General features: G+C 48.6%; 2 protein-coding genes across 3 annotated transcripts; one reads left to right on the plus strand and one right to left on the minus strand.

Annotated features, from left to right (window-relative positions):
• Nucleotides 1–25775: 25775 nt before the first annotated feature.
• On the plus strand, nucleotides 25776–29123 carry TFF3 (trefoil factor 3). Its single transcript, XM_040249165.1, has 3 exons — nucleotides 25776–25919; nucleotides 27492–27638; nucleotides 28921–29123. The coding sequence occupies exons 1-3, from the start codon at nucleotides 25793–25795 to the stop codon at nucleotides 28932–28934; spliced, it is 288 nt and encodes a 95-aa protein (XP_040105099.1). The 5' UTR covers nucleotides 25776–25792; the 3' UTR covers nucleotides 28935–29123.
• A 10219-nt stretch (nucleotides 29124–39342) lies between these two features.
• Nucleotides 39343–104722, minus strand: ABCG1 (ATP binding cassette subfamily G member 1). Of its 2 annotated transcripts, none has more exons than XM_040231570.1 (15): nucleotides 104621–104722; nucleotides 97678–97912; nucleotides 61856–61973; nucleotides 60573–60705; nucleotides 57725–57775; nucleotides 53801–53946; nucleotides 53525–53648; nucleotides 52496–52610; nucleotides 48755–48903; nucleotides 48478–48579; nucleotides 47269–47437; nucleotides 46235–46335; nucleotides 45971–46129; nucleotides 44594–44712; nucleotides 39343–42885 (listed from the first exon to the last, which is right to left on the minus strand). In XM_040231570.1, exons 1-15 carry the CDS (start codon nucleotides 104660–104662, stop codon nucleotides 42657–42659), a joined length of 1992 nt encoding a protein of 663 aa, XP_040087504.1. In that variant the 5' UTR covers nucleotides 104663–104722; the 3' UTR covers nucleotides 39343–42656. The 2 variants fall into 2 exon arrangements, with proteins under 2 accessions (XP_040087504.1, XP_040087494.1); XM_040231560.1 differs by having other exon boundaries at nucleotides 48719–48903.
• Nucleotides 104723–144179: the final 39457 nt, after the last annotated feature.

Consider the following 144179-nt stretch of genomic DNA (forward strand, 5'->3'; position numbering starts at 1 on the left):
CATTTTTTGATTAATGTGATAAATTTTTTGATGCTAAATCTACCTTGTTTTCCTTAGATAAATCCATCTGCATTCTGATATCTTATTGTTTTTGTATCTTGCTGGATTCAGTTCACTAATATTTTGTTAGGCATTTAGAATCTATGTTCATAACGATCTTTCATAATTCATAATTTATTTGTCAGTTTGAGGATTAGGCTCATGCTGGCTCCATAAAATGAGTTGAGAAGTATTTCCTCCTTATCATTTTTTTCCTTAAGTTTGCATAAGATTAGAGTTCTTTCTTTAATAGAATGCAGTAGGGAAACCACTGGAGCCTGAAACTTTCTTTGTATTAATAGGAAGATTTTTGACAGTAATTCAGAAAGTCTAATAGAAACAGGGATATATTGATTTTCTATTTATTCTTCTAAATAGAAGAATTTTGGTAAATGGTGTTTTTCACCGAATTTGTCATTTGTTGGTTTTAATATTAATTATATTATTTTGAACATTACCTATTTTTTTCCTTTTAATGTCTATAGGACTATAGTAATAGCTCAGTTCTTCTCTTTAATTTTTTTTCATCAACCTAGTCAGAGGTTTATCTTTTTCTTTATCTTTTCAAGGTTGTTAATTATTTTATCTTGCTCTTTTCTCTGCTTCATTTCTGTTAGATATTTTGATACTGCCCCACAGGTACTGAAGGATTTGGTATTTTTTAAACTTTCATTCTTCTCTGTTCTTCAAATAGATTAAGTTACCTTGCTCTATCTTTAAGCTGACTGACTTAATCCTCTGTCATCTTCATTTTGCTCTTAAGATCATCCAATAAGTTTTGATCGCACATATTTGTGTTTTCAGTTCTAGAATTTTTGTCAATTTTTTAAAACTGTATTCTTTCCTTCCTTCCTTTCTTATACTGTTTTTCACTTTTCAAACATTCCTCAAGCATAATTAAGATTGCTGTTTTAAAATCTTTATCTGGTTGTTACATCTTAGTTCAGTTCAGTTCATTCTCTCAGTCGTGTCCGACTATTTGCGACCCCATGAATCGCAGCACGCCAGGCCTCCCTGTTCATCACCATCTCCCAGAGTTCACTCAGACTCACGTCCATCGAGTCCGTGATGCCATCCAGCCATCTCATCCTCGGTCGTCCCCTTCTCCTCCTGCCCCCAATCCCTCCCAGCTTCAGTCTTTTCCAATGAGTCAACTCTTCGCATGAGGTGGCCAAAGTACTGGAATTTCAGCTTTAGCATCATTCCTTCCAAAGAAATCCCAGGGCTGATCTCCTTCAGAATGGACTGGTTGGATCTCCTTGCAGTCCAAGGGACTCTCAAGAGTCTTCTCCAACACCACAGTTCAAAAGCATCAATTCTTCGGTGCTCAGCCTTCTTCACAGTCCAACTCTCACATCCATACATGACCACTGGAAAAACCACAGCCTTGACTAGATGGACCTTAGTCGGCAAAGTAATGTCTCTGCTTTTGAATATACTATCTAGGTTGGTCATCACTTTTCTTCCAAGGAGTAAGCGTCTTTTAATTTCATGGCTGCAGTCACCATCTCCAGTGATTTTGGAGCCCCCCAAAATAAAGTCTGACACTGTTTCCACTGTTTCCCCATCTATTTCCCATGAAGTGATGGGACCAGATGCCATGATCTTCGTTTTCTGAATGTTGAGCTTTAAGCCAACTTTTTCACTCTCCTCTTTCACTTTCCTCAAGAGGCTTTTTAGCTCTTCTTCACTTTCTGCCATAAGGTTGGTGTCATCTGCATATCTGAGGTTATTGATATTTCTCCCAGCAATCTTGATTCCAGCTTGTGTTTCTTCCAGTCCAGCGTTTCTCATGATGTACTCTGTATAGAAGTTCAATAAGCAGGGTGACAATATACAGCCTTGACGTACTCCTTTTCCTATTTGAAACCAGTCTGTTGTTCCATGTCCAGTTCTAACTGTTGCTTCCTGGCCTGCATACAGATTTCTCAAGAGGCAGGTTAGGTGGTCTGGTATTCCCATCTCTTTCAGAATTTTCCACAGCTTATTGTGATCCACACAGTCAAAGGCTTTGGTATAGTCAATAAAGCAGAAAAAGATGTTTTTCTGGAACTCTCTTGCTTTTTCCATGATCCAGCGGATGTTGGCAATTTGATCTCTCGTTCCTATGCCTTTTCTAAAACCAACTTGAACATCAGGGAGTTCACGGTTCACGTATTGCTGAAGCCTGGCTTGGAGACTTTTTAGTATTACTTTACTAGCATGTGAGATGAGTGCAATTGTGTGGTAGTTTGAGCATTCTTTGGCATTGCCTTTCTTTAGAATTGGAATGAAAATTGACCTTTTCCAGTCCTGTGGCCACTGCTGAGTTTTCCAACTTTGCTGGCATATTGAGTGCAGCACTTTCACAGCATCATCTTTCAGGATTTGAAATAGCTCAACTGGAATTCCATCACCTCCACTACCTTTGTTCATAGTGATGCTTTCTAAGGCCCACTTGACTTCACTTTCCAAGATGTCTGGCTCTAGATTAGCGATCACACCACCATGATTATCTGGGTCGTGAAGATCTTTTTTGTACAGTTCTTCTGTGTATTCCTGCCACCTCTTCTTAATATCTTCTGTTTCTGTTAGGTCCATACAATTTCTGTCCTTTATTGAGCCCATCTTTGCATGAAATGTTCCCTTGGTGTCTCTAATTTTCTTGAAGAGATCTTTAGTCTTTCCCATTCTGTTGTTTTCCTCTATTTCTTTGCATTGATCGCTGAAGAAGGCTTTCTTATCTCTTCTTGCTATTCTCTGGAACCTTGCATTCAGATGCTTATATATTTCCTTTTCTCCTTTGCTTTTTTGCCTCTCTTCTTTTCACAGCTATTTGTAAGGCCTCCCCAGAAGCCATTTTTTTTTTTTTTTTTTGCATTTCTTTTCCATGGGGATGGTCTTGATCCCTGTCTCCTGTACAATGTCACAAACCTCATTCCATAGTTCATCAGGCACTCTATCTATCAGACCTAGGCCCTTAAATCTAATTCTCACTTCCACTGTATAATCATAAGGAATTTGATTTAGGTCATACCTGAATGGTCTAGCGGTTTTCCCTACTTTCCTACTTTCTTCAATTTAAGTCTGAATTTGGTGATAACAACAATAATGTTGTGCACACTAAGTGCAGGCAGCTGCGAGAGGAGCTACCCCACGTCTGATGTCAGGGGCAGCGGCCTAGAGTGCCAGGCTGCGATGGCGCAGGAACGGCCGAGAGGAGCTACCCCGCGTCCGAGGTCAGTGGCAGCCGGGATGAGACACCCCGGATGAGACACCTCGCATTCGAGGTCAGGGCGGTGGCTGAGAGGAGCTACCCCGCGTCCGAGGTCAGGGGCGGTTGGGAGGAGACACCCTGCGTCGAGGTCAGGGGCTGCGGCCGGGTGGAGCTATCCTGCGTCCGAGGTCAGAGGCCGCTGGGAGGAGACACCCTGCATCCGAGGTCAGGGGTGGCCGGGAGAAGCCACTTCGCGCCAGAGGCCAGGGGCGCTGACCCTGAGGAGCCACCCTGAGCCCGAGTCCAAGGGCCGCAGCTGGGAGGAGACACCTCACGCTGGAGGCCAGGGGCGGTGACCCTGAGGAGCCACCCACGCCCCAGGCCAGGGCCCCCAGCCGGGGGGAGCATCCTGAGGAGCAGTGGCTGCGCAGGCACAGGAGGGCCTAGAGGAGCTATCCCATGTTGAAGGTCAGGAACCATCGCAGTAAGGAGATACCCCTCATCCAAGGTAAGGAGCAGCGGCTGTGCTTTGCTGGAGCAGCCGTGAAGAGATACCCCACGCCCAAGGTAAGAGAAACCCAAGTAAGATGGTAGGTGTTGCAAGAGGGCATCAGAGGGCAGACACACTGAAACCATACTCACAGAAAACTAGTCAATCTAATCACACTAGGACCACAGCCTTGTCTAACTCAATGAAACCAAGCCATGCCTGCAGGGCAACCCAAGACGGGCGGGTCATGGTGGAGAGGTCTGACAGAGCATGGTCCACTGGAGAAGGGAATGGCAAGCCACTTCAGTATTCTTGTCACGAGAACCTCATGAATGGTATGAAAAGGCAAAATGATAGGATACCAAAAGAGGAACTCCCCAGGTCATTAGGTGCCCAATATGCTACTGGAGATCAGAGAAGAAATAAATACAGAAAGAGTGAAGGGATGGAGCCGCAGCAAAAACAATACCCAGTTGTGGATGTGACTGGTGATGTAAGCAAGATCCGATGCTGTAAAGAGAAATATTGCATAGGAACCTGGAATGTCAGGTCCATAAATCAAGGCAAATTGGAAGTGGTCAAACAAGAGATGGCAAGGGTGAACATTGACATTCTAGGAATCAGCAAACTGAAATGGACTGGAATGGGTGAATTTAACTCAGATGACCATTCTAGCTACTACTGCAGGCAGGAATCCCTCAGAAGAAATAGAGTAGCCATCATGGTCAACAAAAGAGTCTGAAATGCAGTACTTGGATGCAATCTCAAAAACGACAGAATGATCTCTGTTCATTTCCAAGGCAAACCATTCAATATCACAGTTATCCAAGTCTATGCCCCAACCAGTAACACTGAAGAAGCTGAACTTGAACGCTTTTATGAACACCTACAAGACCTTGTAGAACTAACACCCAAAAAAGATGTCCTTTTCATTCTAGGGGACTGGAATGCAAAAGTAGGACGTCAAGAAACACCTGGAGTGACAGGCAAATTTGGTGTTGGAATGCAGAATGAAGCAGGGCAAAGACTAATAGAGTTTTGTCAAGAAAATGCACTGGTCATAGCAAACACCCTCTTCCAACAACACAAGAGAAGACTCTACACATGGACATCACCAGGTGGTCAACACCGAAATCAGATTGATTATATTCTATGCAGCCAAAGATGGAGAAGCTCTATACAGTTAACAAAAACAAGACCAGGAGCTGACTGTGGCTCAGATCATGAACTCCTTATTACCAAATTCAGACTTAAATTGAAGAAAGTAGGGAAAACTGCTAGACCATTCAGGTATGACCTTGTTACATCTGGGTCATCCTAATTTGATTGGTTTGATTGATTGATTCTTCAGAATGCATGTCTGTTTCTTTGTCTTTCAGTAATTTTGCTGAAGCTCCAATACTTTGGCCACCTGATGCCAAGAACTGACTCATTGGAAAAGACCCTGATGCTGGGAAAGATTGAAGGCAGGAGGAGAAGGGGATGACAGAGGATGAGATGGTTGGATGGCATCATTAACTCAATGGACATGAGTTTGAGCAAGTTCCAGGAGTTGGTGATGGGCAGGGAAGCCTGGTTTGCTGCAGTCCGTGGGGTCGAGAAGAGTTGGACATGACTGAGCGATTGAACTGAACTGATTTTTGGATTATATGCAGGATAATATACTGTTAAGTTGTGGAGAATCTAGAGTCTGTCATATCCCTCTGAAGAGTGTTATATTTGCTTGTTTGTATGTTTGCTTGTTTCAACAGGCCATCTGCTTGGCTGGAGTCAAACCTCAAACTCTTCCTCTTGGGTGGCACTCAAACCTCAGTTCTTTTTATCTTTAGCTGGTGTGTGTCCTGTGTACACACTGATCAATGAAAGTGAAAGTGATAGTCGCTCAGTTGTGTCTGACTCTTTGTGATACCATGATCTGTAGCCCACCAGGCTCCTCTGTCCATGGAATTCTTCAGGCAAGATACTGGAGTGGGTGACTGTTGCCTTCTCCAGAGGATGTTCCCTTCTCCAGGGGATTGTGCCAACCCAAGGATTGAACCTAGGTCTCCCACATTGCAGGCATATTCTTTACCATCTGAGCCACAGGGAAACCCACATAGTTCAGAGGTCAGATCAAAATTTGAAAAGGGTTTTTAAACATATTGGAATTTGGGGTCCTCCCTCTGCGATTCTCTTCTTTCTAGGATCTTTCCTTCATTTCCCAGAAGCTGAGCTTGTTTTGGTCACTATATGCTAGTTGTTTAGGCTAGAAAGACTGTAGACTTTCTGTTGGGGTTTTAGCCACCACCAGACAGGAACAAGAGATCAAATTGCCAATATCCACTGGATCATAGAAAAAGCACGAGTTCCAGAAAAACATCTACTTCTGTTTTATTGACTATGCCAGAGTCTTATGACTGTGTGGATCACAAAAAACGATGGAAAATTCTTAAAGAGGTGGGAATACCAGACCACCTGACCTGCTTCCTGAGAAATCTGTATGCAGGTCAGGAAGCAACAGTTAGAACTAGACATGGAACAACAGACTGGTTCCAAATCGGGAAAGGAGTACATCAAGACTGTATTTACCTTATATGCAAAGTATATCATGCAAAATGCCAGGCTGGATGAAGCACAAGTTGGAATCAAGATTGCCGGGAGAAATATCAATAATCTTATATATGCAGATGACACCACCCTTATGGCAGAGAGTGAAGAAGAACTAAAGAGCCTTTGATGAAAGTGAAAGAGGAGAGTGAAAAGTTGGCTTAAAACTCAACATTCAGAAAACTAAGATCATGGCATCCAGTCCTATCACTTCATGGCAAATAGATAGAGAAATAATAGAAACATTGACAGACTTTATTTTTGGGGGCTCCTAAATCACTGCAGATAGTGATTGCAGCCATGAAATTAAAAGACGCTTGCTCCTTGGGAGAAAAGCTATGACCAACCTAGATAGTATATTAAAAAGCAGAGATATTACTTTGCCAACAAAAGTCCGTCTAGTCAAAGCTTTGGTTTTTTCAGTAGTCATGTATGGATGTGAAAGTTGAACTATAAAGAGAGCTGAGCACTGAAGAATAATTAATGCTTTTGAACTGTGATGCTGGAGAAGACTCTTGAGAGTCTCCTGGACTGCAAGGAGATCCAACCAGTCCATCCTAAAGGAAATTAGTCCTGAATACTCATTGGAAGTACTGAAGCTGAAACTCCAATACTTTGGCCACCTGATGTGAAAAGCTAACTCATTTGAAAAGACCCTGATGCTGGGGAAAATTGAAGGTGGGAGGTGAAGGGGATGACAGAAGTTGAGATGGTTGGATGGCATCATTGACTCATTGGACATGAGTTTGAGTAAGTTCCAGGAGTTGGTGATGGACAGGGAAGCCTGGTGTGCTGCAGTCCGTGGGGTCACAAAGACTCGGACGTGACTGCATGACTGAACGGAACTGAACTGAAGACAGTATCAACCATGGCCTACCCTCAGGCAAAAATCCATAAAGAGGGCAAATTCACTTCACTCCCTTTCCTGTCTTCCAGTTGTCGATGCCCCTCCAGGATCTTGCAGAGTGTTTTCGTTTTGTTTTTCACTCCCCAATGCCTTCAGATTGTTGTTTTTATTTTCCAGAGTTTTCATTATTATTGCAGGAGGGTTGGGTCTGGTAGGAGGTTGTTGCTTGTCTATATTTTCTTTTTAATACTGTCAGGCTTACTTTCACTTTGGGGCTTTTATTTCATCTGGAAATATGTTAATGGACTGTAAGTTGTAAATCTAAATCTGCCTTTTTCTCAAGATGGATAATTAAGAGATGCTTAGTGTTGTGATACAGGCATCTAAATTTATCTTTTTTTCTAATATGGATAACTGGTTGTCCTGACCAGGTGCTCTGTTGTCCTTTCTTTCCCCATCATATAAAGTATATTTTTGTTATTATCCAAATCTCTTACGTAAGTGGATCTATTTCTGGGCGTTCTGTTCTGCTCCAGCTGTTTAGGGTTCCATCATTGTGCCAAAACTTCTTTGCTTTAAACATAATTTATGAATAATCTGATTGGATAGATACTTCTACTCTTTCTCTTCTTCTTTTTACTGCTTGTTTTTAAAGAAGTTTTACTGGGTATCTTTGGCTGTTTACCTTTCCATATAAATTCTATGATCAATTTGTGGTGTTTCATAAAAATCTCCCTTTGGAATTTTGATTAAAAATACATTAAATCTGTAGTTTAATTTTGAAAAAAAAAAAAAAAAAGGCTCTCTTTAAAATCTGGTCTTCTCAACAAGTGGTGTTGGGTAAGCTGGACAGCTACATGTAAACCAATGAACCAGAGGCAAGCCATGGGGTCCAGGGGAACTCTGTGCTTCCCTCTAGGGCTTGTGCAAGAAGTGTGAACTCTTGAGGTGTGACAGACACCCTAGAGCAACTCACGACATCACCACATTTCCAGGGGATGAGAAGAGTCCTTGCTGAGCTGGCGGGGACAGCATCACCAGCATCAGAGTAACGGCAATTTAGGAATCCCTAAGAGCCCACAAAGCAGCCCCTGAGACAGTGAGTTTGTTTTAAACATCTGATGGGTGCAGAAAGAGTGGAGGCACCAGAGAAAACTCAGTTCAGGAAGAACTTGCCTTCACCCACCTTTCCCTGCCCTGCCCTGCCCCACCCAGGTTGCCTACCCTTGTAGGAGCAAGTCAGAAGAGGAGGAATTAACATTTTCATTCCGGCTAACTTCAAGCATATGTCAAAGTGGAGATGATAGTTTGATGAGGCCCCATGTGCCCATCAGGTAAATTCAACATGATCAATTTATAGCTAATCTTGTCTTATCTTTACCCACCCCATCTATTTCTCCCTCTTGGACTATTTTGAAGAAATGTACATACAGATACACACTCATAAATCTATACTACAATTATCATGCTACCATTATTTCCTTTATAGCACTGAATGAAATTGAGTACAGAATTATGATGATTGCATGGAGCCGGAAGCTTCATTTCCTGAGAACTACATTTCATGACTTTAGGGATCATAGGATCACCTGAGTTTTCATCTCAAGAGGAAAAGAAACTGTCCCCACTGAATGCAAGGTGTAAACAAGACACTTAATGAAATCCCGCGAGCCCTGTTATTCAGCCCTTCTGACTACTGACAAGGACCTGCAATGGTCTGAATGTTTGTGGCCCTCCCAGACTCAAGCATTAGAAAGCCAACACTCCAAGGGATGACTTTTGGGAGGTGATGAGGTCATGTGGGTGGAGCTCCCGTGAACGGGGTCAGTGCCTGATGGACAAAACTCCAGAGGCCTCCCACCATGTGAAGCACAGATGACTCGGCAAGAATTCTAATCTATGAACCAGGAAGATGGTCCTCCAGAGAAGACCATGCTGGTGCCATGATCCTGGGCTTCCTGAATCCAGTTGTTCAGTCACTAAGTCGTGTCTTATTTTACCTCCCCATGGACTGCAGCACGCCAGGCCTCCCTGTCCTTCACCGTCTTCCAGAGTCTTCCCATCAGGTGGCCAAAGTATTGGAGTTTCAGCTTCAGCATCAGTCCTTCCAATGAATATTCAGGGTTGATTTCCTTTAGGATAGACTGGATGGATCTCCTTGCAGTCCAAGGGACCCTCAAGAGTCTTCTCCAACACCACAGTTCAAAAGCATCAATTCTTTGGCACTCAGCTCTTTTTATGGTCCAACTCTCACATTCATACAAGACTACTGGAAAAACCATAGCTTTGACTATACGGACCCTTGTTGGCAAAGTAATATCTCTGCTTTTTAATATGCTGTCTAAGTTGATCATGGCTTTTCTTCCAAGGAGGAAGCATCTTTTAATTTCGTGGCTGCAATCACCACCCAGAGAGATTTTGGAGCCCAAGAAAATAAAGTCTGTCACTGTTTCCATTGTTTCCCCATCTATTTGCCATGAAGTGATGGGACTGGATGCAATGATCTTCGTTTGTTGAATGTTGAGTTTTAAGCCAGCTTCTTCACTATCCTCTTTCACTTTCATTAAAAGGCTCTTTAGTTCTTTGCTTTCTGCCATAAGGGTGGTGTCATCTGCATATCTGAGGTTGTTGATATTTCTCCCAGCAATCTTGATTCTGGCTTGTGCTTCCTCCAGCCCAGCATTTCGCATAATGTGCTCTGCATAGTAGTTAAATAAGCAGGGTGACAATATGCAGCCTTGACATTCTCATACTCCATTCCCAGTTTGGAACCAGTCCGTTGCTCCATGCCCAGTTCTAACCGTTGCTTCTTTATCTGCAAACAGGTTTCTCAGGAGGCAGGTAAGGTGGTGAACCATGTCAGATTCATGATCTCTGAGGAAGATTTAGCTTCGGGACCAGAGGCCAGGCTTGACCGCTCGGGGTTCTTGTGCGGCCGAAGTTTTATTACAGTGAAAAGGGACAGAGAAACTTGTGAACTAGACATCAGAAGAGGGCAGAGAGTGCCCCACTCAGCTTGTCTTTAGCAAGGGAATTATATACTTTTTAAGTTAGCTATTACAACAAATCAAAAGAATGTCTCAAAGTTGTAAAAATTTTACCAGACCTACTCCCACAATTTACATTTTAGGATAACAGGATTAGAATTTAACAACAGAAAGATTCTACCAAACCCACTCCCACAATATACATTTTAAGGTTTCAGAATTAGTCAGAAGGTTTTCAGGAAAGAGAAACTATCCTCAAGCAGGATACATTGTTGTTATATAATGCCTAGTACAGAGTTTAAATTGAGTTATTTGTTGTGTAATTATCAGTTCAGGTCTTAAAGAAAAAAAAACATTTTATGTGACTAAGACTAAGGAAAAAAAAAGTTTGTCCTTTCCTTCTCCTTCAGAATTCCAGACCCCATCACCTCCTCAAGAATCCTAGACCCCTCTCTCCTCCTCTGGGACCCTGGACTTCTCATCAACCTGTCTAGGAATTAACTCTCTCACCCATGCCCCCACCCCCGTTTTGTTTTAGGAGAATTATGTTGCCAAGGGAAAGGGGTATTGTTTTCATTCCATAACTACTTCCTGCTGTTAAAGGGCATCATCCCTAAATTGTTGAGGCAACATATTACTCTAAACCTCATATTGAGGGTCTCTGATCTGGGGCCCCAAATAACAACTGGAAGAGTCTGTGGCACTCCTAGGAGCCTAGACACCATTCCTAACTTAAAAGCTTTCAAGTGGCTAGAAACAAATCCAGTTACACAGTTACAGGTGCAAGGAGCAAACAGTAAAAAGAAAACAATTAGAATTATTATGATTAAGATAGTTTTCCACCATGGGGAGCTAGTTAAGGTTTCCCAAAGTGCGGTGACTGAAGCTTCAGGAGAATCCATTGCCTGAATCATTTTGTTTGTGTGTTTAGTAAAGTGAGTAACATTAGTACTCGTATCTGGTATACAAGTACAACATCGGGTATGAATAATAGCGCAAGCTCCTCCTTGTGTGGCTGTTAGAATATCTAAGGCCAATCTGTTTTGTAAAACCACCTTTCTAATTTGTATTTCTTCAACATTAAGGGCTGAAATAGCTTTTTGAGGACCTTGTAAAGCCTGTTGAGTAAAGTTAGAGCATCAACTCATAGCATAACATTTGTAGTTCCCAGAGAGGGAAGGAATATTGCAGCCAGATAATCATACCAGTGAAATACAGACCTTGCCCAGCAAGTTTTAAGGTGTGGCAGATTAACAGGCTTCTCTGGAAGCTCTGAAAATATGAAGCCATGAGTAAAAGGTAAACCTAGGGTGCATCTCCCTATCCAGCCGGGGGAAGCCATGCCTATTGGTAAGACCCATATATCTGGTAGGTCCTGTTTGGAGCAAACCAGCGTGACTAAGGGATCCAGTCCCAATCACGTACCCGGCCAGAAAAAGGGAGGACCTGAACCAGGATTGGAAAACACAGGAATGGTTACATTGCATGTTTCTTGAGGCAAAAATCCCAGTGGTTTCCAATCATTATAATTAAGTTGTCATCTAACTTCTGGGGATGGCTGTATTTATTCCCAGCATATGGGAGCATTAGATAGTAGGTGTCCCTTTTCAGGAGTTAGCCATATGATCTCATCCCTAAACATCAGGTAGGAAACCACCAGATCTAGACCCATTTACCTTCTTATGTGCGGCAAAATAGTCAGTAAACCAAGATAATGTATAATTAAATTTGAAAGTCCCATTAGGTCCGTAGTTAAGGTACAAAGTGTTACACCAGTCCATTTTAGGATTGCTAGATATCATCAGATTAAAGAGAGGCATCACATGCGATTGTTGTTGGTGAAGATATTCACAGAGTTGAAGAAAGTCTTTTCCTTGAAGTGGAGAAAACCACCATGGGACGCCTTCAACGGATGAAGAGGGGAGTGCTCCGCAGACCCAGCAATTAGACCGACTGTGGAATGCAGCGTAAGAATGAGCCCAGGACAGGAAAGCATTGTCTTGAGGGTCACAAGGAAGACTCAGGACTTTTGGAGTCAGCAGAAGCAGGCCTGCATAGATCGTCAGGCCCATCTGAAAAGTAAAAGGTGACAGCATAGACTAAAGACATATAATGACATTGTTTAGTTTCGGTCAGGGGACCGAACTCAAGTGTGGTGCACCAGGAATCAATTCCTGGCACCTTGACAGCTGTGGGAGAAGAACGAATAACCTGGTAAAAGCCTTCCTAGAGGGGCTCGAGAGATTGGCCTTCAAATACCAAAGTCTTTATCAGGACCTCGTGCTTAGCTCAGTGGCTTGTTTGACTCAGAGGCTGGGTCAAGAGTCACCTCCTCGGATTTCCGTAATATCTCTTGAAAGACTGAAAGCTGAGTCACATAGTTAATTCCAAGGCTTCGGGGTCTATAACAATGTCTGTGCATAAGAAGGGTCTTCCATAGATACATTCAAAAAAGGGGGACAGTCCTTCCTTTTTAAGGGCAGTCTGAGCCCTCATTAAAGCTATGGGTAGAACTTTAAGCCAACTGTCCTGAGTCTCTTGAGTTAATTTACGCAGATGTCTCTTAATAATGTCATTAGCCTTTTCTGTCTTTCCTGAAGATTGGGGTCTCCAGGAACAGTGTAAGCGATATTCTATTCCTGGAGCTTTTGACACCCCTTGAGATACAGCAGCTTTAAAGGCAGAGCCATTGTTGCTCTGGAGGCTCCATAGCAGCCCAAACCTGGGAATAATCTCATGGATTAAAATTTTTATAACTTCCTTACCCTGCTCACTATGGCAGGGAAAGGCCTCAATCCATCCAGTTAAAGTGTCTACCCAGACTTGTAAGAAAATCTGTCTTTGGAATATGAGTAAAATCAATTTCCCAGTCCTCTCCAGGATAATTCCCACTTCATTGGAACCTAGTTTTTGCTAACTTTTCAGTCTTTGGGCTATTTTTCTGACAAACCTCACATCTCTTGATAATGTTCTTTAAAGTTTTCATTACATTTTTACCCTCAAATAGGTGAGAAGCCATCTGGTAAGTGCTTTCAACACCTAAATGAAAACTCTGGTGTAAACCCTTAAGAATTTTCCATTGAGCATTTTCAGGAATTATGAATCTTCCAACTTCAGACTGTAACCAACATTTATTAGTAATTTTTTGCTCGTCTTTTCTCATATCTTTCTAATTCTTCTTCCGTATATTGTGGTTTTTCCTGTTCAACAGGACCTATCCAGACTAGGGGTGCTTGTAGGAGAGGGAGTTCCTAATGTGCCAGTTTTCTGGCTTGTGAATCAGCCACCTGATTTTCCTCTACTTTACTCCCATCCCTGCTGTGCCCCTTGCAATGTTTATCAGCTACTTCTTTAGGACAATATACAGCAGTTAAAAGTCTCTCAATCTTTTTGAAATGTTGAATAGGTTCTCCTGTTGCTGTTTTAAATTGTTGCTCTTTCCATATCACAGCATGGGCATGTAAAGTCAAAAAAGTATACTTAGAATCAGTGTAGATATTTAGATATCGCTGCCCTCTGCTTATGGAGAAGGCGATGGCACCCCACTCCAGTCCTCTTGCCTGGAAAATCCCATGGACGCAGGAGCCTGGTAGGCTGCAGTCCATGGGGTCGCTAAGAATCGGACACGACTGAGCGACTTCCCTTTCACTTTTCACTTTCATGCATTGGAGAAGGAAATGGCAACCTACTCCAGTGTTCTTGCCTGGAGAATCCCAGGGATGGGGGAGCCTGGTAGGCTGCTGTCTATGGGGTCGCACAGAGTTGGACACGACTGAAGTGATTTAGCAGCAGCAGCAGCCCTTTGCTTAACTCTAGGGCTTGAGTCAAAGCAACAAGCTCTGCCAATTGGGCACTTGTACCAGGGGGAAGAAACTTTGCCTCTAAAATCTGTTCAGATGTAACCACAGAGTAACCTGCTCTCCAATTCCCATTTCAAACAAAAGAACTGCCATCTGTAAATATATCCATGTCAGAATTGTCTAATGGGGTATCCATTAGATCTTCCCAAGCTGCATAGTTTAAAGTTAGAAACAGGGAACAATTGTGATCAGGTGTTTCATCATCTTCCTTTTAAGGAAGGAAAGTGGCAGGATTTAAGTTTCCACAAACTTTAAGCTTAGTTATTGGCCCTTCTAACAACAATGACTGATATTTAAGAAGCCAACTGTCTGTCATTCAAGTGTTAACCTTAGAGTTTAAGATTCCACTCACATCATGAGACGTCAGTATAGTAAGATTTTGCCCATTAATTATTTTGAGGGCTTTGGGTGTTAATAAAGCCGCTGCTAGAATTACTCTTAGACAGTGTGGCCACCCACCTGAGATTACATCTAATTCTCTGCTCAGATAAGCTATAGATTACTGGTGATATATATTGCTGGTGATATAGATTGCTGATTGTTGTGTAGGCCCTTGGGGTTGTGTCAAAACTCCTAAGTTTTCTTTCAGTGACAAATAAATTCTAACACTTTGGGCAAGCTCAACACAGGAGCTTGCAGGAGAGTAGGCTGAAGAGCTTTAAAAGCCTTTTGAATATCTGGAGACCAAACCAGCTTGTCAGTTTGGGCCTGCTGAGTTTCAGTTATAAGTTTATATAAAGTGAAATCAGTCAGTCGTGTCTGACTCTTTGCGACACCATGGACTGTAGCCTATCAGGCTCCTCCGTCCATGGGATTTTCCAGGCAAGAGTGCTGGAGTGGATTGCCATTTCCTTCTCCAGCGGATCTTCCGGACCCAGAAATCGAACCCGGGTCTCCCGCATTGCAAGCAGATGCTTTACTGTGGGAGCTATCAGGGAGCAGCAGTAGCCTGTCCTTTCCCCAAATCTTCTCAATTGTCTTAAAGTCATAGATAAGGGACGATTTAATATAGGTTTAATTCTCTCCTGGCCTATGGCCCTAGTCCCTTCTGATATGATTAGGCCCAGATATTTAACAGATTGTTGACAAAGATGAGATCTTTTCCTCAATGTCTTATAACTGCAGCCTGCCAGGAAGTTTTAAGAAATCTTCTGAGGCTTGTGAGCAAGCTTCCTCTGTCTCAGCACAGAGCAGAATGTCACCTACATATTGTAGCACCACTGCCTCGGAGTGACTAAGATTTTGTAGTTTTAGTTTAGTCGCTTAGTCGTGTCTGACTCTTTGGGATCCCATGGACTGTAGCCCACCAGGCTCCTCCATCCACGGGATTTTCCAGGCAAGACTACTGGAGTGGGGTGCCATTTCCTTCTCCAGAGGATCTTCCTGACCCAGGGATCAAACCCAGGTCTCCCACATTGTAGGCAGATGCTTTACCATCTGAGCCACCAGGAAGTCAAATCTCCATAGGGGCAGATGGCAAATGCCTTTGTTGTTTAGTCGTTGGCAATACTCTTGTTAAGTGCCAATTTGTAGTTGATACACACAATTATGAGTGCTCAAACTACTGCACAATTGCACTCATCTCACACGCTACTAAAGTAATGCTCAAAATTCTCCAAGCCAGGCTTCAGCAATACATGAACCGTGAACTTCCAGATGTTCAAGCTGGTTTTAGAAAAGGCAGAGGAACCAGAGATCAAATTGCCAACATCCGCTGGATCATGGAAAAAGCAAGAGAGTTCCAGAAAAACATCTATTTCTGCTTTATTGACTATGCTAAAGCCTTTGACTGTGTGGATCACAATAAACTGTGGAAAATTCTGAAAGAGATGGGAATACCAGACCACCTGACCTACCTCTTGAGAAATCTGTATGCAGGCCAGGAAGCAACAGTTAGAACTGGACATGGAACAACAGACTGGTTCCAAATAGGAAAAGGAGTATGTCAAGGCTGTATATTGTCACCCTGCTTATTGAACTTCTATGCAGAGTACATCATGAGAAACGCTGAGCTGGAAGAAACACAAGCTGGAATCAAGATTGCTGGGAGAAATATCAATAACCTCAGATATGCAGATGACGCCTTATGGCAGAAAGTGAAGAGAAACTAAAAAGCCTCTTGATGAAAGTGAAAGAGAGTGAAAAAGTTGGCTTAAAGCTCAACATTCAGAAAACGAAGATCATGGCATCTGGTCCCATCACTTCATGGGAAATAGATGGGGAAACAGTGGAAACAGTGTCAGACTTTATTTTTGGGGGCTCCAAAATCACTGCAGATGGTGACTGCAGCCATGAAATTAAAACGCTTACTCCTTGAAAGAAATGTTATGGCCAACCTAGATAGTATATTCAAAAGCAGAGACATTACTTTGCCAACAAAGGTCTGTCTAGTCAAGGCTACGGTTTTTCCAGTGGTCATGTATGGATGTGAGAGTTGGACTGTGAAGAAAGCTGAGCACCGAAGAATTGATGCTTTTGAACTGTGGTGTTGGAGAAGACTCTTGAGAGTCCCTTGGACTGCAAGGAGATCCAACCAGTCCATTCTGAAGGAGATCAGCCCTGGGATTTCTTTGGAAGGACTGATGCTAAAGCTGAAACTCTAGTACTTTGGCCACATCATGCGAAGAGTTGACTCTTTGGAAAAGACTCTGATGCTGGGAGGCATTGGGGGCAGGAGGAGAAGGGGACGACAGAGGATGGGATGGCTGGATGGCATCACTGACTCAATGGACTTGAGTCTGAGTGAACTCCGGGAGTTGGTGATGGACAGGGAGGCCTGGCGTGCTGCAATTCATGGGGTCGCAAAGAGTCGGATACGACTGAGTGACTGAACTGACTGACTGACATGCAATTATGAAATGGTCAAAGAGACTAGGAAAAGCTGACCGAGAAAGGAAAGTTCAGCCCACATGTTTTGCCCACTTTTGGTTGCTCCCCTTGCAGGGACCTTGGGTGTCTCTTGGCATTGGCAGGTCGGTATAAAGCCCTGACAAGGTTCCCCTTTTTGGGGCTGCCTTCAGTCATTATGAGGTACCGCGAAACCGCAGAGCAGGGCTCATCACTTGCTTCACACAGGGCGTGTCGTTCATCCGCACAAGCACACCAAAGAGTGAAGTAAAGCAGAAAACATGTATACTGAGAAAGCAGAGGCCAGAGCTCTGGGTGTTCTTGCCTTGTCTTGAAGGTCTTGGACGAGCCCCCAAGATGATCGCTTACGGTGAACCATGTCGGGTTCATGGTCTCTGAGGAAGATTTAGCTTCGGGACCAGAAACGAGGCTTGACCACTCAGGGCTCTCGTGTGGCCGAAGTTTCATTACAGTGAAAAGGGACAGAGAAACTTCTGACATAGACATTGGAAAGGGGTGGAGAGCGCCCCCCAGCTAGTCTTTATATAGTATAATGTGTAGTGAAGTCGCTCAGTCCTGTCCGACTCTGCGACCCTGTGGACTGTAGCCCGCCAGGCTCCTCTGTCCATGGGATTCTCCAGGCAAGAGTACTGGAGTGGGTTGCCATTTCCTTCTCCAGGGGATCTTCCTGACCCAGGGATCGAACCCAGGTCTCCCGCCTTGCGGGCAGACGCTTTATCCACTGAGCCACCAGGGAAGCTAGTCTTTAGCAAGGGAATTATAAACTTTTTAAATTAGTTATTATAATAAATCAAAAGAATGTCTCAAGGTTATAAAAATTCTACCAGGCCCACTCCCACAATTTACATTTTAGGATAACAGAATTAGAACCTAACAATAGAAAGATCCTACCAGACCCACTCCCATAATATATATTTTAAGATATTAGGATTAGTCAGAAGGCTTTCAGGAAGGAGAAACTGTCCTTAAGCAGGATACAATGCTGTTATATAATCCCTAGGACAGAGTTTAAACTGACTTGTTTGTTGTGTTATCATCAGTTCTGGGCTTAAAGGAAAAAAAAACGTTTTATGTGACTAAGACTAAGGAATGCAGAGAGGAAAAAAACAAAAACAAAAACAAAAAGACATTTGTCCTTTCCTATTCCTCGAGAATTCCAGACCCCTATCTCCTCCTCGAGAACCCCAGACCCGTCTCTTCTCCTCGGGGACCCCAGACTTCTCATCAACCTGCCTGGGAATTGACTCTGTCAGTATTCCCATCTCTTGAAGAATTTTCCACAGTTTGTTGTGATCCACACAGTCAAAAGCTTTAGCGGAGTCAACAAAGCAGATGTTTTTCTGGAACTCTCTTGCTTTTTCGATGATCCAGCGGATGTTGGCAATTTGATCTTTGGTTTCTCTGCATTTTCTAAATCCAGCTTGAACACCTGGAAGTTTTTGGTTCACATACTATGGAAGCCTGGCATGGAGAATTTTGAGTATTACTTTGCTAGCATGTGAAATGAGTGCAATTGTGCAGTAGTTTGAACATTCTTTGGCGTTGTCCTTCTTTGGGATTGGAATGAAAACTGACCTTTTCCAGTCCTGTGGCCACTGCTGAGTTTTCCAAATTGGCTGGCATATTGAGTGCAGCACTTTCACAGTATCATCTTTTAGGATTTGAAATAGCTCATCTGGAATTCTGTCCCCTCCATTAGCTTTATTTGTATTGATGATTCCTAAGGCCTACTTGACTTTGCACTCCAAGATATCCGGCTCTAGATGAGTGATCATGCCCTCATGGTTTTCTGGGTTATTAAGATCTTTTTTACATAGTTCTTCTGTGTATTCTTGCCACCTCTTCTTAATATCTTCTGCTTCTGTTAGGTCCATACCATTTCTGTCCTTTATTTAGCCCATCTTTGTGTGAAATGTTCCCTTGATATCTCTAATTTTCTCGAAGAGATCTATAGTCTTTCCCATTCCATTGTTTTCCTCTATTTCCTTGCACTGATCACTTAAAAAGACTTTCTTATCTCTCCTTGCTATTCTTTGGAACTCTGCATTCAGATGGGTATATCTTTTCTTTTCTCCTTTACCTTTTTGCTTCTCTTCTTTTCTCAGTATTTGTAAGGCCTCCTTGGACAACCATTTTGCCTTTTTGCATTTCTTTTTCTTGGAATGGTTTTCCTTCTGTACAGTGTTAGGAAACTCCATCCATATTTCTTCAGGCACTCTGTCCTTCAGATCTAATCCTTTGAATCTATTTGTCACTTGTACTGTGTAATCATAAGGGATTAGATTTAGGTCATACCTGAATGGCCTAGTGGTTTCCCCTACTTGCTTCAATTTAAGTCTGAATTTTGCAATAAGGAGTTCATGATCTGAGCCATAGTCAGATCCCGGTCTTGTTTTGCTGACTGTTTCCAGAGCTTTAGAAAGCACCTTGTCTGTGCTCCATCAAAGTCACACAGTCATATCAGAAGTGACTGCCACCAGGTTCAGGGCTGGTGGGATGTCCTCTTGCCAGGTGGCCTGGGACCCCATGCCTGCTGTCCTGGCATAATCACTAATAACATCCCACACGCTCTGAACGTGTCCCCATGTGGACGACTCACCACATGGTCACCTCACTTGGGCCTCCCCTGGCATGGTTGCTCCCTGCCCTGGTCCTCCAGGCCCTGACTGGAAGGTGAGAGCCTTGTTCTTCCCCGCTGGCCAGTGTGGTCCAGCCTGCCTAAGCAAGGACGTTTGAATGGAGGGCTTGGTGGGAATTATTTGGGTCTCATGTGAAAGTGTGGAAAGGATTCAGCAGACACCTGGGGATTGACTGTGGCCCATGGTTCACAGAGACAACCAATCATATGTGCACAATGAGGACACAGGCAGGGACGCTGGGGTGTGGGGTCTCAATCTGCACAGCAAGAGGGCCAGGGTCCTGGGTGAGAGGACATGGGCCCTGGTCAGAGCTTGTCCAGGTGACCAAGGGGCGGGTGGGAGACAGGGAAGGAGAAGCATTCTTGGAGATATCTATTCAGATCTTTGACCAAATCCTCCCTCCCCTCAGGAGGAGAAGGGGGTGACAGAGGACAAGATGGTTGGATGGCATCATTGACTCAATGGACATGAATCTAAGCAAACTCTGGGAGATGGTGAAGGACAGGAAGCCTGGTGTGCTGCAGTCTGTGGGGTCACAAAGAGTCAGACGCGACTTAGCAACTGAACAACAACAACCCCTCCCCTCCCTGGAGAAAGTACAAATTAAATAGACCGACCCTCACAGCTGGGTGTCCCCTGGGGCTGCAATAACAAAGCACCACAGACTGAGTGGTTAAACCACAGGCATCTCTCCTCAGCCTGGAGGCTGGAAGTCTCTGTGGGCCCGGCTCCCTCTGAGGCTCTAGGGGAGCCGCCTCCCCCCCGTCTCCCAGCTCCTGGGGGCCGCCCATGGTCCTCAGCTCTGAGTGGCATCTCTGGGTCTTGGTCCCTGTAGTCAAGGACATCTCCATGCCTGTCCATGTTCACGTCGTCTCCTCTCTGTGTCTGTCGCTGTATTTTCTCCTCTCTTATATGCACACCAGGCAGACTGGACCAGGGACCCACCCAACCCCAGCCTGACCTCACCTTAACTGAAACACTTATACCCAGACAACCTTGTTCCAAATAAAGCCATGCCCTGGGTCCTTCGAGGAAGGACATGACTCTCGGAAGGACATGACCGCACCCAGCATCCCCACAGGTCACTCGGTGACAGTGGCTTGATTCACAGGGAAGAACAGCGAAATGGCTTGACCTGAACTGGCTGAGGATGGAGGTCCCTGGGGGCATCTCCTGCTGCTGCTGGGCCTCTGTCCTGTTCTGCCTGCACTGGGGCCTCTCAGGGACGATCTCTGCCTTCCCAGGCTATCCTCCTAGGATGCAGGGCAGGGCCAGGGGCTAGCACTGGTCAGGCTCAAGTGGAGGGCACACCCAGATGCCACCTCAGTGGTTGCCAGGCCTCGGCTTCCTGCTGGAGCCCATCCAGCTGCAGAAAAAGGCTTTCTTTGTCCAAAAGTCAGGGCTGTCCACAAGGGGCCTGGTGCCCTGGGCACACCTACTCCAGGCTCTAACTCTATTTATTTCTGCCTTGATCCTGTGGGCTTCCTGGTCCTCAGCCAACTTGTTCCTAGGAACCTTTCTTTGTTGTAACAGCACCTGCTGCTGACGCAAGAGCTCCAACCCCAAAGGCACCCTGGACACAGATGTCACTGTGGCCACACCACCGGAAGTGTACCCTGAGCTGAACATAGCTTCCCCGGAACCCCCAGAGGGTATTACAAGCCCTGTTGCGATAGGACTGGTGCTGGCCCAGTACTGGGGGCAGGAGTCCCAGGATCTACGGGGGTTGTCCTCAGGCCCATGGCCTCCAGCCCGACTCAGGGCCCGCTGTCCTCTCCCCTTCTCCCCACATTTGGTGGGTGATTCATTTGTACAGCCCCAAGCCCCCCATTTGCCCTCAGTATAAACCAGGCCCCCTGAGTCAGTCCACATCTGTGTCCCCTGAGCATGGACACTCAGTCCTGCTCCTCAGGGAGGGGCTGGCTGCAGAGAACTCAGCACAGAGGGTGGGGCTGCACCCAAGGCAGCTGCAGGGCGAAGCAACAGCTGGTCTGCAGGGAGCTTCTTGGAGAAGGGCGTGACCCCAGAGCCACCCAGAGGGTGTCAATTAGTGGACTTTGAAACTTCTTTCTCTGTGTGGCTCTCTGTGGGCTTGACTAACCAAGAGGGACAGTATCAGAAAGCTGAGCGGTAAAGTGGGGTATATCACCCTGTGCAGGCCACACTGACTGTATTTTCTAGGTGGTGAGCTCATGGTGCCTGCCCAGAATGCCCTTCTGACCATCACCCATCTGAACTTTTACTCATCCCTCAAGAGCCAGTGCAGTTTCACCCCCCATGAGAAGCCTGCTGGGTAGCTAGCTCCCTGTCAGGTATTGTACTTCAGTTCATATTTCAAGGCCAATTCTCTGGGTTCTGAGGGCAGGCTTCTGCCTGGTGTTCTGAGGGCCCAGCATCACAGGCCAAGTATCCATCCCATGACCATGCTCAGCCCCTGCTTCTTACATATGTGCCAGTGGCCAGGCATCCTGCAGCACCCAGGGCCAGATGGCCTGCTTCTTGGCTCTTGCTTGCCCTGAGCATCTGCACACACTGCCCAGGTGGGGGTTGCAGGGCAGGCTCCCGGGACAGCCCAACCAGCTGCTCAGACTGGGCTCTAGGCACCAGGCAGCCACCTGTTGGGGCGGGGCCAAGACAGATGACCTGGGGGCCCGCCGCTCTGGCACTGGCTTTACTTCATTCCTGGAACTTGAAGTGCCCCACTGGAATGCTGACGGCTACGGCTATGGGCCCGCGTGCTCTGGGAGGCAGGGTGGGCTCCCCGTCCCCATCCTCTGCCCCTGGTGGGAACAGAACAAAGAGAACACACACACTGGACTTCTCCCCACAGCCTCAGTTCCCGGGGCTCCAAGGACACACACACTGGACTTCTCCCCACAGCCTCAGTTCCCGGGGCTCCAAGGCCAGCCCCGCCCCATTTTCTCCAAGAAGCCTGTGTCCTGCCCGCCCATCCCCAGCCCTCCCACAGCCAAGGCTTCTCTGGGACTGGACTCTGGGCACTGGACCCTCTGCACGGTAGCTGCTGCACCATGCCTGGCAGGTGAGCAGAGTGTGACCCTGGCATCCGGCTCGGGGTCACCAGCTCATGCACGCCTGCAGGCCAGGCTCCACATGACAGGTGAGGAAGCCGGGGCCCCAGAGACAGGGAGGGACAAGCCCAAGGCTCCTCGTCCCCAGACTGGGACCAGGTCTCTCGGCTTCATCCCTGTAACTACAACCCCCACTCCCTGTGGGGGCTTTTCCAGGTTGGGGACCTGTTCCACATTATTCCTTCCTCATCCCCAGGCCCCAGGCTCCTGCAGTGAGGCTCAATTCACATCCACTGAGGGATGCTGAGCAAGTTACCAGGCAGCAGCTGGTGCTGGCTGCGGGAGAACTCAGTGGCCTGCCAGTTACTCGCCTGGGTGGGCGGGCCGGGGATCCACGCAGGTCCTGCCCTCCAGGCAATTCCAGGGGCAGCAGGGTGATCTCCCTGCCAGGACAGCCTTCAGATAACTGTCACTTCTAAGCCTTTTTCTGGGCATCTGTGCCTTCCTGGAACCTAACCCAGTTCCCCTGCCTGGCCTGGCCTGGGGATATTGTGAGGAGCGGGAAGGCAGGGGTCAGGCCAGCAAATGCTGTGAGGAATTTGATGTGATGTTCTTGTTAATTACATAAAAATCAAGCCATCTGTTAGCTTGGGTTACTCCCCACTCTGGGAGCACAGCAAATGCCCTATAAACAATGCAGAAACTGCTCTGTCTGTAAGCCTTGTTGGGGAGGGGCAATTCAGACATGGGCGTCTCTGCACATGGTTCACCCAGGGCTCCCTGGGTAGCAGAGCAGGGCCTGGGGAGTCATGAGGTGGGACACAGTGCCTGCTCCCAGAGCATGTGCAGTCCCGCCCTGTCCGTCCCTTGGGGAAGGGCAGTGCTAGAGATGAACCCCTGGCTGGTTTGGGAACCCCTCCAAAACCATACCCCCACCCAGGGGTTAAGTGCGGCCAGCAGGTATGTCTGCCCCGGGATGGCGGACAGTTAGCATCCCACGGTTCCTGGATCAGAGTTCAACAGAGAGAGAAGAATGCCCTGTTAGGAAGGAAGCCTGGAGAACACACCACGAGACCCCACGCTCCCCACTCTCCCCACCAGTCAGGTGCGGGGGGGCTGGCGTCCTCAATGGAGGAGGAGACCGCAGGGTCCCACAGAGGCAGGTCGATCGCAGCTCTGCCAGGCCTGCTTGGTGACCTTTGGCAGATGGCCGGTAACAGAGAGGAGCAAACCCAACTCCATACTGCAGCTGATCCTTCAGCTCTAACCTTCATGCTCTGTGGATGACGGATGGACAGATGGGTGGATGGATGGCATGTGTGCTCAGTTGTATCTGACTCTTCATGACCCGCTGGACTGTAGCCCTCCAGGCTCCTCTGCCCATGGAATTCTCCAGGCAAGAATACTGGAGTGGGCTGCCATGCCCTCCTCCAGGGGATCTTCCTGACCCAGGGGTTGAACCTGCATCTCTTGTATCTGCTGCATTGGCAGGTGGGTTCTTTACTGCTGGCGCCACCTGGGAAGCCCTCTTGTGCTCTGTGGCTGGAGCCTAATCATGATGCCCCTTCATCTTGGTACAAGTAGGTCACCTATAGCCTGAAATATACAATAGCCCCTTCTCAAGGCTCTGCCTCCCAGCCTTAACCTTTAAAGGCAAAACACATTTCATTCACATAGAGATAAAAAGTTGCAGAGCAGAGAATGTTTGTCCTGTTGGAAGTTTACAAGAACACGGTGCCTAGACCTGTGTGGACTGCTGCAAGAAAAAAGGTCCGGGGTCTAGCTGGCACCAAGAAGTTCGCAGCAACCACCACGCCCCTCCCCTTTTAGTGGAAAGAAACCTAAATTCTAATTCAGCTAAGACGGTTCTTTGGAACATGAGTCCACCATCTTCCTGGATTCTTGGCTTTCCAAATGAAATAGCTACTGTTGCTCCAAAATGCATCTCTCGATTTATCAGCCTGTTATACCCCCAGCAGTATGGATTTGATAACAACATTTTGAGCCTTAGTTTGTTCCTCTGCAAAGTGGGTATAATTATTCCCATTTCATTTAGATGTGCCTTTTAATTAATTACTTTTGCTTTTTTTTGGTTGTGCTGGGTCTTCCTTGATGCACAAGGGCTTTCTCTAGCTGTGGAGAGCAGGGGTTACTGTCTAGCGTGGTGTGTGCACCTCATCGTGTTAGCTTTTCTTGGTGCAGAACACAAGCTCTCGGCTCAGGGCTCAGTCGTTGTAGCACACGGGCTCCACAGCTGTGGCTCAAGGATGCTGGAGCTCTAGGGCGTCAGTAGCTGTGGCAGACGCGCTTTGTTGCTTCACAGCATGTGGGATCTTCCTGAAGCAGGGACTGAACCCGTGTCCCCTACATTGGCAGAACAGATTCTTAACCACTGGACAGCCAGGTAAGCCCCTAGATATGTTGTTATAAAATAATTTCCAAGCTTTAGCTTTCACATTAAAAAAAATGGAAAGGAAGCTGGGCAAGGTAGAGTAAGTTCCCTTTCTTGTGAACAAATGCGCTTAAACGTACAGAGGACATTCTGGGAAAATACCTAAGAACGTGTGAAACTTGAACAGTGTCACACAGAAGGGGCAGAGCCTTCTGTACTGTCTGACTTTAACAACCAACTGCAGGTATTGTATCTTTATTAAAACATACTCAATACTTAATACATTTGTTAAAATGTAGTTGATAAAAATAATTTTTTGCTGGAGAAAAAGCAAAAAATAAAGAAAAAGCACTTCTACCTTTCAAGAGCTGTGACACAGAAATGAAATCAGCATACCCCGTGTATCTGACTCGTGGTTGTCACCTGTCTTTTCAAGTACTCAAGGTTGGCCTGGGATTAAGTGGCCTGGAAATTCATGTCACTGAGCAGGGACCCTCCTGACCTGCTCCTGGGTGGGTTGTTGGGGGGTGCCCAGGCCAGGCAATACTTCCTTGAGCCTCACGCTAGCCTTTGTTCTTTCCTCCTGGCCGGGGCTGACAATGGGCGTTGACCCTGCTCTGGCTCCCTGATACAGAGGTGTTTACAGGTAGCTGCATCTGCCATCGCCCCTCACTCGCTACTGCAAAACAGTGGGGTGGGAAGCACCTCTACCCTTCGGGATGGTCGAGCCTCTGGGGACTTTGTCGTCTCGTGCAGGGCAGGAGTGGGCAGGGCTGGAGGGAAGGGCTCCCAAACAAACAGAACCTGGAGTGCCTGTGTAAACACAGGGGTATAAAGGTGTCTTCTCGGGCAACTCAGCATGTTCTCTGAGCAGTCGGGTCCCCAGAGCCAGCCTGTGATCATGGAGGCCAGAACATTCTGGCTGCTGGTGGTGGTGGTCCTGGCCTTGGGGTCCTCCAGTTCGACCGGGCAGTACGTGGGCCTGTGTGAGTACTGCTCTGACCCCCTCCCACTGGGCAGCAGGGAGGAGGAGGGGCTGGGTGGCAGAGTGGGAATATAGGACAAGGGGACAGGACACGGAAGAGCCAGGCTGGGGGCTTTCTGTGGGCTAGAGGAAAGTGACCAAGCTCCTTAATAATTTAATGATTGCTACTTTAGCTACCAGACGCAAGGAGCTGACTCATTGGAAAAGATCCTGATGCTGGGAAAGACTGAAGGCAAAGGAAAGGGGGGTGAGAGGATGAGATGCTTAGATAGCATCACCGACTCAGTGGACTAGATAACTCAATGGACGTGAGTTTGTGCAAACTCCAGGAGATAGTGGAGAGCAGAGGAGCCTGGTGGGCTACAGTTCATGGGGTCGCAAAGAGTCAGACACGACTTCATGACTGAACACCAGCGACACACTTACCAGACACACACGTTTTCTCTCAGCAGCCCTACAAACTGGGTCTTGCTGTCCCCATTTTGCAGACAAGGAAACTGAGCTTCAGAGAGTTAATAAATGACTCTGCTGGTCAGTGTGGAAAGCAGGATGGGAACCCTGGTAGCCACACCAAGCCTACCCTCCCCCTGCCTTCTTTGCTGGAGACTTCTGAATTAACAGTATAGGTCTTTCTACATTATTCTGACACATTTGCAAAACACAAAGAAAAGACAAATGAAAACAGCCACTTCCAGAACATTTTCAATACCTACAGTTTTCATTTAGCCATTCAATTGTAATTCCAGGTGGGGCATGGCTGGTCCATTAACTGGATTTTGCAGAAATTAAAGTGTGGCTTTTATCAGGTTCTGAGTGGTCTCAAACTTGGCAGCCATCAGAATCACCTGGCAGCTTTTAAATCTCAAAGCCCAGTAGGATGTGCCAACTACATCAGAATGGCTCTGGGTGGGAGCAGGTGTCACTGGTCCTGACCCCAACGTGAGCAAGGTTTGGGAACCAGTGGAATAAGGACTTATGATTTGGCAGCCATAGAAGAGGATTCTAGGTTCCCTGTGAATTCTATTTTCCTAAGGAAAAATCCGGTTAAGGAATGAGGCACAGCGGACTTTTGCTGAGCTTCTGACATAAAGGCTTATCTGAAAAGTGAATTATAGAGACCCACAGATACACAGGCACGGTGTGTCAAGGGAAGTAGGGAGAGGCAGAAAATAGCACAGGTTGCGGTTTTCTCACTTGAATGCCTACCTTCTATTATCCTATTCATTTTTTAAGGAGGAAGTTCTGTTGATTAAACACTGAAGAGGAACTTTGTTTCCGGGTTCAGGGGACCCTGGATTCCTGTGGGTACCTGCCTACTGGCGGGAACCCAGGCTCCACAGGTGCTAGGAGCACCCAAGTGAGAGACCCCGGGGCAGCTGGCCAGATCTTTCACAAAACCTTTCTCCTTAAATATTTATGGGGAAAGAAGGCCCTGGAGCAGCAGATGTTGGGGGAGGGGTGGGGTTGTATCCTAGGAACCGGGAGCTGGGGGGAGGGTGCGGACTTGTAAATGCGGCCGGTGGACCAACCCCAAGCCAGAAAGGGCTCTCTGACCCGGCTTTGTGTGGGCCAGCGGCGAACCAGTGTGCGGTGCCGGCCAAGGACAGGGTGGACTGCGGCTACCCCGAGGTCACCCCCGAGCAGTGCAACAACCGCGGCTGCTGCTTCGACTCCAGCATCCCCGGGGTGCCCTGGTGCTTCAAGCCCCTGCAGGAAGCAGGTGAGCCCTGGGAAGCCGCACACGCCTGGGCCCTAGGTGGCCCCCCCTATGCCACAGCTGTCTGCTAGGCAAGGGGGGGCTTCCCAGGTGGCGCCAGTGGTAAAGAACCCCCCTGCTGATGCAGGAGACACAGGAGACGTGGGTTCAACCCCTGGGTCGGGAGGATCCCCTGGAGGAGGGCATGGCAACCCACTCCAGTTTTCTTGCCTGGAGAATCCCATGGACAGAGGAGCCTGGCGGGCTGCAGTCCAGGAGGTCACACAGAGTCGGACACGACTGATCACGCATGCACTTAGTTTTTCATCATTTCAGAAAGGTGTTCAGAGTCAAGGCCTTATGTAGAGGGAAATAGTTTAAAAGCTCCCCTGGAGGAAAGTGGACAATAAATGGGTTTGGAGAACCGGGCTGACTTTCAAGGCCATTTTCAGCAAGCACCCCATTCAGAGTTTCAGTCATTTGTGATCTGTGACGTGCTTTCTGTCTGGACGTGGAGTCCTGGCACGTCTCCCCACCCCACCACCCCTCTCCTGCCCCAACTACGAGGGTTCCCCCCTCCCTCGCTGGGGCAGTGGGGTGCAGGGTGGCCCCGGGGGACCCCGCCCAGGAGCAGCCAGCAGCACCCTAGGTGCTCTGCTGTCCTGGCTGTGTCCCCCGCCCCCCGGCCCGTCCCCCATCTCCACCCCCTTGGAGGTTGCCGTGAGCCATCTGGAGCCCAGATGCCAGCTTACCTTCTAAGAGGCACGTACTACTCCGTGAAGCCCTTTCCTGGAATCGGCACAATGGCGGGGGGTGCAGGGGGAAATGGGAGCACGCTTGCCCTTTGTCCCTGGGGAATGACAAAGGCGCCTGCATTCCAGCCAGCTGGGCTGCCTCCCTAATCAGTTACGGAGGTGGGGGGCTACCCATTGCCCAGGGCTCCTCCCCTTCCCGCAAACCTGGGCAGAGGTCCAGATCAGGCTCTGGGCCCAATGGGGAGTCACCCCTGTGCTGATCATCGCCCCCTCCACCCGCTCCTCAGCCCAAGACGATACTTCTTTGAACTCTAGCAGCGGCCCTGTCTGGCCCAGCCCATCTCAGGCTCCATTTGTCCTGACCCCTGGGGGGACCCCTGGCGTATGTGGCTGTTCTCCCAGGGGGTGGGGACTCGACCCTTCCCCAGGGACTTGGTAGGGAGACAGCACACACCACTGACCTTGGAGCTGGTCTGGACCTGGAGAAGCCAGGCAGCGGTGGCCGGGGACCACACAGCTGAGGGTGACGCTTGTCTGTGCTTCATTTCCAGAATGCACCTTCTGAAGCCGTGTGGCCGCCCGACACCCAGGGAGGGGACCTCCGCACTTGGGTACCCTGCCTGCCCACCCTCATCCCTCTGCTTGACTCACACTGCTCCTGGCCAGGCCTGAACTGAATGCCTGGGGCCTGATGTCTTAAAGAATAAAGCTCCCGTGCTCAACATGAGGACAAGTCTTCATTCCTAAAACTTGACGCCGCTATGTTTTATTTCTGCCAAGTCACTCTCTCCCTTCTCAGCCTTCCACTGATGGGGGCGGGGGGCAGTGTCTTAGTATCACCCAACAGAGGGTCTGCCCGAAGCCTGGGGAGCAGGGAAGGACCCCAAAGTAGCTCCCCAAAAGTAAGGATGCTGCAAACCTGAGACCTGGTGTGACAGGACAGAGAGTGTCGCTTAGACACTTAGAAGGTTTCTCACCTTCTAAGCATCACTTAGAATGGCGTTGAGAAACACCATTTCAAATGTACATTGCCCCCAAAAGGTTATTCATGACGTTCATGGTAAAGAGAGAGCCAATAAATCCATGTTACCAATTGGCTTTTTTTTTTTGGTATTTCTTTGCAAGTCAAGTGTAGCATCTGTGACACCTTGGCCTTCTTTTGCTTTTTTTCCTCTGAAAATGGATGCAGTTTTGATACATGAACAAAGTGTCACCATGAGGGCTCTTGAAGTCTCCATCCCCAGATGGAGAGTCATCTCCCCAACTCTCGGAGACACTCGGCTCTCCTGGGACACCAGGAACATGTCCACACCGTCAGACCTGAGCTCCTGCTCTCCAGGCCACACGACCGACTCCCCTGATGCTACTGAGGGCCTTTTTTGCTGCTCGGGGGCCAGAAAGTAGTGTGGCCCCCGAAGGCAGGGCTTCTGGGCCTGAGGCACCCTTCCCACTGGAAAAGAGACACTGGCTCCTTTTCAAACAAAAGCCTTCCTTTTTAGCCTTGCACTTGGGGACGGGTCTGTAGAGTGAGAGCCTCTGTGTGTCCTAGAAGGGAGAGGTTAATACCCTTGTTGTAGGATAAGCAACTCATCCCAAAGCCCTTTGAGGGGGCACCACCCAGAGCCCACCCAGGGGCGGCCTGCCTGTTACACTGAGATGTGTCGAGTGAGGTCTGGGTGGAGGACCAAGAGCTGTCTGACTTGGCACCTGATTCCCCCCATGGGAGCCCCCCACCTGGTCCCCAGACCTCTCACACTCTCCACCCCAAGAAAAGGACTGTCCCATCCCTCATCCCCATTGGCCCTGGGTCAGAATCTCTTCCTGGCACCAACCACTCTCCCCGCTCAATTTGTCCACAGATTCCCAACAGCATCTCTCTCATAGGTCCCTGCTCAACCCCTACTCTCAAGAGGACAGGGCACTCAGCGTACAGCCCTGCAAGGGTAAGGAGGGAGACCAGGCTGGGGTCACAGGGGACAGTTCCCTTCCCCCTGCACCCTGCAGCCAAGGCCCCTGCACCCACCAGCCAAGGCCCCTGCACCCACCCTCCTGGATGGAGCCCATTGGAGCCACTGTCTCCCCACTGACACTGCTGCCACTGCCCCCTGGCACTTCTGTGGTCAGCTCAGAGCCACTGCTTCTGTGTCACGGCCTCCAACACCATCAAGGGGAGGGGTCCTTACCCCCACCTCAGCCCTCAGACTGCAGCTTCTATTTGATCGCTGGTTATTCAGGGTCCTGTCTGGAGAATGTGTTTCCTGGGAAACTTGGGGAGACCCCAGGCCAGAGTTGGACGCTGGAGCAACCTTCGTCCCTATCAGAAGACCTGGCCACAGGTAGGAGGATGGGGAGATGGAGCCTTAACCTTTCCATCCTGGGGCCCACACATCTCTGTTATTCCTGCAAAGGTCAGAGGGGTCATCATGCAAGTCGGGCATCTGGGGTCCCAGTCGGTGTGAACGCAAGCCCCTCCCCAAAGCCAACACTTCTCAAGTGGCTCAAACAACAGGTGTGTATCAGAGTCACCCAAGGAGTTTCCAAGAATCTCAGAGTCTGGTGATGAAATCAGGGTCTCCAGGGCAGCTCCCAACCTCAGTGATGTCCAGTCAGGCAAAGAGAAGCTGGGCATGTCCTTCTGTGCAGGGCCAGCATCTGATAATGGAAGCCAACTGTGTTGTGAGGGTCTGTGACACCAGGAAGGACACGATCCTCAGTGAGGGGCCTGACCAGGCAGACTCGGATCGTCTTTGAGACCATCACTCTCCAGTCAAAACGAAATACACAAGCAGAGCCAGTGGCTCACTTGTCTTCCAAGCCAAGATAACTGCAGAATTGTGGGGACCTGGACAGGCCACTTCTTAAATAATTTCATATCATTACTGAGTTAGGGCACTCACTTCAATCCCATGCCTCACCCTAGCCATACAAGGCAGGAGCTGTGGCTGTAGTAGTCTCATAAGTGTGTTCAAAGACCACCGACATCAGGCCAGACCGCTCTGACGGCGATGGAGCAGGACACAGGGAAGCCCAGTTCCCCATCCTTCCAACCTGGTCCAAACCACAGTGACCAGTGGCCCCCTCTGCTGGCTGACCTGAGTGACTGCAGCTTCCTGCAATCCCAGTTTCAGCCCGTCTCCAAGGCACTCACTTTCTAAATGGGATTTACTAAGAGGCCTGGTCACCTGACCACCTCGCCTCCAGACAGCATGGGTTCTTGAGCAGAGCTGACCCCCCAGTTTCCACCAATTATGCAAAAACTTCATCTTGGCAGGAAACTTGGAATTTTTTTCTCATTCTCCTTTTCCTTGTGGTTAAGTCTAACCCCGGCTGTGGTGCTCCATTTCCCGCTTCCTGAGATGTCCTCTAGTCCCAGGGGTTGGGGGAGCAGAGGAGGTGGGGGTCTCATGGAAGCGTCTAGTGCCCCGTCTCCCTGAAAATAAACATTGAAAAGGCGGCTCAGCTTCCTGCAGTGCACATGGCTGCAGTGCCTCACACACTTTACTTCATTCAGCCCCCACAGCAGCCTGTGAAGTAGTCGTTATCTCCGTTTTTACAAGTGAACAAGCAGAGGCACAGAGAGGTTAGGTCAGGAGCCTAAGGTCACACAGCCGTGGAGGGAGATCTCCAGGGTCTGCAGGCACTTCCCCACCCCAGCAGCTCTGAGCTCTCAGAGGAGAGAGGGCTCCTTCTTAGTTCTCAGGCCAGGCGCTGGGTGGGGCAGCTTCTGGGCGGTGGGTAGAAGAGGGGCTTCCCTGTACAGGTCAGTAAGTAGCAATGGCTGGGTGGCTACTGCACGTCCTGCCAAAGAGAGCTGGAAGTAGCCCCACTGAACCTGCAGGTTCCAGAAGGATCTTGGAGGGTGTCCCTCTGGGACCCTGCCTCCGTGTGTACCAGGCCTGGATGAGAGGGGGAGGCTTACAGAAGTCCACATCACCCTGCCCAGTGTGGAAGCCCAGACCCCAGCAAGCCCCAGCTTACTCAGCAGAGAACTGGGCGGAATTCACCCCAAAATGCCTGAGGGGGAGCTTTAAGTTCAGCCACAGAGAAAACTCAAGTAACTGATGTGCACAGTGCAAATGTATTTTGTGTGTCTGCCCGAAGCCTGTGGCTGCCCCTCGTTTCATCCTCTGGATAGACACTCAAAGGGTCTGCGTGAAGCCGAGCATCTCACAGTGACACCTGGGGTGGGAGGAGTTTGGAGGGGTGTGGCTCCTAGGCAAGCTCTGTGTTGGGGCAGGGTGGTTCCGCCTTTCTTCTTCCCCCTGGTGTGGACGTCTCACGCTGCAGCCAGCTGGAAGTTGCTGGCTGACACCCAGACAGATCTGTAAAGATAATCAAAGCTAATAAGATGATCAAGCACTTGGCATGCGGCAGACACCCATCAGGTACTTGAGATTTGCTAAGTCCTTGAAAGCCCATGTGGTGTGGGGGTTGGGTACTGCCATCCCGTTTTTTAGTTTTCCAGAAGAGGAAGCTTTCACGGAGCCCTTTAGTAATTTGATCAGGCATCCACAGCCAGGAGGCAGCCTGTGAGGATGCGCTGTGGTGGAATCAGAGCACCTCCCATCTAATCCATTTTATAAACAGCAATAGATTTCTGACAGATGGTGCTGGTGGTAAACAACCAGGCTTCTGATGCAGGAGAGGTGAGAGATGTGGGTTCAAACCCTGGGTCAGGAAGATTAAGATCCCCTGGAGAAGGGCATGGCTAAACCCTCCAGTATTCTTGCCTGGAGAATTCTGTGGACAGAGGAGCCTGGAGGTCTAGTCCATAGGGTTGCAAAGAGTTGGACACCACTGAAGCAACTAAGCAGAAGGAAATTAAATTGTTAATATGTTTACAAGCTTGTGTAAAGAAAGGTCTATAACAATTGGCTAGGTTTAAAAAGGAAACACTGATGGGGAATCTCCTGGAGGTCCAATGGTTAGGGCTCAGATCTTCCACTGCAGGGGCACAGTGCAGGCAAAAAAAAAGAAAAAGGAAACATTGAAATGCTGAAAAACGTGAATAATTATCCTAATTACTGACTTGCCAGGACCCAGCAGAACATCCCACCGAGCCCTGCTCAGTCCCTGAGTTCTGTGTGACCCGGTGGGGGTCTCCCAGGGGTGGGTGGTCTTCCTTGGCTCTGGACACTAGATGTCAATTAAGTACAGAGAGTGCTAACCAATTTTAAAATTCTGGGAGGAGGTACTACAATGTGGACTGGGCACTTTTTTCTTGGATTTATCCTTATTTTACCAGTGAGGAAACAGAGAGAAATTCGCTCAAGGACACAGCCTTGCTAAGACTCAAACTCAAAGTGTGCTGGCTTTTTCCTGGGCTGTGTGTAACTTGATCATCACTGGTGGATTTCACGCCCTCGGACACTCAACTGACACTGACTGTCCAGGTTCCAAATGGCCTATACACCACCCATTAAACCTTCCTATCTCCCGACCAGTGCATGTCTAAAATTTGAAGACACCAGTGGTCACAGTAGGTGCAAATAATGAATTGGGTCTCCTAGGATCCAGGGATCACTGTGATATCAAATACCTTCCTCATTGATTAATGATGCACATTTGTGGAACCTTCCAGAAACCATGGGATGAGTGCTTTGACGTGCCCCGGAGAAGCCAGTGCTTTGACGCTGCCTTGCTGCTGGTAGAAAAGGGAAAGCAAACATCAGGCTTACTCTGCCCCCAGCATACACAGTGGCCATTCAACCTGCTTATTATTAACGTTACTTGTGATGTTCACAGGCTTTTCTCCTCCTTTTGTGTCAGTGCGGTTGGTCTGTGAGAGTGTTGCTCCGACATTTCTTATTTGGCAATGACTCCTTCCGTATTGTTCCAAGATATGCGGACTATTCACTGGAATTCATCACTCTGTTCTAAGAATTCTTGAACGCTCAGAGATACGGAGAGGAAGGGTGTTGCAGTCAGGTGACCAGTGCATTCACCAGGGAAGCCTGCAAGGGAGGCGAGCGGGTGATACCGCAAGTCCCAGATCTCACTGTAGGTCTGATACCAACAAGAGGAGCAGGGAAGGAAGGACTCGGGGCGGGGGACAGAGCCTCAGGCCACGGCCAAGCTCAGACAAGGTTTCCAACAGGTGGATCCCTAAACCACGCTGCCCCTTAGAAGAAAACTGCATGGGGAGGAATGCCAGGTTGGGAGAGGCCTGGGGGAAGTGTCCTGGTGCGGGTGCCCTGGGGCTAGAGGCAGGGTGTGGGAGGGGCTGCCTTGGCAGCACCACGAGAGTGGGGGTCACGCGTGGGGGGTCTGCAGTCCCACCTCCAGGGGGAGAGCTTCTCTCTGTGCCTGTTTCACATTGCACATTTCCTTCTGCTTGAATTTCCAGAGACGCTCCTGTGGGTTAGATTGGAGGTTGTAAGGATATAAGTATAAGGTTGTTTTCCTACTTTTCAGATTTACTGAAGCATGGATGCTATGGTAAAAACAGCCACAGTGGGGGATCAGAAGGGACATGTCTGCGTGGATTCTGGAACATTCTGAGGATGGCACGAGTGCTGTACCTTCTGGTCCGATTTGGAGTCGGGGGTGGAAGCTGGTGTGAGGAGGGTCGTTCTGAGAGTGATGAGGGACAGGGTGATCACCAGCCATCTGGTGGGCAGCTCTGGTTTCCTTGAGGGGCTGTGCTTGGGGCAGTTTGGGGGTGAGATGACTTTCGTCTTATTTGTTCAAAGTCGTGTGTCGAACATTGGTGAATGAGATGTCTAATAAAGATCATTTTGGAAGGAGTGGACAGCGGTGGGGATGCTGGTGGGGAAGTGCGGGGGGCTTGGGAGCAGAGGACGGCGTCTAGAGACAGAGAGACCTGCACAGGGAGAGACGGTGGGGGCACCAGGCCTCATCTCTCTGTGTCCTGTCCCCTCACACACACCTGCGAGGGAAACCTAGTCCTCCCCATCACGGCCTCTCTCAGGTGAGGATCCCAGAGTGACACCTGGGCCCAGGACCAGCCTGAACCCCAGTGCCGACCCCTATGGGGCCCTGACAGCGTAAAGACCCACAACACTGACTCCTCGTGATGTTCACCCATTGTCTGATTGTTGTTTAGTCGCCGTGTCCAGCTCTTTTTGACGCCATGGACTGTAGCCCGCCAAGCTCCTCTGTCCATGGGGTTTCCCAGGCAAGAATATTGGAGTGGGTTGCCATTTCCTTCTCTAGGGGATCTTCCCAACCCAGGGTTTGAACCTGAATCTCCTAGCAGAGACTGGGAGAAGTGTGGGTGTGGGGGCAGACTCCTCCAGGCCACTTCCTGTGACTGGACTGACTCTTTGCTATCAGCTCCTCAATGCCTTCTTCTGAAGGCGGGAGTGCGATGCAGAGGTCAGGAGTCCTGGGTCCCCCGCTAGACTGTCACCATCTGAATTCTGCCTCCACTGTTTCCTTGGGACACTTGTCTCATCTCTCAACCTCAGTTCCTTGGCCTATGAAATGGGTTGGCCATAGTTTTCTATCCCCAAGGATGCCTGAGAAATGAGATCACATATGAAAGCCACCTGACCCTGCGTTACCACTTTGCCTATCGAGTGGGGCTGGCATATCTCCTCCCTCACTCTCACTTTCCTTCCCAACTTCATCCATCATAACATCTTCCAGAGGAACTGTTTCTTTAGGAGAGAGCGCAGTGCAAGAAAATTCCCCACAGCCTCCACCAGGCCCCAGGTCTGATTCTCCCCGCAGGTCTTTGAGCTGCTGCTGTCAAAAGGAAAGAGAAGCGAGAAACAGGAAAATCTGAAAATAATGTTTTATTTTGATTTATGTCACATTTTCATAAATGGCATCTAATTTCAGAAAACAAAACTCGAGTCTGCAAAAAATGCATGTACAAATCATCTAAGAGATAATTCTATGGAGATATACAAAGTAGGACCAGGGTCTATAAGATTGAGTCAGAAAGCTCACACCCTAGGGTCTGCTCAGGTCCCTATTCCAACAGAGGGAAACAGCCAAGGAGTCAGGTACCCAAGGGAGCTACCATCACTTAAAAAAAAAAAATATATATATATATATATATATATAATGTATGTATAGATGTCATCCTCATCTACGAGAGCGCACACCTCTGCCAGGATTTCCTAAAGCTACACGGTTATATCAAGGCAAGGATATCCACACAGCATTATAAAAACCAGAGATTACATAATTACATGTTAGATATACAGATATATGCACATCTTTACACAATGATTAAAAGTGTTATTTGCATTGACTCTTGCTTTGGAAGGAAGAACAAAGGAAAAAACGTAAAGTAGCTGCTCATCGAGTAAAAGGCAGCAGTTCAGATTCAGCTCTGAGCAGGTATTAAGCCACTCTGTCTGCAAAGAAAAAACACACTTGGGGAATGGGGTCAGCTACATGTGCTAATTTTTTAAACATACACGTTCTACCGAGAAATGCACCTCTCCCCAGGGAGCATTTGATGATAGAGACAGAAAACTTCTAGTGTGGGGTGAGTGGTTCATATTGTTAGCAATTTGGGTGATAGAACCTTTTGCTATCATTTTTCACTGGCCAAGGACTTGGAATGAGGTATTTGTGATGAATCTTGGGCAGCCTGTGTTCCAAAGGTCATAGAAAAGAGTCCCCTAAGGTACACGATGCCAGAATTGTGGGGAAAAAAAGTAGAGATATAAAAACAAAGTATCTACCACAGCCACTGGAATACTCTAGATGAAACCAACTGTGGTGCCTTTCAGACTGGGTTGCACCTGGGATATCCAGGAACCCATGAATGTAGGGCTCTCAACCTTGACCCAGGTGCCCACAACTCTCAGTCTATCCCTTCGAGACCTGATCCATTCCACCCAGCTCGAGAGGGCATGTTCTGGGATCCCCAAGAGGGCAGGTGAGTTTGGTAACTTATCCCTTGGAATGAGTGAGCCTGCTGTTTCCTCTGCCCCAGCAAAGACCTGCTTGGCAAATACTGTTTTCTCAAAAGCCCCATAGTGCTGATCCAAGGCTGTGCTGACTGGACCACTGCCTTGTGGGAGATGAAATGGAAGCAAGGCTTCCTGAACACTCCTTCAAGGAGATGATGCCCTGGGGAGCTTGAGAAGTTGCCCCCAAGCAGGTCAGGGACTGTCACACCTCACCGCCTGGCCATGCCTCAGCATCTCCACCCCAGCTCCCCTTGGCCCTGCTGCAGGTGAGGGATGACCTCCATCCTGCAGGGGTACCAGCAGATGGCTTCCAAGTTCCCCAGGACCAGATGTCCTAGCGTCAGTGAACATAGGAAGTACGATTTAACTGTACACAGAATCGGGGCCACAGTTAAACGCGTGTGCCAAGTACACACCGGAAGCGCCCTCAGGTGATCAGCAGGGTTCTCGCTCATGTTTATAGACACCTCAAGCAGAGGGTGCAGGCCGTGGAGACAGAACCTCAGCTGACTGTAGCTGTTTTCTGCTTTGTTCTTTTCCACTTGTGTGGCTTGGGATCGGGCTGTTTCCAACATCTGGTTAAAACCACGAGCCCCAGGGAGAAATTCACACGTACTTGTGGCCCCATCTTTGGTTTGGGGGTGTCTCCGTGGGAACGGGGAGCAAACTGGTTGGGTCTGGCCTTCCCACTGTATACTCACAGCCCATCTTCCCTCCCAAAGTGGGGCCCAGACCCGGCTTGTAGGCTCTGTCTGGCCTGTGAGCAAATGAGGACACACTTCTGTGCTTCTGGCCTTCTTCTGCGGCTTTATATCATGGAAAAGCCCTGAGGCTGTGCCCCTCCCATGATGACCACTTGGCTGGCTGGAAGGTGGTAGCCAGTGTACTTGCGGCACTTTCTCCTCTGATGTTAAAGGACTATTTTAAGAACAGGGAGGTGTCAGGGGCTCCAAGCCTGGCCTGAATTCACTTGAGTCGTCTGTAGAAACCTGGCTTCCTTGGCTGGCCTCAGGGCCACTGTTATAGGCCACAGAATGCCTGTTTGAGGACTGATTCCATGTTGATGCGGTCAGAGATAACAAAAATGAAGCTAATGCTAAACCTTCATTTCCTCAAAGATGGGAAGAAGAAGCAGGGGAGGATATGTAACAGCTGTCAGAAAACCTGGGCTGAGCCTCAGAAGGACATGACTGAATGCTTCAACTGCAAGCTGACTTCTTGCCCAGAAAGCGGGATTTTCAGCCCAGGCTGAAAAGTGGACTCCGCAGGGAGGGTGTGGGGCTCCCTCATTTCTGGTCCCAGGGAGACCCCCAATAGGGACATCAGAAACACCTGTTTTTGCAGAAGGCGATTGTCTCCGGGGCATTTCCCTGAGGCAAGAGGTCAAGTGCAGGGACCGGAAGGACCAGACCTTAATGGAAGCTGCAGAGAAGAAGGGTGGGATCTGCAGGGCAGCGGGGGTGCAGAGAGGCAGCAGAGGGAGGCTCTCAAGTGTGCCCCACTCCAAGGAGCTCTCCAGTGTCCGCACACGCTCTGCAGTCACTTAGCCGGAATGCAGGGGCCGCCCATCCTGGGACTTGTCTGGCTCCTTCCTCTGTGTCCCCAAGGAGAGAGGCAAGCCCATGATGACAACGAGCCCTAAACATGCTTCCCTGGAAAGTGTGGCTCTGGGTGTATTTACCGACCGAAACCAGGGAGCTGAGCAACACCCTTCACCAGCTTCCACGGTCCCTGTCCCCTGGGACCATCGCAAGGGAGGCACACATGGTCCCTGTGAATCTGGGCTGTCAGCACTTTTAAAGCCCTGGCTCACTTTAACAAGGGTGGGGAAGAGATGGGTGAGGAGGCTGGAACACAGGAGAAAAACAACACTTCAAGACAGTTCAACATGAAACACGAAAGTTACTGAGAGAAAGGAGACTACTTACAATCAGGCGTTAGACTGGAACACTCAGGAATGAACCAGAACCTCTGCTGGACGTCAGCAAGGATAATTCCAAATACAAAGACCCCTCCCCTTTACCGAGTCAGATCCAAGCCCAGTATTTTGAGTCTGAAGCATTTAACACTGAACACAAGTAAAAAGTTATAAAATATTTTATTAGCGGTCTTATTTCTTCAGAGCCTCTAACTTGATGGCCGTACACACTGCACCTCTCTCCGCCCAGCTGGGTTGTTTGGGTTTGCTTTCTGCCACACGCTGATCAAGCCGGCATTTGCTGAGACTGAGTGGGTTCTGACTACGCTTCACCATCTGCTCAGCAGGTGTGAAGTCGGGGAATTTTCTCTTTCCTTCTTGGAGTAAAGGACAAGTAAAGATTTACAGAGACACCACAGATAATACTATGAGATACACACCCGGAGCGAGCTGGCACATGTCCCTGCTCGTGTGTGCACACACTCATAGGCACACACACACTGGACCCTCTCGGACCCCAGCCAGCCCACAGGCAGGCTGCGTTAGGAAGCCACAGCCAGGCACGGGCAGAGAAAGGCACCTCTCTGCTGAGACACAGTGGGTGGGTGGGTGGGGTGGGGGTAAGAAGCTGGGTCCCCAGGCCAGCTCGGGACCCCCCTACAAAAGGCAACTGAGGAAAGAGGAGCAGGCTGCCCCACATCCCCGTGGTCTGCACGGTGACAGCAAGTCCAGAACTATCCTCGTATCGCACTTTACACCTTGGAAAGTACTTTCGAGAACATTCACACACTGAGAACAGGAGGCAAGAGGGCAAAGCAAAAGTCAGAGCATCTGGGGTCAGACCTGGCTCTATCCTGGCCCTCGGGCCCGGGGCCTCACTGAGCCTCCCCAGCCTCGGTGCTCTGGCCACACCAAGCATGCGGTGTGGGCCGGCGGGGAGTCAACACACGTTAGCGAGTGAGGACCTGAGCAGAGGAGCTGGTTAGGCACATAGCCAGGTCGCCCAGTGAGGAACGATGGATGCTAGGCGCTCAGGGGGGATGTTCAGCCGTGAACCCACCTGAGGCCTTTATACCTCATGCACTGGCCTGCCCCTGACCTTTGTCAAGTGGGAAAATGACCTTTCTGTGGGTCTCTAGGATGAGTTTTTACCTAAAAGCTTAAGTCCTGTTTCTTGTCCGGAAGGGCCCTCTCCTAAGGTGACTTAATCAGATTCCAGCATCTTCTGTGTAAAATGTTTATCTGGTGTCTTTCCTTCCCATGTCACACGTACGAAGCTTTCGAAGCATTTAATTCTCAAGCTGATGCTCAGTAAGAATAGGTGAAAGGGAGGTCTGAGGTACTGCAGACAGAGGCGAAAGTCTGCCAAGATGGGCTGATCAGCAAAGCCAGGCCCTGATGCTTTTGAGGAGCCACGGGGGTTAGAACACAGTGAAGCCCCTTCCTCTCCTCAACCCCATGGATCAGAGATTCTCTGGACTTATATTCTCACCTATACTAACAACCAGAAAGGCAGCAAATCATTCATCCGAAGTTTCCTCCTTCCTTCTAAATGAAGAAATGAAATCACAGACAAAGGAAGATCCAAGTCATTACATTCAGAAATTACTTAAAAGAATTAGACTTGGCAAGTGGCCCTGGTTTAAATTTCAATGTGTGAAAGACAGCATGTCACCCCTCCCCCCACCTCTTAACTAAACCCATTTAGAAAAATAAAATCAACAAGTTACTTGGATATTATCTTTTGTTGTTGCTTTGTTGCTCAGTTGTGTTGACTCTTTGTGACCTCATGGACTACAGCCTGCCAGGCTCCCATGTCCATGGGATTCTCCAGGTAAGAATACTGGAGCACGTTGCCATTTCCTTCTCCAGGGTATCTTCCCGACCCTGGGATCAAACCCACATCTCCTGCATGGCAGGCAGTTTATTTACTACTGAGCCACTTTGGGAAGCCCGGATGTTGTCTCAGGCCATTGCAGTAAGGGGTTTTTATCAAACTTCCATACAACAAAAAGCAGATTCACTCGGAGACCCTGATTCCAGGTTCACGGCATTCTAGAAGGGGAAAATAGTTCTGTTTCCTTCAGAAACCTTCTTTGGCCTGAGCCCCCTTCTACCCTGTGGCCACATTGATTCCAACAAGCACACAGGCTCCTGCCAGGAATTCAAAGGCCATTTACCCTACAGAAGTGCCCATGACTCTTGCCCTAGAGGGATTTTGCTTATGTGATCGCGTCATTGGAAAGACGTTTCCAGTCCGGAAAGACTGAAAAGATGATGGTGCCGCTGAGCTGCCATGGAAACCAGATGTGGGACACAGCATCTTCCATGGCTCTCAGTATAGTTTGACGCAGCTCCAGAATCTTGGCCACACTAAGCTTTTGCCAGTTTCTTACAAAGGCCTTGGATTCTCAGGAAATCTCAGTATCTTCCCTCCTGTGCAGTTAGTACATCTTTCATGGGCTATACCTGCAGATCCCGCACATTCACACCTGGGTTTCTCTAAGCCCAGCATCCCCAGGTTCAGTGGAGGTAGTTGATGTGATAAGTGAGGGAAGAGAAAATGTTTGTAAAAAATCAGCAGGATTGAGCTTCTAGAATTTCTAGGCAAAATTAAGGTGCTCAGAAAGTTAGGGGAAAAAAAAACCCAACATATTTTGCTCAAGTGAAAATAAGAAGCGCGGGGGAAATAAAAGATTTTGAAAGAGATAGCCAAATTTGCCTTACAACTTTCTGTACAACTTAAAAAAATTCATGCCTGGCTTAGCGCACATGGTTGGTTCCACGGTTTTCCTCTAACCTGCAATCAGCACCTATGTCTTTCCCAGGATCTGTCTGCAAATGAGACCAGCTCAGCGATCAAGCCAAACCCCTCACGTCTCTCCACAAAGTACGTTTACCCTGAATAATTTTTTTCACCAAGTACTAAAAAGGTACAGCTTCTGGAAATGAATGAAATTGATCGACTTTTGACTTGGAAAACGACTTCTCGTTGGAAAAAGAGACAAATTGTAGAAAGATGAAACTACGAAAATACCAGTCACAGGATGGAGTCCCTCTTGGCTTTGCCTTTCCACCCCTGGACATCTGACTGCCCAGGGGCCCCAGGAAACTGCCCACATCCCTCGTGCAGAACCAGAGCTCCCCGGTCAGAAGGAAGAATTCTGCTGAGGAAGCCTCTTGTCACCCACTTTGTGGCAGTTTTAAATTCTGCCTCAGGGGTTGTATTTTAAAAATTTCTGCATGTGAAAAAGAAAGACCATTCTACATCTTCTTCCTAGTTATAGCTAGAAAGGGTAATGGAGAGAAGACCCAACTCAGTGGGGCAGCGAAGTCCAGCACTGGTTGGCCACCTGACAACCCGACATAGTCCTCAGGGTCCACAGGCGTGTCTGTGTCCTTGAGCCCTGCAAGGGTTATGGAAGTGGCCCGTGGCCACGGTGCCCAACGTTCCTCTCTCTGGCTTTCCAGCACTTTACCTCTCGGCCCGGATTTTGTATCTCAGCACGAGGTAGGCAATGAGACGCAGGGAGATGAAGAAAATCCCCAGGACAATGAAGTCCAAGTAGAGCTTGGCGTTCTCCACGTCCAATTCTCGCAGGATAGCCTCTGACTTCTGGAAGTGGCACGTCTCGTTGGTGTTACAGTGCAGGTCCTCCCGGTCAAGGCCGTAGATGGAGAGGATGACCCCCTCAAACCCATACCTGGGGGGTAATGCCAGAATGAGGAGGGCTCGGGATCCCCCCATCCCTACCTCTGCCCATGCCTGTGGAATGTACACTGACTCCCCACCGCATCCTCAGCCTGGCTCCCTCCCTCTTTTCTCCTGGAATACTTCTTAACCGCTCTGCTGCTTCCTAGCATAAACCCACTACACAGCTTGACCGAGTGTCTGCCAATCTCCTTGCCTCCAAAGTCTCCACACACACACAAAAAAACCCCATATTTAACCAAGAGTGGGTATTGTTCAGAGGTGGCATGAATGGAAAAACACATTGATCACTTCTGATATCACACCTTTTTTTTTTTAACAGTTAAATAGAATAAAGGGTCTGAGAGCTTTTCAAGGCCTGCAGAGCATTTGAATAAAACATTTCTGCACCACCTTTCATTCTGTTCCAGCTCTGCATTATCAGAACAAAAATGCTAATTCTGAGAAGAAAGACATGGGTCTCTGATTTCTAAGTCTTGAAAGGTGCACCGTTGCTGAAACTCTGCACAAGGGCTTCTTTTAGATTTTGTTCTCAGGAACAATATACTTGGCCTTGAATTGACATTCTAGAAAACACAAGCTTGTTCACAGCTTGGGACCCTGGGTGTCATGTGGAATGGCTGTGGCTGGGGGCACAAGCTCTAATGACCGGCCCTGCCTGCTGAGGGCCAAGATGCCAAAGCGTGAAACCTGATGTTGCAGCGCTAAGGCAGCAGAGCAGCTTGTTCAAGAATATGAGGACGCTTGAGACATGTCTTGTTTTCCACTGGATTTCTTACTCAGAACCTTGTACTGTGGTATTAGAGAAGACTCCTGAGAGTCCGTTAGACTTCAGCGAGATCGAACCAGTCAATCCTAAAGGAAATCAGTCCTGAATATTCATTAAGGACTGATGCTAAAGCTGAAGCTCCAATACTTTGGCCACCTGATGTGAAGAGCCGACTCATTGGAAAAGACCCTGATGCTGGGAAAGATTGAAGGCAGGAGGAGAAGGGGATGAAAAAGGATGAGATGGTTGGACGGCATCACTGACTCAGTGGACACGAATTTGAGCTACCTCTGGGAGATGGTGGAGGACAGGGAAGCCTAGTGTGCTGCAGTTCATGGGGTTGCAAAGAGTCAGACATGACTTAGCGACTGAACAAGAACCTTGTTATAAGCAATGTTTATTCCAGAGAGGAATAAGTTCTTCAAGGCAGCTCTCTAAAGCACACAGGACATGGGGCTGCCATGGCTTGTCCAGGGCACCAGTGTGGTGCTTGCTCGGTCGCTCAGTCATGTCCAGCTCTTTGCGATCCCATGGGCCACAATGCGCCAGGCTCCTCTGGCCATGGGATTCTCCAGGCAAGAATACTGGGGTGGGTTGCCATTTCCAGGCCACCAGTAGCTAGGGTTTATTTTATCCACGTGTGTGTGTGTGTGTGTGTGTGTGTGTGAGTGTGTGTGTGTGAATGTGTGTGTGTGTGTGTGTATGTCTGTGTGTCTGTGTGTGTCTGTGTGTCTGTGTGTGTGAGGGTGAAGGTAAGGCACACAAAGCTAGGAAGAAAAAGGCACTGATACTTTCTGGGCTCATGACCTGAGAGTCTAGCCGGCATCTAGCTGACAGCCAAGGAGGGGCTTTCGTGAGCCTCTGCCTGTCCCCAGTTCCCTTCCCTTTGTCGTCCTAAAGGCCCCAAGTCCTAAGGGGCCCTGCAGGCTACCTGACGTAAGAGACGTAGGACATCCACTGCAAGTAGGTGGGGATCGTGTCAAAGCTGACAAAGAACCCTGAGAAGAGGAGCACAGGGATGGCCGTGACGGGTCCCACGAAGGTCGCCACCTGGGAGGGGACACAGAAGGACCTTACTCCTGCCCACCTCCTCCTCCTCAGGGGGCACGGAGCCCACAGCCCATGCTTCCAGGAAAGGGCCAGAGCTGTCAGGACAGGTCATCCAGGTCACCCAGGGCCAGGATGGCACAGAAGCACCCCTTTGGGGAGGAGCAGGCTGGTTTCCTGCACAAGGAGGGGCCGTGTTGCTGCCCAGAGGCCCAGCTGGACCCAGCAGAGGGGACGGAGGCTGAAAAAGCATGGAGGCCCTGAAAAGCAGGGACAGAGAGATGCTGGTGCGGCCATGAGGGTGCCTATGGGGCGGGAGGCACACGCCTGAGTTGACATCCTGTGTCCCAGCAAGGAAGGGTCAGGAGTGAGACTCCCTGGGTGCCGACAGCAGCTGGCGTGGGCCCAGCACTTTCTACAGCTGTCGGCTGTGAGACGGACACCACTGCCATTGCCGCCCATGGATGCGGGTGCTGCCCAGAGGCCATGGGCATGGAACACGAGGCCACGTACAGGAGAGGGGGCGGCAGAAGGCCGTGGGGTGCTTACTCCCCAGACTTCTGGCTTTGTTTCCTAAGGCTCAGACTGGCCTGAGCATGTGAAGCCCTGGAGGTGCAAAAACTGTGCACACAGTGGGTTTGGCAGGCTGGGAGTAGGTGGCACCAGATGTCCAGAAGGGGCATGTGGAGGGGCTTGGGCAGGTGGCAGTGTGAGGTGTGATGGGGTTGTCTGGGGAACAGCTGTGTGGATCCCACAGAGGCAACAAAACATAGGAATTGAGAGCTTGGCCTCAGAGCTGCTGTGTGACTCTGACAAAATCACCTTGCCTCTCTGGGCCTCAGTCTCCTCATCTGTGAAATGGGAGGATTGCACCTAACTTGTAGGGGTGCTTAGACTCAATGAGCTCATGTTCAATCACAGGTCCAGCTGACCTCTGGGCACAAACTCAGCCCGTCCATGTGCAAGAGACCAGCGTGCTCCTCTCCAAACAGGTGTTTGGTGAGAATAGCACCTGGCGTGCCCTGTGACACATAAGGCCACCTGCTGCTGTCAATTTGCCAACCCTGAGCAGCCAGGACACCCTGATCCCTTCCCCAGGGACCGACTGACCGACCTGCTGAAGCCAGGCTGGGAAGTCAGGACAGAATCAGGAGGAGGGGTCTCAGGGGCGGGGTACTGAGCCCATGGGGCCTGCAGCCCGAGCCACATGGGTGGAGGTGGGGAAGCGAGGCCCGCCCCATGGTACATCTTTGGCTGGTACCTGCAGTGACGTGGACGCGGCTCCGATCAGCAGGCCCAGGGACTGCGCCACCAGTGAGGTCATGGTGCCCAGCGCCGCGAACAGGACGAAGCGCACAGCGTCAGACGGCTGGGACGTCATCCAGTACACGATGCTGCAGTAGGCCACGGGGAACATGATCTGGAAACACAGGGCCCGTCACCCTCACCTGCAAGCCGCGCTTCCCGCCCCCCGGGGATGCTGGGGAGCCCCACCCCGCCACACCACGCCAGGGCAATAGAGCACCTGAAAGGGCACGTCCGCCATGGTCTTGGCCAGGTAGTAGGCCTTCAGGCTGTACCAGTAATTCAGGTGCTCTCGGAGAAACACGCTCATTTCCAGAGGAACTAGGGGGCAGGAAAACGTAAAGGGTCACTCGGACATCACAGCACACCAAGAACTCAGACAAGGATCTCCTGCGAGAGCCTCTGCAGCCCCAGCTTGGAGCTGTGAATCTGAAGTGCTTCAAGTATTACTCTCTGGAGTTTGAATGGAAAGGTATGAAATGATTCACCTGCCTGGGGAAACTGCCTGGTACACTGGCAACCACTGTAGTGACTGGTCCAAGTATCTCCTGCTGAACCTGTTTTCACTGAGTAACTGACAATGCAATGCCTTCCCCGGGCAAGTCCTCAGAAGCTGCTCCCGGAAATTCAGGGCAACTTAAGGAAGAGGCATTGCCGGAGGAGCTGTCTAGGCTGGGAGACCTGGTGAAGCCAGTTTTCCACACTGTCCCCCTGAAGCGGCCAAGGGCAGCCTGCTCTGCGAGCAGCCTAGAACTGCACAGAAATCCACCTAGAACAGCATTACTGCATGCTAAACTCTTTGCGACCCCATGGACTGTAGCCCGCCCGACTCTTCTGCCCATGGAATTCTCCAGGCAGCAATACTGGAGCGGGTCGCTGTGTCCTATTCCAGGGAATCTTTCCAACCCAGAATAGCTTTACCCGCTCACAAATCTGGCTGCACCAGGGCTATCTTAACTGAATGAGGTAACGCTCACACAGTAGCATTTGAGGGGTTCCCAGTTAGAAAACCTTTTAAAATCTCTCAGCCTTCCACCAGGCTTACAGATCTTCCATTAGTGATTCACTCCTTTGGCTTAAACATGGTATGCATTTTCTCATCTAACAGAACATACAATCATACCTACATCTGTCAACGAAGAAAACGGTCTTTTAAAAAATAAAATAAGACACTCTATGTTTGTGGCCGAGCAAGCCACGACCTAGCGGCAGACAAGGAAGGAGGGCTGGGTGCGGGCTGGACCAGGCACTCACATGTGAGGACGGTGGGCATGAGGGCCGCGAACATGAGGAAGAGCATGGAGAAGAAGAGGAAGCCGGAGTTGCTCAGGACCTTCTTGGCTTCGTTCCCAATCCCCAGGTAGAGCAGGCCAATGAGGAGGCCAATGCCGATGTGGGAGGTGATCCGCAGGTGCGTGAGGACCTGGGCAGACGAGGTCCACACTCAGGTGTGCAAGCTCGGAGGTGGGTGGTGAGAGGACAAGGAGACCAGGGGCCCCAGAGGTGGCGGTCAAGGCTTCTGCCCCTTCCCTCCAGAAAGGTGGCAGTCAACCCGCTTCTCCTGCGGCCTGTGCATTGCAGGTGGATTCTTTACGACTGAGTTACCCAGGAAGCCCATTCATTCACTACCCTTAGTTTAAGCTTCCCTTATACCAAGCCCAGGACCCTACACCAGCTCATACGCACACACACACACACACTCACACATGCACACTCACAGGGCAGCATTTCACTGCTGTTCAAGCAGAAGGAACTGCTATCCTGCGTTAAATCCCCTTCAACATAGCAAACCAGGACTGTGTCCCTTCAGAGGAGGGGACAAGTGATAAGAATGGTGGTAAAGAGGACAAAGAATGGCCGCAGGACAGACCCACCCTTGCAGAGCACAGCCTGGATGGCTACCAGCCCCTCTATCTTTCAAACTGGGTTCCGGAGGCTCCTGGGCACTCAGGGACCCCCTACACAGGCTGTCAGATTCTCCACTCATAAGGATGGATCTTGTTCTGACTCCCAATCCTCCACCAACTCCTTCCTCTGCTGGGTGGAGCTTCCCAGAGGGAGGAATCCCCTTCTTTATGCCAGCCTTGGCCAATGGAATGTGAGCACCGGTGACAGGTTCCCCCACCCGCCCACCCACCATCCCGCCAGGAGCAGGAAGCTATAAGGGCTGCCATTGGGTTTCTCTGACACTTTCCCTTGCCATATAATAGAAAGGAGCCAGTCCTCCATTCTGGGTCCCCAGACGAGAAGACACACGGGGCAGGACCACAACCCACAGCCGCCCACAGGTTACACAAACCAGACATGACTCCTGTCATAACCACTAGCAGCCAGGGAGTGTTTGTTACTGTGGCATCACAGAAATCTGACTGATGTAGAAAGAGAAAAGTGCAAGCAGATGAACAGACCCAAAGGTGACCCCTCAGCTTCCGTTGCCACGGAGACCACTGCACACCACCTTACCGAGTCCCTCATGATGCTGAGGAAAGTCCTTTTGAAGAGGATGCAGAACTGGGTGAGGCAGCTGGCAGAGAAGCTGTGACAGCCTTCCATGGAAGTGGAGTCCTGGGGACACACCAAGAGGGGGAGGAGGGGTGAGCCCCCTGGCCCCTGGATGCCCCCTCCTCTAAACCGAGGAAAGTGCTCGTGCAGCAGGCGTGCGGGGTGGTGTGCAGCGCTCCCAGGGGCTGGGGGTGTGCATTACCTTTCTCCACCCCTTCCATCGTTTTGTCTGCTTTACCTCTTCAGAGGGCCGGTGCCAAATAAAAGGATTCACCTCGGCATCGCCCTCAGGCTCTCTCCTGCTGTCAGAGTCACACTTGCCCTCCCAGACCGCTCTCACCAGGCGGCCGTTCTGGTCGCCGTACTCGCCGGACGCGATTTCCATGACTGCACAGAGGAGAGAGACAGAGGGCTCAGCCCGGGCATTGATCATGCGGGCCTCTTTCCTCTGCAACAAAGTCAGTAATCCAGTGGGAATATCTTTTAACTGATTATATAGATGCTACGTGAGGATGCTAATGATGTGATAAAAATAATTTAGCGGCCAATGTTGTTTCTGTTCTCAATGCCCAGCAAGGCCGTTGATCACATCAGGAGCCTGGAAATGCAAATACAGATTGTGATGTTGGACAGCCCGAGAAGTCATGAGCTCATGCATCTATTAACTTATTCATCTGTCTAGTGTTTATTGCCGAGAAGGCGATGGCACCTCACTCCAGTACTCTTGCCTGGAAAATCCCATGGATAGAGGAGCCTGGTAGGATGTAGTCCATGGTGTCGCAAAGAGTCAGACACGACTGAATGACTTCACTTTCACTTTTCACTTTCCTGCATTGGAGAAGGAAATGGCAACCCACTCCAGTATTCTTGTCCGGAGAATCCCAGGGATGGGGAGCCTGGTGGGCTGCCATCTATGGGGTCACACAGAGTCGGACACGACTGAAACGACATAGCTTAGCTTAGTGTTTATTGAGTGCTGGTCATGGGCATGCATGCATCAGAGTTGGAGCTGGGAGGAGGGCAGAAGGAAGCAAGATTCCTGTTAGCAAGGCAGTTCCCAGGATGAGGGTGAGCAATGAGCACCAGGGCAGCTCTTTGGGACCAAGAAGAAGTGCTGGGGGTCCTGAGAGGGGTGTGCTGAGCTCCCTGGGGACACTGGGGACCATAAGCTCCACCTCTCAGATCCCCAGGAAGCATCACCTCCACCAACCCTCCTTGACCCTGGTGTCATGCCTCCTCTCTACCCCAGACTGCCCAAGGTCCCACTTTGCTCCTTCTCTCCGGGGTCCACCTTCCCCTGGCACCTGCTGCTCCTTCCTCTCCTCCCACCCGCACTCTCCCTCCACCCTCCCCCATTCCTCCTGGGGTGGGACCTGACCCTTCATCTCAGTAAGATTCTTGCTAATGCAATGCCCCCAGGGACCCTCTCTGGCAAGATTCTTGCTAATGCAATGCGCCCAGGGACCCTCTCTGGCAAAACCAGCTGTTTCCAGAGCCCAAGCCAGGACGGCTAACTCTCTCTCCATCCGATCACAAACCGGGAGAGCCTGGCCCCACCAGAATGTCACGATCAATGACACCAACCCAGCCAGAACTGCCTGCTCTGCTGGCCATTCACACCCACCACCCTCCAAACAGCCCCTCTCTCCCCACGTCTCTCCCTCTCCTCAGGCATGATATTGAGGAGCTCCTCCCTGGGCTCTCCCCAGTGCCCTGTTCCTTCTCCTCCCATCTGTCCTTCCCCATAGGTCCTCACTTCTCTGCTGGCCATGGACCTCACCGCCCTTCCCTGTTCAGCAGCACCTGTCCCCCACTGTCCTTGCTCCTGAACGACTATGCAGCCAGCCTGACCATCCCCACCATCAAGGATGCTGAAGACTCCTCCTCCTCTCCCTCGGCCCACATCTCCTTCCTGCTCACCCCACTCTGGCCCGGCTTCGTCAGAGCTCCCTTATTGTAAGAAAGAGGCATTTCCCAGCAACAGCATCTCACGGAACACAGTTTGGGAGAGGATGTGTAGGAAAGGTGGGGTCTGGGGAACTGGTGGGGCTGGATGCTTGAAAGTAAAACAACTGAGTGAGAAAGGCTGATGACCAGGAGACCAAGAAGGAGGAATAGAGTGGGTTGAAGCATGCCCCCCCCAAAGACTCATGTCCACCTGGAATCTCAGAATGTGGCCTTCTTTGGAAAAGGTTATTTGCAGATGTAATTGGTTTTAGATCTTGAGATGAAATTATCCTGGATTTAGGATGGGCCCTGAATCCAACTGAAGGCAAATGGAGAAGGGGGAGGCAGAGGATGAGATGGTTGGATGGCATCACCAACTCAGTCGACATGAATCTGAGCAAACTCCAGGAGATGGTAAAGGACAGGGAAGCCTGGCGATGCTGCAGTCCATGGGGTCGCAGAGTCGGACATGACTTAGCGACTGAACAGCAACTGAATAAAATGACTGGTGTCCTTATTAGAAGAGGAGGTGACATACAGACACACACAGAGAAACACAGAGAAAAAAGCCATGTGAAGACAGAGGCAGAGACTGGAGGGATGGGTCACAGGTTAAGGACCACTGGAGCCTCCAGAAGCTGGATGAGGCAGGAAGGACCTTCCCCCAGAGCCTCAGGAGGGAGCCCAGCCCTGCAGAGACCTTGACTTCTGGCCTCCAGACTTCCTCTTGTTTCAGACTACCCAGCTTGTGGGGCCCCAGGGAAGCAGGACACGATAGCCAGGACAGGACCCCACACACCGTGGCTGACGGGGAGGATGGGATGGGGTCGGGGTATACAAGCAGTTGGTGGTCTAGTGACTATGAAGCTCAAAAGAAAAAGAAAGCAAGCAAGGGGGGTTGCAAGTTCTTGCACTTGGACAGCAGGGGGCAGAAGTGGTGGATCTGACGGGAGGACAAGGGAGATGGTTCCAGAGGCGCTGGACACAGAGGTTGCCATCTGCAGATAAACGTGCAGGCTGCACAATGGGCAGATCTGGTGGGGAAGTGACTTGGGATGTTGGTATCAGTGCCTTGGAGGGTCCTGGCCAAGAGGAAAGGCCAAAGCAGGAGCCCTGGGGGCACCGAGAATGGAGCTTATAAAGCACAGAAGCTGCAGCCTCTGGGTCAGGAGGAGCGACCCCTCCCGTTAACCTGGGCTTTAGGCTCCCAGGGTGTTAGTCGCTAAGTCATGTCTGACTCTGTGCAACCCCACTGACTGTAGCCTGCCAGGCTTCTCTGTCCATGGAATTTTCCAGCAAGAAGACTAGAGTGGGCTGCCATTTCCTTCTGCAGGAGATCTTCCAGACCCAGAGATTGAACCTGGGTCTCCTGTATTGCAGGCCAATGCTTTACCATCCGAGCTACTAGGAAAGCTCTGGGTTCCCAGTGAAGTGAAGCGAAAGTCGCTCAGTCATGTCCAACTCTTTGTGACCCCATGGACTATACAGTCCCTGGAATTCTCCAGGCCACAATACTGGAGTGGGTAGCCTTTTCCTTCTCCAGGGGATCTTTCCAACCAAGGGATCGAACCTAGGTCTTCCGCATTGCAGGCAGATTCTTTACCAGCTGAAGTACAAGGGAAGCCTTGGGATCCCAGAGTCTTATTCAAAACTGCTTTGGTCAAAATTTGTTGTGTTTGGTTAAAAATTTAAGTTGAATTTTTAACATCTGCATTAATCACATCTGCATTAATCAATGCAAAAGGAATTTTGTTAAAGGTTATTTCTTTTTAGAAATAACTTCCTTTAGACTGGAAGCATCACACAGTCAAGTATCGGGAAATATTTGGCCTAACAACAAATCCCTTGTTTGCGGTCCTAGGTATTTCATCTGGAGGAAAGAAAACCTCTTTTGACTTTTTTTCTGCCTCAGGACAGCACTTGAGCTATCTGTGGAATATTAAAGTAATTTTTGATTTGAAGGCTACAGGTAAGAGTGGAAACCCACCAGGAATAAAAAAGACCCCCTTTGGCTGGTCAAGGCTCAACTCACCGAAATCGGCCGGGTTGTGGTAGGTTGGGCAATTCAGACCTAAGTCCCTCAAATATGGTACAAGGTTTGAGACTTTCCCTCGGTACACACACTGTCCTTGACTGAGGACATAAAGCTGAAAAAAGTAAGAAGGAAAACATCAACTCTGCCTTCCTCTGTAAAGGGAGAGAAACTCTCAATCCACCCATCCAATGATCCACTCAACCACTCACCCACCTATCCATCCATCCACTCATTTATCTATCCATTCACCTAACCACTCATCCATCCACTCACCCAACCATCCATCTATACACCCACTCATCCATCTATCCATCCGTCCACCTATTCACCCCATCATCCACTCACCCATCCATCCATCTATATATCCACTCATCCATCCATCCACCCCACCCATCCATCTGTACATCCACCCATCCATCTAACCACCCACCCATCTATCTATCCATCCATTCATCCATCAACCCATTAATTCCTCTCTCAGGACAGCTTTATGTTACCTCCCAAGGATTCAAAGTTCAAAGGGAAATCCATGATAAGTCAGGAAAGACAGAAGATATCATATGACCAGGAATTATTTACTCTGTTGCCTTTCTTCCCCTCATGCTAACCACTTGCTTAGGCCAGATTTTGGAGCTATACACGCTGCATTCCTTGGGAGATTTTTTTTGCTCAGGATGATATAAAAGCCTAAGATTTATAAAAGAGATGATACCTTACAAATATCACAACCTGCTATCTAATTCTGTATGGCAAGTGTCCCCCTCCTGTCATCAGGGGGGTCATTAATGAAGCCTCAGTAATGTCAGTGACTCATCCAAGACCCTGTGGCTGGATACTAACCCTAGAGAGAGGACACTAGTCAGCTCTTCCTATCCCCTCTGGCCCTGCCACCTGAAGTGCTTATGGCACCAAAGTTTTAAGAAATATAACACCTAAGGCCACTCAAAAATGAAGACACACTCATGAACTAAGCCACGAGTACCCAGATTTGGTTTCACCTGGGCCAATGACAGCAGGCCAACGTACCTGGTCAAACAGCTCAAAGAGCTTGGCACTAGGTTGGTGGATGGTGCAGATGATGGACCGGCCGCCCTGGGCCAACCCCTTCATCAGGGAGACAACCTGGAAGCAGGAGGCGCTGTCCAGGCCACTGGAAGTCAAGGGACACCGTGAGACGTCTGTGAGCCCCAAACAGACCCCTCATTCAGAGCGCCCTGGTTGTGTCTGTGCAGGCTGGCCTGAGCCCCTCGGCGGGCAGAGAGGTGTCCCCTTCTGCCGGCGGGGAGAGCAGGGCCTGATTACCTGGTGGGCTCATCGAAGAACATGACTGGGGGGTTGTTCACCAGCTCCAGCGCGATGGCCAGTCGCTTCCGCTGGCCACCCGAGAGGCTGCCGGTCCGCGTATTGGCACAAGACAGCAGGCCCAGGGCCGTCAGGATCTCCTTGACCTGGGGAATACCAGAAGCAGAGCGGCATCAGAGACCACCCGCCACGCCTCATCACCTACAGGGCCCACATGGAACCCTGATCCCTTTCCCCACCCATTTCCCAGACACACCGGGAGGGACTGTGCATCCGGCCCACCCCAGCCTTGCCAGGCCTGCTGTCCTGATGGGGGAGGCTGAGACTCAGCAGACTGAGAGGCAGGGCTGGGGCCAGGCCAGCCTGGGCTGGAGTCCTGGTCCTGCCTCTGGTTGGCAACCTAGCAAGTCCCTTCATGTGTGAGCCTCACTCAGGGCCAGGGCCGAGAAGGTGTTGGATAAACACTGCAGAAAGGGTGGCTCCATGGACACATAGGTGGACGAGCGACTGGGTTTCTGACCAGCACAAAGGGGAGGGCCACCCTGATAGTTTAATGCTATAACAGATAAAATGCTTGGCACACGGTAAGCATTCACTAGGCGACAGCGGTTAGTGACACTATTGCTCCTGCACATAGCTCCCGTGGACTCAACCACACAGGCCAGGTCTCCCAGAAAGATGGAGCTCCATCCACACTTGTAAATGGGAAAGTAGGTCTCTGACTCAGCAGCAAGGCAATGGCACTGCTTAAAGCTGTCACTGCTTCTCTTATTGACCCTGCCAGCGCTGCCCCTGGGAGCTGCTTGGGAACCAAGGTATAAACAGCCCACTGTGTGCTCAGCCCTCCCTGGCTGCCCCCATCACTGATCCGGGATGGACTCAGGGAGCAGGAAGGTCAGAAGAGTTCGGTGTAAACCGTTCATCAGTTTCATCCACAGCAGTCAGTGTTCGGGGTCCATCCTGGTGTCTTCTGGAGCTGGCCACAAGAAGGCAGAGGTCAGCTGCCGCACTTCTGGGCTCCTTGTTAGGTTCACCTCCCAGTGGGGTGTGAGGCAACCTGCCACAGAGGTCCTGCCAGAATTCACTGGGTCCTAGCCCATGGTGGCAGCAGGTGGACCCTAGTCCAGCAACTTCTCTAGGGAGATGAGGTCATCCTCAAGGAGAAGGAACTCAAGGAGGAAAATTTCCACTCTGGCTCTTGAATTACTTCTGCGCGGTCGGGACACAATGTGGCCTCGGTGATGGGAAGGACCAGGGCGCTGCTGCTCCATGCGCTGGAAGCAGGCAGATCAGACAGATCTGCATTTGAATCCTACTTGGCCTTTCCCCTGCTGAGCCCTAAACCCAGCTCCACTACCTCTTCCAGAACACACAGCCACTGAGGCACGCCATCCCGGAACCTCGCAGCGAGGCTGCCCAGAAAAGGCCATCTTTCAGGAACGCTTTTAGTCCATTGGCCTTCCCAGGATGACATGGCTCCAGCGGTCTCCAGGAATCCAGTCCAAAGGTTCAGGAGGAAGACCACCCACTCCCTACTTGCCCTTTGCCCCACTGGAAGGATGCTGGAGGCGGAGGCTAAGGTCAGCACCTCCTGTTTCCCTTGCGTGCAGGCATCTTGTCTAGGATTCTCTCAGGAGTGACGCCCTGCAGGCTGGTTTTGTTTTAAAGTGAATCAGAAAGAACAATGTCCCCTCCTGGGAGACCTCACTCTTGAGGAAGGCCCCTCACTGGGGGGTTCTTGAGGCTGGGGCCACTTTTCTGGGAAACGAGGTTGAGTGGGCAACATTCCACTACCTGCTGGAACATTCCAGTCTGTTATGTTTCCTTGAGAAGTAAACAACCAGGACCCAGGGACACAACGGGGCTGGAGGGAAATGAGTCAGGGCCTGTCCTCTCCTTGGACAATCACGCAGCCCTGCTGATGGTTCTGGGCGGGGGGAGTGGGGGAGCTGGACCCTGCTGAGGACGAGGAGGACCGGTCGGGACTTGACAGACAGAGTGGGTGCAGGGCTGAAGGACTGGCGTGGGTGCTCCTCTGTGGAGTCAGCTGAGAGGCACACACGTGCTCCTCGCCCCCGCCCATCAGCAAACCCTCCCTCCTGGCTCCCTCTCCCACCGGGAAAGGCTGGTCTCCCAGACCACGCTGCAGGCAAACCATCCCGCACCCACTTACTCATGGATCCCATCTGTTCTGGGAGCTCAGACATTAATGAGAGCATTGCACTCAGCTTCCCACCTCCAGGAGGCAGCTATGGACAAAAGTCCCAGGAGCTGGAGGCCCTGGCCTCAGGTTTCCAGTGGTTTCCAGGAGGCCTGGCCTGAAGGGTCCCCTCATGGACTTAGTTCTGCTTCACTTCAGGGCCCTCTCCATGCCAGCAAGACCCTCTGAACCCCCACATCTGCTCACCCATCCTCCCAGGGGACTAGGCTGTGTATGAGGCTCACCCTTCAGAACAGAGTGGTGGTGGAAACACCCATGCCTCCCATGCTTTTTCCCCACATCTGTGTTCTGGGGTCTGTTCATCCATTTTCTTCCTTTCAGCTACAGAACCAGAGTCCACGTGAAGCATCTGCGAGGAGGGGTTTTCACTCCTCACAGAAATCGGGCTCCCCTACCCTGGACGTGCCATTTCCTCATCCTCTCAAATTCCCACGCAAATCCTCAGCTTTCTGAAGGGTGGGTTGGGAGAGGAGGGCACAAGGAGGGACAGGAGGGCCCCTGAAGACACACCATGCTCCAAGGTCCTCTGTGCTGCACGCATGCTCAGCCATTCAGTCATGGCCAACTCTTTGTGACCCCATGCACTGCAGCCTGCCAGGCTCCTCTGTTCAAATAGTGGAGAAGGTTGCCATTTCCTCCTCCAGGGCGTTTTCCCAACCCAGGGATCGAACCTGCATTTCTTATGCTTCCTCCATTGGCAGGTGGGTTCTTTAACCACTAGTGCCACCTGGGAAACCCAAGGAGGTTTACATCACATCCTATCAACTATCATGTTGCTGCTGACATTGTGACTGTTTTCTACGACAGAAGATGAGATGGTTGGATGGCATCACCGACTCGATGGACATGGGTTTGGGTGGACTCCAGGATTTGGTGATGGACAGGGAGGCCTGGCATGCTGTGATTCATGGGGTTGCAGAGTCAGACATGACTGAGTGACTGAACTGAACTCATTCCATTTTGCATGGACACATAAAGAGCCAAGTCGCATTGTTGGCACCAACCCCACAGATCTTAGTGTCTCTGCTGCTGGCCTGTGGCCCTACAGGCACAGGAAGACAGGATAATATAATAAAAGTAGAATTTCACCAAATCCCATCTTACACTGGAACTCCCACCGGTGCCAGCCATGGGGTGGAGAGGAGGGGAGTTGGGTTTGTCTTAGTGTGTAAATATAACAGGCCTCCCCACTAAGTGGGGGCTTCTGGTGCTCCCTGCTGGGTCTGTTTACCCAACACCCTTTGTCTCCCTGGGCTTTCAGGGAGGCAAAAAAGCAATGAAAAGGATCACAAGATCTCTGTCATCTCAGAAAGTTGCTTGTGTTATTTTTAAAAGACTGGTTAATAACAGGTAAGAACCAAATTTTTTCTTGCAAGTGTGTAGGAGTGGAGGCTGGTTATTTTTAAATGGGTGACTAACCATCTTCACTGTTAGTGTTTTATCAAAAACAGTGGAGTATAAAGTGTATCAGAAACTAAAAGGGGCAGAGTGCTGGGTCTAAGCCTGAGGTTGGCTCCTCAAGCCCGTGTCCTTGCTACATCTGTGAGCTGCTACATCTATCTTGTGGCAGCATGGTTATTTAAGTCGTGTGCCACTGACCCCACAACAAAAACAGGCACCAAGCCACAAGCCAAGTCAGTCCCCAGAGGCCCCTCCACATGTGACTGCCAGGTGGATTTCATGTGACCCAAGCAGACACTTACCATCTCCCTTCTTCCTTCGTCTTTCTCCTGGAGTTTGAGGTGTGCAGATACCTGTAGGGGACAAGAGCAGCAGTGTGGATCAGAACAGACGGCCAGCAGCAAGACAACCTAACTCAGCAACGGCGGCCCCAGAACCCCAGGGGCTGAGCTGCCGGATGACAGAGGAAACCCACAGAGGTCCAGGCTTCCCACCTCCCTCAGCTTCACTAAGGAAGGTCCCGGAGAGCAGTGAGGCCTGGGATGCTTCCAGTCATTTCAGTGGATTCTCTGCTGGTCCCTGAGGGAAGTTAGATGTGGGCAGCTGAGCGATGTGGACTCTCCAGGCTTTGGAGGCTTCAAGAGCACTGTCAGGAATTTCACAAAGCTACCTGTGAAACCACTGACAGCTTGCCATTCTCCACAGTGGGAGTATTTACACCACAGAAATTGGCAAGTGGTACATAAAAGGAGTTAATTGGGAAAGACCCTGATGCTGGGAAAGACTGAAGACAACAGAAGACAGGGGCGGCAGAGGATGAGATGGTTGGACGGAATCACCGACTCAGTGGACATGAGCTTGGGCAAACTCCAGGAGATGGTGGAGGACAAGTAAGCCTGGTGTGCTGCAGTCCATGGGGTCACAAAGAGTCGGACACAACTTAATGACTGAACAACAACAACATACAGAGAGTCTAGTTTTGTTATTCTTGTTGTGTGGTTTGATATCCTGCCTGCTAGCACACACGGGGCCCCTGACCCTGTCTGGCGAAGGCTTGAGTAGCCATCACCATGGCCAGCATCCTGCCGATTCCTGGGACCTCAGGAAGCAAGGACTTCAGTCTCCTCCTCGGCATAGCACTGAGGTCAGAACCTGCCCACCAGGTGAGCTACTGAGGCTGCCCAGTGGCCCGGCAACAGACTGTGATTCAGGGGTGAGGGGCTGAGAGGCTGAGCTCCCAGAATCAGGCTGGAGCAGCCGCCAGCCATGTGACTCCAGGTGTCATGTCTCAGGCTGCCTGGAGAGTCAGAAGCAGCGCATGGAAGGGCACCACCAAGGGCTCGTGGTCAACACCATCCCCACGTGTGGGATGGACCCTGCAGAGTACAAAGGATCCTTTCTCATTGTGCACCAGCGTGCTAAGTCTCCTCAGCTGTGTCTGACTCTTTATGACCCTATGGACTGTAGCCCGCCAGGCTCCTCTGTCCATGGGATTCTCCAGGCAAGAATACTGGAGTGGGTTGGCATTTCCTCCTTCAGGGGGTCTTCCCGACCCAGGGATCAAACCCTAGTGTCTTACGTCTCCTACATTGGCAGGCAGGTTCTTTGCCACTAGCGCCACTTGGGAAGCCCATCCTTTCTCATTAACTGAGAATAACTCATTTACTCAGTGAATCATTTCTCATTAACTTCACAGTATTTATCAAAGGGATCATGAAGTTCTCAAAATCAAAATGTAATTGATTTTAATTCTGAAAAATAAGCGGATTTCCCAGCAGAACCTGGAGACAGGTTAGGAGGAAGACAGAGGTGACAACAGGAGTTGAAGATCTCGTTTTCAAAAGAAAGCGGTGACAGAGCTAGAAGTCGAAGTGAAGTTTCTCAAATAAGTAACCAGGAAATGAAGCTCTGGTCGCCCCAGATGAAGGTGAAGTGACAATGTGGGTAAGTAGAAATCATGTATTTCCCAACCTCACCATCCTATTTGCAAACTCCTCCTGAGCAGCCCATGCCCCCATGAGAATAGCCACTTGGAGGTCAGAGGGGCTACATGGTCAGGCTGTTGGGTGCTTAGGGCTGCTGGGGCAGCAGGTTAGAAGGCAGACCACCTACCCAACACCTTCTCTGCTTCTCTCTGCTGAACTGAGGATCCCCTGGAATTGCCCTTCAGCCAAAATGCTGGGCATCCACCCCTCTGCGACCCCCCCAGAGAGGAAGCCTGGCCCTGTGTGTGTCAGGAGTGCAAGGCAAGACCTCTCTTGTGGAAATCCATCGTGAATGCTCGTCTATTGCCCGAGCACGAGTTAGACTAGCTGGGAAGGTCCCCAGTGTGCCAGGAGAGGCCTGGAGACCAGGCACTGCCTTGCACCGCAGATGAGGAGATGGCAGAGAAGCAGGCAGCCCCACAGACCCATGCTGCATCATGGACAAGGGCTGCCCACCAACTTCCTGGCTGGGAGGCTCCCTAGCAGCTTCCACAGCCCACAGCGGGTCCGTGTGGTCCCTGTCCACCTGGCACAGGGCTGGGTCACAGCCTGCCCAAAGAGTACAGCCAATGCCAGTCCGTCCTAGACCCTGCTGTACGAGATGCCCGGGCTAACTGCTAAACTCTCCAAGGCACCCTTTCTCGTGTGGTTGTGTAGGATTACATGGCTGACGACCTTGCTGGACCATGTGTGTGTGGGCCTGAGACCCAGAGAGTGAGCAGCAAACACGTGTTTTATACCCACCTGGCAGGCAGGTGAGTCAGAGGGACGAGACCCTCAGGGCCCTAATCCAGGCACCAGGCTGCCTGGAACTTTGGCCAAAGCCATAGAACACCAATGGGAAGAAAAGACCCTCGACTCGTGGGCCTGGGACTGAGGTCACCCTGGCAGTGGCCCCCCACATCAGCCAGGTCAATCACCTTCTCAGAAACCTGGCCTCGATTTTGCCATCCGGGGTCTTTAGGGCCTTGCGGGGCTGCCTTGGGTGAAGCTGTCCACACAGCACGTGGGGTCAGAACTCTGTGTGAAAGTGGGGTGCCTGTGCCACCTGCCTCATGCAGAGGGTGGGGGGCAGATGCAGGGGAGGGCGGGGTCCAGGCGCCGCTCTGCCTCATGTAGGGGGTGGGGTGGCCAGGTGTGGGGCTGCAGGCCCCAGGACACTCACCATCATGGCCTCCTGCACGGTCAGGTGTGGCAGCAGCAGGTCGTCCTGCATGATGTAACAGGACACCTTCCGGAAGCAGCGCAGGTCCCGAGGGAGCCCGTTGATGAGGACCTCACCCTTCATGCCGGTCTCCCTGCAGGGTCAGCGAGAGGACGTGTCAGCCCGGCCCCTCCTGCACCGCCTCCCCCTCCTCCAAGGCTGAGGGAGAGGGGAGACCACAGCCCCTCCCAGCATCATCCAACTGGACCAGGAGGGACAGCAAGCTGGGCATGGCCAGGAAGCCCAGATCAACGCTCAGAGGAAGGAACCCCAAGAAGAAAAGGCCCAGTGTGGAAAGGGAGGGGAGAACAAGTGTGGGCCCTCTCTGGGATCTCACGTTTGTTACAGGTGCCTATGGACCAAACCAATACATGGATGCTCCTACCGGTGGACATGAGGCCCCATGCACGACCCCGGCTTTGCAGGGTTTACAAGATGAACATATGAACAATCCTGTGTGTAATCCTCGGTTATATCAACTCCCCCAAAGGCCAAGACTCTGCAGCCCAGGGTGGGACCACTAGGTAGGTCAGAACCAGTTCCTGAGGGCAGCATGAATCTGATGCTGACTGGGAGGGACTGGTACAGGCTCCCCGGGCCCAGGTGGCTCAGAGAAGAGGAGGGGGTCTGGGCCCTGGACCCACTAGACTGAGCAGATGGGGAGTTGTTCTCTCAGAGCACAGTGGAGGTGCGGCATCCTGGGTATGCGGTGGAGACGGAGGGGCATGGCCCCACCAGCCACACTCACTCTCCCACTCAGATGCACTGGGCATCTCTACTGTCCAGTATGACTCTGCTGCATCATCGCAGCCCAGGGAGGTAGAGGAGCCACAGGCATCCTACTAGGATCCACCTTATCCAGTGCTGCCTTGCTGGCGCCACGAAGAACAGAGACACAGAGAGTCTATGGAGACCAGCGAGGTTACACCTGCTCTCCAACTTCGTCCAGCCCACTACTATGACCGTGGGCCCTGGGGTGGGTCCCTTCTTTCCTCCAAGGAGTGGGTTGGATCAACTGGCTTCCCAGGGAACTAGGCTGGGAGACCTGTCTCCAGGTTGCCACATATGGCTCCAGGATGGTGCTGGGCAGTCTGAGCAGGAGTGTGGACGGGGGTGAGCTGAAAAATGACTGCATTCACCTAACAGAAGCTACTCCCCTGAGGCTTCCTAGAGCCTTAAAAAGTGATGGGGTGGCCCATCCATGCCGCTGCCCCCGGCGGACCACTGGCTGAGGGTCTGCTCACCTGTATCCAGCCAGGATGTTCATGAGTGTGGACTTCCCAGCCCCAGAAGGACCCATGATGGCCACCAGCTCTCCACTGTTGAACTTTCCAGAAATGCCCTTCAAAAGGGTCTTGTATCCTGTGAGAAAAGGATCACGTTCATTTCCAGCCATCCCAAGACATAGTGGTTCTCCCCCCAGCGCTATAGAGGCAAACACACATTATTTTATGTAACTGCAGAACCAAGGCCAAAGGCAAGGTTTTCACTCCACAGTATTTATAAAAACGCTGAGTTCTGGGCAAGAAAATGGACCTCCTGTCTTTTAGATGCCTCTGCCTACTTTCTCAGTTGCATTTCATGGGTTATATTAGTGAAGAGTACCAGTGGGTGTATAATGCTGTAGCATTTACAAAGCCCTTTCCTGGACATCACCTAGGGCAGCTGTCCCTAACCTTTTTGGAACCAGGGACCAGTTTGGTGGAGAACAATTTTTTTCCACGAACCCGGGGGTAGGGGATGGTTTGGGGATGATTCAAGCACATTACATTTATTGTGCACTTTCTTGCTATTGATATTATTATTACATCAGCTCCACCTCAGATCATCAGGCATTAGATCCTAGAGGTTGGGAATCCCTGATCTCAGGTATGAGGAATCCATATGACTTATCTATTTAAAATCTATATTGGTATAAACTATTTATATAGAATTTATCCACATTTGTAATTAAATGTTTCTTATGCTAATAATTCATTACTAATTGAAAGTTTATCATTTTGCAGTTATACCACATTGCTTTGGACTTTCTGCCAAATCTCCATCAAAGAGCCTTGTGAAAGGACAAAAAAAGAATTACACATGCCAGACAGAGTCACGTTACTTCTTTTCAAGCAGATGGTTGAAGATCTTAAAAGATCCCACGTGCCGCACTGGGACCTGACACAGTCAAATAAATAAATTTTGTTTTTTAAAAAGGAATCAAATAGAGGCAACTGGATTCATCTGAAGATTCCTAATTCAGAGACACTTCTCAGTCCCTGAGAAATATTCCCAGGACATGCCCTTAAATGATCAGAATCGGGCAAATTCAGCATTCTGGTTCCCCACACAGAGCTGAAAGGGGCCTGATGAGGACTGGGCATTTGGGACACCTGATGAGCCCCTAGTCACTCCCCAGGCTCCAAACCCATGTTTACTCAAACCCCAGCTTGGGTCTAGGTCTCGGCATCTTCTCCCAGTCGCCTCTCTTCTTTCACAGATGGGAACCCCAACCCCCCACTTGTCACCAGGTGCCTCCCTGATTTGAATGGGGAGTCAGTCCCTGAGGACTTTTTAATCAGGCTGAGAGAAGCAAAGGGCAGGAAGCTTACAGCCTTGCGACTTGACTCATTATGGGGAGTGGCAGTCACCAGGGAGGCCTGAGACAGTCATCTTGGGGGGAAGGGACCGAGTGGCAGATGGACAGGTTGGGGGGCACCTGGGAGAGCCACTCAAGTCTGCAGATGAGTCAGATTCTTGCCACTGGGATGTCAGTGATGGCAGGTGGACAGACACACAGCAGGGAAGCCAAAGAAGACAAGGGTGGGGGTCAAGGACCCTGATAGGTTACACCTGCCCAGCCGTGGACACAGATGGAAGAGCTGGGGGACAGCAGGGACCCCCCCCCCCACGGTGGGTAGAGCTCCAGAGTGGGCTCTGTCCACATGGGATGGAGCTCTGTGGAGGGGGATCCCAGGGGACTGGTGTGACATCATCGAGGGAGTGCTAATGCCAGGCATCTGCTCATTAGCAGTCTCCTGGGGGGTGCAGGTGGCTTTGGGGTTACTCCAGTGCAAACCTTCCTTCAGCTCTGTGCTTCCCCAAGTTCAGAACCAGCCAACCCCCAGCTGGTCCCCTGGAAACCGGGGCTGCCCAAGGAGGTATGGGGTGGCTGAGTTGACCACCAGCCACTTGGAGGTCATGTACATTCTGGATCATGACCCCTGAGGGCAGTCTTGCCATGGGGGGTCTGTGAGGCCCCTTCCCTCGGGCAGGGGCCACAGGAGCTGCCTTCTTTGGGACCCTTGATGATGGTGTCCACACGAGGGCACTGGATAATAGTAACACTTCCAGGGAGCTCACACAGGCTGTGATGTCCATGGCCAGGATGCCAGGAACAGACACGAGTCTGGGAGCTGGGGGAAGCGTCAGCCTTTCAGGGGAAAAGGCACACAGACAGGAGTATAGACTGTGGTCTTGTCATTTACAGCCACCAGCTTGGAGCTGGGGGTCTGACTGTGGACCCTGGGCTAAATCAACACACCTGGAGCCGAAGGAGTTATCTGCCTCCCAACTCATTCCTAGGAGGGGGCGTGGGCTCCCAGGGGGACGGGGAGGGACAGCAAGCATGTGTGACGTGACGCAGAGCTGGCTGGCCAAGAGTGTCCTTGTGTGTGGTCCACCCTCTCGGGCCCCGCGTTTATATCAGAAACATGCTTTTCTTTTAAAACGACAGACCTGTATTGGGGATTGAACATTTTGGAAGGTGACACTGGACTCAGAAGTCCAGGAGGCATCCACCTGCACCCACCCTGGACCCGCAGAGGCCAGGACGGAAGGACAGGGCATGCTCTGCGCTGGCTGAGGGCTGGGGAGCCAACGGGGGCACTCCTGTGAGAGTCGAGCGTGTGAGCAAGTTGGTGAACACAAATGCATACCTGTGCTTAGTCACTCAGTTGTGCCTGACTCTTTGCAACCCAATGGACTATAGCCTGCCAGGCTCCTCTGTCCCTGGGATTCTCCAGACAAGAATACTGGAGTGGGATGCCATTTCCTTCTCCAGGTGCATCCCTGTATTTATGTAACGAGCTCGTCCTTGACTGCAGAGTCTGGTGTCTGATCCCCATATAGAAACATGAAATTGAGATGCTCTACCCCACCCCGTTCCACCCCCCTTGCCCTACTTCCCAGAGGAAGCTCTGCTTGGCCCAGCTTTTGGTACAATGGATAAACCGCCTCCTCCGTGTCCAGAGGTCACTTGTTTACACAGGTGCTGATCCTGGGCTGCTCTTTGGATCGGGCCAGTGAGCACTCAGGGGACTGTAAGCACATAAACCTCCCGAGAGGAAGGGCCACCGAGGGCCCATCAGCCCCACGCAGGGCATGCGTGCTCTGTCCTTAGAAGGTCCAGCCCTGAAGGCAGGTCAAAACCCAGACCCGGGATGACAGGAGAGACGGAGAGACAGAGACAGAGAAAGATGAGACAGAGAGATGACAGTGCCTTGGGCCCACCCATCATAGGGAAGGAAATTCTGCTTAGACCCTGGGTTCAGTGGGGAGGCTTTGCTAGCATCCTCTCAGATGCGAAGGCCTGAAGCGAGAAGATGGGGACCAACAGTGGGAGTGTCCCTTGACCTCCAACTGCAGGAGTGCTGGAGAAAATGTGCTGATGAGTTGGCGGGTGCAGCACTGTGGGGGCAGCAGATGGAAACCCATAGTTTCCAGCCAGCCGGGGCCAGTCTGTCTCACAGCCCTGGATGCTTTACATCGAGGGGATGTGGAGGGGGTCTTCATGGGGAAAAGGACAAAAGTACAATGTGATGTCTGGTTCTGGCTGAAAGCCTAGTCATGCCCTGGCAGTTAGAGGAAACACTATTGTTGGAAGGGTGGCTAGAGCAGGTGCCTAGGGCACGGGAGGACGGAGCATCTGCGGGAGAAGAGAAGCCCATTACGGAGGAGGGGCAGACCTGACTGAGAATCCCCGAAGCCCACAGGCCAAGAGGGCGCCCAAGGATCATCTTGCCTGGCTTGTCTTTGGTGTTCAAGAGCAGTCTGTGAGAAGCAAGATTTCCAGAGTTTTGCTTTACAAATGCCCTTGCTAAGCATGCTGTTTCATAAGGAGAGCTTAAGACACACCATAGCATTTCAAATGATTCCGTGGCTCCACTAAACTCAGATCTGGTCGACAGACCCTGTGCCCTGCCCAGCAGGTATTAGGAAGGAAAACCATGAGAGTAAACCCGTAAAGGCTTTCTCCATAAACCCCGCTGAGGTCATGAAAATGAAGCCAACTGGAGGTGACTTTTCCACGATCTAATCCTTTCTCCAAAATCACTGTGGATGGTGACTGCAGCCATGAAACTAAAAGACATCTGCCCCTTGGAAGAAAAGCTATGACAAACCTAGACAGCATATTCAAAAGCAGAGACATCACTTTGCTGACAAAAGTTTGTGTAGCCAAAGTTATGGTTTTTCCAGTAGTCATGTACAGATGTGAAATTTGGATCATAAAGAAGGCTGGACAGTGAAGAATTGATGCTTTTGAATTGTGGTGATGGAGAAGACTCTTGAGAGTCCCTTGAACTGCAAGGAGATCAAACCAGTTAATCCTAAAGGAAATCAACCCTGAATATTCATTGGAAGGACTGATGCTGAAGCTGAAGCTCCAACGCTTTGCCCACTTGATGCAGAGTCAACTGATTGGAAAAGACTCTGATGCTAGAAAAGATTGAAGGCAAAAGGAGAAGGGGACAGAGAATGAGATGGTTGGATAGCATCTCCCACTCAGTGGACATGAATCTGAGCAAACTCCAGGAGACAGTGAACGGCAGGGAAGCCTGGCGTGCTGCAGTCTATGGGGTCACAAAAAGTGGGAGCAACTGAACAACGAAAACAAATCCTTTCCGAGGGGAACTGAGATATGTTAGAACATCCACAGTCCATTCAGCACCCACCTGGTGGGGCTGTATTTATCTATAAAAAGCGGAGATAAAGATGCTTGCTAACAGTTTGCATGAAGCGAAAACTGAAGGCTCTCAGTTATGCCTGCAGTGAGTTACTCTTACAACATTAGCAATTCAGAAAGAGCCTGTCCAGACATTCTGCATTTGGGGAATGAAGGACACTCTGAGCAGGCTACTTGTAAAGACAATGCCCACCCGCCAGCCGCAAACTGAGTGTCCAAGAGGAGCCTGACATCTGATACCTGCCCCCCAATGCATCCTCCTTTTGCCTCCTGACCCCTCAGCTCCAGGAAGACATATGCAGAGCCCTCTTCTGAAGCACCATGTCCTACGTGTGCAGTGGTGCCTGGCGTGTAGTGGTCCCTGAAAAAGTGTCTATGACATTAATAATCAGAAGGTGAGCACTCTGCACAGGTGAGCTCAGAGTGATGGCCAGTATCTCAGGCACAGCCATGCGGATGTCACTTCTTTCCAAGCCATCCTCCGACATGACCAGACCCCTCTGGCGAGTGCTGGGCTAGCAGGATATGGCCAGGAGCTTGTGGAGGACCAGCAGCCTGGATGGTCTCCAAGATCAACCTTCCCAGTCATCTGTAAACTCTTACGTAACAGCAGTCAAAACGTGCGTGTTATGTCACTTCCGAGGAATCCCTTTTGATGCAAATTTTACTGATACAAAGCAAGTCTGTGTGTGTGTGTGTGTTAGTCACTCAGTTGTGTTGGACTCTTTGTGACTCCATGGACTGCAGCCTACCAGGCTCCTCTGTCCATGGAATTCTCCAGGCAGGTATACTGGAGTTGGTTGCCATTTCCTTCTCCAGGGGATCTTCCCAACCCAGGGATCAAACTTGGGTTTCCTACACTGCAGGTGAATTCTTTACCCTCTGAGCCACCAGGGAAACCCAACATATAGAATACACAGAGAAAAGTGAACACATCAGTAGTGAATGCATGGCTCCGTATACTTTCCGCAGACAGAACCACCCAAGGAACAAGCCCTGAGATCAAGAAAAGGGATCCACAGAGCTTCTGGAGGGTCCTCAGACCCCTGCCATCACTTTAGTGTGGGAATTGCTTTTGAATCTTAAGTAGAACCCCTGGGCTGTTGAGTTTTAATCAGGGAAACACATCTTTCCCAAATAGAGGGAAAACCCAGTAATTTCCTCTCTTGGAAATGCAGACAGCTCTCCTTTGCTATGGAAAAATTAAGATTAACACCCCTTAGACCTTAGACGGGCAATTGCTCCTTTGTCCCCGCTGCCACCCCACATGACGAGTGCCTGTTTGAAGGCCTGTGACTCCAGCCTGGTGGTGGGCTACCCTTCCCCCTACTTGGCTGGACAGCCAGCCCCTGGGATGAGCTAACTCTTGTCCAGAACGCACTTCAGGAAGTGAAGTGAAAGTCGCTCAGTCGTGACCAACTCTTTGCGACTCCATGGACTGATGGAATTCTCAAAGCAAGAATACTGGAGTGGGTAGCCTTTCCCTTCTCTGGGGGATCTCCCCAACCCAGGGATCAAATCCAGGTCTCCTGCATTGTGGGCAGATTCTTTACCAGCTGAACCACAAGGGAAGCCCCAAGTCAGGACAGCAGGGAGAAGCAGCAACTGACTGCTGTTACATTCTCTACGTCAGCTAACAGTTCTTTAAAGAGGAACGGTGCTTGTCAACACCTCCGAGGTTCTGTAAGGCCGGATGGGTACCGGCATGGATTTTTTCACTCTAGAAACCTGCCCCTGAAGGAGGGGTTGGGAGCAGCCCCTCACCCCTTGGGAAGCGTCAGCCCTGGGCACCCTCATTTGGGTCAGTACGGGCCAGCTCTGCGGTGTCTCCGTCTTCATGCCCCACAGCAGACTGAGTCCCGGGTGCCTCTCCATACAGTGCAGAAGAGAAGCCAGGGCTCAGAGAGGGTTCATGACCTGCCTGAGGCCACACAGTGGCTGAGCAGAGAACCCAACATTCCTACCACTTCTCTGCCCAACCCCAGAGTGGCCAAGAACCTCTGCCAGTCCAGGGAAGTGCAGCTGGGGGGTTCGGGCAGCCAGCTCCCCCCGCCCCACCCTCCCTCCACATGCAGGCTTGCTCCCAGTGAATCCCAAGCACATGTATGCTAAGTCACTTCAGTTGTGTCCGACTCTTTGCAACCCCATGGACCGTAGCCTGTCAGGTTCCCCTGTCCATGGGATTTTCCAGGCAAGAATACTGTAGTGGGTTGCCATTTCCTTCTCTGGGGGATCTTCCTGACCCAGGGATCGAACTCGCATCTCTTGTGTCTCCTGCATTAACAGGCGATTTCTTTACCACTAGCACCACCTGGGAAGCCCTAATGAATCCCCAAGGTCAGCTCAATTCGGGAATGTGCATTCAGTCTGCCGTTGCATGAAATATTTAACAGAGGATGGGAATAAACATACACCTTCCCGCCTCAAACACGAGATGCCCTTGGTCAGCAAAGGCCACGTGTGCCACCCGGGTACTAGCAGCCTCTCCCAGTGTTGATGTGGGAAGATGCTATGGGAGCCAGGCCCCCAACCCCTCTGTGCCTCCAAAGAGCTCCCAACTTGTCCAATCACCTCTCATCCTTCAAATTCTTTTTCACTTTGTGAAATGTTTTTGAGTTTTGTTTTGCTTTGTTTTTTAAATAAAGAAAACCAAAAGATCTTGCCAGGACATGGGAAGCCTCTTTGGTCTGGGGGGAACTCACGCCCTGCTTCTGAAAGGACCTCTCGCTAGGAGTGGGGTCTGTCCTCCGATCCAAGTGGATGCTTCCAGCCCCTCCTTGTCATAAAACCCTCTGCTGGGGAAGAGCAACACACAGACCCGTGTAGAGGGTCCGGAGCAGCGGTGTCGCCAGCACATCAAGGTCTGCCACCCCTCAACGCCATCAAGCCCCCAACCCTGTTACCTGCAGAAAATGACAAGCGGCTTGTCCTTCATATCCAGCTCCAGGGGTCTGCTCACTCAAGTTTCATTTAACAAGCTTTGGACTTTTTAACAAGGGCTGGCTTTTCTAGGGAGATCCCGAGGTCAGTCAGTCTGTTTCCAAGCTCATTGCACAGAGGACTGTGGTGTGTGGCAGGGCTGGAGTAGACAGTGGGTATCTTCCCAGGTGGGCTTGCTGGAAGTCCAAGGCCACAGCAGCAGCTCAGCACTCAGACCCCTCCAGGGGGTAAGTGTGCCGTAAAAATACTGTGCTCAAACCACACGGACCACAGCTAGTACGTGTGTCAAGCTTGTGGAAGTGACTCAGAATAGCCTCCTCTGAGTCTCAGCAAAGAGGTGAGTCTCGGATCTCCCTGGTGGTCCAGTGGTTGGGAATCTGACTGTCAATGCAGAAGAACGTGGGTTCGATCCCTGGTAGTATCCTGGGAAGTACCACATGTCATGGGACAACTAAGCCTGTGTGCCATAATTACTAAAGCCTGTACACCCTAGAGCCCACGCTCCAGCACAAGAGAAGCCACCGCAATGAGAAGGTCACGCATCAAACTAGGGCACATCTGCATTCGGCAATGAAGACCCACCGCAGCCATAAATAAATAAATATCTTAGGGGGAAAGAAAAAAGGTGAGTCTCATCACAGAGAAGGGTCCTCGATGGACAGAGAGACGCTTCCTGCAGGAAAGAGAGGAATAGAACTGCCCATATTCCCCTCCACACCCCAACCCAGTCCCCTCTCAACCACCCCAGGGTCCCCACACCCATCAGCCAGGCTCCAGGACACTGCGGTCTGTATCCTCACTGGGAAACCTCCTCTCACACAGGAATGATAAGGCACAGACCCAACCACCCCTCTAACCCAACTCCCATCTCCACACATCCAAGAGGTCAGTTTTCCAAATAAGAACCCAGACCGCTGTCATCACTGACCATCTGACCGCCAGGGACATCCGAAACCCCTACAGATGCCTCCTCGTCCAGTTCACCTGAAGCTACAAAGAGGCCCCTGAGCTAGTGGGGTGGGTGGGGGTGTCTTGTGCCATCTGAACACGGCTGTTGGGGATTCCATGTAGAAAGGGAGTCAGGAGGACACTGGTGAGGAGCCAGCGGCTCACATGGAAATGAGGGCCAGGAGCCGTCAAACAAGTCCCCATTTCTGGGCTGTCTTTCTATTTGTTCTTTCTGCTAATGGATATTTTCCTGCCATCAGCTCCTTGGCTCCTTGGCAGAGAGGGGGTGGGGGCACAGAGAGGGTGGGCACAGAATCTGACCACCTGTCCTGCCTCTTGCTGTCACCTCTGACACCATCAGTTGGCAGGAGGAGGTTCAGACCCAGGTCTTTAATCACCGGCACTTCACATGTGCATCTCCACGTACCCCCTGCCCCCTTGCAAACAACAAGCTCTTGGATATTTTGGGCAGTTCTTTTTAATGCTCACAACTCAAAAAGGACCACAGCAAAATCATTCAGAGGGAAACGAGGAAGGGAGAATAGGGACTGGCCGGCACCTCCTGGTTTCAGCACAGTTCACGTGTCACTGAGCGTCAAGACCCTGGCTTGTCAAGTGCTGACAACTCACATCTCAGACCCTTTGGGAGGAGTCTGGTCCCAGCTCAGCCACCACTGAGCTATGGGACTCTGGCCAGCTCCCAGAAACGCCCACCGCCCAGTCTCTGGATCCCACCTTGGGGTAGAGGTTAAGCGTCCACTCTAAACATGAGTGGCCAGGTCACCAGCTTTACCCGAGAGGTGACACAGGGTCCTCACCTTCCTCCACGGGCTCATCCAGGAAACCCTGATCCTTTGCCCTTCCTGCCCTGTGAGCCCTGACACGACCGGTGTTAACAGAATAACACACCCAGGATACCATGACCCTCATGTAGTGGGACTGACCGCGTGGAGGGAAGTACCTCTGGAGGCCCTGACTGTGGGCACCAAATGCAGGCACGACTGCCTGATGGATGCAGAGACATGGTTCCAGCAATCTTGCCAGTCCAAAAGATGAGTGACGTTAGGAGAGCAAGGAGCTTCTCTAATATCTCAGTTGGTAAAGAATCCACCTGCAATGCAGGAGACCCTGGTTCGATTCCTGGGTCTGGAAGATCCACTGGAGAAGGGACAGCCTATCTCCTCCAGTATTCTTGGGGTTCCCCTATGGCTCAGCTGGCAAAGAATCTACCTGTAATGTGGGAGACCTGGGTTCAATCCCTGGGTTGGGAAGATCCCCTGGAGAAGGGAAAGGCTACCCATTCTAGTATTCTTGCCTGGAGAATTCCATGGACTGTATAGTCCATGGGGTCGCAAAGAGTTGGACACGACTGAGTGACTTTCACTTTCACTTTAGGAGAGCAAACAATGGCTGACTCCTCAAAAGCCACACCAGCTTGGGTCACCTCCATTGTTCCCCAGGCCAACATGACACCCCCACCAGGAAGGCCCCTAGGAAGTGCTCCTTGAATGACTGGTCAGATGGCGGTGATGACAGGGCTCAAACCTTGCAGACTAGGTGTTGGCAACTCATCTCTTTAAGGGCTAGATCATCAATATTTTAGGCTCTGCAGGACACACAGCCTGTCACACACACTCAGCTCTGTGGTTTTACCACAAAAGCAGCCAGATGAAACGAACGGATGTGACAACATTCGGATGAAGCTCTACTTACAGAACCAGGAGGTGGGGGGAGGGGTTTGGTCCCAGGCCATTGTTGCCAGTCCTGCCCTAGGACCCTGGAGTACCAGCCATGCCACTTCTGGCCTCATCATCCCTCTGGGAAGTTGGAGGAAGGCCAGGTAAGGAGGGGGCACAGTTCTGAGGGAGATCAGGAGAGCTGGGGTGTGCCCGGGAGGAAGGCATGCACTCTACACCCAGAAGTGAGGAAGAGCACTGCCCCGAACCACAGATTGCTCTGGAGGGCATGGGTCTCCAGAATTCTAGAATGAACGAGGCTAGCTCAGCCAGCACGAGGGGGTGACAGCCTGCAAGTGCGCCAGGTGCTAGGATAGCTTCGGGCTGGCTCTTCTCCCATTCCTCCCAGACTTCCCACCATGCCGCCCCTGTCGGGAGTACCACCGGAACCACAGCTTCGAGGGCCACCTGCAGGCCCCTCATCAGAAGCCCTGAGGGCAGGCACTAGCAGCTGCCCTAATCCCATGACCCTTCTTTGATAGGACGTCCCAGCCCATGTCTCCAAAGCTCACCAGGAACAGCAATGTCACCCACAAGTTGACACGTGCCATCTATCTCTACAAGGGTCAAATCAGGAGCTGCTACAGCTGCTGACTATCAGCACCCACCAAAGCAGTTCAGGGTGGAGATCAGGAACGCAGCATCAGTGCTCTGGGAAAAACTGGCAGAACAGGTCTTCACATAGTTAGATATTTTCAGGAGCAGATTTTTTTGAGCCCAATTCTTTTATCTCCTTGTATCTAGAAAAATGCTAAAATCCTTTCTGGGGACAACTGTTCCCCATGACTAGCAGAAACCTTCTGCTAAAAATACGTGGTCAATTGCATATACTCACCTTTCACCAAAATTATATACATACTGACCTCCTCCCCTGACTCTTTGGAGCAATTTCTCAGAGCTGTCTGAGATGCTGTCTCCCAGGCTATAGTCCTCATTTTTCCCCAAATAAAACTTAACTCATAACTGTCACATTGTGCTTTTTTTTTTTCCAGTTGACAGCAGAAACATGTTTAGAGCAATCCCCAACTGCAAGCCCCAGAGTAGTTTTCATGCCCAGATCTTGGAGACTCAGGGTGAGGAGAACTCTGGAGGGAGGGATGGAGGGGCGGGTGGAGGGAGGGGTGGTGGGATTCACGCTCTGCCTCATTGTGGAGGTAGAATCATAATCTCCATGGATGTCCACATCCTAGCCCTTGGCATCTGTATGTTGTCTTTGCAGATGGGATTAAATGAAGAATATTTAGATTGAGAGATTATTCTGGATTACCCAGGTCGGGGGCAGGGTGTGATGGTCCAAAATCATCACAAGGGTCTTTACGAGGGAAAGAAGGAGGCAGGAGAGGCAGGAGATTCAGAGGCAGTGGCAGGAGCTATGAAGATACATGCATAGAAAAAGAAATTTGAAGATGCTATTCTGTTGACTTTGAAGGTGGAGAAAGAGGCCATGGGACTAGGAACCAAGGTGTCTCCAGAGCAAGATAAGGAAGGAAAGGATTCTTCCCTGAAGTCTTCAGAAGGAAAGAAGGAACACAGCCCTGCTAACACTTTAATTTTAGATTCCGACCTTTGGAATTTTCAGGTAGCAAATTTGTGAGGTTTTTTAAAAAAGTTTTAAAAACTGTTTTTGACTGAACTGAAGGGCCTGTGGAGATCTTAGTTCCTCAACCAGGAACTGGATCCTTACCCCCTCCAGGGAAAGAGTGGAATCCTAATCTCTGAACCTCCAGGGAAGACCCACAGATTTGTATGTTTTTAAGCCACCGAGTTTGTAGTCATTTCTATCAGCCATGGGAAATGAACACACCCACCCTCACACTGCCCACACCAGCAGCATCCCTGCCAGACCCAGGGGACCACTTCCCTCTGAAGATAACTCCTACATGAACATTATGGAGAAGCTACACTTCTCAGCCGGCAGACATTCACAAGAGGCAGTGTTCTGAGAAGGAATGTTCTGGAAGTGATGAGAGCTGCTGTCTTGCAGCTTTCCCAGGGGTCCTTCTCCAGTCCAAGGTCCTTCTCAGACTCTCCTGTGCAGCCCATGTGGGCATGAAGCCTGGTTACATCATCTCCAGTACAGGTTCTTTCATGATGAGGTTAAAGGAGCTGATTACATGCCGTGCAATTAAATACGGAAAGAAAGATAATCGGCCTTGGAGCCTCCCGTGGGGACCTCTGGAAAGGAGGGAGCACGGTGGTAGGAGGAAACCTGGGCCTCACGTCTGGCTGTGCTCATGGCTAGAGAGTGGCCATGCACAGGCTTCCGACCATCTTGGCCTCAGTTTCTCATGAGGAAAGAAAAACTTAGACTTCTCCAACTGTGAGTCACATGGGGCTCTCTTGCTGAACCAAATGTCAGCTGAGGTTAAGGGGCAGGCTCCTACCAAAACAACCAAAGGTCCTGACATAAGGGCCAGAGACACGGAATTCCATCTGCAGACACAATGCTCACAGCAAACACTAATGTTGAGGTCACCAGCCTGCAGAGCCTGGCCCAGAATCTTGTCTCAATCTGAAGCAGGTCTTTCACTTCAAAGAGATGTTTTTCCGTTGGTTCTGAACACTGACAACTAAAAAGAAACAAGGGAGCCTAAGCAGATTATAAAGGCAATAAACCTAGATCATTATTTTCAAATGGATGTGTGCCTTCAATTATTTTTTAATGGTAAAATTTTGCACAGCAGACTCACAGAATCATCAAGTGAAACATTGTTTAGGTCTGCCAGACAAAACTTGCCTAACCCCAGGGCACTGCCTCATGCCACAGACATCAGTGAGCCCCCACTGCCCAGAACTGAGCTTGTTGACTGCATATTTTCTCTGCTGAGAGGCAGAGACATAGGCAAACATTCCTACTCAATGGATGAAAATTAATGTCAATATCACGGGATGTGAAAATTACAGCAATCAAAGGACTGTCTGATCTGGTGAGCATGGAATCCTTCTGGATCCTTCTCCATGCTTGGGAACCAGGAAGGGGAAATGGGATGAATGATGGGAGAGGGAAGTGCGGTAGGGGGAGACCCAGAGAAGGCATGAAGGGCTAGAAGGGCTGCCTCGGTGGCTCAGGAGAGGAGAAGTTGTGTTCTGATTGGTCAGTCACCTCTGGAAGAGAGTGTAAAGGTTCCCTGTGCTTGCCAGTGTTATCCAGTGTGCCTGACTGCAGGGAGCAATTCAGCCCATAACAAGCTCCTTCATCTTCGAAATCTCCTTTGCTGGGCTGATGACTTCACTCACTCCTGCTGTGCAGGGAGGCACCTGTGGACTGCAGGCATTTCAGTGGCCAGTTCAATCATACCCTTAAGTGTGTGAAATTCCTCTTGACCACAGATTGAAACACATTCTGGTTTCTGGAGTGTTCGATCCAGTGTGGGAGGCAGTGAGCGCAGTGGGCAGGCGGCCCGAGTGAGATGTCTGTCAGAGTTTGGACGTCCCTGCCTTGTCTTTCTCAGGGTCACTATCTTGTCCTCACGCTGCCTTGCCATAAGCTTTGGGATGAGGCTGCCTGGAGGAGCAGGATGGACGGAGGGTCCGAGCTCATCCATCCCCAGCACCCAGCAAATACTAGCACGTGTCCTGCTAACTCTGCATCTCTCTTCACCAGCCCTGTGTCTCTTTAATGATAACTCCATAAACACCAAGGAATAATTCAGACCAGATGCTGCCTGGAAAATACTTCTGCAGAGCCGCCAGCCCCATGGTCCCAAATATCACTGGCATGTGGGGTCTTCCTGGAGCTTTGAAAGCTATTCTGATGGAGTCAGTCTGGCCCCAGTGGCCCCTCCACCACCTTGGAGTTTGCTGTGTGACCAGGACAAGTTGTTTCAGCTTCCAAGACTCACTTTCTCACCTTGATCTTCAAGGCGTTTGTGAAGACAGAACGAGATCATGTGCTTGAAGGGCATCCAGAGGAGGTAGGGGTGCCCTTCCAGCAGGTAGGGGCTGGAAGAAGTGGTGGAGCTGCAGCTGCACCGGGCACAAAGCGCACCTGGTGAACCGCAAGCCACCTGTCAGTGCCCTTGGCACCTGAAGAGGGCCAGCTGGGCCAGCACCCTCGTTCACGTGGGCTGAGGACCCTGGGGGCATCCTGGTGCATCTGCAGGGAAGGGGCACCCGGAAGGGCATCCACCCCAGGGTCAACATTCTGGATCTGGCTGCTCAGGCCTCTGATCATTCTCAATGAGCCAGAGCCCATTCCTGGAATGCTCCAGAAAGCCTCTAAAGGCTGCTAGGTACAGAGCCCGGTCAGCCCCTGTGAAGAGGAACCTGGACCCCAGCCTCCCTGGGAGCAGGCTGCCTCTGTTTACACTGTGAGAACTGCTGATTCTCAGTGGGTCAGAGTCCCAGACAACACTGCTGGCACACTGCAGTGACATCATTTCCTGCTGCCAGGCTCTATGGGTCATCTGGAATCACAGCCCCCTGGAGCCAGGACTCCTGGGCTGGGTGCTCAGAGCAGCTGTGATGTCAAGAGAACAATGTGCTATGCACCTCCAACATGTACACACATACACACCATGCACATACCATGTGCAGACACACATGTACATGCACATACCATGTGCACACACTGTGTGCACACACACTATATACATGCATATACCATGGGCACAGAAATCGTGTACACACACGTGTACACACATGCCATGCATGCGTGTGTACACACACCATGTGCACACACCATGTAAAACACACATCCCATGTACACACGTGTACACATCCCATGTATATACATGTGTACACACACACCATGTATATACACAGACCACATGTATATACACTATATCATGTACTATACACTATACCATGTATATATACACACACACCATTCACACACACAGCATGTACACACACCCCATGGACATACACTGTATACACACACACATACCATGTATACACACACACCATTACAAACACACCCCATGTACATACACCTGTGTACACACACCATGTACTCACACATACACCATGTACACACACATACCATATGTACACACACACCATGTACACACACACCATGTACACACTGTGTGCAAGCACACTACATACACACATATACCATGTATACACACAGTGTGTGCACACACACTATGTACACACACATACCATACACACACACACTGTGTATACACACTCCCGTGTTCCACAGTTGGTCAGTACAGAAGCCACAGGCAGAGGAGCCCCTGCCCCAGTGCAGACGGCGGCCGTCACACCTGCCTGTCAGGCATGAAGCAGTTCTCCATCACTGCAGTATTTTTATCCTTCTAAAAGCAGAACTGATCTTTTTCACAAGCTTCTAAACCTGCTAGAACATTGAAGAAAAAAAATCCTTCTGATTACTTAAGTTATGCCAAAAGCACTGATAAGGGTGCCAAATAAGCTCCAAGTGTCACATCAACCTCAAACTGAAATCAACAAGCAGAACCATTTCTACACCCAAGGTCATGACTTTCCCACCTCCCCTGCTCCCCTTTCCTTCCCCTTCAGTCTGGTCTTGGGGGTCAAGGGGACTCATGGTGAGAACAGACTGCTTTGTTCTCCAGACCCTCTTCCTCCCTCTTTGAGAGTATGCTCAAGGCAAAAAGTACAAGGTCCGTTTTCCCAGACACCGATGACATTTCCTCCTTAACCGTGCCTGCTTCTTACCCTAATGCCCAAGGGCTAGCTCATCAGTGTCTCACTTTTCCTTCAGTTCAGTTCAGTTGCTCAGTCATGTCTGACTCCTTGTGACGCCATGAGCTGCAGCACACCAGGCTTCCCTGCCCATCCCCAACTCCCGGAGCTTGCTCAAACTGATGTCCACTGAGTCAGTGATGCCATCCAACCATCTCATCCCCTGTCACTCCCTTCTCCTCCTGCCTTCAATCTTTTCCAGCATCAGGGTCTTTTCCAATGAGTCAGTTCTTTGCATTAGGTGCCAAAGTATTGGAGCTTTAGCTTCAGCATCAGTCCTTCCAGTGAATATTCAGGACTGATTTCCTTTTTAAGTACTTTTCCTTATTAAGGGGCAAAGCTACACCCACCACTCAGACCTCTTCTTGTTTTTTGCATCTGAAGTAAAAGGGGACTTTTTTTTGCTCACAACAATAACAGGAACCAGGCCTGGGAAACTGGACCTAAAAATGTCCAAATGGACCTAACCACATGTGAGAGTTTCTGAGTCTGGGGGGAGGGACTACTTGTAAAATGAGGACATTCCTGTTCATTCCTGAACTGTGTAAACAGCACATCTTCATCTGCCACCCTCAGTGGGTGTCATGGCAGGGAGTCTACTCTGCCTTCGGAACAGCTGCTCCAATTGTCAGGTTGTGAACACTGAACCCTGGGCTTTAAGCAGGTGCTCAACTCTGGAAGTCAACTGGGCAACAGACAAGGTGGCAAGTTTTCTGGATGGTTTCCCCAGGAAATGACTTTAAGAGGCTTAAAATGGTCCCCTGACCACAGCTCAGCGATGCTTTTCATCCTTGTTTCCTCAGAACCTCTCCCTGCATCACTATCCTAATCTCCCTCCTGTTTTGGGGTCCCTGTCATTCTGCCTGCTCCAGCCCCCCAGCATCCCAATGCCCCAAACCTCAGTAGAAGCGGCCCCTCACCCTCCTGTCCGCATGGGTTCTGAATTTTGGTGGGCGATTATCACAGTCACTAAGTACGCAAAACACCGCTCTGTGTCCACAAGCATCCCAAAGAGCCGCCCATAGCTTCCTCTCACCCCAGACTCCACAAGGTTGGGAAATCCACCAACTTAAAAGCCACCACCACCACACAGGGCTCTTTGCCCGTCCTTCAAAGCCCAGCCACTCGGCTGACAGTGACAAGTCAGGGGCCACTCGACAGAGTCACTGAAGCGCAGTATCCTGTTCATGTTCCCCAGAGAAAAGCCACAGCACCAAGGGTGGTGCCCAGCTGCTGCCACGCGGGCTCCTGGCTTGGGGACAGTGGGGCGTTGACTACACCTGCCCCGTGGGTCCCATCAGATGAAGTCTCTCTCCTTACTGTGGATGGCCGGCGGTGGGGGGGGGGGCCCCTCAGGGGGGGCGGGGCTCGTGTAGTGAACTGTGTCCCAGGCCTTCCTGAGCTGAGTCCAGCATAGTTCTGGCTTACTCTCCACCCTCCCTGGGGGCTGGGTTGCTCTCCCCACATGGGCACCTGCACATCCCTGCTCTGGTCTTATGACCTGCTCTAAGCACCTGCCCTGGCAGACACTGGGGTCTTGGCCCTCACCCACCCTTGAACCTCCTGCTGGAGCAGCCCTTGATTCAGGGCAGAGTAGGCGCACTCCCTGGGGACGAGCTGCCCCCAGGCTGGGATCTAGGTTTAGAGGCGTCCTCTGCTGCTTCTCACAGGTCTGGCTACATTAGTCTCCAAGAGCCGCTGTCACATGCAGGCACGTGGGGACTTTGGAAAAGGCAGAGCACACAGGCAGCAGCCCCAGCGCAGAGGTCCCTTCCCCTGCCATCCCCAAGCAATGGCCCCCAAACCTCACTCACTGCCACCACCACCTGGCCTGGGATGACATCAAAAGTTGACCTTCCCTCCAATGACTTCCCAAACCCTGACCCTGGAGTGAGTTAAAATCCAAGCGTGTGAGTTACTTTGTCATGTCCAACTCTTGTGACCCCATGGACTGTAGCCCACCATGCTCCTCTGTCCGTGGGATTCTCCAGGCAAGAATACTGGAGTGGGTTGCCATGCCCTCCTCCAGGGGAGCTTCTCAACTCAGGGACTGAACTCACGTCCCTTCAGGTCTCCTGCATCAGCAGGCAAGTTCTTTACCACTAGCGTCACCTGGAAAGCCCCATGAGTATGAATTAGTTTGATTCTCACCACAGCCCTATGTGGTACAGACTTTAATACCCCCATTTTATAGAAGAGAAAATTGAGGCACGGAGAGCTAAAATAACTTTCCTAAGGTACCATGACTAACAGGTGGGAGGCCAGAATGTAAACCAAGCAGTGGGCTGCTAGCGTAATTCTCCACTGGAGATGGCAAGCTGGTGAGGTTTAAGAAAGAGAAATAAATGAAGACACATGTCATGCCACACCTGATCTCAACCATCTGGAATTGTACTATCCCCTTATTTTTGTCTCTATTGTATGACATTTGTATTTATCCTTAAATAAGTTTGGTAAGTTTTCCATGGTTTTGTAATTTATATAAATGTGTCATAATGTGTGTATTCCAAGAATTGCCCCTTCTCCAGCTCCACTTTATTTCTTTTTAATATTTATTTTTGGCTGTGCTGGGTCCTCGTTGCTGCGTGGGCTCTCTTCTCTAGTTTCGGCAAGCAGGGGCTACTCTCTGGTCTGGTGTGCAGGCTTCTCATTGAGGTGACTTCTCTGGCTATGGAACACAGGCTGGGCGCCAGAGCACAGGCTCAATAGTTGTAGCGGATGGGCTTAGTTGGTTCATCTGATTATCTGATTTTTTTTAACTTATTCTAATCTCGTTACATGAGGCTTTAATATTGACAGTAGAATCATCAGTATCTCAGTCAGAACAAAATAAATACATGCATGTAAGATACAAATTTAGAGGTGGCAGTAATAGGACGGGATCTCAAAAGCTGGTTTATCTCAAACCAAAGGTCTTTCAACCTGGGCTCTCTCATCTATCAAATGAGAAGATTGGACCATTGCAATCTTTAATAGCTTTTCCTAACTTGGAAAAAATACTCATGTAGAAATATGATCACACAAGGATGCATTTATAAATACGAGCACTAATATATGCACCTGCTATTGTATATTGAAATGTCATTTCTTCTCTCTGCAAGGCAAATTGATGAAAAAGAAACTCAAAAGCTCAAGGAATAGCATTCATCCCTTTATGTCAGTGAGGAAAAGCTGTGACTGATGATTCTTCTCGTAGCCAAAGCAGCTCTGTTTACTGTCTTTGCACTGCACTGAGCTTCATCTATGAAAATAGTCAGTCGCAGGTAAATCATTAGGACAGTTTTACTGTTTTGCCAATATCTTAGGTGAAAACTGTCTCGATAGCAGTAATTCCTTTCAAAGCTATTTTATGTCCATTGATGACTGTTTTCCCTCAAGAAACAGCCCCTGTAAAAGTCCCCACCTTTATTTCTCTGAAGTGCCTGGATGGCAAATTCAGTGCTGCCTCCTTGAAAGTCCGGGAGCTGACAGGAGAGCCCGTGAGGTGCCCAGAGGTGGGTGGACCAGTGATGTCTGCCTCCTGGCCATTATTGCCTGTCCCCACCACTCGGAGCGGCGGCCTCCCCTGGTGACAGGTGTTGGAACACTCCGGGGGCCGTGTTCTGGATCTTATTCTGGGCCATTCCATGGAGGAGAGACGCAGGCAAGGTGTCTCATCTGTCTCACCAGCACTTTCCCCGCCTTGAGCTCCATCTGCTGGTCGTCAGATCTCCACCAAGATGTGGAGGTGTGTTTGAGACAGGGAGGCACTCAGAAGCAGGGAAAATGCCAAATTGCCTGGATTCCCCCAGAGGTTGTCCAGTGAGCTCAGCACCCACCTGCCAGGCCTCCTACCCCCTAAGCTGCTCTTGCCTTTGCTCTGACAGGACTCCGCCTGCCTGTCCAGCTCTGCCCTGCCTCCTGGGCCTCTCCACACCTCCCTCCCATGAGGGCAGGCTCATCTTTGCTTCTGCTTTGCCATCCTCCTGTCCCCTGGCTGGCCATGTCATGTGCAGCAGACTGCAGGATGTGTGGCCCAGCTCACAAATGAGAGGACCCCAGTGCCCATGAGAGCACCCAGTCCAAGCAGTCCTCTCATAAAGCAAATCACAATAAAGACATCCTGCTGCCCTCACCAGCTTTTCCCTTTATCTGGCCCGAACACCTAAAGTCAACTGGAGAAGAATGAAATTTCCAGTAGCTTTATAATTTTTATGACTACAAAACCCCCAAACCAACATCTTCCGTATGAATCGGGCTTCTACACAAGCTAACGGAAAGCGTCAAGCTTTTACATAAATCCTGTTTTCTTTGGTTGTTCCATCTACGGACTTTTTGATCCTGAAGTTGGCTTCATCCTACACCTTCTGGTACAAAGCACCGGATGTCCGCAATTCAATGGAAGAGGCCCAGAGACAGTCCCAGGGGACACACTACTGACACTCAGCTCCTGGGATAAGGCTGAACTGTAGGAGGCACCTGGGGTTAGAGCTGGGCCAGTGAAGGGGGATCTGGGACCTGCCAGGCATGGGGTCGTCTTACTCAGGGTTCACCCTCAGCCAGTGAGCCGTGTGATGATGAAGCCCACACTGCTGGCTTCCCCTCCCCATCCCAGGATGACTTTCTCCAAGTCTCAAGTTCCTCCAATAAGTTTGGGGTTTTCTCTGCCTCTGGCCAACCACCATATGAAAGTGCTTCACCAGGGGTAAAGGTCACAGCGCTCAGCAGGTGTTTTCCAAGTTCTTTGCAGAGTCAGTTGTTTTGTGTCAGGGGAATGGGTCTCTGTTCAACACAGAGGCAAGAAGGCCTCTCACCACTCAGCTCACACTCCAACCACTAGGACACCTGCGTGCTCCAAGCAAAATTTTTAAAATTCATAAACTATGATCCTTGCAATTCAGAATCTGCCATCTGGGAGACCAGGAAGAAGCTCCAGTTCTTTGCCAAAAAGAGAATGGGGACTGCGAAGTAAGACAATGCCGCCTATTAGACCGTGGCGACACGGTGCACGAGAGACAATCAGGCCTTTCAGATGCGCCGACTGACGGGCAAATCAGTGACTGCATCGGCCGCCCGTGTTCCCTGACTGGTCGCTGGAGCTGTTGCAGAGGATGGTGGACAAGCTGACACTATTCTGTGGCGACCGGTATCACTAAGAACAAAATACCCAGAGAAGGGCTCGGGCAGGCCCACGTAGGCACCCGCACCAGGAGGGTTTCTTAGAAGCGTATCGGGCTCCTTCGCACTCTCCCCAGCAGGCAAGTTTGTGAATAGGTGACTGAAGCACTGTGGGAAATCCTCCATACAACGGAATCATTTACAAAACAGTATAAAATTACCAAAGCCTATGGATTTTCAAGTTCCACCCAGAAACACAGCTCTGATGCGTCCCCCTTTCAGTTCCTGGTGAGCTCACTGATGTTACGTGTAGCAAGAAGGCCCATTTTGCATGGGGATTCATGAAGCTGGTGGCCCAGGCCGGTGGTCCAGCTCATATTCCAAGAGGCGGGCACTTCTGAATGTGGGCAGGCCTCTCAGAACAAGTCCTCAAGCGTCAGAGTCACAAAACTCCCAGAGATCCACGTGCTCCTTCCTGGCTGGTCCAGACACCTGGGCCCCCGAGTCCCTCTGGTAAGGCTGCCTAGGTGGCCACCCCAATGCTCCCCCAACCCCTGCAATGCTGACAAAGTCCCAGAGCAGCAGATTCATCCTGCACTGCCCTGCCCATGTGAGTGTGGGGTCCACTTGTCACAACAGTCTGCTGTCCGCAAAGACCTGCAGCAGGTTTACTCTGGGCCAGGCCTGAATCCTGCTGCAGGCTCTGCTCCCACATCCTCCAAGCTCATCGGATTTCTTTCTGATGACACTGTCACATTCTCTGTGTAAACAGTGCTCCAGGGCACAAGCAGGCAGGAAGTAAACAATTTAACCTTTAGAGTGTATAGATAACCAATGGGAATTTGCTATATGATTCAGGGAACTCAAACAGGGGCTCTGTGACAATCTAGAAGGGTGGGATGGGGAGGGATGTGGAAGGGAGGTTGGGGAGGGAGGGGACATGGGTGCATCTATGGCTGATTCTTCTTGATGTATGACAGAAAGCCACAAAATTCTGTAAAATAATTATTCTTCAATTAAAAAATAAATAAAGTGGAAAAAATAAATATCCCTGGGCCAGGGAGGTCAAGGGAAATTTTGACTGGACACAGAACAAACAGAAGGAGCCTGGGGTCCAGACAGGATCCCGGGGTCCTCACAGAAACTCTGAACTTTTCACTCACACTTCTCCAACCAGGATTTCCCTATTGATGACCTGGAGACCAGGTCTGACAAAGTGATGGGGACTCACTTGGCAAGGCAGGTCACACCACTGCCACCCTCCTCTGGGAGGCTGCTAGGGGGCCCTCACAGCCCGAGATGGGGACACAGGGCTGGACTCTCCCTCTCACTCGAGACTTACAGCTTCGTGACCTCAGGAAGGTCCCGAATGCTTCCCTGCTCCTCCTTCACACCCAAGAAACGCTCAGCTAAGTTGACGTCCACCAACTGTACAGTGTCTTCACTCTTTTATTTCTAAAGTCTCAGATTTTACCCCCAACTTACTTTTAGAATGATAAACAACGGCTCTGATCCATCCTATGACCTCTGGCCTATTATTATTTAATTATATCCCATATAATACCATTCATAACTACTATGAAAAAAGTGAAAGTCGTTCAGTCGTATCCGACTCTTTGCCACCCCATGGACTATAGCCTGCCAGGCTCCTCTGTCCATGAATTTTCCAGGCAAGAATCCTGGAGTAGGGTTACCATGCTCTCCTCTAGGCATAAGGACATGTAGCATTCATAAGGACTGTAGCTACTGTTTATTAAATACTGCCCACTGGGTACAGAGCTTCACCTATATCAAGTTATTTGGTTCAATAACATGGGTATTATTACCAATAATCCCTTTTCACAGGGAGGTTAAGTAACTCACCCAGATGCCCATCTAGAGTAGGGTAGGTTTTGAACCCAGACTCTAACTCTTGAGGCCACATTCCCACTCTCAACCCCTTCTCTGCTGAACATAAGCTACTAAAAGGCACTAGACTGGGAATCATTTTATTAAAATAAATAAGAGAGAAAGAAGGAACATTTTAACTAACCCCATGTAACACAGAAAACTAACCAAACTGATCCACGGACCACAACCTTGTCTAACTCAATGAAACTATGAGCCATGCAGTGTAGGGCCAGGGACAATAAAGGAAAGAAACGGTCTGGACCTAACAGAAACAGAAGATATTAAGAAGAGGTGTAAAGAATACACAGAAGAACTATACAAAAAAGATCTTAATGACCCAGATAACCACGATGGTGTCATTACTCACCTAGAACCAGACATCCAGGACTGTGAAGTCAAGTGAGCCTTAGGAAGCATCACTATGAACAAAGCTAGTGGAGGTGATGGAATTCTAGCTGACCTATTTCAAATCCTAAAAGATGATATTGTGAAAGTACTATACTCAATATGCCAGCAAATTTGGAAAACTCAGCAGTGGCCACAGGACTGGAAAAGGTCAGTTTTCATTCCAATCCCAAAGAAATGCAATGCCAAAGAATGCTCAAACTACTGCACAATTGCACTCATCTCACACACTAGTAAAGTAATGCTCAAAATCTCCAAGAGAGGCTTCAACAGTACATGAACTGAGAACTTCCAGATGTTCAAACTGGATTTAAAAAAGGCAGAGGAACCAGAGATCAAATTGCCAACATCCACTGGATCACAGAAAAAGCAAGAGAGTTCCAGAAAAACACCCACTTCTGCTTTACTGACTATGCCAAAGCCTTTGACTGTGTGGATCACAACAAACTGTGGAAACTTCTGAAAGAGATGGAAATACCAGACCACCTGACCTGCCTCCTGAGAAATCTTTATGCAGGTCAAGAAGCAACAGTTAGAACTGGACATGGAGCAACTGACTGGTTCCAAATTGGGGACGGAGTACATCAAGGCTGCATATTGTCACCCTGTTTATTTAACTTGTATGCAGAGAACATCATGCAAAATGCCAGGCTGGATTAAGCACAAGCTGGAATCAACACTGCCAGGAGAAACATCAATAACCTCAGTATGCAGATGACAACACCCTTACAGCAGAAAGCGAAGAGGAACTAAACAGCCTCTTGATGAAAGTGAAAGAGTAAAAACGACGGCTTAAAATTCAACATTCAAAAAGTTAAAATCATGGCATCTGGTCCCATCACTTCATGGCAAATAGATGGGGAAACAATGGAAATAGTGATAGATTTTATTTTCTTGGGCTCCAAAATCACTGCAGATGTTGACTGCAGCCATGAAATTTACAGACGCTTGCTCCTTGGAAGAAGAGCTATGACCAACCTAGAGGGCATATTAAAAAGCAGAGACATTACTTTGCCGACAAAGGTCCATATTGTCAAAGCTATGGTTTTTTTTAGTAGTCATGTATGAATGTGAGAATTGGACCATAAAGAAAGCTGAGCACCAAAGAACTGATGCTTTTGAACTGTGTTGTTGGAGAAGACTCTTGGGAGTCCCTTGGACTGCAAGGAGATAAGACCAATCAATCCTAAAGGAAATCAGTCCTGAATATTCATTGGAAGGACTGATGCTGAAGTTGAAGCTCCAATACAATGGCCACTTGACTCAAAGAACTGACTCATTGGAAAAGATCCTGATGCTGGGAAAGATTGAAGGCAGGAGGAGAAGGGGACAACAGAGGATGAGATGGTTGGAATGCATCACTAACTCAATGTACATGAGTTTGAACAAGCTCCGGGAGTTGGTGATAGCCTGGTGTGTTTCAGTCCATGGGGTTGCAAAGAGTCAGACATGACTGAACAATTGAACTGAACTAAAGCCCTATGTAATAAATAATAATTCAGTTCACTTTAACTTCCTTCTTATTACACATTAACTCAAAATTACTCTAAAGGAAGGGAAATGCCTTTTCCATAAAACTACAGCCAATGGGATTTCATGTTAAATATCTGGAAACCCAAGAACAGCATTTTATGCGCTGGTCATGCATGGCCACACAGAGACTGGGCTCACCACCAATGCCCCTGTGGCTGCCAGTCAGAGCAGAAGCCCATGACTAGATAGCCTGCCCTCTCATACCATTTAGGACAGAACCATTTTCTGGACAGGCCAATATGCAGGTCTTTAGAAATAGGAAACCCACAAGCTTCTTTGCAGGTCTTAATGGGGACTCCGGTGAAATGTGAAACTAAATATAAGGGCCCTCCACTTTTCAACCAGCTTTTGGACATAATCTGTTCTTGTGTTGGCAATAAGCCCTATTATTGTTTATAATGAGGGAACAACTCAGTTATCATAAATGTGCACTTCCTTCTTTTTCCAAAGGTTTTCCACGCACCTCACCAGCAGCACTCTGGAAACCATAAGAGAATTTACTGCATAATAACTACCCACCACCATTTCTGATTCCTGTATCCCACCTTCAGGTCAGCAAGTCTTGGTGCTTGAGAACTACACTCTCTAGGTAGGTTTACAAAAACATCAACTCTACAATCACAAAATCAACCAACCAACCAAGTAAAACCCAAGGCTATGAGAACAGTTATTAACTCCCCGTCTCCTTGTGTTTGGTCAAGAACCATATAAATGATGGTGCTGAATGTTTCGTGTGTGTGTGTGTGTGTGTGTGTGTGTGCCCAGTCTCTTTGCAGCCTCATGGACTACAGCCTGCCAGGCTCCTCTGTCCATGGAATTTTCCAGCCAAGAACACTGGAGCAAGTTGCCAAGCCCTTCTCTAGGAGATCTTCCCAACCTAGGAATCAAACTCACATCTCTTTAGTCTTCTGCATTTGAAGCGGGATTCTTTACCACTACCACCACCCAGGAAGCCCTGGATGTTTCATAACTCACCTAAATTCAGCACAGAGGAACCAATCTGGCCAGGTGTCCAGGGAAGACCCTGGTCCTCAGGGAGGGGCAAAGCATGGAACCCCTGCTTCTACCAAGGCATCCCTGGCCTTCAAGGCTCTGGAATGGAGCCCAACTTGTAGATCATGTTTATATTTATGATCACATGAATGGATTCACACACAATGTACACGTGTATGCTCCAGGAAGCACACATAAAGTTCAGCTGCTGTTTCTCCTAGCCTCACAAACCCAACCAGGATGGAAGTGAGTCACCAGGGAGTGGGGAGCAGCAGCCTGGCAGCTGACACTCTGGATTCCAGCCCCCTTACTCGCTCTGCCCCTCGGATTCCTAAGCGGAACCCCAGGATTCCAAGAACCACCCTGCTCATTTTAAAATGCTGACTGCTCAGTCTGCCCGGCCCAAAGCAGGAGGCCCTGCTTCTCACTGTCTCACCTACAGGGTGAATCTAAAACAAAGCAAAACAAGAATGATTCACAAGTATTCGGATGTGGCTGTCTCACAGGAAACACGCGCACCTGGCCTCATGGCCCTACCTTCCACTTTCAACAGAAGTCCGGAAAACTCATGAAGCTTCCCCATTCTGAGGAAAGCTTCCAGGAGGAAGACACTACACAAGGAAGCCAGCCAGTTTCCCTCAAGATGGTCTTTCTAAATATCTATATGCTATTTCTATCCCAGTGAAGTCTCCCAATTATGCTTAAATAGACATCAAAGTAATAATCATGGGTAAAAAGGAACTCCATTCATCAGATGCCTGTTAGTGATGTCTCCAGGGTAAAATTAGGCTATAAAAAGGTTCTTTCATTTTCTGGGCCCAGGTGTCCGTCGGATTTGGTCTGGAGCTGTGTGGCACTCAGGCTCGGCATCCGATGTGCACAGAGCAGGGTCTGCGGAGGGCGGCCCGGTCCGCTCAGAGAGGCCACAGCATCCGGACCTAGCAGCTTGGCATCCTCTGTTCGCGCTTAACAACAGCTATCGCTTAGCTACAGCGCCCGGCGGGCAGCCAAGCACGGCGCCGCCGCCGAGGTTACCCGCGAGCGTTGACCGGTAGTAACCCCGACGCGGGCGGCGGCGGCGGCAGGTGGCCTTTGCGCATGCGCAGTGGAGCGCCCCTGCCCAGCCCGCACCTACGCGCGCGCTTGAGGGGCCGGCCACTGCCCTTCTCTTCCAACCATTCAAAATATAGGGTTTCCGACGTGCACGAAAACCACCAGGCAGCCTCCGCCGGACCCTCAACCATATGACTGAAAGCAGGTGTGTCCCCGCCGCTTGGCAAGGACAGTGCAAACGTCACTCAGGGCCCCAGGCCTGCAGAATCAGCATCCGCTCCGGCGGAAAAGACAAGGGTTTTTACTCCATTTTAAAAGCCGGGCAAGAGCCCTGTTGACGGGCCGGCCAGGGCCTCGCTTTTCCCAGAGCCGCCCTAGGCGAGGGCGCCGGCAGAGAAGTGTGGAATAGGGAGAAGGGATTGCGGGGGTTGGGATTGGCCCCAATGAATTCGCTCCTTGGAGACAAGCCAGTCTGGTCGCCCTTGGAAGGAAGGGCAAGGTGAAGGACAGGTGGCCCGAGAACCCCATCCTGGAGGGCACAGGATCAACAGAGTCCTTACTCAGGGTTGTGAACACAGCCGCCCCCGGCCCAGCCCATGAAGGAACTCTGGGGGTCTCTTTCCCAGGAGGTGGGGAGACTTTCTGTGGCACCTTTGCTGCCACCGGGTCTGGGGTTGTGTTTGTTATGGGCAAAGAAAGGTGAGAAAAACAGCTGATCTTACGTGGACCTGCAAAATGACAGAGGGAGGAGGGTTCTCAGTGGAGCTCGGAGCTGGTGGAGAGGCTGGTGGTTAGTAAGATTCATGGTCTAGGCCTGAATCTGACATCTGCCTCCTTCTAAGTCTCGTTTTCTTCCCGGTTAGGTCTACACTGACAATGATGCCCTGTGGCTTCCCCGCGAGCACTTAACAGAGACAATATGCTAAAGCAAACAGCATTTGTTTAGAAAAGCGTTTGTTTAAAAAATAAACACTTCTCCCCCAAAAGTGGGAGGGAAGAAACAACAACTGAGAAATCCCATTAAACTCCTGCTAAAAGGTTCACTTTCAAGATAGGCAGAGGAGATATCAAGGCGAGGGACTTTTTGTCTGAGCACAGCAGCTTGTTTGATGACAGTAATAGAAACAGACAGAATGACTCAGGTTCTGTTTTTCAGTTTATCCCCACCCTTATCAGTTCACCACCGACAGCATTCCGGCAGGGGCTCCTGCTCTCTGCCCTGCCCCCAGGAGTGCCACTGTGCTACCTTCTCCCAGAGCAGGGCTCCAGCTTCATCTCCTCTACCAGCCACATGCTTTTCATTCCCTTCTTTCCAGATAGCCCTGGAGCTTAAGACACCTGGTTTGTACATAGGCTTTTTTCCTCCCAGTTTGTGAGCTCATTTCAAGACCAAGATAATGCACATTTCTTCAGAGTTTGGAAAAGCAGAACTTGGATCAACAAACGAACATTACTCGAGTTGAGATTTCAGCTCCACAGACAGAATTCTAAGAATGAGAGTTGTGCAAACATGGACCTGGTCAAGCCAGGAGGTGCCAGGCCTTGGTTGCTGTCAGGATGGAGCAAGAAAGATTGCTCCATGGGTGAGAGGTCAGAGGAGGGAGCTCCCAGGCTCCTTTGGGCTCCAAGATTCAGGCTCTAAATATAGGACTCCATTGGACATAATTGCAGTCTTGAAGTCAAGCACAAAGAAGACTAACAGCAGACACAGCTGACGAAAAGTAAAACTAAGGGCTGTGGGTCAGGTCAAGTCACGGTAGGCACACCCGCCTCCATCCTAGACTCTGAAAACACCTCCTGATGCCTTTTTGCAAATTATGGGCAAAACCACCCAATATTAGAGATACTTTATTCAAAGGTAAGTTTTCTATAGAGGTTTTGGAACTCCATCAGCGAAGGTTTTATAGAGGATGTACTGCCATCCTAAAAGCTCCTCGTTTTGTTCAGGTCAGTCTTTCCAAATGTTTTTCATCTCACCCACGTGGTTGCCTTTGTTCCTTAAATAAGCAATTCTGCTGGTTCTAGAACTGAACTCAAAACAAGCAGGTGTGTGGTTACTAAACATTTTATTCTACCAATTTATACACAAAAGAAATGGTTTCATGTTCAGCAGAATGTCACCTTCGGTTATATCTTGGCCTCGATGGATTCAGTTCTGGTTTATACAAGAAGATGTTAGTTCCAGCATATGAAGTTTTAATGAGCATACTTGGGGGTGTTAAAGGAAGGCAGGAGGGTACCTACCCAGCAGGCGAAGATGAGTGTCACAAGAATGTACTCAAAAAGTGACACAGTGACACCAACCCCCCACTGAGCAGAGCACCATCCTGCAAGGTCACACTGAGGAGACCAGATGGCTCCAGACCAGGCACACTCTTTAGAAAAATGGCAGTGTGTTAGCGGGTCCTGCCAACTGGAAGGTGACTGGGGTGGCCTGACATGGACATGAAGGAGAAGAGGAGACCTCAAAGCCAGGGTCAGCAGGGTAACCTGTGCTATGTCTGTGGGGGCTATCGAGCCTGATCACACTACACAGGGATCATGCTCCCCTGATTCCAGGTCCCTGTTAGTGATGGTTTGACCTCCATGCAGCATGCCCCAAGAGAGCTACAGAAAGGGTGCCTAGACCCTTTGGATGTTCGAGTTCTGCCTGTAAGCTAGCAAACTCTTTTGGTTTTATACATGGTCACACTACATCCGTCAGGAGAGTTGGCCCATCCTCTATAGTTTTTCAAGGCAATGGCACCCCACTCCAGTACTCTTGCCTGGAAAATCCCATGGATGGAGGAACTTGGTAGGCTGATGTCCATGGGGTCTCTTAAGAGTCGGACACGACTTGAGTGACTTCACTTCACTTTCACTGTAGTTTTTCAAAGCATCTTTCGGAGCCTATAAGGCAGAGATTCAGAACTATTCCAGAAGACCTCATCATCAAAAGGGCCTGAGCCAGTGGCCTGTCCCAGGGAGCCACAGAGAACCTGGCAACTGGCCCCGGAGTGGGCAGAGGAGCGCTCCAGCTGTCTCCATTCACAAGGTGACCTGGGGTCATTGGGCTCCCCATGTCAACACCCCAGCATCAAGCAGGGAGTCCTCGTAAGCAAGGTCTAGGTTTGCTAAACTGCACCATAAGACCAGCCACAGCCTCAAAAACAAAGGCAGAGTATCAGAAGCCTTTTCTTTGCTCCTCAAAGAAAGCTTGCCTTTGCATGACAGTTTCATAGAAGATGAAAGTAATTTATGTATGGCTGATTCATTTTGCTGTACAGTAGAAACCAATACAGCACAGTAAAGCAACTATATTCCAATAAAAATTAATTTGTAAAATCATTCATTCATGCTAGAGGAGCATAAACCTACCTTCACACCTAAGCAGCCCACTGCCTAGAGCCCCCTCGCTGTTCTGGGATTTCTATAGTCCTCCTTTCACTGGCCTTCCTCCCCATGCATGTCCCCACCAGCTGGATCAAGTCACCCAGTACTGGGATGGAATCCAGTCTTCCCCTTAATGGAATTGCTGAAAGGGATTTTAATGGCACCTTCTACTCATTTTAGCCAGCCTGTCATTGAAGGCCTTGTGAAATAGCTGTGGAAATTAAGAGAAAGCAAACTTGAATTTGAGAAGGGCATTCAAATGCATTTTTATGGCTCAGAAGCAAACCAATACAGATAATCTGATGTGGGGCTGCCCAGAATGTTTAACTCTATCCTGACATTTGGCAAGGATGAGGCTGGAGGGTCTGGTTTCAGAGTAGGAGGTGCTGTCCCATTTCATCGGAGTATTAGCATGTTGAGACCCCAGCCGGGCTGAGGAAGAGGAAAGAAGACTCTCTAAAGCCCCAGCTAGGATTACTTTTGTTCTCAACCCACAGGTAATCTGGGGAGGTGTAATTTCATTTCTAAGAATCAAGTCACCTGTTTGTGCAAAGCATGTCAGAAACACCAGCCTCACCTCCCTCCGGAGAGGACAGGACAGCCAAGCCTCTCCAAGAGATTAGGAAGCCTCTTTATGAGTCCCTGTGAAAGGCAGAGTGACTGACATCCAGGCAGGCCTATTAAAGGGAAAATAAACCAGAAGTAACAGTAAGGCAACCCTCAGTGGTTCTGTAAAAAGGGGCGAAGCATACTCATGCCACGGTGGGCCTGTTGTCAGGTGCCCATGCTGGGGCCGGGGGCTTACTGGGTGTCTTGTTGGTGCTAGTCTCAAAGCCCCCATGCTTTCGTGTCCCACCTCCCCTGCTCCTGTGACCTGGGATATGTCTTCGAACCTGCTATACTCACTGCATTGAAAGGACAGAATTGGCCCCTGAGTCACCTAAACCAAAGTGCTGCTTGAATTTTATAAATGGAAATGGCTTCATTCTCCCTGGAAGGCAGACGACTCAAGAGTACCCACTACTCCACTTCATGGACAAGCTCTGAAAGCCAGGGAGTGCTGTATGTGTGTAGAATCGCCTCTGCTCCACCTCAGCCTTTCATGATGTGGATTCTCTTCCTAATAGGGGTCCTGAGCTGCTGTCTAGCACAGGGAGCTCTCAGCTCAGTGCTCTGTGGCAACCTGGAGGGGTGGGATGAGTGGGGATGGGGGGAGGTACAAGAGGGAGGGGATTATATGTATGCTGTTGCTGCTGCTAAGTCACTTCAGTGCTGTCCAACTCTGTGTGACCCCATAGATGGCAGCTATAGCTGATTCACTTCCTGGTACTGCAGAAATTAACACAACATTGTGAAGCAATTATACTCCAATCAAAAAAATTAAAAAAAATATATATATATATATATATGGAGTCCTAAATGTTACCAACACCAATGCAGTGCCTAGCTTCCACAAAGCAAAAGCTACTTTCAAATTTAAGTCACACTGGGGTGAGTGAGGACAATTAAACTAGACATTCCCCTACTTCCCTCAACACAGTAGTTCACATGACTAGTTAATGTTATGATACCAAAGTCCAAATTGTTCCAAGTCATCTGTCCCATCAACTCTGGCTCCATGAGTGAATTCCTTGAGGTAAAGTCATTACTGTATCAGAAGTCAGTGAGATCCTCCCCAGGGGGCACTCTTTTCTCCTGGGAATGGTTCCTTTCACAATTATGCTCTCTACTAGGAATCTATTATACGATCCACATTTTCCTCTAAAGACATCATTAACCATATAGTGAAAATGTAACTACAATTGAAAATACAAGATGTTTTCTTGAAGGCCACAGTCAATGCCTGGCAATCATCAAGCTCAAGAACTGTAAAGAACCAGTGCTGAAATCGCCTTCTTAAACATGGTGTCACTCATCCTTTCCACTAAGGGTTATGAAGCTTCCTTTGTCCATCTTCTTTAAAATAATTGTGTAGGAGCTTGTGATATTATTCTAACGCCAGTGACAGACTTTGCTACAACATTCTGTGTCGAGTTAGTGTATAGCACAATGTTCTGGGATGGGGGTCCAGGGAGGCTTTCCTGGAGTTTACTTGAGTGGACTAGTGTCTATGTGAGGGGGAGAAGCATGGACAGGAATCCAAGGCGAGTGGAGGTGCTGGCTCTGACTTTGAGCGACCACCCCAGCCTTCAGGCTCCTGTGTCCATCACTCACTATACAACCAGGCAGTCCTGAAACACGTCACCATCTCAACCCACAACTCTCATTTTCCTTTCAGAAACGCCTCTCCGCTCCTCGGTGCGCTGCGTTCAGCCCCACTGTGATCCTTATAGTGAGCTCGGCACATAATGTTGAATTTGAAAAAAACAATACAGACAGAAAAACAGAACATGGTGAGAGAAGAAAGCACAAAAGCTCCTGCCCCAACCGTCAGTTGCACTCGGCATGACGCCTGGCATCACACATCACACAGAGGTGACGCCAAATATAAAGCTGCCACCAAGAGAAAAGGGAGACGCTGGCCAGCTGGATGAGCAGCAGCAGAGCGGGCCTCGTGGGCACTGAGCCTGGAGAAAGCACCGCTGCCCTGTGGCCACAGGGACCCTGGCACTCCGAGGCCCTGCACCAGGCATGGCCTGGGCACCGAGCTGGACCACCAAGTCTGAAACCACCATCCAGCCTCTGGCCATCCCCGAAGCTGAGGCTCGGGGCAAGTCCTGCACATACTGCTTCCTCTGTATTTGGTGAGAAGGTGGACAAGTACCCCCCCCAGCCTCCGGGCGTGCGGGAGTGATAAACCACCGGGGCACCAGGAACAAAGGAAATGATGGAATGCAGGGACGGAGGGCAGGGCTGGAGGAAGCGAACAGAGGTGCTGCAGAGGCCAAGGAGGAAGCCGGATGGAGAAGTCAGGCCTCGCTGCTTGAGAAACCAGCAACCCGGACACATCAGCCTTCCTTCCACTCTGGCCCTAACCATCTCTGACTCACAGGCAGGTCCCTGGGGCCCACACCCTACTCCTCCACCCAGCCCCCCATCCCGAGCCTACACAGAGGTTACTTCAGGGCAAGTGTCTACCCGGAAGCCACCTGGGCAAGGCTTCCTAGTAGGCCACTGGCCATGGACCTTGGTGGCCTCTCCCTTGCTAATTAAGAGGCCATTTCCATTGACAATCAGTGTGACCAGTTCTAACAAGCAGAGACTATAGTGTGGGCAAGCCACACATCTGGCCAGGAAGTGATATTCTTCACCTGCCAGAGCCCCAAGTGAACACCTGCCAGGCTGGATTTCAAGCCAACATTCTGCCTCCATTCTCAAATGTTGGCATTTCTGCATTGCAAGTTATCTCCATTTGAAAAATACCCGTCTAAGCACTACTAACATCATGATCAAATTTCCAAGGCCACACGTGACACATGGACAGAAACCTGTTCACTCTCCCACAGGTTTGCCACCACTTATCTATAGAGACGCAGCAGGTCAAAACCTCGCAATGTTCTCCTAGTCACTTAGTGCATTTTTTCAATAAAAATCTTTGTTCAAGTGAAGAAGGAAAAAGCTGGAAACTTATGTTGAAATTTCAAGAGGCTCAAACAAATAGGCTCCTGAGCCTCTCAAAGAATTTCTTTGTTAATGAAACAGGCTGGCACACCCTGAAAATATGTCTCAGATCACTCAGATACTATCAGCTGTTGATAGTATCTGTTTGGGATCTGTTCCTGGTTGTGGTAACAGACCCACAGTCATCCCACAGTCAACTTGGCTCCAAAGTCCCAGGGATCTGTCAATCAAGGCTCTAAAACCATGGTTCCAAGGGATTCTGGGGTGCCACCCCAACCATCTCAACAGATTCGTGTCAAGGCGGTAGGAAACAAGAGAGGGAAGGCAAGAGAGGGCAGAAAGATGAAAAGTTAAAAAAAAAAAAAAAGTGAGTCTTGGTGGGTCTTCTTCATAAAGGAAGAAGGATAGAGCCTAGATTAAGTTAAAAGGTTTAAACAATATAAACATTTAGAAGGTACCTGAATCACTTTGTTCCAAATTCCTCATGATTTTCCAGTTGTTTTAAATAGTTCAGTAGAAACTAAAGACCATCGTTTCTGGGTGACATCTAACATGTCCTCTCCCAGTCACCTCCCTCCCCTGCATCCAAAGATGGACACACGGTGGGTACACAGAGCTGGGGTGAATGAGGAGTGAATTCCATGGGAAGAAGTCAGTCAGGCTTGAAAAATAAATACCAACCCAGGGAGGCATCAACTCTACACTCTGAAAATCCAAAGCTAGCAAAGGAGCATCTCCATTGTGAAGAAAACTCAAAATACCATCACTTGTTGATTCCCAACAACAAGCAAGAGGGCAGCAGGAAACTCGTGTGTGTGCACGTCTCCCAAGATCTCTGAAGTCTCACCTGCTCCATCAGCTTTTCTGTGTTTATGGCTAGCCCACCAACACCCCCCTGAGTCAGTCCTTTCAAGACCTATAAACATACACAACTGGTTTCCAGAGAGGTTACCCTAGGTCACTGGTTACTTTTCAACACTTCAAGCATGGGAGGAAACACCTGTTTCCATTTTTCTCTGAAACTAAAAAAGTCCCATCTAGAAAGACTAACATTAACAGCATCCAGTAAAGAGAACTCTCCGTGTTCAGACTGGTAGCCAGCACACAGGAACGCTGGTCAAACTTTGTGATCATATCAGAGTTTAAGAACTACTGTGTGACTCACAGACACAGAAAGCAATCTTGTGGTTACCAGAGGGAGAAGGAGGGGGATAAATTAGGAGTTTGGGGTTAACAGATACACACCATGATGTATAAAATGGATAAACAACAAAGACCTATTGTATAGCACAGAGAATGCTATTCAATATCTTACAATAGCCTTTAATGGAAAAGAAGCTATAAAAGTATGCATATATATATATATATATATATATAACTGAATCACTTTTCTGTACACCTGAAACCAACACAACATTGTAAATCAACTATACTTCAGTGAAAAAGACAAAAACAAAAACACTCAAGATGTCTCTTGAGTCATCTGATCTGTTCATATCATGAAAAAAGTGAGAAAGTGAAATGGCTCAGTCGTGTCCGACTCTTTGCGACCCCATGGACTGTAGCCTATCGGGCTCCTCCGTCCATAGGATTTTTCCAGGCAAGAGTGCTGGAGTGGATTGGCCATTTCCTTCTCCAGGGGATCTTCCCAACCCAGGAATCGAACCTGGGTCTGCCGCATTGCAGGCAGAAGCTTTACCGTCTGAGCCACCAGGGAAGCCAAAAATCAGGCATAAAGCAATCAGACAGATTGGCCACAGCAGAGCCGGAGTGGAAAGAGACAGTCCCCCACCTTCCTGACCCAGATTTTCCCAAACCACCTGATGATTCCTTCAAGGCTCCGCCCACCGCCGAAGGCTCCGCCCACTGCCGAAGGCTCCGCCCACCGCCGAAGGCTCCCAGCAGCTCCGCTCCCTACCTTTCTTCCTCCACCAGGGGCCTTCTGGGACAGAGTAGGAGAGGTCCTTGAACTCAATGTTCACTGCCGCTCTCCGAGGCAGGGAGGAGAGGCGCTGGGCTTCTGTGAGATTGTTGTCCTCCTTCTTCAGATGTCCATTCAGCAGCTCCTTCTCCACGGTGTCCCTGTTGCCGAAGACTACCTCGTCCACCGAGACGCACACTGACTTGGGCTCTGTTATCCCTGAAGAGCCGTTCTAAGGAGACAGGAAAGAAGCGCCGAGAGCAAGTGTAAGCTACATCACGGCAAGGACCACAAGGAGAGAACCGTCCATCTATCAACACTCCTCACCCTCTACCGTGCCCTCAGCAGCACAGGATGGGTGCTCCCCTAGAGGAATTCCCTCTCTCCAGCCTTCACTTCTTCTACCACTATAAATATGTTAAAGATAAACTATGAAACCGATCTACCGTCTTATTTAGGAATCATAGCATCTAATCACAAAACCAAAATAAATACACCACTTGTCTCAAAGAATGAAACATCAGCCACCCTAAAAAATCATCTGCTTACAGTCCACTTGTTAAAAAACCCAACAAAAATGCATGAGACTGCTAGAAATGCACAGCTGAAAAAGCTTTATGATGATCTCGTTCAGTACCTCCCTGGTGTAACGTCATACACGTTTTTCAAGAGCAATGGTATCGCTTGGACCCCTGGGAGTTGGTTTTTGTGTTTTCCTGAAAAATTTTACAACCCCCCTACAACTGTCCTCTCTCACTGTATCTTCATAATAGCTCTGAAGTGTTGGAAAGCTTGATTTTTTTCTCTGTGATACAGACAAGGAAACTGAAGCACAGACTATTTTAAGAAACTCTAAGATCAAGTGAGGGGCAGAAGGGATCCCAGAATATGCTGCTGCTGCTAAGTCGCTTCAGTCGTGTCCGACTCTGTGCTACCCCATAGACAGCAGCCCACCAGGCTCCCCAGTCCCTGGGATTCCCCAGGCAAGAGCACCAGAATGTGAGTCATCCATAAAAACAGGTGCCTCTTCCAATGCATCACCAGGATACGTAATACGTAGCTCCATTGGCCTTTCAGGCTTCCACTGGGAGTCCACTGAACAGGTGACCCAAGAACCAAAAGTATTTATGCAGAGAAAGGAATATCCTTTCTAATGGCTTGGCAATACTGAACAAATCAATATGCTTCAGGCACATCCAAAACACAGAAGAACCCTGGTGTGGACAAATAATGTGCTGTGCTTTTTCTAGCTGTCTCTTGAATGGAGAGAGAACATTCTCCCATGCCAAAAGCGTGGGCCTCAGTGACACACCTCCATACTGTTGAAGGCAGTCCGCCTGATCTAGTCTGATCTGGATGACCATCTTTGATAACTCAGGCCCTTCTGATGGCTGTAAGGCTGGGTAGCCCCTGACATACTGCTATTTGTTCTAAACAGGAATAATATCACACTGTTATTTTTCCATAGGTTTGTGGGGTATTTCTTTAAAGTTGATGGCTTTTTGATCATTATTGTTTCTAATAAAAAAATCTAAAACAAAACCAGAGGGTGGACCATCAATAAACATTCTTACAAACCCCAGCAACGCCAGTGACCAAAACAAGCCTCTCCCCATCAGAATGACCTCTTGTGTGTACAGTGACCGCATCCTTAATGACCTGACATTATTTCCATCATGGGATTTAAGGGCCCCTGCAGTATCAGAGGATTTGGAGGTTTCAAATCTTTAAAGCAGGAGTAAGGGGATGGGGAGATGGGACCACAGGGGTTTCTGGTTCTTACGATGCTTGAAAATGTTGTTTTGCAGTTTAAGAAAAAGACACACACACACACACACCTCCCAGGCATCTCCCACCTCTGGAAAGCTTAACTGCATCAGAACTTAGTTAATTGACTGTAACATTCTGTGGATAAAAATTAAAGTGCAGAGTAAAACTCTTGACAAAATTAATCTTGCTTTGCCGCTGGCACCAAGCACGTGAAGTGCTTCAAAGCAAACATGAGTGGGTTCGTGCATCCCCCACACAGTCGGGTTTGTGTCAGCCTGACAACGGGCCTCGTCAGAGCCTGGGCTGTGGAGGAGCCCCTCCTGCGCCCAGGAGGGCGCTGTAGGGGTTCCGCATCCGTGCTGGCCCAGCGCCTTCAGTGATGGGGACCCTGAACAACAGAGACCCTGCCCTAGTTCTGCACAAGCTTGGCTTTGACCCACCAGTGCGACGCTCACCTTCAACTCCAGCACACAGAGCAGCCCCAAATGCCATTCCTGTGCCACCTGTCTTGCCCTTCCGGGAACAGGAGCTTCTTTCTCCAGGTTATAACCCAGTTTGACTCCACAAGAGTCCTGGAAGCACCAGTCCTGGCTTTGGCTGGGGGGCGGGGGGCGGGGCTCAGCGGTAAAGAATCCTCCTGCAGTACAGGAGACGCAGGAAAAGGGGTTCTATCCCTGGTTCAGGCAGATCCCCTGGAGGAGGGCTTGGCAACCCACTCCAGTGTTCTTGCCTGGAGAATTCCATGGACAGAGGAGCCTAGCGGGCTACAGTCCACTGTCGAAAAAGGTCCCACGGGACTGAGCATGCACGCACGCATTCGGTAGTGGAGAGACCAATGGGCAGGGCAGTTAGCTCCAGGCCTGGTCCCCAAAGTCCGTCCTCACCCCCCACCTTGAAGGTGAGATGTCTGCGTGGCGTCCTGAGGCTCTAAAGTCTGGGTGGCCAATCGTTTTGTGTTCAGTTAGGGACGGGGAGTTTCCAGCAGCCCCTCCCCAGAGCGTGGCCTCCTTCCCCCTCCTGCCAAGGTGGACCATCCTGAGGAAGCCCAGGGACACATCAGTCGGGTCTCGCAGTGCTGATGAAGCCCACACAGCCCGGGGATGGATGAGCAGCCATTACTCCACCCTCCTCCCACCTGGAGCAGATGCCGACCTGGAGTAGGACGAGGGTCTGACTTCCCCCTCTAGACTTATCTACTCCCTCCCTCCCTCACTCTTAGCCCAGATAAAGCCCTGGGGATCCGCAGCCAGCCAGCCAGACACGCTCAGGGCCAAGACTGGGCCCCAAAGAATTTCAATACGAAGGGGCCAGGATTAGAAGGAAGACGCTACTCGGACCCGCAGGGGTCACCCAGTGCATCGCGGGCCTGGGGGTGTGGGACACTCGGTGCTTCTGAGGAAATAAACTGTGAGCTGGGCTTAGCAAGGGGAGGTGGAGGAGAGGTGCTGCTTCAAGACGTTCCCTGCGAGGGAACAGCAGGTGCAAAGGCTGGGCAGCAGCAGAGGGCGGAGCACCTGGAGACCGGAAATTCGGGGGCTGGAGCGCTGATGTGGGGTGGGGGAAAGCGCTTCTGGAACAAGATGGGACTAGAGAGGCTCACCAGGTCCACAGGGCGGAGGGCTTGCCAAGCTTGTTAAGGGATTTGCAGTCTATCTGGAAGTCTCTACGGGGCCGCAGAGGGATGTCAAGGAGGAAGTAGCCAGTAGCCGAGTAGCTCCGCAAGGTGCCGGAGCCCGGGAGCAGGGGGGTGGTGGGAGTGAGTGACCTCCACTAGCTGGGGATAGTGGGGAGGGAGACAGATGGACGGGCCGGTGGGACAAAGCTGGGTGAGTAAACTGATTTGGAACTGAAAGAGAGAAGCCAGAGGCCCGTACTTCCCATATAAAGTTTTTAATTATTATGCCTCCCCCGTGGTAGGTAAACGATTATGAACAATAGCGACTATTCATTCAGTAATGCACGACAATGTGCCCAATTACACTCCAGGCTGCATAGATTACTCCCCTTCTGTCTCCACAGCTCGACAGGGGGTATACCCTTTTCCACTCCACTTCACAGAGCCTGAGGCCCCACGGCTAAGGAGAGGCCGAGCTGGGGGCCAGCTCCTACAGGGTGCTCCCACAGGCAGCGTCCCTAATCACGCAGGAATATTGCTTGGCTTTCTATAGGCAAATTGCAGTAGTCCCTAGGCCATCCCAGCCCCTGTCCATCACAGGCAAAGCCACAAGAGACGGGGAAACCGTACAAGCCCACCTTCCAAAGCAACCAAAGCAGTGCATACCATCACCCGTCTTTCCAACGGGTGTCCAATTAATAAAATCCTACAATCCTGTCTATGGGAGGTAGTGGCTGTCACTCCAAAATAGACCAGCTCTCTTCAAACACATCCTCAGATGAGAGCTGCCGAGGATGTAGGTTACAGCTAGCTTGTCCTTAGCCTCCAGAGCTCATCAAAAATGAAACAAATATATCTTCGCTCCTTATTTGTTCCCTTTCATTGTATGTTCCCTGTCTTACCAAAGCATTGTCTTTGCCCTCTCCCTCCACACAATTTGTGCTGCATAATAAACGGTAAATAATAGCGAGTCCATTCACAGGTGTTGAGTGCCAAGGAGACCCATTTGGACTGTTTCTGCTTGCTGTTGGTAAGAATTGTTTCTGGGCCACTGATTTCCTTGCACATCTAGATACCTATTTAGCTAGGGAGGGTCTCTAACAGTCAGCAAGCTCTGCCCCCACCCTGGACCATAGTGACGCTGGTTCACTCTCTTTACTCAGGGAAGCCCAGTTGGAGATAGAAACTTTTCAGCATCTTTTCACAGCATCTTGAGAAGGAAAGGAAAGAGGAACTCACAGGCTCCAGGCTCTGGCATGCACTCTTTCCCACTTCTCTCCCTGCTGCCAGCTACAGTGTCCACCTTGATGCGTGGACCCTGCATTTGGAGGGCAGGACCCCCCCCACACACACACACACTGGAACCGTGAGCACAAAAAAAGGGAAAACTAGGTCCAGCACCCTCAAGAGCACTGCCTACGGGAAAAGAACCCATGTCAAGCCCTTAATTAAGCAAAGGGTAGGTGTCACTGATACGGTCACTCAGAGTGCCAACTTCATCGTCTCCAAAACCTGGCTTCCAACAGCCCCAAATGCCCAATCCCATTGGGAGCCCTGCCCGCCCCACCCAGCCCAGCTCAGGGACTCGCAAACACAGGTGGGTGGTTTTCCCATCCTTCAAGGCACCTTCTCTAGACTCACACCTGGCAGTCAGCCCTGGGCTGGACCCTGGAGGAAAGTTTAGGGCCCTAGGAATGTCTCTAGGGTTCTGCTTATGACTTGGGTCGAAATTTTAAATTTAAAAAAGGAAAACGTTTTCAGGGAGAATGATTTTCACACAAAACAACATTCTCTGAAAAAAGTGAGCTCAGCCTCATGTGAAAGAAACATCTAAGTTCTGGTGCTGCATCAAACCGTAAGGTAACATTCAGGAAATCTTGGCAAAAACATCTCTACCTTAAAACATGCTGATTCACTATTGTCCCACATGTATAAGCCACTTTTGCAGCTTTGAAAGGGCTTCAAGAGTTAGTTACCAGGCACCTCCAAGACCTGAAACTTTCTTTACCCACAACTAACAACAATAATCTCCTTCATTTTCCATTCCCACCATCATTCTGGAATCCCAAAGAAATGAACAAGTGCAAAATGAAAAATAGTCAAGTGTTACCCAAACATTCAACCAGATAAAAGCAAACGTCATGAAGGGGCTGCCTTTTTCATTTGGGTATCCCTCTCATATATAAGAAGCTAAGTCATAGAGGCAGAGACCTTCCAGAGACGGGACCCGGCTTGTGGATCCCCCTGTCCCTGGCTCTTTCCTGCTCTGCCAGCCTCTTCAATGTGTCCGCGGCCCCATTCTCTCGGTTTACACAAAATCATTATATAATGAGCTGGCGAGGCTGGGTATGTTCTACAGTAACCTGTTTGGAATCATAGGATGCAGTTGTCAGAGCAGAGCATGCGCAGAAACCCGGCTACGTTTTTTTTTTTTTTTCTTTCGCTCAAGGCAAGAGGTAACTGTCGGTCAAATCCTGCGGAGCCCTGCTGACTTCAAATACAGGATGCTAAAAATGAAATAAAGGCAAAGGGTGGGGAAGAAACCCTTGAGTGCTGTGCACAGTGGGGTTACAGCTCATGGGAAGTGACTAGCAGGGTAGTAAACGCACAGACAAAGGACAGAAGAGGGATGCATGGTGGGAGGGGGAGGGGGTTGGGGGGGGAGGCGAGATGGCTTGGAATACGGAATACTTTATTCTATCTGTACTTTAGATGACCTGAAATCAGTCCAGAAGTACCTCACTGCACTGTCGGTGTGCTGGGCATAGAAATGAAAGGCCCTGGGATGGATGAGACTTTGTTTTGCTTTTTTTCTAATGTGAGTTTATGGAGCTGTTTTAAAGGGGCAAGAGGAGACTCCTGACCACCTATAGAAACAGCACTTACTGTAAGTGTCTAGCAAAGAATTCCCCTGCACCCGGTGGTCCCCCTACGGAGCTGGCACCCTTGGGAAGAGTGAGATGAGCGCCTTTGTCCCCACCCCAGTCTCTCCCCAGGGTAGAGAAATGTGACCCAGGCTAGCCCCTCACCTGCCTCCCCCTAACTCCGCCCGCCGCCCCCTCCTGAGCAGATCCGGGAGAGGCTGTCCCCGGGGGCGAAGGGGCAGCCCAGGCTCTCGACCACCTCTCTCTTTTGTTCCCCTAGACAGTGCCGGCGCTCCGGAGAGCCGCGCAAGAAGCGCCGGATCCTCAGGCTCCCGCCACGCGCGCGGGCAGAGGGATGGGACCCCCTTTTCCCTCTGGCCCAGGCTGCCGCCCCGCCCCAGTATGCTATGGGTTCCCAGGCCGAGCACTCTTGAGGCGGACGAGGTCAAGGCCATCGGTCTAGTTGTGGGACCTCCTCCTTCCCTTCCTCCGTCCCCTGGCCCTCCGCCTTCCCCGCGTCCTCGGCTGCAAGCAGCATCCCGAGGCGTCAGGTGGCCAGGGCGGGGGGCGATGTGAGTCGGGCGCCTCCCCCGGGGCTCACGGGCAGATGTCAGGGTGCGGGTCTTTGTGCGTTTCTTATTCTCCCGGAGAACAGAACCCAGCCCCGGGGGCAAAGGATGCGCTCACTCACCATGGCGGTGCCAACCGAGAAAGTGGCCATCAGACAGGCCATGCCCCGGGGGCGGTGGCGGCGGCGGCGGAGACAAGGCTGCGGGCGGCGGGGACGGGCGGCGGGCACGAGGCTGCGCTCGCACCGGCTCGGCTGCCGCGGGCTCGGGCTCCGGCTCTACGGCTCCGGGGCCCCGGCCCCGCCCACGACTCGCCCACTCCGGCCCCGCCCTCTACCAGCGATTGGCCGGCGCGCGGGGGTGGGGCGGAGCCGACAGGTGCGCGTGCTCTTGTTTTTCTTCTGCGGGGGCGCGGCTGGCCCAGTTCTCCGCGTCCCAGCTCCACTGGCTGCCCGAACCGCTGGCTCGGCAGGTGCCGAGGATCCTCCCTGGACCTCGAGTCTTCGAGTTTCAAAACTCACGAGGGCTGGGCCAGAGACCCTGAGCCCTCGACTGTCAGCGGGGGGGTCCCCGTCAGGACTGCCACCTCACAGCCTGTAGTGCTGTGCCGGGAGGCTGGTTTCGGAGTTCGTTTTGGGAGGGAGAGTGGAAGGGTAAAGGAACTTCTCTCTCTCTCTTTTTCCGTTGTTGGGCACCTCTCTGCCAGGTAGGAGCGTGAGAACTAAAGAGGAGACGGCAGCTCCAATACCCGCCCCCCATTACAGCTCTGTATCTGGGACACCCGCCCTTGCACACTGAGGCAGCACATTCACTCATTCACCCAACATTGCTGGGTGCCAGACGCAGAGTTAAGGCCTGGGTAACAAAAGGGTGCTAGGTGAAGATGCCCAGGCCTCTGTCCTTCCCCAGCTCCTCAACTCCCACCTTAACAAAAAACCAAAAACTTTTTTTTTTTTAATTTTAAATTTAGTGTTCCCAGTACCTGGCCCACAGCTGTGTTCATGTAACTGTATAAGGAAAGACACATCAGACACCCCGCTATGTGGCCCCAGACGGGAGTATCAGATGGCCTGGCTTCTGCTAAGACCCTTATTATATGTAAGTGGAACCATTTCCTGGTAACCATGGTGATAAGACATTTCTTACTCCCAATCTCAGAGGCTAATACTTTTATTCAGTGGTTTGCATGTGGGGACCACAGGTAGGAATGCATCCCTTCTCACCTCCAGCACACCTGGGTCACCCCTTCCCACTTTTCCTCGGGTTGGTGAAGCCCCTGCTTTTCTCACAGGGAGAGGGAGCATGGCTTTTCACTCCAGGCAGGGGGGCTTCACACCTGAGGTCTCATGACCCTCGAATCAAAGGATGGAGGGAAAGGCAGTGTAATGCATGAGTTCAAGGGCGAGAGGGCCCTGCTTTTGTCTGCACAGTTCACTTGAATAGTTCACGCATCACCTCTATTCTGTTGTTAAGGAATCTGACTGCTGTATCTCTAGGTGCCACTCATTCTCTATATGCCGGGCCCACCAGGTTGTGTGGTGCCTTGAACATGCTGAGCAGGGAGGCCAATGAACTCCAAATGTTCTGGAAAGAGGTTTCAGATTCACAAGCCTGTCTGTGAGAACTGAGACCCAAAGGCAGGGATGGAGGTGCCTCATCTCTGAGACCTGGGATTTGTGGGCAGCCCTGAAGCCCACCACGTGCCCCAGGGCCAAATGGAACACGAAACAGGGGTGAAAGACACAACAGAATGTGACCAGGGAGAAACTCTCCATGAGAATCGACTGGACCGTGCTGTACAGCCAGGACAAGTGACACTGTGGTCCTGCTGCCCTGGCATGTATTCTCTGCCCAAGACCCACTCTCCTCACTGCTGGGCGTGTGCTCAGAACATCCTTCTGGAACTGCTCCTGCTCCCAGCTCTACACCAGCTGATTTGGCCAGTGATTGGTCAGGTACTGGAAGTGTAAGGGTCTGCTCGCCAAGCTCCTGGGAATGGGCAGAGAGACATGTGGAGCCTGAGGATGAAGCCAGAGAGGGAAGACAGTGGTAAAGTGGGTCCTTGCTGGCTTTTCCATTACAGGCCATGGAGAGCTCCACTTGAGCATCTGTACATGGGGATAACAATCATCTCAGCCACGTGGGAGATAATGTGTGCTCCACTGCTCATGGACACATAGCCAGCAATTCTAATCCTTACTAATGTTATCCTTCTTGTGCCAAACCTGGGAATAAGCAAATGGTGAATAAAGTTGGTCAGATCTGTGACATGGCTATCGGGACTTCTTTGGTTGTAAGTGACAGAATGCTCTCTCCAACTGGCTCAAGGTATTTCACTGTCTTAGGTAACAGGAAGACTCAGGGTGCACTGGTTTCAGGCTTCAGCCCTTGATCCCAAGCTCTGTCCATGGCTCTGCTTTCTGTCTGCTGGCTTTCCACTATGGGAGGCTGTCACCACATGGCCCTCCTAGTAACAAGACTGCATCCCACCACTGTGACCAAAACCAGATCAGGTCCACTTTTCCATCATGCAGCCAAGCCAAGCTACTGACACTGGAATGTGAGGCAGGAAAGTGTAGCCTTAAATGCAGGGCACCAAGCCAGGAATGGGGAGACAAGCCTCAGATTCACTTCCACCAGCTCTTTGATTTTGGGATTTTTTAAAGGGAAAGAACAAAGGAGCTTGGGTTAGTTATCATCTGTGACAGCACTGAGTCGTAGTTTCAGAAGACAGGAGGTCTCAGGTGGTTCATGGCTCAGGGCATGGACCTGAGAATATCTTGCCCTGGAGAAGAAATCTGGGTACATATATTAATGATGAATGTATGTGCTGTGCTTAGTCACTCAGTCTTTGCAAGCCCATGGACTGTAGCCCATCAGGCTCCTCTGTCCATGTGATTTTCCAGGCAAGAATACTGGAGTGGGTTGCCATGCCCTCCTCATAATGGAGTAGGTCTCCATGCCCTCCTCCAGGGGATCTTCCCAACCCAGGGATCTAAATTTGGTATGTTTTATACCTGCTCTGTGAGATTAACATATTTTGTAAATATGAACTGAACTGATTTGCCTAAGTTAGAGGAACTCTTATTGTGTAGTTTTAGGGACACCCTTCCAGAAGCACACTGGTGCCTCTCAGGCCTCAGGTCTCTCTTGGCCCCGCCCTTTCGAAATCAGTCCTGCAGGTGTCCCACCCTGGAGACTACATATATATCTGCAGTTGTACCCCCTCCCAAACCCTGTCATCCCTGATGCTATGCCCCCTTATAATCCGTGCATCACCTAATTAATTCACTATCGATTGTGTTTCCTGTCCGCCACACCGCTCAAGAATATAAGCCCCATGAGGGCAGGAATATCCACCCACTTATGGATCATCAGCCTCAGGAGCAGTGTCCAAGCTCATGAGCTATTCAGTCAATACCTCCCACCCCCAGTCTCTCTGGATCCTCCACGCTGGTTGTTCCCAGTGTGCATGAAGTGCCCAGAGTGGAAATGTGCATGCCTGGGAGTGCTCCACCAGGGGGGCTTCTCCCCCACGTGGTGCCCACCATTGCCCAGACGGGCTTTCCTAGTAGCTCAGTGGCAACGAATCTGCCTGCAATGCAGGAGATGTGGGTTTGATCCCTGGGTCAGGAAGATCCACTGAAGAAGGAAATGACACCCCACTCCAGTATTCTTGCCTGGGAAATCCCATGGACAGTGGAACCTGGAGGGCTACAGTCCATGGGGTTACAAGGTTGAGCATGACTGAGCAACTAAATCACCACCACCACCACTATTGACTGGAGTAAAACAAACAAACAAAAAAAACCTATGACAGAAGACCTTCTTAGCTCCTCTCATCATGTTGACACCTGCTCTGCAGCTTATGGGATTTCTTTCCCCAAAGCCTCAACCGAGCTTGACTTTGGAGGTGTGGTGTAGGAAAGTGTTTGTTTGCTTCTTTACTCTTTACAACCCAAGCTCTGACTCTGAAGGTGAAGTTATCAGACAAATAAAAGCAGAATCTGGTGCCTCAACAACCAATAGGAAGGGTGGGGCTTGCCCCTTCCCCAGACTGGCAGGGATGGGAGACATAGTGGGGCCTTTGGGAGGCAGGGATGGTCTGGGGAGCCCTGCCCTGTAGTACCCCCAGGGCCACAATATAGCAGGTATTGGTCACTGGAGGCATCCCAAGGGGAGGCTTGCCCTTGGCTGGGCTGGAGACCTGCTTTCAGGTCATGGCCCCTGACCTCTTGGCCTCTGTGGTCCTTCCACTCATGTTGGCAGAGGCATCGGACCCCTTCTACTTCTGTTCACATTACCTCCATTGCTTCCACTTTTAAAAAGGAAGAGAAAGAGAGAAAGAGACAGCGAGAAGAGGTGAGAGGGAGGAAGGAAGACAGGAAAGAAGAAAGTGGAAAGGGGGAGAGAGAAAGAGCCTTGAGTGGGAAGAATAGGAGTCTTAGCCTTTGATGGAAAGAGTGGAAAGGGGAGCAGATGAGCAGACAGACGCACAGACAGAGGCTGGGGGGATGACAGGCTAAGCCACACACCGAATGGGGACTCTGTAATTGGTGTACTTTTAAGAAACATTGTTTTCTCTCTATGGTTTGTGTGATTCCTATTTTACTAGCCCTCTTGACTCCCCCGGGGTTCCCAGTGGCTCAGTGGTAAAGAATCCACCTGCCAACGCAGGAGATATGGGTTCCATCCCTGGGCCATGAAGATCCCCTGGAGAAAGAAATGGCGACCCACTCCAATATTCTTGTCTGGAGAATACCATGGACAGAGGAGCCAGGTGGGCTACCGTTCATGGGGTCACAAAGAGTTAGACACGACTAAACAACAACAGTCTAACTTCCCCAGCATCTGTCTCGATTCAGATGCCCCCCATCACGTGAGCATCAGCCCAGCTCCAGAGAGGGGCCCTGCCATCCCCAGCCTGCCAGAGGTGAGAGCAGGGGCGGGGTCACCACTGAGAGTGCGGTGCAGGTGGAGGGAGGGAGAAAAAGAGCCCAGATGGGAAGAGGGAAGGTGGAGGTGAGTGAATGAGAGAAGGAACAAGGCTGGTAAGTATTTTATAAGCTAAGTTAGCAAGAGGCAGGTTAACCATGGCAAGCAGATTATTTGTTTTTTTCTCATTAACGTGGAACACAGAATGGTGGGAAAGATACAGGAGACCAGCTATTTCTACAAACGAAGAAAGAGGAAATAGCATCTGGCAATGAGATGACCTTCAAAGCTGAAAATTAGGAGAGAAGTTTCAGAGGCAGACATCAGAAAACTACTGGAGGCCTCCTTCCCCCACAGACATAGAAGCATGTCCCCCCATAAAAGATGCCAGCTAGGGAGTAGATGGAACCCCCCCAGGCCACGGGCACCCACTTTTCCTGTGGGGAACTGCCCTCCCCAGCTCCATGTACTCAATCCAAGACAACCCCCACCCAGAGCCACCAGATCATTCCATCTAATGGCTTGAAAAGTGCTGTGACGTGCGTTACCCTCTGAGATGCTCGGAACAGCCCTGCAGGGTCAGAGCACAGGTGCCATCACAGGAACACGTGTGCATTTGATTCCCAAGCCCCAGGAGCAGGACAAGTCAGGCCTGCTGGAACACAGAGTAACTTTCTATGGCTCCAAAGACCACAGCTCCAGTCCACTGTGCTCAACACCCAGGCCACCCAGCAGAAGTCCTCATGCCTCCTAGAGACACTTGAGCTCTCCTGGGATCTGCCCACCCACTTTTCCCCTCCCCAGGCCTGAGAAATGTTTCCTCCACCTCCTGCCTCTCCCCTCTGGAGACTCAGCTCTATCCCTTCCCCTCCGGGAAGACCTGACTGTCACTTTGCTGAGCCCTGGCTTTTGACAACAGAAGTCTGGTTAGGGAGATTATCTTCTGTACACTTGGAAACTTTCAGGGCAGAGCCTTTCAACTCAAAAGTCCCCAAGGCAAGACAGAATCAATCTAATTTTTAAAAAAATCTTGGCTACCTTTTAGAAGAAAGGAAGGGGGGAAATCTCCAGCAAGGAAATTAGTGTCAGAGATTATCTCAGCAAATTATTTCCTGCTGCAGTAAATAAGGGGATGGAGGCTGCACGAAGTTTGAAACCTGCCTGGGGCCAAGATGCCGAGGCAAGAACCCAGCTCTCCTAACTCTCAATGAGCACCTTTTCCACTTTTTTACAGCTGCCAAGCATTTGATGCAAAGAGTCGACTCCTTGGAAAAGTCCCCGATGCTGGGAAATATTGAAGGCAAGAGGAGAAGGGGATGGCAGAGGATGAGATGGTTAGAGAGCATCACTGACTCAATGGAGATGAATTTGAACAAACTCCAGGAGGCAATGAAGGACAGGGAAGCCTGGCGTGCTGCAGTCCATGGGATTGCAAAGAGTCTGAAACTACTGAGCGACTGAACAACTATAATGCAACATTTGTTGAGGATATGTAAAACCTATTTCTAAATGGGAGAGAACTATCTACAAGTCCAAGTGCAGCCTTTTAAAAATCACAGGTGGACTAGAGGGGAGATGGAATAGACATGCTTTTCTCTATTCCTCCTCCCAGTACAACTAAAAACTCTGGACATAATACAAAACAGACATGAGGAGACTCTGGAAGGTGGAGTGGACAAGACAGGGTGGCCAGGACCTGGGGACCCAAGGTAACACATGGTGGTGAGGTCTCCGGGCTTTCTTTCACTGCATGGATCCCAGACGCTCTGCTGAAGAAACCAACAAACTGGAAATGGCAATTGGCACAAATGAAAAAGGTCCCACAAAAGACTACTCACTCTAGCCACGGGAATGGAAAGAGAGCCGCCTAGCAGAATGGAAAATTTGTAGACAATTACGGCTCTGTTCCTGACAAATACCATGCAATAAACTCCGAACACTACTCACACCAGCAAAGATAAAAGGGGAGCCTAGATTTTCACTCTCCCCAGGCTGTCATGAAGCACCAAAACCTGCTTCATCCCCCATCAAAACTGTATCAGAGAAGGCCAGACAGGGAGTCTGGGACCCACTCGCTTCCTTCCCTTCCTTGCTGGAGTGGTGGCAGAGGAGACACAGTGGAATGAGCCCTCACAGCACCAATCAGTGGTAATGAGAACACGATCCAAACTATGATGCCAGTGGAAAGCGTGTGGGGAGCATTAATGAAGTTCCCCTGTCCCAGCCAGGAAGGCATGGGTAGTGGCCAGTGGAGAGTCAGGATTCCAGTCCTTCCCAGCAATAACGAGAAATTCCTCCCTTGGATGTCTACAAAGAGTGAACAGAGAACCTAGAATTCTACCCTCACAGGCAGTAATGAGGTAGTGCTCCTCTTCCCTCCCCTGCCTAGTGATGTCAAAAGAAGTCAGCTAAAACAGAAGGCTTAAATAAGCTCTAGCGTCTTGTAACATTACATTGAAAACATCTAGGTTTCCATAAAAAAATCATTCATCATCCAAGAATCAAGAGAAGCAGAATTTAAATGGGAAAAAAGGCCAATCAATAGATGTCAAAACCAAGATGAAAAAAAAAGTTACAATTACCCAACAAAGATATAAAAGCAGCCATCATAAAAATGCTTTAGTGAGCATTTGGGAACACACTTGAAACAAATTGAGAAATAGAAACTCTCAGCAGAGAAATAGAAGATGTAAAGAAGAATAAAATGGAAATTGTAAAACAAACAAAAAAATGCAGTAACCAAAATGAAATAGTTAGTGGACAGGCTCAACAGCAGAATAAAGGGGAAAAGGAAAGAATTAATGAAATAGAACTATAAAAATCATCCAATTTGAACAATGCAGACAAAGTGTACCTGTATGATAAGTTGCTTTAGTCATGTTCGACCCTGTGCAACCCTGTGGACTGTAGTCCACCAGGCTCCTCTATCCATGGGATTCTCTAGGCAAGAATTCTGGAATGCGATATCATGCCCTACTCCAGGGGATCTTCCCAACACAGGGATCAAACCTGCACATCCTGCAACGCAGGCAGATTCTTTATTGCTGAGTCACCAGGGAAGCGCAACACAAAGAAAATAAGCTGTACAAAAATTAAGAGCCACTATGGACTTCACTGCTGGCTCAGATGGTAAAGAATCTGCCTGTAATGCGGGAGACACGAGTTTGATCCCTGGGTCTGGAAGATCCCCTGGAGAAAGGAATGGCTACTCACTCCAGTATTCTTGCCTAGAGAATCCCTTGGACAGAAGTGCCTGTCGGGCTACAGTCCATGGGGTCGCAAAGAGTCAGACATAACTGAGCAACTCACACTATCAGTGGCTAAGAATCCCCTGCCAATGCAGAGGACACTGGTTCAACCCCTGGTCCAAGGAGACTCCATACACCACAGAGCAACTAAGAACACACACCACAGCTACTGAAGCCCTCAACCTGGAGCCCATGCTCCGAAACAAGAGAAGCCGCTGCAGCAAGAATCCCACGCACAGCAAGCAGGAGTAGCCCCAGCTCGCCACAACTAGAGAGCCTGCCAGCAACACTAATCCCACGCACAGCAAGCAGGAGAGCCCCAGCTCGCCACAACTAGAGTGCGCCCGCCAGCAACAAAGGCTAAAAGCAATCAAAAATAAATAAATGAACTAAGTTATTTTAAGAAGGCGAGGGAACATTGTATTGCCATGATCATAAATGGGCCAATCCAGGATGAAAGCATAGCAATTCTAAGTATGTATGAACCAAATAGAAGAGCTATAAAGTTTGTGAAGCAAGAACTGATAGAGCTGAAAAGAGAAGAGATAAACCCACCATTATAGTTGGACACTTCCGCATCTCTCTCTGTCTCTCCTCAATTGCTAGCACAATTAGAAAATCAACAAGTATATCTATGTTCTCAGCAACACCACTGGCCTATGAAATCCAATCAATATTTATAGAACACCCCACCAGACATCAGGAGACTACACATTCTTTCCAAATGTTCATAGAACATAGACCAAGACAGATTCTATCCTGGGCCATCAGACAAACCTCAACAAATTTAAAAGAATTGAAATTATACAGAATGTGTTCTCTGACCCAGATGAAACTTTTCAAATCAATAATCTAACCTCCCACCTCAGAAATGTAGAAAAAGAACTAAATAAGTCAAAAGAAAACAGTAAACATAAGAGCAGAAATCAATCAAATTAAAAATAGAAGAACATTAAAGAAAATCAATGAAACACAAAGCTGATTCTTAGAAGTGGTCGATGAAATCGACATAACTGTAACAAGACTGGTAAAGGGAAAAAAAGAGAGAGAGAGAGAGAGAACACAGATTACCAATATTCAAGATGGAGCAGGGATACCATTACAGATTCTGCAAACATCCAAAGGACAATAAGGGAACAGTACAAATAACTCTAAACACACAGTTTTCACAACTTAGATGAAGCAGGCCAATTCCTCAAAAAACTACAATTCACTGAATGTAAAATAGGTTATTTGAGTAGCCCTATAAATATTAAGAGAGCTTCCCTGGAGGCTCAGTGGTAAAGAATCTGCCTGCCAATTCAGGAGAGATGCGTTGGATCCCTGGATCAAGAGGATCCCTTCGAGAAGGAAATGACAATCCACTCTAGTATTCTTACCTGAAAAATCCCATGGATAGGGGAACCTGGTGGGCTATAGTCGACAGGGTGGCAAAGAGTCGGACAGAACCAAACGACTGACCACACAGAACAGAACTGCACCCACGGGGTTGCAAAAGGCTCGGACAAGACTTAGTGACTAACAACAGCTATTAAAGAAATTAGATTCAAAATTTTAAAACACCAAATAAAGAATTCTTTGGGTACAGATGGTTTATAAAGGAATACTTCCCAATTCATTTAATTTGCTAGTGTTATCCTGGCACCAGATAACGACAGCATGAAAAAAAGGATACTGTAGACCAATATCCCTCATGAAAACAGATGCAAAAATCCTTAACAAAATGTTAACAAATAGAATTCAGCAATATATTTTAAACCTTACGTACTATGTTCAAGTGGATGTTATTCTAGGCAGGCCAGGCTGGTTCAACATTTGAAAGTTATTTAATGGAGTGAACAATATTAACAGACTAAAGAAGAAAATTCACACAATCATGTCATTTAATGCAGAGAAAAAAACTGCTCAGCAAAATTTGACACTGATTCGTGATTTTTTTAAAAAAGAACTGTCAGTAAAATAGGAATAGAGGACAACTTCCTCCACGTGATAAAGCCCATCTACAGAAAACTACAGCTAATGGTGAAAGACTGAATGCTTTCCTTTTAAGATCAAGAATAAAGTAAAGATATTTGCTTTCACCACTCTTATTCAACACAGCGCTGGAAATTCTAGCCACTATGGTAAAGCAAAAGGAAATGAAGCACACAGATTGAAAAGGAAGAAATAAGACTGTCCCTTTCTATGAAGACCTACAAGACCTTTTAGAACTAACACCCCAAAAAGATGTCCTTTTCATTATAGGGGACTGGAATGCAAAAGTAGGAAGTCAAGAAACACCTGGACTAACAGGCAAATTTGGCCTTGGAATGCAGAATGAAGCAGGGCAAAGAGTTTTGCCAAGAAAATGCACTGGTCATAGCAAACACCCTCTTCCAACAACACAAGAGAAGACTCTACACATGGACATCACCAGATGGTCAACACCAAAATCAGACTGATTATATTCTTTGCAGCCAAAGATGGAGAAGCTCTATACAGTCAGCAAAAACAAGACCGGGAGTTGACTGTGGCTCAGATCATGAATTCCTTATTATCAAATTCAGACTCAAATTGAAGAAAGTAGGGAAAACTGCTAGACCATTCAGGTATGACCTAAATCAAATCCCTTGTGATTATACAGTGGAAGTGAGAAATAGATTTAAGGGCCTAGATCTGATAGAGTGCCTGACGAACTATGGACTGAGGTTCGTGACATTGTAGAGGAGACAGGGATCAAGACCATCCCCATGGAAAAGAAATACAAAAAACAAAAATGACTGTCCAGGGAGGCCTTACAAATAGCTGTGAAAAGAAGAGAGACAAAAAGCAAAGGAGAAAATGAAAGATATAAGCACCTGAATGCAGAGTTCCAGAGAATAGCAAGAAGATATAAGAAAGCCTTCCTCAGCGATCAATGCAAAGAAATAGAAGAAAACAACAGAATGGGAAAGACTAGAGATCTCTTCAAGAAAATTAGAGATACCAAGGGAACATTTCATGCAAAGATGGGCTCAATAAAGGACAGAAATGGTATGGACCTAACAGAAGCAGAAGATATTAAGAAGAGGCGGCAAGAATACACAGAGGAATTATACAAAAAAGATCTTCACGACCAAGATAATCATGATGGTGTGATCACTCACCTAGAGCCAGACATCCTAGAATGTGAAGTCAAGTGGGCCTTAAAAAGCATCACTACGAACAAAGCAAGTGGAGGTGATGGAATTCCAGTTGAGCTATTTCAAATCCTGAAAGATGATGCTGTGAAAGTGCTGCACTCAATATGCCAGCAAATTTGGAAAACTCAACAGTGGCCACAGGACTGGAAAACGTCAGTTTTCATTCCAATTCCAAAGAAAGGCAATGCCAAAGAATGCTCAAACTACTGCACAATTGCACTCATCTTACAAGCTAGTAAAGTAATGCTCAAAATTCTCCAAGCCAGGCTTTAGCAATACGTGAACCATGAATTTCCAGATGTTCAAGCTGGTTTCAGAAAAGGCAGAGGAACCAGAGATCAAATTGCCAACATCCGCGGGATCATGGAAAAAGCAAGAGAGTTCCAGAAAAACATCTATTTCTGCTTTATTGACTATGCCAAAGCCTTTGACTGTGTGGATCACAATAAACTGTGGAAAATTCTAAAAGAGATGGGAATACCAGACCACCTGACCTGCCTCTTGAGAAATCTGTATGCAGATAAGGAAGCAACAGTTAGAACTGGACGTTGAACAAGAGACTGGTTTCAAATAGGAAAAGGAGTATATGAAGGCTGCATATTGTCACCCTGCTTATTTAACTTCTATGCAGAGTTCATCATGAGAAATGCTGGACTGGAAGAAACACAAGCTGGAATCAAGATTGCTGGGAGAAATATCAATAACCTCAGATATGCAGATGACACCATCCTTATGGCAGAAAGTGAAGAGGAACTAAATAGCCTCTTGATGAAAGTGAAAGAGGAGAGTGAAAAAGTTGGCTTAAAGCTCAACATTCAGAAAATGAAGATCATGGCATCTGGTCCCATCACTTCATGGGGAATAGATGGGGAAACAGTGGAAACAGTGTCAGACTTTATTTTTTTGGGCTCCAAAATCACTGCAGATGGTGACTGCAGCCATGAAATTAAAAGACGCTTGGAAGAAAAGTTATGACCAACCTAGATAGCATATTCAAAAGCAGAGACATTACTTTGCCGACTAAGGTCCATCTAGTCAAGGCTGTGGTTTTTCCTGTGGTCATGTATGGATGTGAGAGTTGGACTGTGAAGAAGGCTGAGCGCTGAAGAATTGATGCTTTTGAAGTGTGGTGTTGGAGAAGACTCTTGAGAGTCCCCTGGACTGCAAGGAGATCCAACCAATCCATTCTGAAAGAGATCAGCCCTGGGATTTCTTTGGAGGGAATGATGCTAAAGCTGAAACTCCAGTACTTTGGCCACCTCATGTGAGGAGTTGACTCATTGGAAAAGACTCTGATGCTGGAGGCATTGGGGGCAGGAGGAGAAGCGGACGACAGAGGATGAGATGGCTGGATGGCATCACTGACTCAATGGACATGAGTCTGAGTGAACTCCGGGAGTTGGTGATGGACAGGGAGGCCTGGCGTGCTGCGATTCATGGGGTCGCAAAGAGTCGGACACGACTGAGCGACTGAACTGAACTTTTGCCAAACAACACCAAAGAATCAACAGAAACACTCCTAGAACATTAAGTGAGATAAGCAAAGTTGAGGACATAAGTTAAATGCACAAAATAAAATTTATTTCTATATCCTAGCAATCAACATATGGACACTGAAATTAAAAACAGCAAGTAATTTACAATTGTTTAAACAAAAGCAAATACTTAGGTACAGACCTAACATACACATGTATAGGACTTATCTACTAAAAACTACAAAATGATGATGGAAGATAATCAAAGATAATCCTCTTTTTCTTTTCTTTTTTTAAATTAAAATTATTTTTAACGGAGGGTAATTGCTTTACAGCACTGTGCTGATTTCTGCCATACATTAGCATGAATCAGTCCTACGTATACATATGTCTCCTCCCTCTTGGACCTCCCTTGCACTTCCCATCCCATCACACCCCTTTAGTTTGTCACAGAGGGCCAGATTTGAGCTCCTTGCACACAGCAAATTCCCACTGGCTACCTATTTAACACATGGTAATGTATATTTTTCCATGCTACTCTCTCCATTCGTCCCACCCACTCCTTCCTGTCCTGTGTCCATGAGAATGTTCTCTAAGTCTGCATCTCCACTGCAACCTGGAGAGACAGCCTATGTTCATAGATTGGAAGACTTACCAAAGTAAAGATGTCAGTTATTCCCGGATCAAATACAAGTTTAATGCAATTCCTATCAAAATCTCAGCAACATTTCTTTATAGATTAAAATAAGTGTAGTCTAAATTTTTGGAAAGGCAAAGGGATTAGAATACTTAAACCATTGTTATGAAGGAAGAATAAAGTAGAGGAAATTATTCTACCTGATTTCAGGACTAATTATAGCTACAGGAATTAAGACTGTTTCTGGTAAAGGGAGAGACACAAAGATCAATGGAAGCTAAAAGGGAAACCTGGATTTGGATGTACACAACAACGCCCAAGTGATTTTAACACAGGTTCAAAGCACTTCACTGCAGGAAAGATATCTTTTTCAACAAATGGTGCTGAAGCAACTGGACATCCATAGTCAGAAAGAAAAAGAAACCGGGTCCAAATCTCATGCCTTCTGTAAAAATTAACTCAAAATTGTTGTTGTTGTTCAGTGGCTAAGTCATGTTTTCAGTGGGTAAGTTGTTTTATAGACAATTATAGCCCCATCAGGCAGGTGCTGGATGGACTGTGGATTTTCTGAACACGTCTCAGCTGCCCTTTTGTTCAGTCACTAAGTCATGTCTAACTCTTTGTGACCCCATGGACTGTAGCACATCAGGCTTCCCTGTCCTTCACCAACTCCCTGAGCTTGCTCAAACTCATGTCCATTGAGTTGGTGATGCCATCCAACCATCTCATCCTGTGTTACCCCCTTCTCCCCTACCCTCAATCTTTCCCTGCATCAGGGTATTTTCCAATGAGTCAGCTCTTCACATCAGGTGGCCAAAGTACTGGAGCTTCAGCTTCAGCATCAGTCCTTCCAATGAATATTCAGGGTTGATTTCCTTTAGGATTGACTGATTTGATCTCCTTGCAGTCCAAGTGACTCTCAAGAGTCTTCTCCAGCATCACAATTCAAAAGCATCAATTCTTCAGCGCTCAACCTTCTTTATGGTCCAACTCTTACCCTCTTCCAACAATGCAAGAGATGACTCTACACAAGAACATCCCTAAATGATCGATACTGAAATCTGATTGATTACATTCCTTGCAGCCAAAGACGGAGAAACTCTTATACAGTCAGCATAAACAAGATCTGGAGCTGACTGTGGCTCAGGTCATTAGCTCCTTAGTGCAAATTCAAAAGGGACCATAGATTTAAATGTAAAACAATAAATCTTTTAGGAAAAAAGTGGGAGAAAATCTTGGATTCAGGGCCAGGCAAGGAGGTTTCAAAAATGAAAAGCATGATGCATGAAATGAAATGTGAATACATTGAACTATTAATACATTGGTATGAAAAATCTTGACTCTGACAAAGACCCTGTTAGAAAGATGAAAAAACAAGCTATGGGAGGGAGGAAATAGGTGTAAAACTCACATCCAACAAAGAACTAGTACCTAGAATATATAAAGCACTCTCAAAACTCAGCAGTGTAAAAGCCCAAACAATTCGGCTTAAAATGGGCAAAAGACACAAACAGGCGTTTTACCCCAAGAGATAGCAAATAAGTGCATGAACAGAAGTTCTGCATTAAAATCACAATGAGATAGCACTACAGATAAATAAGAATGGCTAAGTTAGAAATTAATGGGACATCACCAGGTTTGACAGTGCAGATAGACTGAATCACTGGTACCTTGTTGGTGGGAATGTAAAAGGTACAGCCACTCTGAAAAGCAGTCTGGTAGTTTCTTCAGAAACTGGACATGCAGCACCTCTTCAGCCCAGCCATTGCGCTGCTGGACATTAACCTCAGATATGTGAAAACTCATATTCACACAGAAATCTGCCCACAGAGGTTTACAGCAGCTTTATGTCTAATAATCAAAACCTCCAGACCACCCAGATGTCTTTCAACAGGTGAAGAATTAAACCAAATGTGGTCCATCCACCCCATGGAACACCGCTCAGCCATAAAAAAGAAGGAACTACTGATACGGGCAACCACATAGAAGAATGTCCAGAGAATTCTCATGGAAAAGCCAATCGCAAGAGGTTATATATCATGCAGTTCCATTGATGCAACATTTTTGAAATGACAAAATTATACAGATGGGGAAGAGGTTTGTGATTGTCAGAGGTTAAGGAGCAGGTGAGGAGGAATGAAAGGGGATGTGATTATAAAGGGGTTGCTGGAGGCATCCTCGTGCACATGGAATGTTCTGTCTGGGCTGTGTCAAGGTCAGCTTTTTTTAAGTCATAGGACAGTCTTGAGTGAGGTCACTATGGCAGTGGGGGCAGTTACATGGAGTATGGGGGTGAGGAAGTGGGTGGAGGAGCTCTGGAGATGAACAGTGAGAGGACCTAGAATGAGAGGGTATCAGGTCACCAGAATCAGACAGCTGGGCTGCAGGACAACTGACTGTGACCATCCTTTGTCAATCTCAGAAGGTGAGGACCAGGAATGATGCTCTTCCTTCTTACTAGAACTTAGAGAGAGAGAGAGTGCACGTGTGCACGCTCAAGTCCAGACAGCTGCAGGCAGACAGTGGTGGGCGAGATGGCAGCCCCATCGCTGGCCATCACTGGTGCCAAGTTACCTCTCAAAGCCTTCATCTTCATCAGTAAAATGGGAATAAAAAGAGTACCATTGTGATGCTTGAGTAAGATGGGATAGTTCAGGTGCCTGGGAGCTGAGGAGAGAGGGTGTTTCATATACATCTAATATTTTTTTCACATCCTGAGACCCTGATCTACCCATTTCCCTCCTCCATTGTTTTCACTGCTTGTCTCGTCCAGTGAATTTATTCTTCTTTGCCTTCTATGATGAACTGCAGTGTAGGATATTCTCTAAAGAAAAAAATGGGTGGATAAATGTACAAAGGAACATTGTCACCAACCTCACAATGATATATTTTGATGTTAAATATTAAAGCATCAATATGGTGGACAAACATAAAAACTTCCACTTAAAAGATAATTCCTACAGATGTAATGTACAGGCTTTCCAGGTTATACAGTGGTAAAGAATCCACCTGCCAATACAGGAGACATGGGTTCAATCCCTGGGCCCGGAAGATCTCCTGGAGGATGAAATGGTAACCCACTCCAGTAACCTTGCCTGGGAAATCCCAGGGACAGAGGAACCTGGCAAGCTACAGTTCATGGGGTTGCAAAGAGTTGGACATGACTGAGTGACTGAGCAGACAAGCACGTAATGTACTATGGTGAATAGAGTCAATACTATATTGTATATTTGAAAATTGCTAAGAAAATAAATCATAAATGTTCTCATCACAAGAAAAAATCTAACTATAGAAGGTGATTGATGTTAATTAAATTTATTATGGTGATCATTTTGCAATCCATATATCAGACCATTATCTTATTTACCTTAAACTAACATGAAATTAAAAGATGCTTACTCCTTGGAAGGAAAGTTATGACCAACCTAGATAGCATATTCAAAAGCAGAGACATTACTTTGCCAACAAAGGTCTGTCTAGTCAAGGCTATGGTTTTTCCAGTGGTCATGTATGGATGTGAGAGTTGGACTGTAAAGAAAGCTGAGCACCAAAGAATTGATGCTTTTGAACTGTGGTGTTGGAGAAGACTCTTGAGAGTCCCTTGGACTGCAAGGAGATCCAACCAGTCCATTCTAAAGGAGATCAGTCCTGGGTGTTCTTTGGAAGGAATGATGCTAAAGCTGAAACTCCAGTACTTTGGCCACCTCATGCGAAGAGTTGACTCATTGGAAAAGACTCTGATGCTGGGAGGGATTGGGGGCAGGAGAAGGGGACGACAGAGGATGAGATGGCTGGATGGTGTCACTGACTTGATGGACGTGAGTTTGAGTGAACTCTGGGAGTTGGTGATGGACAGGGAGGCCTGGCGTGCTGCGATTCATGGGATCGCAAAGAGTCGGACACAACTGAGTGACTGAACTGAACTGAATATAATATTGTATATCAATTATTTCTCAATACAACTGGAGAAAATATTAGGGCATCTTACTTTTTGCTGACACTCAGTTCGTCTGAATTTACAGATTTGTTCTGCTTCCCCCACTAGTCTCTGGACCCAGAGGATGGAGACACTGACTGCTTCTCACTGGTCCCCACCATATAGCAGGTATCTGCCTGTAAGGAGACTCTTACAGGAGACTCTGTAGACTGGTTGATTTGTCACAGACAATTTATGTCAGGAAGCATTTAACAGGAGGCTTCCTGTGTGCTGTCTTGGATCCGTCAGGAATTCTCTGTTCCTTATTAATTTCTGAATACTCAGGAATTAAGAGGAGAGGCAAACCTCTCCTGGGGGCTGAGGAATCCAGGCATTTCCTTCATTAGTTGAGAGATGGGAATACCAGACCACCTGACCTGCCTCTTGAGAAATCTGTCTGCAGGTCAGGAAGCAACAGTTAGAACTGGACATGGAACAACAGACTGGTTCCAAATAGGAAAAGGAGTACGTCAAGGCTGTATATTGTCACCCTGCTTATTTAACTTCTATGCAGAGTACATCATGAGAAATGCTGGACTGGAAGAAACACAAGCTGGAATCAAGATTGCCGGGAGAAATATCAATAACCTCAGATATGCAGATGATACCACCCTTATGGCAGAAAGTGAAGAGGAACTAAAAATCCTCTTGGTGAAAGTGAAAGAGGAGAGTGAAAAAGTTGACTTAAAGCTCAACATTCAGAAAACGAAGATCATGGCATCCGGTCCCATCACTTCATGGGAAATAGATGGGGAAACAGTGGAAACAGTGTCAGACTTTATTTTTTTGGGCTCCAAAATCACTGCAGATGGTGACTGCAGCCATGAAATTAAAAGACGCTTACTTCTTGGAAGAAAAGTTATGACCAACCTAGACAGCATAGACAAAAGCAGAGATATTACTTTGCCGACTAAGGTCCATCTAGTCAAGGCTATGGTGTTTCCAGTAGTCATGTATGGATGTGAGAGTTGGACTGTGAAAAAAGCTGAGTGCTGAAGAATTGATGCTTTTGAAGTGTGGTGTTGGAGAAGACTCTTGAGAGTCCCTTGGACTGCAAGGAGATCCAACCAGTCCATTCTGAAGGCAATCAGCCCTGGGATTTCTTTGGAGGGAATGATGCTAAAGCTGAAACTCCAGTACTTTGGCCACCTCATGTGAAGAGTTGACTCATCGGAAAAGACTCTGATGCTGGGAGGGATTGGGGGCAGGAGGAGAAGGGGACAACAGAGGATGAGATGGCTGGATGGCATCACTGATTCGACGAACATGAGTCTGAGTGAACTCCGGGAGTTGGTGATGGACAGGGAGGCCTGGCGTGCTGCGATTCATGGGCTCGCAAAGAGTCCGACACGACTAAGCGACTGAACTGAACTGAACTAGGTATAAACACTTCCCAAGGAACCTTTCTGCTGCAAAACAGACTCCCCGAGTGAAGCACATTTATTTTGCAATTAATAAAGGGAAGAAGCCCCTTCCTGATGTAGGGCAGGTTTCAGCTGTCAACCCTGCAGATGTGTGAAAACTCCCAAACCACAAACTGTGATTCAGTTTCTGTTTTATGCCACAGGGAGAATTATTTTAAAATAGGCATGATGTAATCATTGGCGTAATAATATTGCCCAATATAATTGTTACTGTAGAAAACAGGAAGGGAGTGAGGTTACTAACGGTCAGTTTTGCTCGTTCCCAGGTCACTGGCATAGAAAAGCATCCACTACCTCTCTGTCCAAGGACTGAGCAAGTGTGAAATCTAGGTATTTTCCACAGGTAGTCAGCTGATATATTTTGCATTTGTGAACATGGTGGAATTTTTTAATAGCACACACTGAAGATGACTACGGCAGAAATTAAAATCATCAAGGTTTACAGGGTAATAACCAAGGTAAATGGAGTGCTTCTTGGTAGAAGATCTAGAATAACTTGTAAACATCACATCATGGTAGCTCTAGCCAAAGATTATTGCTGCAAAGTGGGAAAAAGTGAGCTGGGGAAGCTTCTGAGACTTCAGAGCTTGAAGGAAGCTTAGCCATCATCTGATAACAAGAACTAAGCCTTGGAGACTGTACTAGGTGCCCAACACCTTGAACTTGAGAGCCATTAATTCACTTAATCCTTACCACAGCTCCATGAGCCAGTGTTGCGTGCTTAGTCTCTCAGTCATGTCCAACTCTTTGCAACCCCATGGACTGTAGCCTGCCAGGCTCCTCTATACATGGGATTCTCCAGGCAAGAATACTGGAATGGATTGCCATTCTCCTCCAGGGGATCTTCCCAACCCTGGAATCAAACCCAGGTCTCCCGCACTGCAGGCAGATTTTTTACCAACTGAGCCACCAGGGAACTCCAAGAATACTGAACTGGGTAGCTGATCCCTTCTCCAGGGGATCCTCCCAACCCAGGAATAGAACTGGGTTCTCCTGCATTGCAGGTGGATTCTTTACCAGCTGAGCTACCAGAGAAGCCCGTGAACCAGAGTCTCTAATTATTCTTCACTGTATTATATTTCATAATGGGGAAATAAGGCACAGAGAGGTTATGTAACTTACCTAGGGTCACACAGCAAAAAAGTACCAATCTCAGATCCAAAATGGTCAGAGTTGGCTCCAGAAGTTGCAGATTCTTTTTTTTTTTTCCTGTAAGAAGGATATTTTTTATTCTTCTTTTCTTTTTAAAAGTAAAACACAAATATTTTAATGTTAAAACTTGATGAATTTTACATGTCTATTCACTTATTTAGGACTTCCCGGGTGGCTCAGTGGTAAAGAATCTGCTTGCAGTGTTGAGTTGGGAAGATCCCTTGGAAGAGTGCATGGCAACCTACTCCAATATTCTTGTCTGGGAAATCCCATGGACAGAGGAGCCTGGTAGGTCATAGGCCATAGGGTTGCAAAGAGTTAGATACATCTGAGTGACTAAACAACAAATACACTTAAATACCAACTACAAAATGGAACATATTAACCCTGTGAAAATGTTTCTTGGGCACTTGCTCAATCAATTCCAGTCTCTAGAAGTAAACATTATAGTGGTTTATTCTTGATCTCTGTATAATTGGAATACCATATATACTATTTTGTATATTCTTTCTCTCGCTCCACGTTATGATTTTGAGATTCACCCTTCTTGTTGTACATACTCATGGTTCATTCCTTTACACAGTTTATTTTTCATTCTCTTATTGATGATGCTTGTGTTGTTTCCAGTTTGAGGCTATTATAAATAAAGGTGCTATCAACATTCTTGTAAATGTATCTTGGTGGACATAAATATTCATTTATCTTGAGAATATATCTAGCAGTGAAATTGATGGGTTATGGGACAAGAATATGGTTAACTTGAGTAGATACTACCAACCAGTTTTCCAAATTTATACCAACGTATTCCCACCAGTCATGTAAAAGTTCCAGCTGGTCCACATCTTTGCCATCACTTTGCATTTCCAGTTTTTTTTCTTTCTTTCTTTCTTTTTTTTTTTTACTGTAGCTGTTCTCATGCGTGCTTCGTGTTTGCAGCACCAAGGTTTTAATTTGCCTTTCTCTACTGACTAGTGATGTGTCTGTTCAATTCCCTCCCCCCGCCATTTTAAAATTGGATTGTTAGACTCCAGTTAAATAAATTTAAAAATTTTAAAAATTGGATTGTTTTGTTTTTAATGACTTGTAGAAATTGTCTGTCTGTTCTGCATACATGTTCCCTATTGCCCAAATATTTTGTGAATATATTCTCCCAGTCTGCAGCTTGCCATTTAGCTTCTTCATTTTTTTTTTTTTTTGTGATGATTGGAGTTCCTAGTTTTAACAAAATCCAATTTTCTTCTGTGGTTATAGGTTCTTCGCGTGTATGTCTTTAAGAAATCTACCACAAGAACCTACCTACCACAAGAATATGAAAATATTTTTAATATTTTCTTCTAAAAGTGCCATTGTTTTGGTTTTCACTTCTCAGTTTGTGATCCACCTTGAATTAATTTCTGTGTGTGCCAAAAGGCAGAGGCCAAAGTTTATTTTTTCTGTATGTTTAATAGCTCCAAGCATCAGTTTGCTGAAAACACCATCCTTTCTCCTCTGAATTGCACCAGCACTTTGATTTCATCATGAGAGGAAGGTGCATTTCTGGAGTATCTATTCTTCCCAACGGCTGTCCATTGATCTTACACCAATATCGCACCATCTTTGTTACATTGTTTAAAAGTAAGTCCTGGAATAAGATAACATCCTGGGTCCTTTGGATTTCCACATAGATTTTGAAATCAGTTTATCAATTGTCATCCCAAAAGGAGGGGAGAGGAAAAGCAGATCTAGTGGGGTTTCGACTGGGATTGAATTCGTCTGAAGATTACTTCATGTTAGGACCTCATCTCCGTGGTTTAGTCACTAAGTCATGTCCGACTCTTGTGACCCCATAGGCTATAGCCTGCCAGTTTCCCTGGGATTCTCCAGGCAAGAATGCTGGGAAGACCACAGGTCCTCCCAAGAGAAGACCGCATCTTTACAGCATTAAATACCCTGTGCTGTGCTGTGCTTAGTTGCTCAGCAACTATGTTCTATTTCGTAGACTGTATTTAGGTGTATTTGTTGTTGTTTAATCACTAAGCTGTGTCCAGCTCTTTGTGACACCATGGACTGTTGCCTGCCAGGCTCCTCTGTCCATGGAGATTCTCCAGGAAAGAATACTGGAGCGGGTTGCTATGTCCTCCTCCAGGGAATCTTCCCAACCCAGGGATTGAACCCAGGTTTCCCACATTATAGGTGGATTCTTTACCTTCTGAGCCATCAGGGAAGCCCAAGAATATTGGAGTGGGTAGCCTATTCCTTCTCCAGGGGATCTTCCCAACCCGGGAATCGAACCAGGGTCTCCTGCATTGCAGGCAGATTCTTTACCAGCTGAGCTACCAAGGAAGCCCTTTAAGGATCCTAACCCACGAGTATAGAATATCTCACCGTATATACATCATCTGTAGTGTCTCTCATCAGTATTATTATGTTTTAAGTTCATCTTTAGCTAGATTTATTCTTTTTTATTATTGTAAAGGATATATTTTAAACTCGTTATCCAATTATTTGCAGTATGTAGAAATAGAATTGACTTTCTAGACTCACTTTATATCTTGTAATCTTCCTAAAAGATTATTTAGGAATCTTTTCCTAAATAACTAACCATTTATTCTTGCTTTAATATTTATTATTTCCTTCCTTCTGCTTGGTTTGGGTTTTGTTTGTGCTTCTTCCAGGTTCTTAGAGTGGAAGTTTTAGGTTCTTAAAGTGGAAGTTTATTGATTTGAGGTCCTTTTTAACTCTTACAGCTATAAATTTCCCTCTAGGCTCTGCTTTCACTGTATCCTATAAGTTTTGGTATATTGTGCTTTTATTTTCATTCATTGTGAAGTATATTCTAATTTCCCTTGTGATTTCTTCTTTGAATATCTGATAACTCAGAATAGTGTTGTTTGATGTGCACATAGTGAATTTTCTAAAATCATTTATTAATGACAATATTTACACATTTATAGATTTTATATTTTAGATAGCATATTTTATATTATATTTATAGTATATAATATATTTTATATTATAGATAGTTGAACTATGATGGTTTTTTTTTCTTAATTATTCATCCTGACTGGAATTAGATTTTTGAATCTGTGGGTTGTTACTTTTCATAAGATTTTGAAAATATTTGGCTATTACTTTTCTAAGTATCACTTTTCCAAGTATCACTTTTCCCTCTACCCTCCTCCTCTATTCTCCCCCCTTCTCCCTCTATTTCTCCTGTCTTTCCCTCTCTTTCTTCCCTAGGACTCCAGTTACATCCATGTTGATATTAATCACGTCCTCCCTACCTGTCTCACACTTTGTTCTATTTTCACAGTTTTTTCTCTCTCTGTGATTCATTTTGGATATTTTCTCTTGGTCTATCTTTAAACATAGTAATCTTGTGTCCTGTTATATCCAGTCTTCTGTCAAAGCCATCTGAAACACCCTCATTTCAGATATTCATTTGCCCTTCCAGAAAGCCCATTTGACAATTTTTGTAGATTCCAATCTTTCATTGAAATGCTCCCACTTCGCACACCGCTTTGTCTCTCTTTTACCCTATTATATTTGTCACAGTAATTTTGAAGTCCTTGACTTCTAAGTTTATTCACTGGGTCATTGTCAGAAGTTTGGCCTCTAAACATGCCAGTTGTCTCCACAGACAAGAGATGAACTGTGTCTCCTGACTTCTGTGCTCTGGTTATTGTATTCACTCATCAACTTTCACCTACCAGTTGGGACGTCTGGGGTGGTTTACCTTGGAGTCTGTGACCACAACTGCAGGAACCAGGCCAGGAAGCACATATTGCAGCAGTAACTCCAATGCAATAACCCAAACAGTGCTGAGTCACTGGAGATCAGGAGGCACTTTTCCCTCAACAGTTTGGGAAGCTAGTTAGTTGTCTTGGGCGACACAGGGTCTAGAGGTTGAAACCATTTTCACCATTCTCCTTGAATGGCCCATCAACACTGAGGATTGCCAGTGCACCCATCACAATGCACAATTTGAGTAAATTGTTCTTTATTTCTCAAAAAGTCCTAAAATTGATGTTAATGACAATTTAACTGAAGTAACCTGTGGTGGATGGTACAAACCCTATTCTCTTAAGAACAAAGGTAACTCATGGTTACCATAACTGGTTCCCTGGGATTTTGCCTGCCTCTCAATGGAGGGTTTTGAGGGATTTTGTACAAGTCTGTGATTGGAAACAAGTTCCTATGTGGGCACTGTGATTTGTGTGATAAATGCCTCACGTGGAAGAACTTGAGAGTGCTTTGGTTTTCTTATGTCTCAATTGCTACACAATAGTGTTTGACACCTTGTTATTTCAACTGTACCAAGTTTTCAACTCTTAACCATAGGAGAGATCAGAAGCGCTATTTGGGCTGTCAGCTGGCAATGCCTGGAAGGGAGTCAATGGGAAACCACACCAGGCAAGGATTCAGACCTAGAACTGAGGCCATGCATGCTATGCGCGGGGCCCTGAGGACCGAGGAGCAGCCTGGGGTCTGCTCCCTGATGTCCAGTATCCCTGGACCCTTTCTGGTCCCACCTTCCCAGCCAACCTCATCCCCACCATGCCGGTCTGTCTCCTCCTGGTCGGGCACCAGTGTCCCAGCAGCCTCACACTGCCCTTCACGTCTCCAGTCTGGACATCCTGCACCTGTCTATAACCTGATATGGGCTCTGGATGTGCGTGGGCCCCGAGGCCTCTCACAGGAAGCGGTGCCCACTCCGTGCTCCCTCCCCAGAGGGCCTGAGTCCACAGAGGAGAGCAGGACACACGTCTGAGGCCGATACCGTCCCTGCCACCCGACATCAACACAACTTCAGTAGAACCTGGCTTTGCCCAGTCATCCTGGCCAAGCTCATTGTCCAGTGGTTCCTCCCCTGCTCCCCCAACCCCTGCATTTCCTAGGATCCTGACCCCCTCCCAGCTCATGACCTCTCCCTCCTGAGCAGCTGCAGGACACTGGTGATTCTAGCAGCACCTTAAACAGGCGGGGAACAAGAGTGCCCCTGGGTGAGGGGTGCCTGGTGCTGACAGCCTTGTGAATGCTTCTGGGACACTCGATTTCCTCCTGAGAGCAGCTGAGAGCCACAGCTCTTAGGGCTCCTCCTGTGGGGCAGCTGAGTGTGGCCACCTGTGAGCCCTAAATCACAGGATCCTGGGGGCTCCCCAGGGCTGCAGGGGGAATCCATTCCACCAGATGTCACCTTCCTTCCCCTTTGCTTCACCATCTCAGGAATCAGAGGTGACACGGAAGCGTGTCTCTCCAGCTCCACGTGAGTGATGGCCACTCTTCTCCTGTCCCCACCACGGTGACGGACCCCGGATGGTATCCAGCTCCCCCTTTCCTGATGCACTCACTCCATGCCTGTCCTGTAGCAGTGCCTGCAACCTGGAATCCCCCGAGACCCTGACGGCAAAGGTCTGGGTGTCCAGAGTCTGAACAGCTTCCGGGTGATGCAAATATGAATTCAAATATTGGAACGAGAGACCTGGACCGAAAGGTGAAAGTGCATGGGAAATTCCTGGGAATTTGCCTTGTTGGACACATCACGCCACACGCGGTCAGTGGGTGAGACCTGGTGCTTTTACCCAGCTCCTCCGAATGCCTGCAGCACTTCTGTCTCCCTGTGAATGTGGTATCGTCCTCATGAAGTCCTCCCTGGAGGTGAGCTTGAGGACTCCTCTCCCTGTTGTGTCATTGATACGCAGCCCTCCCCCCACCACTTACAATCCTGTCATCAGTGACCTCACTCAGTCATGTCCAACTCTTTGCAACCCCATGGGCTGTAGCCCGCCAGGCTCCTCTGTCCATGGGATTATCCAGGGAAGAATACTGGAGTGGGTTGCCGTTTCCTTTTCCAGGGGATCCTCCCAACCCAGGGATCGAACCCACATCTCCTGTGTCTCCTGATTTGCAGGCCAATTCTTTACCCACTGGCCATCAAGGAAGTTCCACAATACGATGAGTCCTGCCATAACCAGGCTGCCCAGTAGAATCTCCTGGGGGAGGGGCTGTGATGCCTCCAGATTACCGCAGACTCATGAATCGGGACATCTGGGTGGGATTCAGGAAAGAGAACCCTGATGGCCACATCTCAGAACCCATCCTGAGTGACAGGAAGGCCCAGGTGGACAGAGGGCTGGATGCCCCAGTATCCCATCCCTCTCACAGCCCTTCACAAGTCCCCCCCCACCCCTGGCAGCTTTATCCCCATGCTGGAAGGTGGCCCTCCTTTCCCCCACCCAGCCTGTTGCACTGAGTCTGTCTGGCTGCCTGTCCCACGTGGCCGTGTGTCTGAGGTCACTCACTCCAGGGCAGGACTGTGGTGCATGGGCACAGGCCCATGAGGGCATGAGGATGGGGGTGGTTTTCTCCTGATGAACCCCAGAATAAGAAATGGAAAGTGAAGCATGAGCCCCAGTCACCTGCCCCACTTGCGGTCCCAAAAAAATGTCCTAGAGCCTGTTCTCCAGATGCCAAAGGTGAAACAGCTTAAGAATACCTGGCAGCAGAGCAAGATGATGTAGGAAGTTAAGGGCAGAGACTTTTGCCCCTCAGCACAGGAAAAGGGACATCCCCAGGCATTAGCTGCAGGTTCTTATAGCTGTCTCTACCCATGCAACCATTTCAGAATGTGGAAACTGGAAAACCACGTAAGAATATCTCACACAGTTGAGATTGTAAAGTAGATAGATCAAGCTGTGAGTTGATAGAAATCACAAGTATGTTGGCCAAATCTCAAATCTCCTCACCAGGACAGCCTGGGTCCTGCCCACGTGGCTGGGACAGTCCCAGTGGCCCTGAGGGAAGGCTGTTTGTGTTCCTATAAGCAAGAGGAGAGACAAAAGCAAAGCTAGCAAGTACGTCTCTCAGGGCCAGGGGACTTGAAGGCAGGAATGTCAGGTAGCTGGGGGTCTGCACAGGTTGTTGCTGTTCAGTCACTAAGTCACGTCCCACTCTTTGTGACCCCACAGACACGCCAGGCTTCCCTGTGGCCACTATTGCTATTTGCTGTCCTTCGCTATTTGCTGCAGTTTGCTCAAACTCAGGTCTATTGAGTCAGTGATGCCAACTATCTCATCCTCCATCATGCCCTTCTCCTCCTGCCTTCAATCTTTCCCAACATCAGGGTCTTTTCCAATGAGTTAGTTCTTTGCATCAGGTGGCCAAAGTATTGGAGCTTCAGCATCAGTCCTTCCAGTGAATATCCAGGGTCGACTTCCTTTAGGATTGACTGGTTTGATCTCCTTGTTCAAAAGCATCAACCCTTCAGTGCTCAGCCTTCTTTATGGTCCAACTCTCACATCCATCCATGACTACTGGCAAAACCATAACTTTGACTAAACAGACCTTTGTTGGCGAAGTGGTGTCTCTGCTTTTTAATATGCTCTGTAGATTTGTCATAGCTTTTCTTCCAAGGAGCAGGTGTCTTTTAATTTCTTGGCTGCAGTCACCATCTGCAGTGATTTTGAAGCCCAAGAAAATAAAGTCTTTCACTGTTTCCAATGTGCTGCAAATTCCGACAAGGTCACCATCAAATGTGGATAAGTCAAAAACATGTCACAGTCAGGTCTCTGGGTGATGACATTGTGGTCTGAGCATGGAAAGCTGGCCAGGAGCAGCAGGCTGTGCAAAGTGTCCTAGAACATGGGACCACATCATCCGATGTCTACAACCTATGAGAACCAGCCTTGACTACTGAATGTCTAAGAAAATTCCATCAGGCAATGAACAGTCCTCTTCCAACAGAGCTGAAGAGCAACAGAGGGGTAACTGTGATTCAATGTCAGCCTGTCTCCCAGCTGTGCTCCTTAAGTCACCCCAAACCCAGAACAAAGTTGTGAGCTTGTTAACAGGACATGGACTTCCAAAGGCTTTTTGCCTTTTGGAATCATAGAAATCCCTGCTTAAAGACTTCAAATCTTAGACTCTTTTTATAAAATCCTGCTGGAGCCCTGGAGAAAGAATTTCTAAGCTCAGCTCCCTCCCAGCTCATGCCCTGTCAGCTGCCCTCGGCACCAAGGTCCAGTCCATGAGGACATGCCACATCCGGAGAGTTGGCAGTCCCATGGAGGGCGTGCCATGGCTTTCTCTGGCTTATTGTTGAGCATTGAGAATGCATTTTCCCATAGATGCAGGGGTTAGGTTCCCAGGCCCATCTATAAAGACTGTTTTTGTTTCATTTGTAGATAAATTGCATTACTGCCATTCTTCATGGCACTATAGTGTGGAGCTCTCAGTATAGAGATCTCTCCAACACTGAGCTTGTCAGAAAATGCCTCCAGTTCAAGCCTCCAGGAGGTGTGGTTCAGTGACGCAGGTCCTGGGGTGCCCACCTGTCGAGGTGGGAGTCAGTGCCTGGGTCACTGTGGTCGGCATTACCCAGAGGGTGGTCCAAGGTTATGGTGTCGATCCTGAGCAGGGATGTGAGCCAGGAAGAAAAAGATGGGAAGAACTGATCCCCAGACTGAGGCAAGCTTTCATACAGCGAGAATATCAGCTTGTCCAGCCATGTCTGCAGGGGAAGCCTTGAACGTCCTGCTAAATTTCTGATCCCACGCAAGCAAGGGTGGATGAAGTGACTCCAGGCAGAGGTGCCCATCTGGACACAGGTTTTAATCTGGAGAAAGAAAGTTAAAGTTCATCCCTCAAGCTGAGTTGGATCCCTCAGGAAAGCTGTCATTGCCTTCATCTCTATTATACCAAGTCTAGACTCAGCAGCCCTTGGTGTCCAGATTGATTGGTGATATCTGCCAAGGAAAAGGCAGGGATAGTTTACCTGGTGGGATGCACCCTCCCTGGGAAAGTCAGTTGTTTAAGTTGTTCAGTCGTGTCCAACTCTTTGCAGCCCCATGGACTGTAGCCCGCCACGCTCCTCTGTCCGTGGGATTTCAGCACCTTCCCGATTTTTAGAATTTTCCCAGGAAAGATGTGCTCTTATATACAAACAGACACTTGGATCTTTTTTCAGAAGTCCATAATAGAAGCATTACTTGTCAGAGATTATACAGTTGGGTATATATGTAAATCTAAAAATATCTTACACTGAATGATGTCTATACAATGTACAGAAAAAGAAAGTCGCCATGTTCTGAGGAAAAGGTGTTGTCTTTGGGTACATCAACTAAGTGTACCCTGGAGAGTGGATATCAGTACTACTGAAAATTGTGAGTATCCAGGAAAACGTAGTTATGTGGCCACTGTGTGTGTATAGTTGCTAAGTTGTGTCTGACTCTTTGCGACCCCAGGGAGTGTAGCCCGCCAGGCTCCCTTGTCCTTGGGATTCTCCAGGCAGGAATACTGGAGTGGGTTGCTGTGCCCTCCTCCAGGCCACTGTGCATTGCACCTGAATTTTTATTGTGATTGTATCTCACCAGGCTTTGTGTGCATTTCCCCTGTTGGGGAAAGTAAACTACTATTTCACTGATTGTTTTGCAACATAATTTAAATGATGCTTTATCTCTAGAATGCAGGCTTAATGCTCAGTTGGTAAAGAATCCACCTGCAATGCAGGAGAGCCCGGTTCAATTCCTGGGTCTGAAAGATCCGCTGGAGAAGGGACAGGCTACCCACTCCAGTATTCCTGGGCTTCGCTGGTGGTTCAGGTGGTAAAGAATCTGCCTGCAATGTGGGAGGCCTGGGTTCTATCCCTGGGTGAGGAAGATTCCCTGGAGGAGGGCATAGTAACCCACTCCAGTGTTCTTGCCTGGAGAATCTCCATGGACAGAAGAGCCTGGAGGGCTACAGTCCCTGGGATCACAAAGAGTTGGTCACAACTGAGCTACTTTCACTTTCACATCTCTAGAATACTAAAATTTGATTATTGCAGCTTTAAAATGTTTTTCATCCGCAATCACTCCTTAAACTGTAGTTTTCTGTGTAGGTTTACGAATCTCCCCTCGTGTAGTGTTTATGCTGGGTAGGTGTTCCAGACCTCGAGGGGAACATGGCAACAATCCCGGAACAAGAGTCTCCTTGGGAGATTTCAATATTCATGATGCTCCGCTGAGAGAGTTAGCTTCAGCACAAACAGCCCAAGGCCTGTTGACCTACAAGCATTTACGTGGTTCCCAACCATGCCCTCCAGCAGAGCTGTGCGTGCTGGTCTGGAGCTTCAGGTAGGAAGCGCTGGTTAGCTCCCTGACCCCTGCAGAGGTTAGTTCTCCACTGAAATCCACTGCAAAACTTTCATGTTTTTTTTTTAATAAAAAAGTTTATTTATTAATGTAAGTGAGTGCAACTCACACAAAGCAACCACATTTAGGACATCTTCCTAAATGAATGAATGAATGAATGGCAGATAGATGATAGATACAGATGTGGATGGATGATAGAGATAGAAATAGACAGATAATAGATGAATGATATGTAATGGATGGATAATGGATACAAGATGGATGAACAGACAGATAGATGACAGAAAATAGATCGATAATAGATAGTATTAATAGATGGATAGCTAGCTAGCTAGCTAGATAGATAGATGGATAAATAGATAAATAGATGGATGATGAATAAATAATGAATTAGATAGAGGGAGATATGACAGTTGAAAGGTAAAAAAAAAATCTTTAGATGAGTAAATGCCTGACTTGGTCCCTTTTGCTAGTCTTTATTTGACTTCTGCTCTGAGGTCTAAATTCTGGGCTGAGGACGCAGCTGTTCCTGGTTGAAGGTTTGCTCTGCCTTCCAGAGCTCACTCCTTAAGGACAAGCTGTCTTGCTCCTTAAGGACTGGCTCCACTCCTTAAGGACTGGCTGCGTGGGCTTCTGGTTGTCAGGGCCTCAGCCATAATGTCTGATCACAGTAAATAGCCTGGTTTCTCCTTCTAAGCTTGTTGCTAAGCCTCCTGCACACCCTCTCTGCCTGAGGGGAGAAGGATGCAGGCAGCCAGGCTCCCAAGCCCTCTGCCAGCCTAGTGGTGTCAGACTGCAGCTGGCTGGGCAATGTGCCCTCCTGGAGTGTGGTCACCGCTGCACTGATCCTTGCTACAGCTGCTGCGTGTAAAACAGGCCTAGCAGTGCTCACCCCGGAGGTGGGGGAGACACGTGTCCAGGCTGTCAGCACCTGGCCATCCCTTCCGCTCATCACTGGCCTGCAGAGTCAAGTAAAATAGAAACATATAAACATGGGCGTTTGATCATCTGGCTTGTTTATAAGCCCTAGCTAGTCTGTTTGATACACTAGATTTTAATATTTCACACTTTCTCCCAAGTAGAAAATGTTTGCAAACTGTTTCCATTATTATGAAAATAATAATTTCCTTTTGCCAAGTGTCTTACATATGCCTGGCACTTCCTTGAGCTGTTATCATGTTTCCCACACTTCACTCCTTAGGACAGCCTGTGGTGTCCTGTTAGTCTCTCAGTCATGTCTGACTCTTTGTCACCCCGTGGACTGTAGCCCACCAGGTTCCTCTGTTTTGGGGATTCTCCAGGCAAGAATACTTCAGTGGGTTGCCATGCCCTTCTCCAGGGGATCCTCCCAACCCAGGGATTCAACCCGGGTCTCCAGCATTGCAGGCAGACTCTTTACTGTCTTAGCCACCAGGGAAGCCCAGGACAGCCTAGAGGCAGGGTATTATGTGGGGTGACCAGCTATCAGGTTTTTTTCAGGACTGAGAGGAAGGATGAGGAGTTCCTGGGATATGGGTCATAAAATAAACAATTGTTTGTATGCAGCTGTGTGTATGATTTATGTAAAGTGTTTTCTTTTAAGTAGATATGGAATTATATTTGACACATTACTTTTTTATCACATGAAAGTTTTCCATAGCAAAATATAGATATCTTGCCAATTGTTTTATTGACCACATCATTGAATTGTAAATGCCATAAATTATTCAGCCACTTCTTTATGTATGAACAGGGAATGTCTACCTTTTTTTTTTTTTTCAGTTAATAAAGGCAACCCTACCTACTTTTTTTTTCTTTGTTCTTTCCCAGCTGATCTATATGTCACTTACATCTCAACTTGATTCAGAGAGTGGACAATAATATTGCATTCTTTGTGAGCCATGGTTTTTCTTTACCTTAGTTTGTTTCTAAGAAATTGACTATTTTTTTTACATGTATTTTTCCAATTTTGCCTCTTATATTTGAAACAGGGTTTTGCTTTGATTTGGAAGGACTATCTTTTCCACTTGTTCAACTAAGACTGAAACACTCGCTTTCCAATAAGAGAATGGTTACCTACATTGCTAATCTCCTATTTTAACCAAATGACACAGATGTGAGGGGTGAGTGAGGTTCATCAACTGGAAAACTAAAAAGCTACAGCTTTAGGAAGTGGTGTGTTGAGAATGGCCATCAGCTAGCTATTGGGGGGTAGGGTGGAGGGTGGGGAAGGGAGGGAATATCTCTGACTTAGAGAGTTTCCTAGTTTCCAAGTGCAAATGCTCCCACCATTGACCAATTTCAAGCTCCAACACCACTGCACCGACTACAGCGTTAGGAAGAGACCATCACAATGTATTCCCACCATGCAGGTACCACTGACGCCAATAACCTCAAGAACACAAGCAAAATGTGCTAAAGATGATCAAGAAGTGGTGTGGCTTAAGTGTTTATCACTGTGAAGAAGGCTGAGCGCCGAGGAATTGATGTTTTTGAACTGTGGTGTTGGAGTAGACTCTTGAGAGTCCCTTGGACTGCAAGGAGATCCAACCAGTCCATCCTAAAGGAGATCAGTCCTGGGATTTCTTTGGAAGGAATGATGCTAACGCTGAAACTCCAGTACTTTGGCCGCCTCATGCGAAGAGTTGACTCACTGGGAAAGACTCTGATGCTGGGAGGGATTGGGGGCAGGAGGAGAAGGGGACGACAGAGGATGAGATGGCTGGATGGCATCACTGACTCGATGGACGTGAGTCTGAGTGAACTCCGGGAGTTGGTGATGGACAGGGAGGCCTGGCATGCTGCAGTTCATGGGGTCGCAAAGAGTCAGACATGACTGAGCGACTGAACTGAACTGAACTGACCTCTGGCTTTAAAATTCCTTAATTTTGAAGAATGACTGGATTTGCCATTGGCTCTCGTGGGCTGAAGGAAGCCGACACAGGCGTACCCTGGGCGAGGTCCCAGCCGTGTGATCGGCTGCCTCCGCATTCCTTTCCTCCTGCCACCAGCCTAAGGCACAGTGCTCATGCAGGGCAGGCTCGCCTAAACAATGTGGTTGGCTGCCCAAGGGATTCTTCGCTTCTGCACACAGAAAGTGCTTATGGTTTTAGAAAACTATCTTCCCACCTTCTAACCATTAAGATTAAATATATATATATATATATCAGGCCCAGTTTTCCAGTAGGCCCCTGAGAGGTTAACTCAAGGAGCTCCTCGCTGCTTTTCCACACACACAGAGTTACCTTTTCCAACAACAAAAACCGTTGGCTTGGGTTAGTTTATTTGCTGAACAGTTTCATAATAGTTTAAGTAAGTTTTTGCAGTTGTCGATTTTCTGTGACTATTTTAAAGGCTGTTTTTAGTGCCTCAGAGTCACATGGTCCAGCCTCCACTTCTGACCTTCAGCTCACCCACATGTGGTCCTGGGGAAGCTCGTCTTTTCTCTTACCTCTTCCCCTGAAAGGGAGAGGGCATATCCAGCCAGGAAGGTGCAGGAAACTCATGCTGCCCAAGCATAAGATCTGAATAGAGAAACTGTGGCCAAAGCCGGGTTAGAAATTCCTGAGGCCCCGGTAGGACCTGGACGTACAGAGTCACAGCCTCACTGGGATCTGGTATTGGAAGCAGGTGTGAAGGTCAAGAGTGAGCCAGCCTCCACTTAAAACCAGAGAGGGGCAACCCAGCCTTGCTGGTGACAAGCAGCTGAGAAACAGCTGCTGCAGACAGCTCTGGGGTTGATATCCTCTAGGATGAGGACAGCAGGGAAGTTATAGGCATCATCAATGCTGTATAGGGACCCCCAACCACAGAGAAGGACAGAAGGCTGGCCTGGGTGGGGAGGATGTGAGGGGGTGAGTCAGCCACAGAACCAATGGTGAGTGAGACGGAGGCCCAGGGGGACAGATAGACACAAACAAAATTCTTACCCACAATAAGCTTGCAACCCTAAATCTAAAGTTCAAATGACCAGCCTACAAAATCAACATTGAAGCATAAATTTACTCCAAATAAAGTTAATTTACCAGATATTCTGGCAGACACAAATTTAAAAAAAAATGTTTTAAAGAAAAACTTTTATGACAAAAATATGTATATAGAAGAGTCACTCAAAACTGTTGGAAAGGAAAGATAGAATTATTCAAATAAAAATTAAAACACTTTTATACCTGACAGAAAAGAATAAATTAATGTACATAAAGGGAGAAGTTGCTGTTATATTATAAATCAGATAGTTGAATGAATGAATAAATAAATAGGCTGGTTCTTAAAAAAAAAAACTCTATTAGAATAGAAAAACTAAGAGTTAACCTAATTATCTAAAAGGAACAGAAAATAAAAACAGATTTATTGATGGTTCTTGAAGCTTGATCAAGGGTATAGTCTTTGTCATACTGTTCTCTCCACTTTTATGCTTAGGAATTTTTATTACAAGGTAAAGAGAAAAAGACAGAGAGAGAAAAATAATGAGGAAATATTAACCAAGAGCTATATATTAATATCAGACAAAATGTAAGGAGAAATCATAACAGCAAATCAAGTGGGTTCCCAGCCTACAGTTGCACTCACAGGACAGCTGGACACTCAGGGTCAGCAGCTAGCTAGTCCCCAGCCCTCAGCCCCACTGTCTGCTGGCTCCCCTAGGCCATCAACTTGCCCTGCATCTCTCCCTGCTCTGCCTTCTGCAGTCCTGGATAAGCCTTCAGATGCAGAGATGAAGATCCTGGGAGTTGGAAGTTGGACAAAACATCCCTGAGGGACACAGATGGGCACCAACAGACCAGTGACCAGTGAGAACAGGCGTTTTTCAGGCACATACAGAACATCTACAAAAATCTGCCTGCAATCTGGGACGCAGAGCCAGTCTCAAAAGTTTTCCAGCTTAGCTTCATTGCATCACATTCTTTGTCCCTAATTAAGAAATTAACCATAGAAAATAACTTGGGGGGACTTCCCTGTGGCCCAGTGGATGAGAATCCACCTGGCAATGCTGGGGACATGGGTTCAATCCCTGATCTGGGAAGATTCCACGTGCCACAGAGCAATCAAGCCCATGTGCTACAACCACTGAGCCTGGGCCACAACACTGAGCAGTTCCCACAGGGAAGTCACCGCAGTGAGAAGCCTGCCCACCAAAAGGAAGAAAAGCCCCCGCATAAACAAATACATAACCTATAAAAAATAACTTGGGGACAGGGAATAAATAAGTATACTTCTAACTAATGATTAAAACAAAAACTAAATTGAAATTGTGCTATGTGCTAAGTTGCTCTAGTCGTGTCTGACACTTTGCGACCCCCTGGACTGTGTAGCCCACCAGGCTCCTCTGTCTGTGGGGTTCTCCAAATAAGAATACTGGAGTGGGTTGCCATTTCCTTCTGCAGGAGATCTTCCTGACCCAGGGATCAAACTCGCGTCTCTTATGTCTCCTGTATAGACAGGTGGGTTCTTTACCACTAGTGCCACCTGGGAAACCCCAAACTGAAATTAGAAAATACTTTTTAAAACCATTACATCTTAAATCTAGAAGGATGCAACTAAAATATTTTTTAGATAAATATTTAAATTCTTCCATCAACAGACAGATGGATAAGGAAGAGGTGATATATCTATCTATCCATATCGATCAATATATATACAATGGAATATTAGCCATAAAAAGAATGAAAATTTGCCATTTCTAACAACATGAATGGACTTGCAAGTTATTACGCTTAGTGAAATGTCAGAGAGAGAAAGACAAATACTATCTGGTATCACTTATATGTGAAATCTAAAAATATAAAGCAAACTAGTGAATATAACAAAAAAGAAACAGACTCCCAGGCTGGTAGCAGTTATCAGTTGGGAGAAGGAAGAGGAGAGGGACAAGATAGGGGAAGGGGATTAAGAAGCACAAACTACAACGTATAAAATAAATAAGCTACAAAGATATGGAATAAATCAATATTTTATAATAATTAATTGTGAATCACTATGCTTATTTAACTTACATGCAGAGTATATCATGAGAAATGCTGGGCTGGAAGAAACACAAGCTGGAATCAAGATTGCCGGGAGAAATATCAATAACCTCAGATATGCAGATGATACCACCCTTATGGCAGAAAGTGAAGAGGAACTAAAAAGCCTCTTGATGAAAGTGAAAGAGGAGAGTGAAAAAATTGGCTTAAAGCTCAACATTCAGAAAACGAAGATCATGGCATCTGGTCCCATCACTTCATGGCAAACGGATGAGGAAAGAGTGGAAACAGTGGCTGACTTTATTTTTCTGGGCTCCAAAATCACTGCATATGGTGACTGCAGCCATGAAATTAAAAGATGCTTAGTCCTTGAAAGGAAAGTTATGACCAACCTAGAGAGCATATTCAAAAGCAGAGACATTACTTTGACAACAAAGGTCCATCTAGTCAAGGCTATGGTTTTTCCAGCAGTCATGTATGGATGTGAGAGTTGGACTGTGAAGAAGGCTGAGCGCTGAAGAATTGATGCTTTTGAACTGTGGTGTTGGAGAAGACTCTTAAGAGTCCCTTGGACTGCAAGTAGATCCAACCAGTCCATCCTAAAGGAGATCAGTCCTGGGTGTTCATTGGAAGGACTGATGCTGAAGCTGAAACTCTAATACTTTGGCCCCCTGATGTGAAGAGCTGACTCATTGGAAAAGACCCTGATGCTGGGAAAGATTGAGGGCAGGAGGAGAAGGGGACGAGAGAGGATGAGATGGTTGGATGGCATCTCCAACTCAATGGACATGGGTTTGGGTGGACTCTGGGAGTTGGTGATGGACAGGGAGGCCTGGCGTGCTGTGATTCATGGGGTTGCAAAGAGTCAGACACGACTGAGGGACTGAAATGAACTGAACTGAACTGAACTGATGTTGTATACCTGAAACTTAGGTAATATTGTAATTCTCTAGGCAAGAATACTGGAGTGAGTAGCCATTCCCTTCTCCAGGGGAATCTTCCCAGCCCAGAGATCAAACCCAGGTATCCTCCATTGCAAGTGGATTCTTTACCATCTGAGTCACCAGGGAAGTCTGTATTAACTTTATCTCAATGAAAAATAATTTTTTTAAACCCTCAAAGCTTACGTTAGAAAAAAAAGCAGAGACTGAAACGATAATAACATGTTTCCAACACAAGAGGTTAGAAAAAGAACAAACCCAAGGAAAACAGAAAAAAGGAACTAATTAAAGCAGAGCAGACATTAATAAATCAAAACACAAATTGTACCAGATGCATGTGCAGCTCAATTCAGCCTGGCCTCTGTCTGTTGCCTGCTGTTGTCTCAGCCTCCAGCTGATGGCCCTCACTTCACCCCACATTTCTCAAGTCTTCTCTGATCAGGAGCCCACTCAGTACTCACCCCAGAGCAGCCCAGAAGTACAGGAGGTTACCATCCAATGGGACAACTGTCTCATTCCCACCCATGGGAAGCCGGAGTCCTAGTCTTTTACTTCTTGGACAGAAATGTCTGGGAGAATTCTACACCCATCTCAATAGGTCCCAGCCAGGCCAAGCTCCAGTTACCCACAGCAGTGGCCAGCAGAAAAGCTGTATTCCTTCAAGTCCATGCGGAAACAGGTTAACTAATGAGTGAGGTTTTTTTAAGTTTCAACATTCTTTTTAAATTGCCATCATCCAGAGCACATTCTCAGACCTCAATGCAATTAAATTACAAATCAACAACATAAACTCTTCCAAGATGTTTAGGAAATTTCAGTGTTCTCATAAATGACTCGAGTTAGGAAATTGCAATAGAAATTGTGAGACGCTGGTCCCACCGGAATGGATGATTAGCACAAGAACACAAAATTTCATAATGTTATTAAGTCCAGGCTAGTACTGCTCACTGCACAGCAGGCAAATAAATTGAGAGATGAGTTGTTGGAGGCAAGAAATAACAACTTTATTCAGAAAGCCAGCCGACGGAGAAGGTAGCGGACTAGTGTCCCAAAGAACCATCTTACTCAAGTCAGAATTCAGACATCTTTCACACTCGGAGGGGAGGGAGTGTGGTTGGTTGTTGCAAGCTTCTTGGTGTCTGAATCCGTCCATCTTGCAGGGGTCTCCTGAGTTCTGGTCACAGTATTCCAACAAACCTCTAAGACAAATGTTATTCCCTGATCTGAAACTTTTCATCTTTCTGTGAATAGAAAATGTTATACTTTGAAATGAGGTCAGGGCCTTGAGAAGGGACCACCCTGTATGTTTCAGGCTGCAGGCAACATTCTTAACTTGTAGCAAAAACAATAGAATAAAGGTTAAAGTATAAGAAACAGATCTAATATGGAGTCCGATCTGTTCTTCCCTGTGACAGTAATAGTCAAATATCTCTAGAAACAACAAATCAGTAAACATAGAAGTGAGTCCTTTGTAAAAAGAAAAAATTAAGAAAACAGACAAACCTACAGCCAGAGAGATATAGAAGAGGCAGAGGTAGGAGAGGGGAGTAGGAGGAGGGGAGAACAATGACTCAGAAGAATGAAAGGTGGGGTTTAACTGCAGTGAAAACTAAAAGCACATTTAAAAGATACTATGAATAACTTTATCCAATGACTCTGAAAACAGCAATGAAATGGAAAATCTTTAGAAAAGTAAAAATCGCCAAAATTGAATCGAGAAGAAAACAAAAGCCTGAGTAAACCTATGACCTCTTACATAAAGTCAGTAGTTAAAAGTTTCCCACCTTCCCAGGTATCCCAGGCAGATTTTCAGGTGAATTTTATCAAATATTCAAGCAGTGGATCATCTTCATTTTATACAAATCGTCTCAAACAACAGGAAAAGAGGGAGTGCTGTTACAGTTCATTTTAGGCTGCCAATACAAGTTTGATGGTTTTGAACTGTGGTGCTGGAGAAGACCCCTGAGGGTCCCTTGGACTGCAAGGAGATCCAACCAGTCCATCCTAAAGGAGATCAGTCCTGAATATTCATTGGAAGGACTGATGCTAAAGCTGAAGCTCCAATACTTTGGCCACCTGATGTGAAGAGCCGACTCATTGGATAAGACCCTGATTTGGGGAAAGATTGAAGGCAGGAGGAGAAGGGGACGACAGAGGATGAGATGGTTGGATGGCATCACAGACTCAACGGACATGAGTCTGAGCAAATTCTGGGAGACAGTGAAGGACAGGAAAGCCTGGTGTGCTGCAGTCCATGGGGTCGAAGAGTCGGACACGACTTTATCGACTAAACAACAGCAGCAACAACAAGCTTAATAATAAAGTATGACTAGGAAAATATATTAGACCCAAGTCTCTTGCGTCTCCTGCATTGGCGGGTGAATCTTTACCATGGTGCCACCTGGGAAGCCCCTATATGTGTGCAACTCAACCACAAGGAGTACATGAACTAGGTAAAGAAATCCTACAAACTCATAGCTAAAGAATCCGAACAATCTAACATTTAAAGTGTTCAAAGTTGACCAGCCAGAAATTCACAGAAGAAACTCAAGTGTCTAATAAACAAACACATGAAAAGATGCTCAAATTTGTCAGGAAACACTGACCTAGAAAGTAAAAAAATGAAATACCATTTCACGCTCATCAGACTGGCAAATAGCTTAAATCTTTAGGCAAAATAT

Source organism: Oryx dammah, unplaced genomic scaffold (genome assembly GCF_014754425.2).
Source record: "Oryx dammah isolate SB20612 unplaced genomic scaffold, SCBI_Odam_1.1 HiC_scaffold_2, whole genome shotgun sequence".
NCBI classification, from domain to species: domain Eukaryota; kingdom Metazoa; phylum Chordata; class Mammalia; order Artiodactyla; family Bovidae; genus Oryx; species Oryx dammah.

Bases quoted from the DNA above. Each gene is read 5' to 3' on its own strand.
- ABCG1 (XM_040231560.1), bottom strand. From the start codon at position 104,662: ATGGCCTGTCTGATGGCCACTTTCTCGGTTGGCACCGCCATG. The intron at 61,974-97,677 runs GTAGGGAGCGGA...CTTTTCTCACAG, and splicing joins CCCCTGGTGGAGGAAGAAAG to GATACAAGACCCTTTTGAAG. The intron at 42,886-44,593 runs GTAGCCTGCAGG...ATTACCCCCCAG, and splicing joins TCCTACGTCTCTTACGTCAG to GTATGGGTTTGAGGGGGTCA.
- TFF3 (XM_040249165.1), top strand. From the start codon at position 25,793: ATGTTCTCTGAGCAGTCGGGTCCCCAGAGCCAGCCTGTGATCATGGAG. The intron at 25,920-27,491 runs GTGAGTACTGCT...TGTGTGGGCCAG, and splicing joins CGGGCAGTACGTGGGCCTGT to CGGCGAACCAGTGTGCGGTG.